Consider the following 121,896-nt stretch of genomic DNA (forward strand, 5'->3'; position numbering starts at 1 on the left):
ACAGGTTATTAAAAATTAGGGCATGGTGTCAATAAATGGGTAAGTTTAAAAAAAAATGTAAACATGGATTCAACAAAATTATGAAAATAAACTCATTTTAGATAAATATAAATAAGAAATGCAACAATATAAACTACCAAAACGGAAAGCTGTTAGAATTCTGTAATATATATATATATATATATATATATATATATATATATATATATATATATATATATATATATATATATAGGTAACATATATAAAATCCCTAACACTATGATTAAAATTTCAGAATGTCACCTCTCTCTCTCTCTGGACATGAAAAGACTAAGTTTGGTCTGCAAGCGGATGCGAGTTCAAAAATTTCATTCGGATTAGCCTCTGTAAGAATCTCATGGTGGCACTTTACTCAAATGGCCTACTTGTGTTGCTGTGTCAAATCGAATCGTCCGGGCACATATAGAAGGTATGGGACAAAAAAGAGTCGAGTTGAAATACGTGTTTAATTTTGATTAATTATTCAGTCCGTATTATTACTTTCCTTTACTATAAATATATATTTTTTGTAGATACTTGAGCCCATGCATAGTTCATAGAAACACCCTCAATGGATACTTGCAAAGAGTCTACATTTACCGTGGACTCGAATTCTTCATGTTAAAATCTTTAATCCATGGTGCTAACCGTAATGCTACATTTAATAACCTCTAGCTTGTGTATAGCTATCATGATCATTGTTCGGTAATGTGCATCTAAAAACAACAACAACAACAACAACAACAACAAAAGCCCCTCAAACTACCATTAAATGTTTGTATTAATTATTCCTGTCCTACAACAACAAGCAATCGTGAACGTAACTCCTCAGTATCCGGGCGTATTTACAGAATGATTGCGAGATATCCTGTTTATATCTTTCTAGGAAAAAGGTATGTACATATACGTAAGCTGCTTAGGCTTGGTAAATAATAAATTGACTTTCTTTCTGTTAGATTTAATTACATTTGACAATACCACGAAACATGCATACTAAAAAAATAAGAGTATTTCAAATGAAGAAACGAAAATTGCATTTCGGGAAGATTAAAGATGTGATGTTTACATTAGAGTGTGATTCAGGTATCTTTTTAATGCAAGATGCAAACTCATTCTCTGCCACTGATAAAGTATAAAATCACGTGACCCTTTCCCAGTGACAAACTGCCTCCGTGCTTTGTTGAAATTTAGTAAGACAAAGGTTTTGACATATTTAATAGTCTTCTTACACACAAAAAGAACTCACACACACACCATACATTTACTGTACAAGACTCAGCAAACAAGGTTTTCACAACCATTTTTCGCATGTACTTTAAGAACAACAGTTTTATCATAAATATATTTTTATAAACTAAACTTGGTAAAATCAAGATTATGTTTTATAACATCAAAGTATATTCCTATGTGGATAAATCAATATATGGGCAAATCCGAAATTTAGCCCAACCGGAATTTCGGATAACTCAGAATATGGGCAAGTCCGAAATTTGAATAGAACCGTGTTGGCCTATTCTGCGCGTCGGGTAATTCTGCACAACGATACGCCGTTTCTGTAAACATTGCATCACGTGGTGTTTTTGGTTGAAAATATAATTTGTATCAGGAAAGAAGGATTGTCCTTTTATTAGGACAGAATTTTTGAGTAAAAATATTAAGATTGAAATTTTCTCTAAATTGTATTAAAAGTAATTTTTCATTAACTTATATTGAAAGTAAATATTCCGCTAAAATATATTGAGATTAATTTTATCTATTTCTGTACTGCAACTGTATACAATTTTAATAAAGACTGCGCTTACGTGCAAGTGCAAAACCCACAAAATACATTTCTCTTGTATTCAAAGGTCAGCAATTTATATTTGGCGGGAACTGTTGAACAGGCGAATTCCTAAATCCTAATGGATGAGTAAGCTACATGATTCACCCGTTTCCCGTGAGAAAAGACGAGAGCCTTTATCTGATTCGAAATGTGCATTCACAAGTACCAGTATAAACTGAGAGCAAGCTTGCGCAAAATAAATTCGTTCATCGATAATCAGAAGGCTCTGTCTTTCCTTACAGGTAAGAATCATCTGTGTTCGTAAACTTCTTTAAAGTATAAAGACTTTTTAATGCTGAGATTTTTTTACGGTAAAGTTCAATCTAGACTTTATATTTTTGCAACATTTTTGTGATTTATTTATTTTTATATTATAATGTAATGTTTAACTGTTTCAAAGAATTTATATTCATTTATATTTATGGTATCTATTATTGGAAAAGACGAATTCGCTACCACCTTCATGTTTAGATTAAATTTGGAAATAAAACATTCTTTACGTAATAAAGAATAATGTTTTAGTAACCTATTACAAATTAGTATTATATTTTTAATTTTAGTAAAATACATTTTTTCAAAACGATTGTTACATTATATCGCAACTATTGAATTTTATACTCTTTGGCTATCATGAATTTAGTCGAGATCTAATTATCTGTATTATATTCTAAAAGGTAGAAATTATACAAATGTATGAAGTTGGTAAGTTCGAAGGAAAAGTGTAATCTTATATGTATTTCGTTCATTTTAAAATATAAAAGTTTTATAGAAGTATCTCTAAATATATCAGTTATTTAAATACAATTCGTTCATTGAGGATCAAAAGGCTCTGTCTTTCTTTACAATCTCTCCCGTTACCTCTCGTTCAGCCTGCCCAAAAACGTAGAATTATCTACACTGTTAGGAGTGACACTTTTTCTTAAGTTGTGATCAAAATCCTTTCATAACACATGTATTAGGGAAAAAAGTGATATTCATAGGGTGTAAAAAATATCTCACATTTCTATTATAAATGCATATGAAAATGTGATTTCTAAATATCAACATGAAGAGGAACATCCGAAATTTGGCATTCTAATAAAATAACAAATTCAGAGATGGTTTTACCGGATAACAGTTAGTCGTGGTTGATAACTTTTCAAAACGACTAAAATTTGGAATTTCCAAATTTTGAAATGAATGTCTTAAATTTTATTCCGAAAGAAGACAGACGACTCGGACGTAAATGCTGTCTGTGCTTCATCTGAAACGACTGGGCAGTATTTATACATTCTACGCCCTTGGAGAACCTCTGATGTTTACACAAACATATTCATTGGGGACAATAGTCTGGTTCCCTGCTTTTTATGCTACCTGCATTGCACTCTGCTATACGAAGTGCAACACTGGGAGCATACGAAGCAGGGACCCAGACTATGGGGACAACCAAAGTTCTCCGATTTCGGTGTTAAAAATGGGAGCACTACAGTCTCGCTGGGAACAATGGCGCCATTACAAACTTAGCGAAGCACGTTCCGAAAGGCAGTATTTCACTAAAATACACCTTAAACTATTAAGGCAGCATAATATATTGTCATATCATAATATCATATCACAACAATTACTCGAAACAAAGTGACAAGTTGTAATTATCAGTACAATGGATGAAATTAGTGTCGATCGATCTCGACGAAAGCAGTCATGTGCTTTCGAAGAGAAGGATTTTTTAACATGAATGGGTTTTACAATGGTAAGAACTACCGCTACTAATCTGATCCAAGTTTCATCTGACCCTTGGCAACCCTTTTGTATTGGTATTTGGACATGTATTTTGTGGTGTAGACTTAAATATTCAAATATCAACATCGTTTTGGCACGGGTTAGAGGAAACTCGGTTTAGTCGGCATAAGAGCTGCCAATGTCAAAATGCAGTAAAACTTTGAAGGTAAATGAAACTTGTCTCTATGTACGTTTAGTTATTATACAGAAACTAAGAGTACATTGTCACATTCCGTGGCCTTGTTCTTTGGCCTATCAACTGCTGACTCGGCAAGGTGATGGCATTCCTCAAGCCGGCGTAGTTCAGTTGGTAGGGCGTCGGACTCGTAATACAAGAGTCGCGAATTTCAGTATCTACCCAGGGCAAAATCGAAATTGCAATGTCGACTCCAGTGACTTTGAAGTTTCATCTTTAGTCCTCAAAATCAATAGGGATATGTCCCCGGTTAAGTGCGGTCTATCATTCAATTTGATGAAGATTAGATTTATGAAAAACTAAACAAAGAAACTTTCAGGTAAATTACATTTTTGTTCTCATTAACTATAATCTGGGACCATGCAGCCCTAGGGTCAATAGGTTTTGTGTCTAACCAAGATGACCAGACCGACATTACTAAACTGTAATACCCCCGACCATTAATCGGGAAGGATAATAAGTGTTCAAACAACTTACAGCTGAAGCAACTCTTCCATTTCATAAGTACTTAGAAATAAACAGAAGTGTACACGTGTATAGATTCTAACATTTTTTCATCGATCTTTGTGTCATTCTGTTGTACATCCATTACTAAAAGAGTCGATATGCACACGAAATAAAAAAGATTATCAGGTTTAAATTATTTCTTCAATCAGCAGGCGATTATAAAACTAATACCTTTTAGTACGCAATATGTACGTCTTTTTTTAGAAGTTTTTAAAAAATTTATATTTCATGCTAGAACACTTTCTGTTAAAGTGTGCCAAATTATGTTGAGTATATTTTTTTTAATAAAAGAAAGGCTTTCAAACGATTTTTGTATTCTTAGTAACTGTAGTCATATTCAAAGGCGAATCAGCATCAATTGTTTAAATTTTAAAACCTTCAGAATCAGAATATTTGTGTCAATTTTGTCCAGCTCTAATGAGCAGTCTCTGAAAAGTCGTATGATTTTTGTTTCTTGTGTTTGGTGTGGCCTATTTGACGGCGGAATAGCACGTTTTGTACTAAATTTGAAAGGTCTGTATCCCATGAAGTTTTCCGTAAAAAGCTGATAAATTCCGTTGAGTGTTGTTGTTGTTTTGTGTTTTTAATGCCATATTTCTTAGTGGAGAATACGCTGTACATGGCGCCCAGTGTAACTGGAGAAGGGAGACTCTGGAGAAAAACTCTGGTAAGAACCACAGACCCACGGGAAGCTATTGGCAAGGTTTCTCACATAACCACATTGTCCGAGCCTGAGACTAAAACCCACTCGGGAGTGAGGTGAATAGGTGAGATGGCAGTGATCTGCAAAACTGAGAGATTTAAGCGACCCGGGGCCCCATTGCGTGTTGTCTTTTATAGAAGTAAATAAAACGGTTATGATGCTGCTGCTGCTGCTGATGATGATGATGATAATGATTATTATTATTATTATTATTTGGAAATGGCGATTATCTGCACAAAATTTAAAGGCGCATATGCACGGATGCTTTCTGTTTGATATTTGATAAGTTCTAGTTGATTCGTGTTTGAAAAGAGAATGTTTAAAGATGTTTCCACCTTAGTAGGCCGAGTGGTCTAAAGCGCTATTCGTTACGGATCACTGCCATCTCACCTCTGTCTGCGGCGGTTCGAGTCTAAGATTCAGCCAATGTGGGCATGTGAGAAAGCTTGCCAGTAGCTTCTCGTGGGTCGGTGGTTCTTTCCGGGGTTTTCCGGGTTCTTCCTCCACCATTAATACTGGCCGCCATGTATAGCCTATCGTGTGCTGAAAAATGGCGTTAAACCCCACAACAACAACAACAACAACCACCTTAGTAACTGTGGCCTTATTTTATGGCTGATGGAAGTCATGGGGGGAGGGGGGAAGCCCTTAATGTCAAGCTGTTTTTTGTCGATTTTCATAAAATTTCATTCTGCTATTTTTTAGAAGTCGTCTAAAACTTGTGGTGTGTTTGGTACCAGTGTCCATACTTGATGATATTTTGACACAATTTTAAAGCAGCTGAAAGGTCTTTTTTACAGTCCATTTGGGTCAAATTCTGATGAGTAATTTGCGACAAGAAGTTGACTTTAGATTTTACTACTTTTAGGATCAGTAATCATATTTAATGACGGATTTGCATAATCTGTATAATGTGTTAGTCATCTTTGTCAGAATGCTGTCAAATGTGGCCAATGATGCTTAGAAGTGCTTTTTTTCAAGTCATTTAAAGTTTGTTTTCTACTGTATGTAACGGCGGAGCATATTTGGTGATGGAAATAAATCATTTTAATGTAATTCAAAGACTTTCATGTGAGGGTGCTTTCTGTTAAACTTAGTTACATTCTGTTGAGCGGATTTTAAAAATGAAATAATTTTCGTTCTTCTGATAGTGTTTGTAATGACAGCCATATTTGATGACGGAACGGCATCTCATGAACAAACTTGAAAGACCTCCATGATGTCGTGCTCTACGTCGAATTTGGTTGAGCGGTGTCTTAGAAATGTAAAGGTTAAGCTATCTTAGTAATGGCGGTTACCGCTCCTATGGCCTACGTAGTTAGAGCATCCACCTCGGATGCGGGAAGTCGCCGGATAGAATCCCGGCTGAGTCATAATAGAGATTTATGAAAAAGGTACTAGCAGCTACATTAAGAGGTTAGTGTTAGGTCTGGTCGGCCTGGTGTCATGATAATGCGACTGGGTTTGACACGATGTCACATGTCTGAGGCATGATGCCCCAGTGTCAAATATCACTATAAACTGCTACACTGCAGACATTGTAGCCATATGACTCAAATTGTTAAAGCTACGTGAAACCCCCATAGGTCATATCTGGTGGCAGATTAGAATCGTTCGAACAAATTTGAAAGCCCCTCAACCAAATATGCTTTCTATCAAATTTTGATTAAGTTCTGTCGAGCAGTTTTTGAGAAGTATGTTGCCATTGTTAATGAACGCAGACGACACGAGGACTAATGTCCATGCCATAAGCAGCACATTGGCCTTATAAAAATAAAAAATAAAAAAACAGAACAGACAATTGCGCAACTTCCTGAACAACAAAAAACGAACAGAATTTGACCAATAAAAAATCCCGGCAGGGATCTTTCCAAGTCTGACAAATGATGTTGATGTGCCATCAAATATGAATGAATGTATAACATGAGGCGCAAGTGGGCCAGCGATCTCTCATCGGTTAATTGGCATGTATTGGCTGCTGAATACAAATTTGGATATGTATCGAAACTGGAATGGAAAGAACAATATGGAGTACTTAGTTGCTACATTTATCTGTTAATATTCATGTTACTTATCTTCTTTCTTGGCCATATAAACACCTAAAAACATCTTGGATTATTTTGCTTCACCTTTAACAATGTTTTTAATGTGCTTGCATTTTGTGGAGGCTGAAATAAAATAGACGAAATAAAGCAAGTAATGCCGGTTTTCAGATACTGAATGGAATATGCAGTATTTCCGGACAGAAATTAGAACTTCGGAAAGTACGACATAGACCTTCTTTGCATGAAAAAGCTATCGTTTATGCAACCTTTTATAAATTCATTCATTTATGCCCCTGCTCTCTACTCCTCCCTCCCCCCACTAGTCCCTGGTTCATAAAATGGAAAATTGTCATAGCTCACTGTTAAAGTATGTATGTATGTATGTATGTACGCACGCTTTTTGTATTCAGGACAGATTCTTGGATCTCTGCTTACTCCACTGGGGTCATTACTTGAAAACCACAGAGATCCTCGCCTGCTTTTCTTTGCTGTTAATAATTAAATCTGGAGTTGTTTCAGGATTAAGGCATATTGGATCTTCTGTGCTTTTAAAGCCAAAATTAAGGCATATTGGATCCTCTGTGCTTTTAAAGCCAAAATTAAGGCATACTGGATCTTCTGTGCTTTTAAAGCCAAAATTAAGGCATATTGGATCTTCTGTGCTTTTAAAGCCAAAATTAAGGCATACTGGGTCTTCTGTGCTTTTAAAGATAAAATTAAGGCATATTGCATCTTCTGTGCTTTTAAAGCCAAAATTAAGGCATATTGCATCTTCTGTGCTTTTAAAGCCAAAATTAAGGCATACTGGATCTTCTGTGCTTTTAAAGCCAAAATTAAGGCATACTGGATCTTCTGTGCTTTTAAAGCCAAAATTAAGGCATATTGCATCTTCTGTGCTTTTAAAGCCAAAATTAAGGCATATTGGATCTTCTGTGCTTTTAAAGATAAAATTAAGGCATATTGGATCTTCTGTGCTTTTAACGCCAGAATTAAGGCATATTGGTTCATCTATGCTTTTAAAGCCAAAATTAAGGCATATTGCATCTTCTGTGCTTTTAAAGCCAAAATTAAGGCATATTGGATCTTCTGTGCTTTTAAAGCTAAAATTAAGGCATATTGGATCTTCTGTGCTTTTAAAGATAAAATTAAGGCATGTTGCTTCCACTGTGCTTTTAAAAAAAGAGCTCAAAAAAGAAAACAAGCCGCACAATAACATAATTTGTAACTAATGACATTGAATATACGAAATGCCATAAAAATAATGCCTTTTTTTCACAACATTAAAAAAAATCTTCAGGCATTTTAATATGGTAATGGTCAGTGGCTTTGGTTAGTCTTTATTCAGCAATGAGAATAAATTGGTATACTTCAGGAACTCACTCGTATTACATGGTTTGTTGGGCAGAGTCCGTTTTAAGGTTTTTGCAAGCATTATTCTTAATTGTTCTCAACAAAGACTACTTCTCTACCTTTAATAGGAAAACTGTGCTGTATATTACGTTTGGTCAAATTCTGTTCAGTGGGCTTCGAGAAAGCGTCGTTAAAATGTTTTCTCTTCTTAGTAACATGGCAATTTTTGATTTCAGATTGTGTAAAAATTAAAAGGTCTTCATGCATGGAGAAATTCCTCAAAATTTATTCAAAATATGTCAAAAGCTGAGAAGTTGTTGGTCTGTTTATGTTGAGTAAAAATGGATATATGTAATTGTGGATCAGCAACAATTGCAAAAACAAAACTCCAAACCATTGCCAGAAGGTTTTAACTTTAGCAAACTTCGTTTTTTTTTTAAATACAAGTAGTCAATATAAATTTGATGAGCATATTGAAGCAAAATGAAATTTCATTTGAGAATGTCAGCAAGAGCTTAAATTTTTTAAAATAAATTTGAAACCAATGAAATATCATTAGGCAGTTTGAATGATTTTATCAAGCAGCATAATACAGTATCTTAGTACATAAAAACTATATCATCGTAACTGGGGTATGTATGCCTTCAGGATTCGGCCAATGTGGGTATGTGAGAAAGTTGTAGTTGTTGTAGGGTTTAATGCCATTTTTCAGCACACGATAGTCTATACATGGCGGACAGTATTAATGGTGGAGGAAGAACCCGGGAAAGCCCCGGAAAGAACCACCGACCCACGAGAAGCTACTGGCAAGCTTTCTCACATACCCACATTAGCCAAATCCGAGACTCGAACCCACGCAGACAGAGGTGAGATGGCAGTGATCCGTAACGGAGAGCGCTTTAGACCACTCGGCCACTCGGGGCCCCTGGTATGTGAGAAAGCTTGCCAGTAGCTTCTCGTGGGTCGGTGGTTCTTCCCGGGTTCTTCCTCCACCATTAATACTGGCCGCCATGCATAGCCTGTCGTGTGCTGAAAAATGGCGTTAAACTCCACGACAACAACATGTTTGCCTTCTTTATAGCCTACTCTCAGAAACACTGACTGCACCTATATGTCAGTGTTGGCTTTTTGATATTGCTTGCAACTGGTTCCTTACTATTTAAATGCAAGAAATATGGAGAAAACAAAATATGTTTTAATTTTTACCTGAAGAAAGAATCAAATATCCCAGCAGATCAGTGTAAAGTTATACAGGTCATACTATCTACACCTTGGCATATCGAGCAGACATTTCTGTGCTTCAGGTCTGTGAATTTCATTGGATGCGGAGGCAAGCCACCGCATCCAATCAAAATTAAGTTGTTCAAATTTGAACACTGTTCCTACGTGATCGAGATAAGGGAGCACATAAATTGAATAGACTGAAAAATAAGCACTCTTCCAGTGCCTGTATTTGCACAAATACCTTTCACTCAAATATACCTGTAATGGTTTCCCTCTGGTACTAGTCATACTTTTGATGTTAAACTAGCAAATTATCATTTTTAGGTCAACTGCCATCACCATTTTCGGATGATATAAAATGAACCACGCTATTGGTTAGTTGGCATTAGATACTAAGGGAGGCAACACATGAAATCCAATAGATGTCGCTAGGACAAAGCACCGATATAGCTGTTCGATCTGCCAAGATTATCGGAACCTTGGCTAGCGAAGATGCAGGTCACATACAATATTTATTATTGTTCTAAGGCCTTATGAAAATGACAATCATCTCCATTATAATCACTTCACATGCATTTTTTAAGGTCACAAAACATTATTCATCTCTGTGAACATTATTTCTATTAGCAATTTTACTGTATAAATATTTTATAAGAAAAAATGTTAGTGTATATTTTACTGCCCTTTTATGTCTAGAAATAATTCAATTATTATCTCAATAAGCCAAAGTAGTATAAAGATTTTTAAAGACATGATAAATAAAAATATATTTTTTGGTAGATTACGTTTCTTGGAGAGTACTTACCCAACCAAATTAACATTAGGAAAAGTTCTGCTGCCTCTCGAATCCAATCGTTGGGACGTGTGGGCTCATTTAATAGTAATGTGATAATAGTATGGAGAAACAGTTACTAAAAACGTTGCATTCTCCTTTGAATGCATTCGCTGACAACATTAACGTTTGGAAAAAAGGTAAGGAGGCAGTGCTGAGCATCCTACCTCTATCACGGTCACCTTGTGGGAATAGGGATTTTTTCTCTGCATGAGGGTAGACCACACTGGTCAGATAAGCTGCGACGACAGGACCTGGACAAGAGAAAAGGAACCAATGATTTTTCTTACAAAGTAAAATCACCCAGTGACTCCTGTAAAAGTGTTGTTCTAAATTCATTATATGGCTGTGCTGACTTCAAACAGGTCTGGTGATTCAATTCCTATCTCTGCAAAGCAAGATCGCGCCAAAAAAGACTGAGATGGTTGACTGCATTCCACAAAACTGCACCCATTATATTTCAGATTGCCATATTCTTCTTGAATGTGCAGACTGCAGAGAGAGCACTGATTTCAGTATCTGAGATTTCCGTGAGGTGTACTGCAGCTTTCAAAATCTTGGAATATGCTGGGTGTATTACCCAGTTTAGCCACAATGCCAGGGTTTGATAGACCAGGTCCTGCATCGCTGCTTCTCAAGACTGATCAATGGAGGAGATGGGATGGATGACCAGTTTGATTTCCTGTTAGCAGCAGCCTTTTCTTTGCTATGAAGCCTGATATCATCATCTGGACCAAAGAACCATCTTAACTGAACTGGAGATAGTTTGGATCCAGTGAAAGGGTATGTAAACTGTTCAGTTTGTTGCCTAAGCTGGAGCTACCAAGAAATCTGTTTTGTACAACAGCAGCTTCGAAGAGGTGCTGGCAAAAGGCTCAGATTGATTTGAAATGAGCCATGTCAACACACAAACAAATTTAATCTGGGAAACAGGGTGAGAGACTTTGGCCTCTGAAGTCAAAATTAGGTGATATGTCCAATAATTCCTTATTCAGACATGATTTCTGAAAAAGTCTATGATCAAAGAGTGGTAGCCTTTGCTCATAGAGGGAGCTAACATTTTCTCATCAAAAAGCCATAGAAGAAATTTGGCTAACTGTGGAATTAAGGCACTCAATCAGAGATGGTGTTTGTGATGCACTAATCCTTGAAAACACCACTTCCCCATATACATGTTCATTGTGGTGGGCCTCCTAGCTCGTGTGATTCTCTCCATGACAGAAACTTAAATTCTTTTCTTTGAAAGATTCTTCTTCTCCTGAAAAGAGACCTGTGTGAACGAATAGCCTGTTCAGCATGGATGAAACACTTGTGACTGGGACTGTTTTAGATCTCGAGGGAATTTTCCTGGGAATGTTTGTCACTTGTCCCACCCGAGTGGGGCTATCAGAATCACTCTGCATTTGTGACTCCCTCAATATCTGAATTAATTTCACTGTGTATAAGGTCAGCCAGAAAACCCAAAAGTTTCTATTGAGGATGAATGGGACAGTGCAAAATTGGCAAATGGTTCTTTGGCGTATACTATGATATGCATACAGGCATGCAAATGTAAGCATCAGTTAAGTCTAAGCTGATTGCAAATTCATCTCTTTTAGCAAATAACCTAATCTTGAGGTCTCCATTTTGAACTTCAGCAAGGCTATGTACTTACTGCGCTGGCTGATATCTATGATTTGTCCAAGATTCCTGTTGGCCTAGGGTACAAGAAACAGCCTGGAGTAAAAACCCAGTGAGTTTGGTCTTTTAACTATCTCCACTTGTCAAGTAATGTGCTACAGTTGTAAAACTATTCCATACAACATTAAAGTAAAACATCCTAAGGTCAGGTACAAGTCCATGAGTTTGTTCTGGTATCCCCCAGAAAGGACACATCATAAAGATTTTAACTGGTGGTTGCATTGGCAATGGTTTGACAAGCCAGTATCAAATGCCAGTAAGTGTTGGCAGGTCGACCAGGCTACCATGTGGATGGATGGCACGGTTATTGGATGGCTCAATTATTGTCTGGCAGGATGACTTGCCTCTTGGCATGATGGTTGCTCTGGTTGTTGGTTGAATGGCAAGCTCCATAACTGCTTGGGTAGTCCATGTGGTGAAATTAATAGTTTGGCGAAATGGATCCCCACAGTTCTCTATATACCAGGCTGAGGCCAGCCAGTACAGCAAAGCTCTCTGAAGTGACAGATTCCCAGTCATTGATTATAGAAAACAGCAGGCTGGCCAGCTGGACTGGTGTTATGCAGCCTGCTCGAACGGCAAAACAGATTATCCATGCCCAAAATATACCCAAATATCAGAATCACAGGCCCTAAAGCCCAAGCTCTGCCATCTAGGGTGACTTAAGCAGACTGTGCAACCTAGGAAAGGAAGGACCATCTCCCATAAGTTCCAGGTTATTATTGGAGAAATAAAAATGATGGTGTGGGAACAAATTCACTCAAGGCCAGCAACTGTGATTGCTTCTTAGACCAGTTGCTGCATCTGCAACTCAAACAATACTTTGATGATTGTGTGGAATGCAAACTCCACAACCCCTTGTTCTTAGATCTGTAGCTGCCCCAATGCAATGGTTTCAGGAGCATTGGATGCAGCACTTTCTATGGGTGGAAGGGGGTTTACGTCAAAGTTCCTCCATAATGATGGCCAGTGATGACAACTTTGGCTGCAAACTTAGTATGTCACCTTCCATCTCAATGAACATGCTACAACTCTCTTTGATTTCAAGTCCTCATCACCAGTACGGTGGTCTATATGGTTAAGAACCATGATGTCCAATCACAATACACATAGTCTGATGAACACTTGGTACATGCAAGACAGGTCCCATGCATGTCTTTAGTTGCCTTAAATCTCTTGTATTTTATGTCCTTTGTCAACATTGTCTATGATTTTTTTGAAAAAAAAGGATGAAACAATTTCACAAAATAACAAACCAAAAGTGACCTCCTCATAAAAATTCAAGACTTGCTACTATGCTATAAACAGTGTGAGCAAAACCAAGCAGCAATGGGCACCAGAAATACTGTTTGGAGCTCAAGGTTAAAAAATAAGTAAATGACTGAGACATTCACATAAATTTCACAAAATATTAATTGCAACATGTAGTAATTACCTTAACACTCATTACTATATAAATTTTGTTAACTGATGGTCAATAATCAACTGGATTTTGTGACAGGTATGGGATATGATGTCATACTCTGCAAAAGCTAAAACTAAGTAAGCTACTGTAGCCTACCAGTGGTGGTAAGGGGAGGTAATGGCATGGGATTGGGAAGAGTTTCCTCATCTAAATGGTACATAGATGGGAAGATGAAATTTTGCATCTTCCTGCAGTTGTTATATTCTAGAGGTAGTGTAACTTATTCCTAATGATCAAGGAATGTACTGAAAAGAGAAACAACATACACAAGTTGGGGCATCAGCAGACGGAAATATGTTGATTTTACTTTTCAAGGGTGCTTATAGCTATTGCCTGTTACTCAATTCTGAGCTTAGCATCATGTGCATGGAAAGGGTGCTTATAGCTATTGCCTGTTACCCAATTTTGAGCTTAGCATCATGTGCATTGGAAAGGGTGCAACTAGCTATTGCCTGTTATCCAATTCTGAGCTTAGCATCATGTGCATGGCAAGGGTGCTTATAGCTATTGCCAATTACTTGCTCTTATATATATATATATATATATATATATATATATATATATATATATATCCTATGTAAAAGACCAATCTAAGTACTTTCATACAACACCTAAACCAATTAAGTGCTGCAGTTTTATCCCCTCATGTGACCATTTGGCAAGATCAGTGTGCTTAAGTAAATAGTGCTGCATTACAAAATTCTGTATTAGATGTGTTTTTTTAATAGAATTTTTTATGTATATAAGTATAAGAAAGTTTTTATATTGGAACTGAACAAGCCATTTGAGTGATGTCAGGTATATGAGTGACTGATGTTTGTGTCATCAAGTTACAAAGAACAATGCAATAATTTTCAGTCCTGAAGAATATAAAAATCTGTTTTATTATTAAACAATTTATACCATACATATTATCATTATTTTCCATTCACTTTCAGAAAGACTACTAAGATATCTTGAATGGTATAATATTTCTCATTAAAAAAACTAAAAGAAAAGGGTAAATTTAGTGTAATTATAGGTTACTGCATTTATATGGGAAAATCTGAACGATTTTTTCGGATGGAAAATACTGCACGACCTTGGGAGTGCTGTACATCCATCCGACAAAACGAGTTCATATTTTCCCAGACAAATGCAGTAACCTTTTCATTATATGCTCATTTTCATTATCTAACTTAAGCTTAATTATATAAACAAAAATACAAGAAACAAAGTAACTTAATGTATGCCATATTCCAAACTAAATACACATTGCAGATTCATCATTACACAACAACAACATTATTAAAGCACACATAACTCTGCTCAGATAAATTTTAATTTAGTCATGTGCAAGACATAACTTTTGAAAGAAAATGACATTTTGGCCTACTTAAAATTGAAATCTGGAGTCAAATTTGATCTGGAATGAATAGATTTTGATATTTTTGTCATTTCTATGACATTTTGTGATTATGGACTGGATTTATCTGTGCCAATTTTACACGAAGTACACTGGATTTCAGTGGTGACGGAGGAGTGTGTTGACATCTGAAAGTGTGTTTCTGTTCTGTCATTGAGTGTTTTAAATCATTATGTAGGAAAGATATGAAGTCTTTCAATTGCAATTATCAAAAAGACACTATGGAATATAATGTTCATTTCATTTTGAGTGCAGTAAGGAGGATGTAATTGCACCTGGAACATAGTTGAAATTACAGTACAATTTCGAAATGTGCAATCAAGCTTGAGAACCCATGACATGGGTCATGTAATTTGGATTTGCAGAACTAAGAAAGTACATTTTGAGGAATTCAGGATGTAAAACTAAGTATATTTTTTTGCCATTCTTATTACCAGCTAAAGGAGAGTTTATGCTTTGTCACTTGCATGTTATTTGTAAGAACCCAGCAATTTTATGAAATCTGGCATCTATTGCCCACCTAAATCAGAAACCTTAATGCGGAATGTGACAAAGCAGCTGATATGTGGCAGTCCATGAAACATCCACTTTAGTTCATTCAGAAACAAATTTAATCAACCAAAATTTAAAGCACCTACTAGGAGAGTGTACATGATTTGTTTACAAAGTAGTTATTATACAGCCATCGCTGCACATTTCTGATATCACATTCAGTCGCCTGCTTTGTTTAAAGTTTCTTTTGTTAGTCTATGAATTCATTCACACTGTCAACTTTGGCATCTCTACTTTCAAATGGCTCAAACAGTTTACTTCATCCACAGACAAGCAAAATAAATCAAAAGTGCTGGTGTCTGCATCCATTGTTATTTACAAATAGAAAGTAGTTCCTTTATTGCAATATCGTATACAGTGGAACCCCACTATAACGCGATAATTGGGGTCCACAAAATTGTATCGCGTTAATATCGGGGTTGAGTTAATGCGGGGCTTTACAGTATTTTACTTTTTTGAGAGAACAACTCATTGGCACATTTACGTGCATTCACGTTTACGATATATGATGAATAGGGTATCAACACCATTTAATATCGTGCCTTCGTGGCATTCAGTTCATCTATAATGCATGTAATTCCATTGAAAAATTGTACACATATTTGCAATATTCAATATTTTTCCCCCTGATTATTGTATCTGAATTCAATGTCTAATATATAGCATGAACAGAGTATCAACACCGTTTACTTGCTATCTGATATCGTACCATAGGGGCTTGAAATTAATCCATAAAAGAAACGTGTGAAAACTACTATACTAATCATGGCGCAAACTGCAGAGAACGATTTGCATTTATGAACTTGCTTTTCCATAACAGTAGAATATTTTTATAAAAATAGGAAATTAATAACGAGTTCATAAACAAACACCATACCCATGTAAAACCTGAGAACTAAGTGCAGTAGGCCTGCAATGGTCACGAGTCACTTTTTTAGAAAAAAATGTAAAGCTGAACGCATGTACAATTTCATACCCTTTCAATTTCCAGCTAATAAAGTGGACACTATTTACTGGTCAACTGATTGCATCTAATAACACCGCCAAGCACAGCAAACATGTTGGCGGCTTTCGTTTTTTGATGTTTATTCAATTGTGAGAATTTTTATCAACCACCGCATTGTCTGCTGCAAGTTTGTGCATGCACTTAAAGAAACACATGTTGGCTATTGTTTGAGCAATGATACACATGTTGGCTACTGTTTGAGCAACGATGGTGTACAGAATTAATTGAAGACAATCACAGAGACGACTTACTGGCTTTACTCATGGATCAGTAACACGTAACATTTCCAATAATGTTTATTTTGGCATAACACTTCAAGAACCTGGTGAAATTATTAAATTTCAGAAGCCAAGCCACGATCATATTATATTCGAATTCATACTCGAACTCTTCCCCAAAGTGATAATAAACGTTTTACACATGATTTCTCTTACTTTTAAAAAGTATTTTTCTGGGTGCGAGAAAAATACACGTACATGTATTTAAAATCTCAGGAACCCCACCACGATTGTATTATATATTGTATTATACTCTAATTCATACATGATATCTTCCCCAAAATGATAATATTTTTTTGCGCAAAGTGCAGAGAATGAATTGCGTTTGTGAACTTGCGTTACTATAGCGGTAAAATATTTGTATAACAAAATAGGAAATTAATAACGAATTAATAAGTAAACCCCATACACATGTAAAACCCGAGAACTGAGTGCAGTAGGCCTGCAATGGTTACGAGTCACTTTTATTAAAAAAAATTTAAAGCTGAACGCATGTACAATTTCATACCATTTCAATTTCCAGCTAATAAAGCGGACATTATTTACTGGTAACATGTCCGATAATGTTTATTTTGGCATAACACTTCAAGAACCTGGCGATTTTGTTAAATTTTAGAAGCTATGCCACAATCATATTATATTAAAATTCATACGCGAATTCTTCCCCAAAATGATAATAAACGTTTTACACACTATTTCTCGTACTTAAAAAAAATATTTTTTCCGGTACGAGAAATATATACATACATGTATTTAAAATTTCAGGAACCATGCCACAATCATATTAAATTCGAATTCATATGCGATCTCTTCCCTATAATGATAATAAATTTGTTATTCACTATTTCATGTACTTTGAACAAAAAATATTTTTTCATGTGCAAATGAATATACGAAATTTCGGGAGCCATGCCACGACCGCATTATATCCGAATTCACGTTACAGAGGGGCGTGTTATAGCGAAGTTGCACTGTAATAATTTTTAGCATGGCACAATTATTGATATAATATTTATGTTTTGCAACTGAAAACCTGCTTGGCTGACTTGAGCATACTGTCAATCACTAAAGATTTCCAAAGGCTGCATATACTTTGCAATGACATTATTATTTTTTCCACAGGACTGCTGTTGCCATTATTAAAAACTGTACAAGAACTTTTCTAATTCATTATTTAATAAGGGACAAAAGTTGCAATAATGCCATTTTATAGCATACACTGTGTAAAAAATGAAGTCACATTGGTGACATCATAATGTTATGATTGCCTCATTTTGGGATGTTAAGTTGGCATTGATTTTACAAAAAGTAAACACTTTTAAAGCCCCAATGCCACTGTTAAATGCATAAAGTTGTATATGCCAAATCATCTGAATAATGCTGAATCTTGAAAGACAATGGTCCTAAACATAGTTGGGTGCCTTTAAAACTAGACAATATCTACAATTAATTACATTATGAGCCATTTAATTTCTCCCTCAAACTGAGAAATATGGCCAATTAATCTGATATCAATCACTGACGTCCTTGGGTCAATCAATTTCAGCTGAAAGCTGGTACACAAAATTTGTTAATGTCACCACTGTAAACAGAAGTTGCCAACATCACAGTATTTTGGATAGGGTTAGTGATCCTTATGTGATATTATATTAGATTACTTAGTTCCAAATATAAATAAACTGTATACAAAATGAAGGATAAAAGTCAAACATATTGTGCATGATATGTGTACAAATTTATTTAATTTCAGATCTATCATTTCTAACATACTGTTCATGTGTACAAACTTGTTTAATTTCAAATTTCTCAAATTCACTTAAAACAGCAGGTCTACCTCTCTTTCTTCCCTCTCAAATCCATCGATCCATGTGTGAATGTTATTATTCTTAGATTAGTCACTAGTGGAGTTTATCGAATGCATGCCTCACTACTTCTGGAGTACTCTTGAAAAAGAACGTAATTATGAGTGACTTCGGCAACTGAATTAAGAGGTGGCACCTCTTAATACAAAACTTAATATATGAACGTTGTCTATACCTGTGATACAATGTGATTTGGATTTTTAATGTACTTTAACAACTTTTCAGTCATATTACTACAATGTCTGCAATGTGGCATTTATAGTGATGTCAAGCACTGGGGCATCATGCCACAGACATGTAGCATGATGTCCCACCCAGTCACATTATCCTGACACCAGGCCAGCCAGTCCTAACACAAACCTCATAATGCTGAACGCCAAGCGAGGCAGCTGTTAGTACCATTTTTATAAGTCTTTGGTATGACTCGGTTGGGGATCGAACCCACAACCTTTCACGTCTGATGTGGATGCTCTAACCATTAGGCCACCAGAGCGGTGTATATTCTTAAAATCTCAATTATTTCAAAAAAAAGTTGGTGTCAGTTATACATTAACAAATTATTTTCTTCCTTCCAAACATCAGTTAGATTGGAAAAATAGTGAAATTTATGAAAAACGACAGCATTAGGCCTTTAAGTTCAAGAAACACCTAAGGCTGGGTCACTCAGCCCAATTCAGTTTCCTTCGCTGTACAATGGAACACCTGGGGGAAGGAGGAAGAGAGTGAAACAAAAAACAGGTTGTTTTTATATTGAGGCACAAGATGGCATTGAGTACTGACTAAGGTAAGTGAAATTAATAATTAAAACATGCCAAATCACACCTTCAAAGTAAACAAAAGTAAATTTTATATCAGTCACAAGGTACACTGATTGATCAACTGAGTCGTTTATTGGCCTAAAATCATTTTCAACATTATGCACATGATAACATTCTAAATTTAACGATGCTACCACTTACTCGGCTTGATGTAAACAATCTGCAGGGGAGGTGTGTGCAATTTTTACTGTATTTTCCCAGACAAGGATCTGAAAGTTCTATTTGGGATGGCTGAGACAGTAACATGTATCCATTTTACTGACTCTTACATTTGTTGATACAATTATGAACATCTGTGTTTCAAGATGATAACTTTTATCCACACCTGAAAATAAAAACTTAATGCAATAACTATGTAATACTTTCATACAATATGGAATATGTAATATACAATAATTATTATGTAATACTTTCATACAATATGGAATATGTAATATACAATAATTATTATGCAATACTTTCATACAATGTGCATACAATTAGGAATCGTTATATTTTAGAATCTTAATATTTTATATAAATACATTCAATTCAACACCTTAGTTGCAGGCAATGTCTGCAATAAAATTATCTGCAATACTAAAACATAATGTATTGTCAAAACAGTATTTTAGTGCATAGCCTTTCATGTAATATTCACAAATATTTTTTGATGTACAGTGTAGTCATCCCTCATGATGGCATTCACTACAACAAACTATTTGGGTTTCCATGGAAAAGGTGTCTAATTGTAGATGTCATTATAATGGAATATTCAGCTTTTGACTCTAACAGACATTTCTGAGATAAAAATATGCATATTTCCTTTATGAATTATTTAATAATGACATTAACTTTACTTGGCAATTAACTTTTACTTGAACCATGTCAGAGGTTAGGATTTAAATATCACCAGAAAAATGAGTTTTAAATTTAGAAAAATATGAAAACTGAAAACATATTTTAAGGAATTAAGTACAGATTGGTATTTCTGAGGAATTCTTCTCATTCATACAAGGTGGATGGATACAGATCAGATGAAAATGAAATATCTGATTTTAATGCATGAACGTTTTACAGTAAAATGTCTGGAAAAAACAGGGACACTTTAATGAGTGTTGACTGTATTAATGCATGTACATGTAATGAGAAATGGTGACACCTATTTTGGATGCAAAGGTGATACTTGCACACAAATACATCTTTAATTTTATTACTACTGAACCATCAATTATAACGACTGAAATTATGGTTGTCAAAAAATCAACCATAAGTATAGAATATCTATTAAGAGCATGAACTAATCTGTCACATATTTACATTGGTATTTACAATTTTACAGATATATTTTATATGCATTATGAACACAAATTTGAAATGTCCACTATGCAGTATAAAATGAAACACATAAAATACTCTGTGTCTCTGTTCTGCAGATCTTTCACATGCCAAGACAAAAATCTTAGTTACATAAATAGCAAGGTAATACATATATCTGCGATAAGGAGGTAAAAACAAAATGCATTAAGGATGTATAGAAAATGAACCTCACCTAAGCCAAACAAAGTAATATCTGTCATACTAGAGGATTTTATATATGGTGAAACCATCCTAAAGCATTAACTATGGGGATTAAAAGTCTGGTTGTTTTAATTAGGTGGCAGTGTAAAGAGGTCTGATTACAGGGTTCTCCAGGATGCTGTTTGGAACACTTGCATTATCTCATACACAAAATGAAGGAAAATAGTATGTGTACCAAGATTTTGGGACTTCTTGCGAATTCTTCCATAAAATATAAATAATTTATTTTATTTGTTGGAGTAAGGAAACTCCCATACAAATCAACATAAAATTAGCTGTTGATGTGCAGATATATTTTTGTTTTCTAGTGATTATCAAATATTTGCTTTTCCCATTGCAAATAATTCCAGACTTTGCTGTTTTAGCTAAGGTAAAACGAGTTGCAGCTATAACATCAGTGGCATGTGAGTCAGGCTTGTCATCACAATCTCACATTAAGACAAAGGGCCTAGGATAATTACAAAGATGAAACTAACAAAATTGATGACAGCGATGGTAGAAGGCCCCAAATCTAAGGATTTATTTCCAAAACCTACAGTGGAGAAGTCTCCCTAACTTTGTTTAAATTAAAGTGAATGTATTATAATGTTGTGTTACGTAAAGATTAAACAAAATATTGGAAATGGTCATTTGTCTCTTCTTCAAGTGTCTTGGCAAATTTATTTATTTTAACTGGAATTAAGCTAATTAAATAATAGAGAAAAGAAACTTTACTTTCACCTTCATTTCTCTGTGTTGCACTCAAAGTTAAAGAATGGTAAGGCAAAACCATTCCAAATTGTGATAGCTACAACATCACAATCACATTTATCTCGATTGCCTTAGATTTTCATTCTTTTTGAATATTACTTAGTGAATGAGTATTAACAATTTTATATTGGTAAAAAAAAGAAACACATTATGCATGCGAACAAATATAATCCCTCTTTGGGACTCCTTTTCTTTAAAATGGCACTAAAACTGTTTTTAAAGACAGACTCCTGGAGTCAAATGTTCAAAATCCTATGAAGAACACCACATTAGTACAAGGAATTCTTAATTAGGACCAATTTACCATGGAAACATTATACAGAGAGATTGTTTTACACAAGTGACATCATACAGAGGTCCCGTTCATTAAAGAATATTCTTATTTGGATCAGTCTGCATAGAAAACCTTGTTACACTGCGTTCACTTATGAATGTAAACAATGAAGCTCAGCAGGACTGAAGAACTGCAACCTTGATTTTGGATTGAACAGAATCAGTTTTATCTCAGTTTACCACAGATAAAAACAAAAGTGGAGTTTTTATGTTTAGGTGCTAAATAAACATAGAGTATTTTTAGAAGATTATTGTATAAAGGACTGTACTAATACTTTAAACAGAATTAGTCTGAACTATAGATGACTAACACATCAAGATCCAATTACATCTTTAACAAGAATAAGCCCCCCCCCAAATCAATCATATTCCTTTTAAAAAGTTCTTGAATGTAGGTTTTGGACATACATGTAAAGTAAATATTGTTTATTATGTTCTTGGATATAACGTTTTCTCTGTCAGAATATTCAAGTTGAATTTCCCAAGCCAAATTCCTAATTACTAGATATTCCAAAGGTTTCATTATAATGTTCCTTTGTAACAATATTTAACTGTTTATAACACCGGATTTGTGTTTTCTGTGAGAGAAAATAGGCTCAGATAAAACATTTTTATCATCAGAGGCACCAAAGTCAAGGAAACAATGATGGTTATTTAAATAACAATGGCAGAAGGCAACATAATTATTAACCAACAGAGGTGTAACAGAAGCACCAGGTAATGAAAGTGTCTAAATCACATCACATTCATGATCAGCAATTTTGAATCATTGATTCCTATTTAATAGAAATAAAACATGACAAGAATGCTTTGTTTGTCTTCTTTTTTATCATATAATTTTGAAATATCCTTTAACTATCATTCTATACCTATGTGTTGACTAACTGGGTACAGCTTAAGTAAATCTCTCGTGTTTCAATAAGTGATCTTCACTTTGAAGTACAGACATGTGCTAATCCAAAGATACCTCACGATCCTTGACACAATTTTTAGTGTGAAAAAAATGTTTTGTCTGCAACCAATATCATTTATCATGTATGGTGTGATATTAAGACGGATTCTGTTGTAAAACGGATTTCTTAAGTTTGGGTTAAGTAAAGAAAAAGATATCATTACCAGTGATAATGATGATGATGTTCCCATTGCTTGTTGTTGTTGTAGGGTTTAATGTGATTTTTCAGCACAAGATAGGCTATACATGGTGGCAATATAAATGATAGAGGAAGAACCTGGGAAAACCCTGGAAAGAACCAACGACCAATGAGAAGATACTGAAAGCTTTCTCACATACCCACATTGGCTGAACCCGAGACTCGAATCCATGCAGACAGAGGTGAGATGGCAGTGATCTGTAATGGTGAGTGCTTTAGACCATTCAGCCACTTGGGGTCCCCTCCCATTCCTCGTGTATGATGCATTACACCCACTTGGGTCTGGTAAAAGGTATGTTGCTTTCTTGGATAATGTTAATTCCATTAGTGGTACTGTCACCTCTGCAACACCATCAATTAAAGAAAATGTCCACGAAATTAGTGATTGGCAGAAAGTGACCAATCTTCCCACTATTGGAACTGATGAGGCCAATTATGACTTAGTACCAGCCAATGTACTCAGAACCAGTGAGGTTCTAGACAGCAGACATTAGACTGTACCTACAACCTCATAGTCAGATTCTAGAAAGTGGATATTAGACTGTACCTACAGCCTCATAGTCAGGTTCTAGAAAGTAGATATTAGACTGTGCCTACAAGATCACAATAACATGTGATATTTTTTACGAGCATTTGCATGTATCTGAAAAACATATCAACAAAATCTCAGATTAATGAAAAACAGATGACTAGTAATAATTTCTTTCCAGCTGGTATATGTACATCTATGTTGACACTTTCAATGGATGGTAAAACTTGTTTACAACATATATGTACAATGTCATCATCAGCAATGACACGAGCATAAATATTTAATGTCATAAATATTTAATATCATCATCAGCAATGACAATAAAGTTTCTCGGTGATAATGTAATATGAAAATCCCAATCCCCTGTGAAATATAAAAAAATCTCTACTGTTTTTTTAAAAATACAAATATATGTTGAATTCAAAAAGACTGATACTCAACAATTTTGCATCCAATAATTTAAGTTATGAATGAGATTATTAATCATATAAAAGACCTGTTGATCAAATATTGGCAACAAACAACAACAAAAGTACTTTGGTTAACAGAATATAAACGATTAAATATTATGCTTTAGTCAACAACAATCTCACATACATACAGCTAGAACAAACCTTTACTCCATGACAAATTTGCTTTTTCAGTATTCAAACATAAAAAAGAAAGACTTTTGTAGTAATTACTTAAAATAATTGTAACAGATCAGAACTGAAAACAACATTCTTCAGCACATATCAATTTTGATAACAATTTCAAAATAATTCTAATAAATAGTGAAGTATGTTTGTATTTTCTCAAAGAAAATGATGCATTATATTCTCTCTGACGATGAGCAAGGGGAATGAAAATCCCTGCAGTAATCACTTAATGCTGTCATTTTAAACTTGTCAGTGTCTCCTTCGGTTCAGAAGAGGAGAGTCAAGTCCATGATTCTGCCTACTGTCTTCAGACTGCTGGGGTTGTTCCTGAATCTGACTTTGAAGGGCCACAGGAGTCAGCCAGTCTTTTGGCAATGCTCGCTCCAAGAACGGAATACAAGAACTAACATAGGCAAGTCTGTTTACCCAGCTGGGTAGTTCTTTCCCACATAAAATCTATAAACAAATAAATTAATATTCTCACCATGTATTGAAATAAAAAAGAGGTGATATAGAGTCTCTGAATTACCACCAAAAAAGATGTATTAAGTCATATTTGTGTGCTGATGTTAAAGAGGAAAAGATAATGCATGGTTTACATACAAATAGTTTTTTTTAATTCACTTTAATACTTTTATGTGAATTGATGTTTCAGTCAAACATCCATTTCTGTGAATTTCAAGCCATGAACAAAATAATGTTTTGACACAAGTTAAAATGCTTATGTTTTTATTAAAGTTGAAATGTTAAAAATGGCTCTGGTTGAAAAATAATATATTTATTGCAGTTTTGTGAATAGGTGAAAACAAATTGGGGCCAAAATGGAGTAAAGAAAAGAAGTGTCTTCAAACTTCTAGGACAGCAACTGGAAATTTAATTTCAATTCATGACAAAAAGACATGCTAAATTAGTCCATCAATGAATCCAGAAACTTAAGAGTAAAATAATATATCTTTTAGGAACTTGTTTCTCTAAGAATACTTAAATGATTACATTAAAGTCTGGAAATAAACTCTGTTGTTTCTCGACTCCAGCAATTCTAGAATGATAAAAAAACTTTGCCTTTCCCATCTATATAAAATACAATGGGAAGATACCCTTACCATTACCTCCCCTTACAAGATTATTACAACTAGTTATTTATCCATTTAAACAGGACTGTACATCAATGAGAATGTTTGCATTGGTAGGGAGGTGTGGGAAGGTTTAGTAGTAATGTGATTGAGTGTTCTTGGAGAAATATTATTTACAAAAAATGTTTACTTTTCTGTGCAATACATTAACATCAGGAGATGATGAAAATGCATGCTCATCCAAACTCTACCACTTCAAGGGAAGAATGGCTGAATTTCAAATAAGAAGGATGAACCTCTCTCCTAATGGTAGTACAACCAATGCTCATGTAACATGTGAACACCCAGATGTACAAAAAGCAACTTTTCCTGACCGAATCCAGTGAAGGTGCTAAACTCACAATGCTGAGATTCCTGTCCATGTAAGGATCTCTTGACAAGAATCATGTGTCAAGAAGAAGCATGTCCAAGAAGGGATGAAGAGATGAAACACCCAACATCCGCAACAGTGTTTGTTCAGCAGACTGAATTTCGCAATGATTTTCCTGAGGATACCTACTGCTAAGTCAAGCAGGACATTCATCCAGGACTTAACCCTTCTGAAAGAGCTAACCAGAACCACTTTGCATGTTTGGTTCCATCTTTTTTTTAAAACTCAAGATCAGAATAATTGATAGGATGGTGTAACCCCAAATCCCATACCAAAAGACTCTGACTGCTTGAGAATCCATGAGCCAAACCTCAGGATCCGGGACCAGTGAGAAGAATGATAACTTTCTTGTTACAAAGATATCTATCATCAGACACCCCACCCCTCTAAGTGTACAAGTCCACTGCGAGATGCACTTGTGAAGAGACTACTCAGAAAATTGTCCAGAACACTGAGTCCACCAGAAATGTGATGGAAGCAAAAACACAAAATTTCCTGAATCAGGATGCATAAATCAGGTGTTTTGGTTTGTCTCATTTGACATGGCAAATGACCAGTACAGAATTGTCAGACATTACCAGGATCAATATCCCACAATGTTAATCATTCCAACATGGAAAGGCATTTATTATAACTCCCATTTCTACAAGGTCTGTGTAAAGTACCTTCTCCACTAAACTCCACTTGCCACTTACCATGGTGAAGTGCAACAACAGTTTTGTTACTCTAGCTGAACGTTCAGGCTTCTAAGGAATTTCTGCCATAAGTCAAAACATCATGATGTAGAAACCCAGAATAGCACTGCCACTAAGACAGTAGTGCCATCTGCAGAGGGTGCATAAACAGGCTGCTTAGAAGAATCAAATCTGTTGCCAAGTTAAGCAGACTGAGGAAAATATAAAAAAAATCTTACAGAAACCCATTTTCTGTTGGAAATTGAAATTGAGAACTTGATAATATGGGTAATTGTATTTGAGGGAGATGAGCAAGATTGAGATGGGTCAGTTGTTGTGAGTTTGATGCCATTTGTTCAGCACATTAAAGGCAATATATGGAAGCCAGTATTTCTGGTGTAAGATGTACCTGGGACATGAACAAACACAGACAGAGTGTCACGGAATGGTGTAAATGTTGTTAATTAAATACATGTACTCGGGTTTCGTTTCTTTTCTCTGTACAACGATACCCGAGGGTGATTATAATATGGTCTATGTATTTCGAAATCGTGAGTACGATTCGTCCTGTGCCACACGTGCAAGGTGCCTTTGATAAAGAATAACGAAAATTCTAAAGGTATAAATATGTTACTACATGTAAAGGACCTTTACAATACTAATGGTTTTGTCAGCAAGCGGCCTGCTAAAAGGATTCGCACAACTCCAGCTGTAGGGGTAGGTAATGTTTTGGGTTTTAAGTGATAACTAGTGTATTACCATATTTGCCTTTGCATAGTTTTCTTTACATACCATAATGCGTGCATTTTTTATTCTTGTTGCGACGTAGTGCAGGATTTATATTGGTAATGTAAAGCTACATCTTTTAAAAGAATTGTTTACTATTGTCTTATCAAGCAGGGTTAGGTTTACTATTGAACCTCTGTTTTGTAATTGCCATTATAATATAATCTTTTTAACTTACCATGTATAACGTCCTTACGTTATGTCTGTATCAAGTGTAGTACACTGTATCGGGTATATTTTCAGCTGAGTGTTTTGATGGTAGTAATATCCGGGGTGTCCGGTGTTGTCAGAGGGTAGAAACGTCTGTGTGTCCGGAACGTTTAAGGTGCCGGAGCGTCTAATGTCTAGCGTCCGGAGTGTCCAGAGGGACTAAGGTGACCCAGCTGTAGAGCCGTCAAAGGACCAGGGGGTCGGGAGGGTCTAATATTCCAAGTGTCCGGAGGGTCTAATGTTTCAAGTGAGCATAGTATTCCGAGGGTCCGGAGTCTATATTGGTTGTGAAATTGATTCGGAGGAGCTGTGGAGAGGATATGGTGCACGGGTGACGGAGTGCATCTCCACACATGTATTTTTAGCTGTATGCTAATTTTGGGTTAGTAAGACCCAGTGTATTATTCAGGACTGGAAGGATAGATTGTATATCCGTTCTTGTTTAGTGACATAATTTCGCTACCTGAGCGAATACACATTTTTTACTATGTGTAAACACTTACATTGTTTACTATTTGAGTGAACTATATTCATCTTTCCATTATTGAATCATTTGGCTTACATTGTTTACTATTTGAGTGAACTATATTCATCTTTCCATTATTGAATCATTTGTGAAATCATTTATCCTGTATTTTAGGGTTACTGAACTGAATTTATTTGTATATTTTTTCCATCTCTGAAACTGTGCGTTTTTATGTTAAATAGATCCAATATTTGGATTATAAATACGCACACATCTTCATAATCCACTACTCATATAAATCGCCACATTAAATCATATATATGTGTCATCAAAACGTGTTCTGTTGTTAATCCGAAATATCCCACCCGGTTATCTTGTTGCAAATGGTGTCAGAAGTGGGATCATTTCGGATATAACAGAGCACTGAAATTGTTTTACTATATTTGTATGCTTTTTGTGTGTTTCAGATGCGTTTGACAAAGCACCAAGGTTAGGTAGATACCTAATATTACTTTATTTTTTGTATTTAATATTTTTGTTGCATTTCGTGAAAGAAAATACGGTTTGTGGTAATTACGTGGTTTGTATACAACTGCACTTTAAGGTTGGTCACCACCAAACTTTTGAAATGTCTTCTATGAAAGAACTGGTAGAACTGGGGAAACAGTTTGGTTATGAGGGGGAGTCCCTTAGAAATTTCGTTCGTGAAGAACAAGCCCGGGAGAGGGACCAAAGATTAAAGGAGAGGGAATTAGAAAGGGAAAAAATGGAAACCCAGAAGGAAATGATAGAACTAGAGAAACAGGCTGGGAGGGAATTAGAAAGGGAAAAAAGGGAAACCCAGAAGGAAATGATAGAATTAGAGAAGGGTAAGATAGAACTAGAGAAACAGGCTGAGAGGGAAAGGATAGAATGGGAAAGGGAAGCAGACAGGGAGAAGTTAGAAAGGGAAAAACAGGTAAGGTTAGAAACTTTAGAGATGGAAGATAGAAATCGGGAGAGGGAACATCTAAGAAATTCTGAGCTACTGCAAGCTAAAAAAGATGGGGAACATGATATTAAAATGAGAGGTCCAAAATTGCCCCCGTTTGAAGACAATAAAGATAATATGGATAGTTATCTAAATAGGTTCGAGAGGTATGCTACGGTACAAAAATGGAAGAAAGACGATTGGCCGCTCCATCTTAGCGCGTTATTGAAAGGTAAAGCGTTAGATGTGTATTCGCGTTTATCCACGGCCGATTCGCTCAATTACCCCGTGTTGAAAGAGGCACTTCTCAAGAAATATGAACTAACCGAGCAAGGGTTTCGCAAGAAGTTTAAGTATAGTAAACCAGATAGAGGCGAAACATTCATACAGTTCGTCAGTAGGACTTGCAATTATTTGCAGCGATGGGTGGAATGTGGTAAAGTCGTCAAGACATTTGAGGGTCTTGTCGATTTCTTGCTTCGTGACCAATTGTTAACAACTTGTGGCAAGGAGTTATATTTATTCTTCAAGGAAAGATCCTTCACAAATGTACATGAAATGGCCACACAGGCGGATTTGTTCGTCGAAGCTCGGGGAGGTTCGCAGAATGTCATCACGCGAGATGTCAAAGGTGGAAATCAGGTCAACGACAGAAAACCCAGGGAACCTGAAAAATCTGGTAGGAGTAACCAGGGGAAGCGGAGTGACATGCAATGTTTCATTTGCAAGGAAGTGGGTCATATCTCCCACTATTGTCCTAAGCGGAAGGGACCAGTCCAGAAAGTAGCGGTAGCCATTAGAGGCAGAAGATCGGTAAATGGAAAACTTAATGTTTCCCAGCAAGTTAAGCGGAAAGCGGTGCGTGAACCGGTGGTGCGTTCAGAGACCAGTCGCGATGTGATCCAATCAATCGGCATGTGTATTTTTCCAGAGGCACGGGTGCCGACCGCAAACGGCACTGTTAACGGACAAGAAGTCACCGTTCTACGAGACACGGGATGCACTACTGTAGTTGTGAAACGGAGCTTAGTCCGCGATGATCAATTGCTTGGGGTTAAATCACCTTGCATTTTGCTTGACCAGACAATCGACCACGTTCCAGTTGCAAGGATAATGATAGATACACCTTTTTTGACCGGGACTGTGGAAGCTTTATGCGTAGCCAACCCGATCTATGAACTGACGATTGGCAATGTACCGGGTTCTAGACTCCCAACCATGGCAGATTTCCGATTCCCTATCATCCAGGCAGTGCAAACTAGGGCTCAGGTAAAGGAGGAAAATAAACCTTTGCGTAAGTTAAAAGTACCGGAAGCCATTACTGATATATCCCGCGAAGAATTCCAAAATGAGCAAAAACGTGACACGTCTTTACGTGCAACCTCTGAGAAGGCATTAACGGGTACCGTGAGAAAGTGTAAGAACGGGGGTTCCTCTAAATTCCTTGTTCGAAAGGGTATTCCAGTCTGGAATGTTTGGGACATCTGGTAAGTGGACTAGGCCAGTTGCAACCTCATCCAGATAAAATAGGAGCAATCAGGGATGCCCCTAGACCAGAGACAAAAAAACAAGTAAGGTCTAATAGGGTTCTACAGGAAATTCGTCCCCAACTTTTCGGCTATTGCCAGCCCATTAACGGATTTGACTAGGAAGGGGCAACCGAATAAAGTTTCATGGGGTGTATGCCAGGAAAAAGCGTTTAACACTCTAAAACACAAACTGGTAAGTGCACCAATTTTAAAGTTGCCGGAAATAGATAAACCTTTTGTACTGAGGACTGATGCGTCCGATACGGGTCTTGGGGCTGTTTTGCTACAGGAGCAAGGGGGGATGAAATTGCCCATTGCTTATGCAAGTAGGAAATTGTTCCCTAGAGAGGAAAAGTACTCCGTGATTGAAAAGGAGTGCCTAGGTTTAGTATGGGGAATAGGAAAATTCCATACATATCTTTTTGGGAGGGAGTTTACCTTGCAAACGGACCATCAGCCGCTTTTATATTTGAATAAAGCAAAGGTCACCAATGCAAGATTGATGCGTTGGGCATTGTCTTTGCAACCATACAGTTTTCGAATCGAGGCAATTCGAGGGTCAGAAAATGTGGGAGCTGATTTTTTAAGTAGGGTGTAATTAGCAAATCATTTCGTTCGGTCTGAAAATTGGAAGTTTTAATAATGATTCATTGTTCACATTCCGTGATTGTTCTAAAAGTGATACCACTTTTTTTTAGGGGGGAGGTATTGTCACGGAATGGTGTAAATGTTGTTAATTAAATACATGTACTCAGGTTTCGTTTCTTTTCTCTGTACAACGATACCCGAGGGTGATTATAATATGGTCTATGTATTTCGAAATCGTGAGTACGATTCGTCCTGTGCCACACATGCAAGGTGCCTTTGATAAAGAATAACGAAAATTCTAAAGGTATAAATACATTACTACATGTAAAGGACCTTTACAATACTAATGGTTTTGTCAGCAAGCGGCCTGCTAAAAGGATTCGCACAACTCCAGCTGTAGGGGTAGGTAATGTTTTGGGTTTTAAGTGATAACTAGTGTATTACCATATTTGCCTTTGCATAGTTTTCTTTACATACCATAATGCGTGCATTTTTTATTCTTGTTGCGACGTAGTGCAGGATTTATATTGGTAATGTAAAGCTACATCTTTTAAAAGAATTGTTTACTATTGTCTTATCAAGCAGGGTTAGGTTTACTATTGAACCTCTGTTTTGTAATTGCCATTATAACATAATCTTTTTAACTTACCATGTATAACGTCCTTACGTTATGTCTGTATCAAGTGTAGTACACTGTATCGGGTATATTTTCAGCTGAGTGTTTTGATGGTAGGAATATCCGGGGTGTCCGGTGTTGTCAGAGGGTAGAAACGTCCGTGTGTCCGGAGCGTTTAAGGTGCCGGAGCGTCTAATGTCTAGCGTCCGGAGTGTCCAGAGGGACTAAGGTGACCCAGCTGTAGAGCCGTCAAAGGACCAGGGGGTCCGGAGGGTCTAATATTCCAAGTGTCCGGAGGGTCTAATGTTTCAAGTGAGCATAGTATTCCGAGGGTCCGGAGTCTATATTGGTTGTGAAATTGATTCGGAGGAGCTGTGGAGAGGATATGGTGCACGGGTGACGGAGTGCATCTCCACACATGTATTTTTAGCTGTATGCTAATTTTGGGTTAGTAAGACCCAGTGTATTATTCAGGACTGGAAGGATAGATTGTATATCCGTTCTTGTTTAGTGACATAATTTCGCTACCTGAGCGAATACACATTTTTTACTATGTGTAAACACTTACATTGTTTACTATTTGAGTGAACTATATTCATCTTTCCATTATTGAATCATTTGGCTTACATTGTTTACTATTTGAGTGAACTATATTCATCTTTCCATTATTGAATCATTTGTGAAATCATTTATCCTGTATTTTAGGGTTACTGAACTGAATTTATTTGTATATTTTTTCCATCTTTGAAACTGTGCGTTTTTATGTTAAATAGATCCAATATTTGGATTATAAATACGCACACATCTTCATAATCCACTACTCATATAAATTGCCACATTAAATCATATATATGTGTCGTCAAAACGTGTTCTGTTGTTAATCCGAAATATCCCACCCGGTTATCTTGTTACACAGAGGTCAGATGTCGGTGTTCTTGTTATGTATATCTATAAATTTTTTAATTTTTATTCATAGCTGTAAATTGTAGTGATTATTTTTCGTTGAAATTTCATTCTTGCAAAGGGTCTATTTATGATATTGAAGAACATATAACTGCATAGGATCTATAAATATATGCTTAAGTATGTGCTATTGGTTACTACTAATAAAATTATTAGGAAATATCGTCATGGAATTATGTATCATCTTTTGAATTTTGTAATATAATTTTTATTGGAGACTATGAAATTATATTGTAACTCCTTTAATTCAATGGTTAGTGCTATGGTAAAAGTAATGTGTACTTCACTGTAATTGTTCCATTCATGACAAGGTCGATCTAATGTGAAATCAACAACTAAGCAGGTTAAGAATGGCATGCAAGTTTGAATATGGATTGTGTAAACAAGTGCAGAATTCATAGTGCTTTTACCCCATAGAAAGCTGTCACACATGCCCTAGCTTTTGATTGGTTCAGTGTGATTTGAAGGTCAGAACAGGACTGCTTTTGTTTATGACTGATACATGTTGAAAAAATAAGATTAAATTGTCCAAGGAATTCTAGTGAATCAGACTGGTTTATTTGAAATGCAAAAGGACAATACTTAATGTCGATACACACAAAATTTTTATTCTTCCAGCTGTACACAGTGTTAGTAACAGTCAGAGAGGAATTTGTGATCTACAAGTTTTCGTATATAGCAGAGTGAATAATCTTCAATTTCAACAGCCAGTACTTTGAGGATTAAGTAATTATATTTAAGGATTATCCAACTAATTTAATTGGATTATGTGAAACTTTTCAATGCCTTCTTTGATATTCTTTGTTTACAAGATTAATTTAAAGTAATAACATTTGGATTAATAATTCTGTTGAACATAGTGTTATCATGGTAACACATAAGCACTTTAAAAGCTTTGTTTGGAATACCTTAGAACAGTTTCTGGATTAGTAAGAAATTGATAGTACATTATTAAGATTTTATACATGTATTTTTAAATCTTTCACTTTGTTTGATTTTATATTTTATTTAAATAAATTTATATTTTGGAAACTTGAATGCTTGTTGGGTTTACCTTATTCTGTTATTTATGTTTAAGCCCCTAGGCATAGCAATATGTTTACAAGTTTTGAGCTTTTTCCAATTGGATAGCTTGGTCAGGTGGTATCTTAGAAGAATTAAATTAATTACTAATGGAGACCTTGAATCAAGTGAGTTCTTTTATGATGTTGAAAATGTGTGACTTGTCATGTAAGTGGTAGTAGCAGCTTGATTTTTCAGCCTTTTAGCTTGTAGATAAATATATATAGCTGGACAATTTCGGTTATTCTTATTTATTATGTTTTTGCTGTAAGATCAGGTCAGTGGAAATAGAAAGTGCTCATTGGACTATAATATTATTTTGGAACTATCTCGAATTATTCAAAGAAACTCTGGAACATCAGTACTTTTGGTGGACCAGTATATTCATGGATTTTGAAAGTTATATGGAAGTTTTCATATTTTTGGAGTTTACAAGAACTTTTTCAAGATTGTTTTGGATTCAATTTATAATATTTTAAGTTCCTCTTACATTTTAATTTTAAAACACTGATAATTAAATTGTTTCCTTTCTATGCTATTATATTGTTTCTAATCACGCAGTTCTAGAAATGTATTGGACTGACGCAACATGGACACAAACTGTGGTAGTAGTCAATGGCAATCTCCAAAGAATCTTAGGAGAGGGCCATGCCACTAGAATAGCCCTCACTATACTCACAATAGATAATGCAGGGCTCGAAATTAGAGGTAGTCTGCTAGCTCAAGGCTAGCAGATTTCCTGTTGGACTAGTAACTTTCATAATGTTAATAGTCCGATGGGCTAGTAAGTTTCGGTTATCAATAGTCAGCATTTGTTTATGCCATTCCCTAATAAAGACTTGACTTAGCAGATGTTCTGTAGAATCAAAGCAGTGGCCATTGTAAACACAGTCATAAAATATTAGCATGAGAAGATGAAGTCAATTTCTGCCTCAGAAAGGTGCGTTTCTATAACAAGAATCCGTTTTGTGTTTTTCACTTAACAGCACAAATTATGGTCCCGTCCTTAACAAGTGAAGTTTGGTAATTGATCTTTATTAATTTGAGAACGAATTAAATGAAAAAATGACGTGGTATCACACTTTATTCACTCGACCACAGTAACAAACTACAAAGCAATATACCACACAAAAGAACACAGCAAAAACTATTCAAAGAAATTAGTTTGCACATTTTTTTGTTTAAGGTTCTTTTTTTGTTGCTCGCTACCCAAACACTCCAATAGTCACAAACAGGAAACTACATATTTTACATTTCCATCGAAACATATATAAGAATTAGATCAATTTATTACGTTTACATTATTGACACATCCTTTCCATACAACTACTTTTTCTACGATGATAAGAATAGTTTTTATATTTTTCCCTTACAAGAAGGAACAAATAATGGAATACACATGGATATATCCAAGCAGAATACCGTACATTTGTTGGGAATTAAAATCTCTGAGCATGGGCATCTAACATTTGAAAATATTCCGCCTTATTATTGATTTCAACAATACATTGAGGTTCGATTAATTAGGAACAATTACCAAACTTACAACTTATGATACCGTAATTGCAGCTGTTAAATACAATGCGCCGAGTGTCAGATGGCTTCGTTTGATGGGAACACACCTTTTCCAAGCCGAAACTAACACTATCTTCTGATGCTAATGGTTTATAACAGTGTTTACAATAGCCACTGCTTTGATTATGCAGAACATCCGCTGAAGTTAAGTCTTTGTTAGGGAGAGGCCATTTAATTGTGGGAGGGGCAAAGACACGTGTTTTGAAACATGTTTCTTGCTCTGACTTTCTTATATAAAGGACACTGTGCCATTCCTTTTCTTGCTTTAAATAATTTGCATCAGCTATACTATAACATCTCGTATTTCAAAACAAGGCACAATTCCCTCCTTATAAGACAGGCAAAATGTGACATTTGACAGAAGGTGTTCAGCCACTGAAAAAAAGCAAAAGCTGAATGAGAATGATGAGGAATAATTCTTATGATAGGGAAAAGAGTAATGGAAAATTTCATAAGAAATGGACAAAAGACAGGGAATGGCTGAATTATGACAAGGAAAGGAACGTTATGTGGTGTAAATGGTGTACGCAATTCGCAAAAACAAACACACAGAAAGCATCCAGTTTTGTTGTGGGTTGTTTGAACTTTAAATTTGAATTGGTAAACGTACATGAAAGCTGTGTGACATTGTTTTGTGAACACGTCTAGTAAAGATTTGGCAGGACTAGTAAATTTCTCAGTATACTAGTCCTTCTGGCTACAAAGAAATTTGTGTTAAATTTGAGCCCTGTAATGCTTATGGCTACTCCAGAAGTACTAGTAAGGGAGATAATGAGTAATAGTTTCTTCCCTTGGTCTATCTTTCTGGAAGGGTTGGATTTTAGGTGGATGATCTTATTTCTTAACGTTAATGTGATCAAGAAATTTTATTTGAAATTTCAATCCACTCAGTGTGAAAAACAATGAATATCTGAACAGAGAGAGTAAATTTTCTGACAGTAATTTACCTTCTGTGTTCCACACATTTCAGACTGAAATTTGGTAAATAGCCAGGCATTAACAATTACATAATCTTATGGCTAAGACCTTTATAAAATAGTTTCTTTCTCTCTAAAAATCAGTAAAACATGTGCAAGCTGTGCAAATTTCTGACTCTATGCTTATTCATTTGTCCAGATTGAGCTAAAGGGCTTTCACAAACAGAAAACTGTTGCTTCAATCTTGATTATACAACATCCAGGACATTAGACTTAAGAATGTTAAGTCCCTATTTGTGTTAAGTCCCTATTTGCACTTATGAAGTTTTGCTCTGCCAATATCTGCAATGTGACAGTAGTAAACATTTCTGAGACCCACCATTATCTGTAATGTGACAGTAGTAAAAATTTCTGAGACCCACCATTATCTGTAATGTGACAGTAGTAAAAATTTCTGAGACCCACCATTATCTGTAATGTGACAGTAGTAAAAATTTCTGAGACCCACCATTATCTGTAATGTGACAGTAGTAAAAATTTCTGAGACCCGCCATATCGGTAATGTGACAGTAGCAAATATTTCTGAGACCAGCCATTATCTGTAATGTGACAGCAGTAAACATTTCTGAGACCCGCCATTATCTGTTGTTGTTGTACGTTGTCAGGTACACAATGGTATTGGTTTTGGACAAGGTCAAGAAATTTTGTTGTTGTAGGGTTTAACGCCATTTTTCAGCACAGGATAGGCTATACATGGCGTCCAGTATTAATGGTGGAAGAAGAACCAGAGAAAACCCCGGAAAGAACCACCGACCCATAAGAAGCTACTGGCAAGCTTTCTCACATACCCACATTAGCTGAATCCAAGACTCGAACCCATGCAGACAGAGGTGAGATGGCAGTGATCCATAACGGAGGGCGCTTTAGACCACACGGCCACTCAGGGCCCCCCATTATCTGTAATGTGACAGTAGTAAACGTTTCTGAGACCCACCATTATCTGTAATATGACAACAGTAAACGTTTCTGAGACTTACCTTAATAAGAGCACTAGTGAAATGATTGCAGTTTTTGTTCAGTAGATGATACTGGTTTCCTTTGAACTCCTTGCCAAGTTCTTCAACAATCTGTTGAACTTCGTCCATTGTGAAATCTGTGGTTCCCATAACAATTGTTTCTCTATAATAAAAACATTAATTATTCAGTTCTATGTAATCAAATCTGGATGTACATTTATAAGAGTAAATTTCTAAACACATGACAAAACAGATTTAGATAATCATAGCAATTAATATGCTATGTATATCTACTAGTCACCCAAATATACATAGACTGTTTTTCAAGTCAGTACTTTAAGACCCAAGACTGAAATGCATACTTATATGCTGTGTAAATTTACACAGACTGTTTGTCAAGGGTTTGAAGTATTGGTGGGATGGCTCACAAAGAATAGAGGATATACATGGTTTGCTATGTGCCAGGGTTTGCTGAAGTGTTCCAAGAAGATCTTAACATTACAATTAACTCTGTTCTCATGTTCCCAGGAGGAAACTGCATGCAACCCAATCGTCAAATGTCATCATGAACGGGTACAAGATGCTGCATCCAAAAATATATTACTCAGTTAAGTTCACTAACAAACAAAAGAAGTTCCCATTACATGGTTTTCATACCATTCTTTTCCCAGCAATCCAGACAATATCTATTCAACACAATCAAGCAATCAAGGGTCAAAGCTGCTACCATGTTTTAAAATGGTTTTTCTTTCAAAAGATGTACAGGTACCATCATCACTGCGGATTTAGTAGTTTTTCTTTAAATTCAGTTTCAAATAAAGTCCTAACGGATCTTTTATCTATTATTACAAAAACACTATAATTAGCAAACACAAAACAGACAGTTGCATATGATTATTCAGGGGCAGTCACCCATGTAGAGTGATACCAACTTCTGGCCACTGTTCTTTGTTGATGAAAATTTACATTGTGAATGTTCTGAACTTTTGGGTGTGGAAGGATTACACACTGTATGAATACAGGGAATTAAAGAGTATAAAGTTACTGAAACCTCTGTATTAAAAGAAGCCATTTTATCCAGTCTTTATGCGGTTGGTAGGAATACATTTTTAGATTTTTCATACATAAATTTACTTTTATGCTGATGGAAAATTTTCCTAGAAATTTTGACTTTTATGAAACGATTTATATAATTAATTGTAAGTTTACAAAATTTATTGTTCAACTGAAGTAGAAAAATGCAATATTATCATTAATATATTCATCAATACCACCAGTACCAATAATTCCACCAATACCACTAATTCCACACTGAATGGATACAGAATATTTAAATAATAATGAAATGAAAGTAAGTTCATGTTGTGTGCCATCATGTCATCAGTTATAACCAGTGTGCATTTTACAAAGTCCATATAATGAGATCTGAAAATTGACCAAAAACAGTACTTTACACCTTGAATATCAATTACTTCAGCTAACCATAGTTAAACATATCCTGACAGATTGAGCCCATGACCTTTACACTGTTACACACAACAATTCAACCAGCATGCATACTTGTACCATGCTTTAGGGTCATACTGCATTCAAACAAAAAATGATTAGATCTGCCTGTGTATCACTGTCTTCAGTATATTTTCTAAGAATTTTAAATATTTCAAAAATTGTCCAAGCCCTTTAATACGGGCAAAGACAATTAAAAAAAATGATCAAAAGGCAATGCCATTTTGCTAAGAGACAATGTCTAACTTGTACTGCCATTGGTCAGCAGGGGATGATTTTGTGAATAAAAAGCAAAGATGTCAATGGTGACATTAGCTTACACAGCATCAACACCTAACTATAAATCATAACAATTAAAATGTGATTAGGTGTAATCTGTCTGAACTCCCAACTTTAAATCTGCCAAAATTATTAAAAAGATCAGTCATTCTTTATTACCAATGAACATAAGAAACACTGGACTTTTTGTAGGAAGTAAGGGAGTATACCTCTGTGTAGGAATGGGCTAGGTGACAATAAAAATATAACTGATAAGATAGGAATGACTATGAACAAGAAGGAATCATCACAGTATAACAAAAGGGGTTAATTTGGTGTTTATCTTAGTTCATAAATTTACCGAACATGAGTACCATTTGTCAATATCTGGCTTCCTACATGGAATATGAGTTGGTACAATGGCTCATATGATAAGACATTGTGGCAATCCGTATTGAGGTATGAAAATGTTGTATACATTTGGCTTGCCTCATGAGGAATGTGAGTGCAATGTAGGGTCTCCATATGTCCACTTGTTCCCAACATGTCCTCTTTTTATGGTCATTAAATCTCTGGCTGGTTTTTTCCTTCTCCAATATCAAACTATGTCAAAGATTTTGCTCTGCTCATTTGTTATAAAACAAATTTAGATAAGCTTGTGACTGAAGCTGGACTGGGGAAAAGAAAGGACATGTAGTACCCAGGTCAGTATATTATATAATATGTACTCATGTATACTGACTATTACTTGTAATATACGTTCATGGTGGCTTCATGTGATATATATATACATACATATACATATTTATATGAAACATAATTATACAAAGTGAGTTGGTATATACTAATACACGTACAACAACCCTCCTGAAGTGTCGTCTTTTTTTAAAGTTCAAATATAGTAACCATATTGCAATGGTACATATGTCAAGTCCATGCAGTGATCTGTAGAAGTGAAATGAAATGCTGTACACATCTGGCATACCTCAAGAGGAATGTGAGTGGGTGCAATGACATACCCATCAACACAATGTGGTGATCCAAATAGGCATATGGAAATGCTGTACACTTTTGGCTTACCTAAGGAGGAATGTGATGGTGTAATGACATACCTGTCAACACAATGTGGTGATCCAAATATGGGATTCCTGCACCAAAATGATTTTATTTTCCAGATTTTAAGGTGAAAATGACAATTCTGCAAATTATTTTTAAAGTCTGATACTTTGATTAAAGACAATACTGCAGTTGAAGGCATGTATGCAAAAATCTTAGTTACCAGACTGAACAATGGCTACCAATTTAATATGACAATTGTTGCGAAACATTCACTGCAAAGTTGCAGTGGAAACATAATGTATTTTCTTAAACAAAATATTTAGTTTAGCTTTTTTTAATATCATATTCCTTGACATTTTATGACAAAAAGTAATTTTTAAGGAGGTTTCCAGGGTATTTTCATTGAATTAAAATTCCAGTTGGATTACTGGAACTCCTTAAAGTTAAGAAGGGTGTGGGAATCCTGTGAAAGGTATATGGAAATGGTGTATATATTAGGCTTACCTGAAGAGAAACGTGACTGGTGTAATGACATACCTGTCAAGACAAAGTGGTGATTCAAACAGGTGTATGGAAATGTTGTACACATTTGGCTTACTTCAATAGGATTGTGCCTGGTATAAAGGCATACCTATCAAAACAATGTGGGGTCTATCTTAGTTCATTCATTTAAAGAATATGGGCAGTATATATCAACATTTGACTTCCCTTGAGAGGAATCTGAGTGCTGCAGACATATCTTAGAAGGAAGTAATGATTAGGTCAAAGTTTTCACCCCATGAAGATGGGCAGATTTTCAAGATTTCAAGCAACAGCACATATTAAGAGATGATTTGTTGTTGTTGTTCTGGGGTTTAACGCCATTTTCAGCACAAGATAGGCCATATATGGCGGCCAGTATAACTGGTGGAGGAAGAACCCTGGAAAACCCAGGAAAGAACCACCAACCCACGAGAAGCTACTGGCAGGCTCTCCCACGTACCCATGCTAGGCGAGCCTTGGACTCGAACATACGCAGACAGAGGTGAGATGGCAGTGATCCGGAACGGTGAGCGCTTTAGACCACTCGGCCACTCGGGGCCCCTTAAGAGATGATAGCTGGGCATTTATGCTAATGTCTCCATGAATGACGCAATACTCAAATACTGAGTAGAACTGCTCAACTATCATGTAAAGGAGGTTGCTGCATACTGAATTTGATTGAAATCCACTGCAGATTATGAGCTATTTCTGTGTAGAAAGAACAGTGAGTTTCAAAATCAGTCTTACTAAAATATGATGCAGAATGCAGAAACTCAAACTCACCAACATTGACAAATCAAACTTACCCCATGTGTCATCAACATAAAGTTGCCTCTGGTTGAGATCCAATATTAAGAGAGTTATTGTTTGGAAACACAAGTGGACGGGACTGATAATAAGGGGCTATAACACTACTAGAAGTGGACGGGACTGATAATAAGGGGCTATAACACTACTAGAAGTGGACGGGACTGATAATAAGGGGCTATAACACTACTAGAAGTGATTATGCAGAATGCTGCCAATCAATCTAAAACAAGACCAATATCAAGCTAAGCTTGGTTAAATGGCAGTAATAAACAAGTGAGTATCTGTGTTGGGATGAAAGTGGGATGGATGCACAAATGAACTGTAAGACTTCATTTAACATAAAGATTAAACTAAAAACTGAAAATGTTCCACTACAAACAAGGTTAATTTTTACTGGCATGAGTCTGGCCATTCATTTAAAAAAATGGAAAAAGAATCGTTGTGGGGGTGGGGTCATCCCCACCAACAGGTCTCAAGGGACAGCATACCTAATTTAGGCGTCCAGGGAGCCAAAGGCCACCGGCCAAATATGCATTGTACACACCTGCAAAATTAGTCCTGATGGACCTTATTATCATAAAATATTGCAAAGTTGTTACTTCATTAAAAGCTAAATCATTTGAAAAAACTTAACACACCTTCAACAATACCTGAAAAGTTTAACAATGTTCATTGCCACATCAACTTGTTCTCCAATAATATTAGTGCTGAAGTTATTGCACGTGCATTTCAATGTTAACACAGCAATTCAGTCACAATGATTTGACAATTTTTGCAGCAAAAATTATATTACACTTTCCTCTTTTTCTGAAAAAAATCAATAAAATAAAACACCCAAATACATCAACTACATACAAATAATCACATAAGTTCACCTCTCTCTTTCCCCACTCGACATAACCTGTTGATACCAATATGCCTGTCTTGCTCTTTTAGCAGCCTTAACAACTTTTTCTTTTGCTTTTCATTTTATCACCACTGACATTTTTGGCTTTATGTACAACATTTTCTCTTTTTTCTCAACAAATTTCTTTTCCCTTTAAAGCACCTCCTTGTATTGTCTGTAATCTGTGCTTCTGATATTCAATTTCTCTACAGCTTCTTTCAGAGGTTCTGGCTGCTACTCCAAACTCTAACAACTGTGATTAGCATTAATTTAAATCTTGCTTGCAAAGATCACAAAATGCCTGTTCTGTGTTCAGTTTTCATATGAACTGACCAACTACAGTTTCATCTGCTTTGTGCTTGAGCCATTTCCATTTACACACATTTTTCAAACCTTTATCCAAATTTTCTGTGTCCTGTTCTCCCTCAAAAACTTTAGTTACCATGTTTTGCAAGCATGCATCTTTCTTTCCATTTCATCGGTTTCTGCTAAATGAAGTTTTCAATGGATGAGTAGATATTTTTGACAAATAAGAGTACTATTTATAATTATTGTTGTTGTTGTTGTTGTTGGGTTTAATGCCATTTTTCAGCACACGATAGGCTATACATGGCGGCCAATATTATTGGTGGAGGAAAAACCCAGGAAAACCCCGGAAAGAACCACCAACTTACGAGAAGCTACTGGCAAGCTTTCTCACATACCTACAATGGCTGGATTCGAGACTCGAACCGGTGCAGACAGAGGTGAGATGGCAGTGATCCATAACGGAGAGCGCTTTAGACCACTCAGCCACTCGGAGCCCCTACAATGATTGTGTGTATAATAATATACAGAATGAATACTTTACAAGCATCATTGCCAAATGGGACCGAGCAGACAGTATTTTTTAAAACCAGATCAGAGATAGTATATTAAAAAGATGGACTACATCAAGAATCTGATTTTATTTGTCAGGAAAAAAGATGAATTCCATTTAAAATCTAGAAAAATCATGTCCAATTTTAGCGCTGCATAGGTATTCAGAAGGATTTTGTCTTACTTAAATTTAAACTGCTCTCCTAAGTCTTCAGCATCCTTTGGCATAATCTCAAATACACCTGACAGAGGAAGTGGATGTCCACCATATGCATATTCTGTAATACACAAAATAAATTATCAAAGAGATGGCATACAATAACTATGGGATAAAATATGATTCATTCCGTAAAAATGCATGAAATAACTGATATTTTACATATGAATTACATTGCTGGTGGATAGAGATCTAAGGCTGTTTAAATATTTCTTAACATTTGTAACCAAGCACCATTAATGTAGGGTACTTTCTTATCCTAAATCAGCAAATACTGACATGAATGTTCAATACTTTTTGGTGTTATTAATGAAGTAAAGGAGGTCATCTATTACATAAGCTGGAATACATGTAACAAGACTTACCTGAACCATATAGCTCCACTCCTGAGTGATAGACTCCCAAACCTATATGTGTGGTATATTCATTTATCCAATACTGCAAGCAACAAAAAAACTGTAACAGTAATCCATCTTACAGACAATAAAAAGAAAACAGTAAGTTGTAATGTACCCTATTTATAGGACAAAGGAAAAGCCTAACAGCAATGTATAAAGTATAGACTTTTTAGAATATAAAATTATCATTTTTTCCATGCAAATAATGACCGCTACTTAAAATCTATCTGACTCAATTCTGACATCAGAAGTATACTTACTAATTAAATGAGTGGTGTTTAATGGTACATCAGCACATACAAAACTATTTACTCATTTTTGGACCACGTTTCCTTTTACCATTCATCAATGAACTCTCTTCTGGTATTTAACTGTACTGATATATTTATGTATGTGGATGACACAGCTCTTCATAAGTGAAAACACTGATGAAAACTAAGTATGCTAAATTGTAACATGTCAAGCATTTTCAAATTAGTGTACCAATAATACCATGTGCATAATTATCAAAAACAAAAGAAAAAATATTTTACAAATTAGCACTATGCAAAAGAAATGGAAACTGCGGAAGGGTTTTCTGTATACTGTGACAAATTTGAGAGTGTCACCCCTGAAACACTGTTTATAAGTCACACTTGATAACACTCCATCATGAAATAAACAAACCAACACAGCAAAATTTCTATTATGTTAATTCCTTTGAAAAGAAGAATTTAACAATTTGAATGCCAAAAGGAAGTATTTATTTTACAACTGTTCATTCACTCTTATTTTGATTATCGTTCCAATATTTTGGGACCCTGTTCATTTCATCTTTTAAAACACTTCAGAATGATTACAAAAAATGTAGATAGAACTCTTCTAGCTGACAAATATTCAACACAATGAAATCTTATTTCAAAAAATGCAAATGGTTAAACATCAGTAAACTACAAGTCTTCATGTATTAAGTTCAAAATAATCTGGCATTTGAGTATCTCAATAATTTTACTCCAGTCTCCGAAGTGCATAGTCACATCACATGCTCTGCTATTTAACATCAATTACATATCCAAAAACACAAGAATGAAATATTAAACAAAAAGTTTTACAATGGTGTTTTATTATAAAATATCTTATCTAATGATCTTAAATCATGTACAACCATTCCTTTCAACCCAAAATATATTTTTATAATTTTCATAAACCTTCCATATTTTATTACATTCCATTTGTGATAATTGCTTATATATATATATATATATATATATATATATATATATATATATATATATATATATATATAGTGTGCTTAACGTTTATCCATGATTGTTGGTTGTTGTTTAAGGTAATGGCTAGTAGCAAACTAGTTTAGATAGCTAACTTTTGTCCTTGATTGTATGTTGTACTTTAGCATAATATTTGTAAACAAGTTAACATGGCCTTCTGACCTTATTAACTTCAAGAAGCAAACTTATAACCCACATCTTGTGACCCTACTGTGTCTTAGGTTTATCTATCAGGCTCTGATAAACAAAATTATTCATTTCTATTTTAATATCAGAGTGTTTGTGGAGTCACTATTTGTTGTGTTTATATATAATCTGAATGGAAATCTCTAGATCCTTCGTTGGAATTTTTAAAGTGCTTACTGACATTATGGACTAAAATATTACTTTGGGATTATTGTGAATTCATTCAAAGACATTCTGGATTATGTCACTGTGATACAGCAAGACTATTGGTATATTAGCATACACAAGATTATTGGTACATTAACACATTCAAGACTTGTAATTCATTAACACATTCATTTGGAATATTCTATACTTTCAGACTAGTGATAGAACATTTAGTATTATGTGGTATTTAATTTACAACGGAGTAAGTTCCTCTAAAATTTTCACTTTGTAACTTAGAGAATTTAATTGTTTTTTAATTTTATAAAACTCTCTGGTTTGGCTGTATCTGCTTCTCATTTTAAGACCAGAGTCATAGCATAATAATTTTCCTATGTAGTTCATGTATTTTATTGTTGTATATAATGTATATATTAATAAATCCCAACCGTGTGGCTGATTGTGATCTGGCGTGCAAATTACTGACAACAGCAGCTCCAGCATCAGAGAAGGAGCTTGTTGCTCTTGTAGTAAGTTTTACACCATTTTTCAGCACATGACACATTGTGACCAGTATAAGTGGTGGAGCAATAACCTCAGTAAACCCCAGTAAGAACCAACAACCAATGGAAAGCTTTTTGCAAACTTCCTTACAAATCCACATTGGCTGAGCCTGAGACTTGATCACATTTGGACAGGGGTAGAGGAGCTTTAAAGTCTTCCATAATGATACACAAAAATATACAAAACATAATGACGCAAATGTAAATTTTTCTAAACTTACCATGTCATAAACATTACAAAAAACTTTTTCCTGGGCCATGTTATTACTAATCTCTTCAACCAGCATTTACATCCACCTCTCTTCAGTCAGCAAGCCCTTGGATAACTGAAACCAATTAATACTTGGTCAGTAATTTCTTTATCAGAAACCAAAGTCATTGATAAATAAGAAATTTATGTTGCTTTCTTTTGACTCATACTGTAAATCTGACCAATTCTGAGTTTTTTATATAACGTTTTCAACTTAGAGCTATTGAAAATGCTCAATGTTTTATTTTTATCTTTATATTTTTTACAATGCTGGTCATAGGGCCCATAGCAATACCACATTATTTCCAAAAATTATGTCAAGGATGACGAAAAAACATTGGGTGTTAACTCTAGCTGGAACCAGATGACATGGGGAAATTTATCTACGAAAGTTGGGTACACTGTATATGGTTTGTGATTTCTTAAAGTAAAAGTTAACTCAAAAATCGGAAGGGGGGGCAGTCAATACTTATTAAATAACTCAAAGCAGCTTTAGCCACAGAAAAGAATCCATCTGCCTTACAAATATAATTTAAAATTGAAAGGCTGCTTCAGAAAATAACGACTTCTGATGTAATGTAATGTTTATTTTGCAAGAAATACTTTCAATTAGAATATGAAAACTTGCACGCAAGAATATTGTTGTCGTTTTAGGGTTTAACGCCATTTTTCAGCACAAGATAGGCTATACATAGCGTCCAGTATAACTGGTGGATGAAGAACACTGGAAAACTCTGGGAAGAACCACCGACCCACGAGAAGCTACTGGCAGGCTTTCTCAGGTACCCACGTTAGCTGATCCTGAGACTCGAAGCAATGCAGATAGAGGTTTGATGGCAGTGATCCGGAATGGTGAGCGCTTTAGACCACTTGGCCACTCTGGCCCCCCCCATGCAAGAATATACATGGCAGGATCTACTCAATTTTCTTTACTTACAATCATCTTTTCTATTTACTTTTTATTTTGAATATATATTTTACAAAAAATGAAATGACTGCAAGAAGAAATAAATAAAATATTAATATTCTGAAGAAAATGATTTAAAAGGACAAGCAAAACAATAACTCATTAAATCTATTATTATTTTAATATTAAACAATTAGTAATCTATATTCTTATAAAATATAAAAAAGCTGTTAAAAGTCACTGTAATAATATCAATTTGAAGTAATTTATTTATTTTTTACTTACCTTAGATTATACCTGATTCAGTTTTTATTTTTTTAAATATTTTGTTTATTACTATAATGATATTTAGTAGGGCATAAAGTTGGTTTGAAAACTGATTCAAACTGTCTTTCTGTTATTTGCTTTATTTTCCACATGAAATCACATTACATTATTTCAACATAATTTTAAAAACAAAATGTCCAATCATGTAAAGGATTTATAAGTTCACAATATTTAAAACAAATTCTAAAATATGATTGAAAAAGTCTACTTACAAGCTCAATTAAATCAACATACACCTCTCCCTCGATAACTCATGCACATCGGGGTCCAAAAACATAGACTGTACTATAAGCGAGGGTGCGAGTCATCAAAGGACCTCCCAAAAATCTGCTAGACAAAAAGACATCAGGAGAACCGAGGGGTGGAGGGGGGCTGTTTAATGACTGAATCCTTGTTTTATAATCTCATCGAGAATAATTGTCAATAAAGTGCTTTTTCTGATGAAGTTGTTCATTATTCTGTATAAATCACATTTATTTTCAAAATGTCCAACATCTGGAAGATTGATAACATGATTCCAACTGGTTTCAACAACCAACACTATACTAAAAAACATTCGTGTATTACGTTACATCTTTTGGTTTTTGCTGATTAGTCTGGTTCCTGGAGTGGTGTTTAATAGTTTTTGAGAAACAAGGAATCTATGAACCAGACTAACTGTTCATACACTACCAAACAAGATTCCTTTTTATTAAAAAAAAAGCAATATTTCGTAACACAATCATCTACGTCGATTCTCCATTTTTGAATTGTTCACTTAGTAAAATATTGATGCCGTGATTTCATTGCAAGTAGCACTGAAACTTCTTATCATCCTTGAGAATATCTCGACATGCAAATTCAGGAATTCTCTGAAACTTGTTTTCCCCACAATGGTCCATATCTGCGAAACAAAGCTCTTTATTTTACAAAGTACTCATTTTGCTTGGTTGTCTTGCTATCTTTAATCAGTTATTGTTGAGTATGTTAATTAAATGTTAAATGTTATTTAATTAGATTGCATACACAATAACATTTATTACAGTGTTCGATTGATCAACCGAAATGAGTTACCTGACATACGACTGGAGCCGCTGATTCTTAAGCATGTAGGAATTATATACCTTTTAACTTCTTGGTTTATTCCACCTTTTATTTGATTCAAAAGATGTAATTAACGTGATAATAGAAAAGGCGGACCGCTTTTTATTTAGTGCAACAATACAACAAATGTTCCCGCTAGTCCAGTATCAAAACACAGTCGGAACTTAATCAGGTTCTCAGAGAAACACTTGAAGACATAGCTGTTATGGTAGATTGAGACATTAAACTTTTAATTACAGGAGGACATATTGCATTTATGATGATTACACTTAAAAAGAACTAAAAGAAAGAAGCAGAACACAAATTTCTATTTATACAAAAATATTATTTAATTGGAATTTATTTATCGAAGTACTGCCTCAACTAGGAGTGACATTTTCATTGATCAAAATTTCCTTGAGTATCATTAATTATGGTGTACTAAAAATGTCATTTGGAAAGAAAATTTAAACAATTTTATGACTTCTTTTTAAGTTCATATTTCATAATGCTGATTCAAATTTTCAGGTCATATTTGCCGTTTTTGATGATAAAACGAGTAATAAATCAGTTTCCATTACTAATTTTGATCGCGATTTTCTTAAAGTTCAACAAATAGGAATAAATTCTTTTGTTATTTTCTGGTTTAAAAAATGGGATCCATGCTTGACTCTGTGTTATAAGTGGGTTTGCGAGTTATCAGGGCATAAGTTACCAAGGGAGTGGTGTATTTTGTTTGCTTTCTAAAATTTCACTAATTAATAGTAATCACTGTTAAGTGAAACTTAATACCTGCCCCCACCCAAGAAGTAGCAATAGCACAAAAATTACATGGAATATATCATATTATTAGTCCTATAATATAAGACATTGACCCTGATATTTATGTTCTATGGGTTGAGGTCTTATTGCCTAAATAATGGTGCTGTGTAATGTTTTGCAATGTTGACTAACATTGGAACACGTAGTCAAATTTTCAGGAATATCTCATACATTTGGCAATCCAAATAAACTACTTTTCTACATGTTTAAGTCAGAATTTACTTACTCTGCTGTCTGCTTTCTAACTGGTTCAAATACTCACACAAGCAAATGGATGTGTTTTTAAAATTCCATTGTTCTACATTTCATTTGGCTGGAATGCAATGGAAGCCAGGAATGCCAAAAGCAGTTAAAAGGATGGTAAGTATCTTGAATGAAAAGAAGCTATTTAAACACTTTCTTCAACATTAGTATATTTTTATTCCTTCTGTGAAAAGAAACATACTTCAACTGTTTCAATTTCAGCATTCCTAGCTTCCACTGCAATCAAGCCAAATGAAATGTAGTCTAACAGAACATGAAAATGTGTCCATTTGCTTGTGTGATAATTTGAATTTATTAGAAACAAAAAAAAACATCTGGATGAGTAAATCTAAAATATTATGACTTTAAATGCAGAAAAGCATGGATATGGGCTGCTAACTGTGCGAGATATTCCTGAAAATATTACTATTCATTCTGATGTTACATGCTACACAGCGCCGTTATTTAGATAGTTAGACCTTGACCCATAAAACATTAATATGAGAGTCAATATCTTATATTGTAGGATTAATCATGTTATATATAGTTTGACTTCTTCTCATCTGCTAAGAAACTTTTTCATAAATCTGTACATTTTTTTAATATGACATTCACAGTAAATCAGGTGGCAATCAAATGGTTGCTATTCAGATTTATAAACAAAACTGTGGAGTTGTTTTTGAAATTATGTAGATGTTCTCAAAATTTCTGCCAGTAGGTATATCAGAACGTGAATCAGTCAAGTTACTTCACCGTCACTGCTGCTGTTAAATGCACCAGAATTGTGACCACACTAATGACTTGGTTTTCATCTGTCAGGTATGATGTGTAATGTAGGGATTTGTGGCAAAATGGGAGGGCAAGGTAGGTAAGCTCTATGTGTTATACAAGCAGCAGTGATGTACATATGATGACACTGTGCCCTCCACCCTAAAAATCTGGGGGACACGCATCATTTTAAATGGGACAAAAATTCCAGTACATGCACTATTAGCATCAAACATTGTGATAATCTTATTTACTTTAAGTTTTCGAACCATAATTTTGATATCTGCACTATACTTTCATATCTTCCTTGGACACTTAAATTATTACAATGAATATTTTATCATGTGTTCAAGCTCTTATGGGATATCAAACAGCCAACTTAAGTGCACGAATAGGTATAAATTTTACATTGCAGTAGCCTGATGTACTGTTTGAAACCTCGGCCTCAAGCTTATCTACATCTGTGTGGTGCTCTGCAACATTATACATAAGTTTAAAATCGGTTAACTCTTTATATTTCAATCGTTGAGATTTAATTCTCTGGGTGTGTATTGACATGGGTTTTTATGTTTGCTCTTTTTAAAAATAAAACTTACATTTACATTGTTTATCCCTGATTTAAAATGATATGTACAAACGTTACCGTCCTGTCAGTCCATCCTGTGACTCAGTCGAAAGGTTATTGACGTTTGCCAATCCCTTTTTCAACAAAGCCCTTGCTGATGCAGGAAGTAGTTAAAACGTCTTCTTTAAGCACATCCAACGTCAATCGAAATGTCTTCGGCCTTTTCCATCACATGCCATAATTTTTTTAAAAACAAAAATCTAGTCTGGTTCTCCAGTTGGAATAATACCTATATTGCACTCTGTATAGGGGTCGCCCTACAGATATTATTAACTTTTGCGAGAGGGCTAGTGTAAAGTGAATTTTTTTTTTTTTTGGCATTTGCATTTGCAACAGCAGAGAAAATGTTGGTACACCTCTATGCTACTTTCACGTACTGTGGTTGAAGTTTCTTTGGATGGTGTAGTTGTGGAAAATGTACATGATCTAAGTACACAGCTAACCCAAATGACTGTTCCTATGTGCTCAAAAAATCAGCTTGAATTAGTCGATAGTACACTATCTTGAGCAGTTACTAAATTAGGGAAAACGAAATTTGCCAGATCAGACAATACAGTCTTGTGAAAGTGGAATGAATGAATTACAAAATATAAAAAATGCTAGTTTTTTTTTTAAAGATCCATCGGCTCTTTCTTTGTTCCTTTTCTTTTCTTTAATTTTTTTTTTTTTTTTTCTTTTACCTCCTAAGTCCGGGAAATGACCATGCGAAGCTAGCAGATTTTTTTATTTTATAGACTCACATCTGAAGTAAGGCCAAGCTGTATACTCTATAACCCACATTACACCCATTCATTATATACCAAAATAAAGGGAATTCAATTTTTTTTAAAACAATACATAAGATATTCAGATATTTTGTAAATAGCCAGTACAACCAGTGAAGAAACCACGTTATTATTTTTTTTTCTTTAAAAATATAACTATGCTAAATATAGAAGTATTTTGAGCGCCCTCGAGTTATAGGCTTGATGGAAGATAGTCTGGTTCCCTGCACCGCATACGAATTCAGGTGCACGCTACAGCCGACACCATTTTGTCATATTCTGCACCATCATTGTTTTTAAGAAGTAAAAAAAATCGCATGTTTTCCTCACTGTTTATACTAGCTATTTAAAAAGAACTGTGTATATCTTAGATATTTCTAATTAAAAAAAAGAAGTTGTAATTTAGTTTATTTGGTGTATGATTGATGGGTGTACATTTGATTATAGATTGTACAGCTTGGCCTTACTTCAAATTTGTATCTATCCAAGAAAACTACTAGCTCCGCTCGATTATTTTCACTTTTGAGCTTCAAAAATAAATGTTATGTTATGTGATGTGATATGTTTAGGATTTTTAACGTAGCTTAAACAATCTTCCAGTCATATCGCTACGATGTCTGTCGTGTGGCAGTTTATAGTGATGTCTAGCACTGGGGCATCATGCCGCAGATATGTAGCATGATGCCCCACCCAGTCACATTATCCCGACACCAGGTCGACCAGTCCTAACACTAACCTCTTAATGCTGAACGCCCAGCGAGGCAGCTGTTAGTACCATTTTTGTAAGTCTTTGGTATGACTCGGCCATGGATCGAACCCACGACCCCCGCATCCGAGGCAGACGCTCTAACCACTAGGCCACCGTCAAAAAAAAAAATTGTAAAGAAACAAGCCGACAGCATTTTTTAAATACTTTTTATATGATTTATAATTCATTCACTGCACTTTCAGAACTTGGTATTGCCTACTGCGGCAAAGTTTGTTTTCCATGTTTTAATAACTGTTAAAGATGGTGGCAGCCGTTTTTGTTTTTGCTTGTGTAGAATTTCCACAAGAACAATGTGTAAAGAAATTACAGCCACAGTCAATAAAAGTAGCATAGAGGCAGTGCCGGATTTAGGTTTAACAAGCTACAGCTTAGGACCTCAAAGTCTGAAGGGGCACTCAAATTTATTTTATACCAAATAGGGCCGCGCTATGTCTAAATTCGGCACTGCGTAGAGGTATGCCAACATACTTTAAACTGTGCATGTTGCGAATGCAAACGTATTCACCTGACACCTGTCATACTCTCAGACGTACAGAATATATGTAGAGCATCTGTAGACATGGCACTTAAGTAAAACACCGCTACCTACGAAATTATCTCTAAACCATTGTTTGCCGATAATAAGGATAGTTAGAGGTGCCTCGATTGAGATTAATGCAATCGGAACCTTATGTTTTCTTGGACATAATTTGTACGACAATCTGAACATTCCATTGATGTGGTTTAAATGATTTGCATTATAAACATAATAATATCTTTTAATTAATTGTATCAGAAATGAACCGTTTATTAAGCAAAGCCTTCAAAACCTTTCTGAAACTCCATGAACCGTGTTGCTTGTCTTCGACGCAACATTTTCTTAAACCACCTCGAGTTTTGGCGAGCAAGGTAAACAAACTGTCGGTCAGCTTACACGTTGCCGTTATTATCTTAATATCTTTTTAGTCAACTTTTGTGATTTATTGCTTTACTGCTTTTCAGGAAAATGGCTGGCGCTATTTTAGTTTCAATTGAAGCGCTTCATCATCTGCATCCCTCTTGCACTAAGCTATACACACGATCACAGAATCATATGGAGTAGATCACGGTATAGTAAAGGTCATACAGGTCGTGTAGGCGTTTACAAACGACTATTTAAGTGATGGGTATTATTATTATTTTTAGAATTTGATTACACATACCTTTAAATAGCAATTTATTTTGATTCTCATATAACTATTCCTTTGGAAGGTCATTATTTATATGCCCAAAGAAGTAAATATGGCAGAATCAGTATTATGTGGGCATCTTTGGACGAGGTCAACTAAAATGTGTGATCCACTACAAATCTGATATATTTTGTGCTGTGAGGTGACAATAAAAGCAGTATGTGTTGAAAACAAATTTGTACTACCTTGTTATTTTATATGATAGACCTGGCATACTCTTTTTATTTAACCCTGTTTAGTACCTGGCTGCCATTGTAAAAGTCCGTAGTGATCAGTAATTTTCATATGCCATTTTTTTTATGACAGTTAAAGTGCAGAGAATTCAACAGTTAAGATTGAATAGAATGGTTAAATAATTTTAATATTAAATTTTGGAACAAAAATCAATATGTAATTTAATAGGATTAAATGCACCTACATGACCTCACAGACATTATTTTAATGGGGTCTTAATGCATGCTCTTGTAAATACAAAGCAGGGTATGTTTATCGGAGGAGGAAGGATGGGGACTGGTATAGTTGAATTTAAACACCAGCTGAAAAAAATAATTAGCACCCTATTCTAATTGTTCTTTAGATCATATTTCCACAAGGAGTATGAGCAGTTCATACTTACATGCACATGACGCAATCCACCCTACATGCTTACATACATATGGTATGATCCACTCTATATATTTAAATGCATATTACACAATCCACTCTACATGATTACATGCATGTTTGACACAATCCACCATACATACTTACATATTACACAATCCACTCTTCATGCATGCATACATATGTTGGTATTGTGGGTTTAATTAAATTTTTCAGCACACAATAGGCAATACATGGCAGTCTGTATAAGTGGTGGTGGAAGAACCCAGGAAAATCATGCATGTGACACAATCTACGCTACATATTTACATGCATATGACATAATCCACTGTACATGCTTATATTCATATGACACAATTCACTCTACATATTTACATACTATATGACCAGTGCACCGAGTGGCTAAGTCTCAGGCTCGGCCAGTGTGGGTACATGAGAAAGCTTGCCAGTAGCTTCTCATGGGTAGGTGGTTCTTTCTGGGGTTTTCCTGGTTCTTCCTTCACCATTTATACTGGCCGCCATGTATCTTGTGCTGAAAAATGGCGTTAAACCTTATAACAACAACTACATATATATGACACAATACACTCTGCATGCTTACATACATTTGACACAATCCACTCTACATGCTTACATGCATATGACACAATCCACTGTACATATCTACATATCTAACACAATCCATTCTACATGCTTACATACATGTGACACAATCCACTCTATATGTTTACATACATATGACACAATCCACTCGACATACATACATTTGACACAATCCACTCTATATATTTACATGTATATAACACAACCCATTTTACATGTTTCTGTGAAAAAGATAAGTGAATGCAGTTAGAATGAGCAGTATGGCCAACGGTCTGAATGTTCTTCATGATACTTAACAAGCTTTTCACAGTATAGAGTGGAGATCCCATTTTTCTGTATCTTTGTTTAAATGTATAAAAAAAGGAAAAACATTCAACTTTTATCTGTTTTTGATCTGAGTCTGTGATGGTATACTGCAAAGTATCTGTCATTTTTACTTTATATAACCGCAATCAATAAACCAATTAGTGGCAGGTAGGTATTGTTTTAGTATTTTGTCACATATGACAGCAACCTAGCCTTACTCGAGGGAGGTAATGATGTATGAAAATTTGGGACTTCATTAATTTTAATGGTAAATTTCAGAAATTCAGTTGGAATAGATTTTAGTGTAGGAAAAATATATATGGGCAAAAGAAAAGATTGAGTTGGAACAGCTACTCATCACTGTCATTATTTTGCTCAACATCCTACACTTCACCACTATACCACTTCATTTTCATACTAAAAAGTCACAGGTACTGGATGAAAGCTTGATATTAAAATATGTTAGAATTATGAAAACATTATATTTGGAATGAAGACGATGGGTGGTTTAAACTCTTCAAATGCATGGCCCCTTAGATATATAATAAGATGCAAGGTCTATAACTGGAGAAATTACTGTTTTATCCCATCCCCTCATGTTCTTAATGGTATTTTCATTTACAGTGATGCTTTTGGGTAATGTAGATGCCTGTTTAATGTGGGGGAATTATTCTTTTCAGCAAAGTATATACATCTTTATAAATTAGATCTTTGAGAAGTTAAGAATCAGAGAAAATTTAAATTTTCAGATTTTTAGAGTCAGGTTAGACTGTCACTTTCAGCTCTCTGCTCATTTTGGAAATCATATTTGCATGATTTTGACCAACATTAGCATCAAACATATTGGGTATCTGTGTAAACAATAAAGTAGTCATCTCTTGCTACATGCTTTAGACTGATGACATAATAGGACACTATGATTTTTTTTCTCCCCAAAAATGTGCAGCTTTCATTGTGACATCACAGTGAGACATTCAGTCTGGCTTGTACTGGATCACACCTTTAGATTAAGAATGGTCAAACGTGACTATGTACTTTAACATTGACTTTGCTCTATATATTTCCCATGGTGTGTAAATAATAACCTTCCAAAAGAATATGGATATATGAGGAACTAAACAAAGTGGCTTATTGCCATTGTTGTTGTGGAGTTTAACACCATTTTTCAGCACACAATAGGCTATACATGGCAGCCAGTATTAATAGTGGAGGATGAACCCGGGAAAACCCCGGAAAAAACCACCAACCCATGACAAGCTACTGGCAAGCTTTCTCACATACCCACATTGGCTAAAAGAAATGACAGGCATTACTGAAATAGTTGGAACTTAGTGCCTACCTGGCCTGTGTGACTTATACTGTTACATTCAGTATGACGCTGGCAGTGATCATTTTGAATGCTTTGGAGAGTAGATAAAATTATGCTGTCTTTAAACAAATGTAATTTGTATGGACAAATTGCTAAGATATAACTAAACCAGTGGCTAATACCTTGGACTTTGATATTCCCTTACCAGCATCCACACAAAGTTGACACAGGAATGGGATTTGGACAGGGAATGACACATGAATCAGCATTATTTTTATTATAGGTTTTGTACATCACTAATAAGCACAATTAACTTGCTCTGGTGGCAGAAATACACATGTACATGGCATTTTAGAACAGCTTGTATGACAGGTGATACAGTTTGCTTTATTTTGGTATATAGATACCAACATAAGTCCAATGGCCATTCAGTGGTCATACTTGTGATGGAACCTGGACATCAGATATTTGAATTCAAAATTTTAATCAGTAGATTGGCTTCTAAATGATAAGATATCTATTCGACTTAACTTTTAATTACTAGATTGACTTCTAATTTAGTAAGATTTCTAATTGACATAAATTTCAATCACTTGATTGACTTCCAATTTAGTACAATTTCTAATCAATGTAAATTTATATTACTAGATTGACTTATTAATAAGTAAGATTTCTAATCGACATAAATTTCAGTTACTAGATTGACTTCTAATTTAGTAAGATTTCTAATCAACATAAATTTTGATCGCTAGATTGACTTCTAAATCAATAAGTTTTCTGATCGACATAAATTTCAATCACTAGATTGACTTCTAATTTAGTAAGATTTCTTATCGACATACATTTTGATCATAAGATTGACTTTTAAATCAATAAGTTTTCTGATCGACATAAATTTCAATCATTCGATTGACTTCTAAATTAGTAAGATTTCTTATCGACATACATTTTATGCCTTTTAGGAGGATTGAAAACAAAACATATTTTTGGCCATAAATATATATTCCATTCATATTATAAAAATACAGCAAGGTTTGAACATGAATCAGGTTCTGATGGCAATGTTAAAGTAATACCGGTAATTAATGCGAGTCAGGATATAGTCAATTAAATGAAGAAGGAAGAGTTAAGTATTTCATAGTTCATTGCAAAGATTTTAAAACAAAAATCACACAAGCATTTTTAGTTTTCTTTACAATCCTAATGCCTGAAGGACAGTAGTTTTATGGTCCAGATTTCTGCTATGAGATGGTGTCTGAATGTGCCAGGCAATATAATTTCTTCCCCCATATGCTGTGTTAAAATCCTCTTTGTATGAAACACGCAATGTACACTCCAGACTTTGACTACTCACCTGCACTGACTTCAACTCTGATTTCAAAGCATTGCTAAACTGACTAATATTTTTAAGCTTGATTTTAGCATTTTGACATGAATTTACCAAAACTAATAACTTCCCTTAAATATTCCTTTTAAGACATCTTGAAAAACACAGAATTAAACAACACAAAATATATAAATATTTACGCAAGTGTTTGTGCTGAGATAATTTTTTGGTCAATCTGTCCTTTTAAAATCACTTCTCTAGAATGAATACATATCCCACTCTTGGCCTTAAACTCTCCAACTTATAACAATATGATAATTTATTTACAGCTTTTTGTGTAAATGTCTGCAGTTGAGTAACAATTCTTAATCAGATTAGCATGCTTCATTGCACCCATCGTTGCACTGGTTGAACAGTTCCAGTGCCAAGTAGGCTGGTGCTGACTGGTTTCAGTAATGTGTGGATCAAACTGCACAGAGAAAAAAACTCTTATTGTGAACATTTAAAAAAAAAGACTTCTAATTTGCAAAAGTGGCAGATTTCACTTATAAAATAGTATTTGTGGTAGACAGCCTTTAAAACAGTATTTCTGTATTTCTGTCATGCTGCAAGTAGAATCATGTGTGAGTGGTAGAATTCAGGGCATCGTAAAGAAGAAGTTGGACATTGATACATCTAATTTTACAATAAAGTAATGATCTCATGACCATACTTGCCTTATAACAGGAGCCATGTTATAGTGAAGGGTCTTGTAACATGAGCCATGTTATAATGATGGGCCTTATAACAGGAACTGTGTTATAATGAAGGGCCTTATAACAGGAACTGTATTATAATGAATTGCCTTATAGCAGGAATGGTGTTATAATGAAGGGCCTTATGGTGGTGGAGTGCTCTGTGTGCTTAGCCCATTTTACTAACTTCACAAATACTAAGTACAACTATATTTTTCCTTTTTCCAAATGTTTTCCTTGTTTGCACATAAAAAATTAGGCATTTGATGTCACATATACTATATAACAAGTTCAGATTACATTATTATTCTTCTCTTGCTCAAAAACTCTTTTCAATGCTCATTATTTATAAACAGGATGACTTTAATTGCCCTAATACATTATATTTAACCTAATTTAATCTTATTTTTAGGCCCAGTACATTAGCGAAGATAGGCCTGAGTTTCCAGGCTCCAAATCAGAGTTTGCACACAAACTCAAATTTCTTTGGCCAGAGAAAATGGAGGGAATCCCTGTATATAGGGTGATGAACAGAAAGGGAGAAATTGTTGACCCAAGTGAGGATCCGGGGGTAAGTGCCGAATATGCAGTTCTTTGAAACTGAAATTGTATATGGGTCCTTCTGAGTTGCACTGTTCGACCATATATGTGGAAAAAGAACTTGTTATATTTACTTACTTCGCTAAGAATTGAGAAAATCATACTGTCTGCTTTAATTTTGTGGTAAGAGAGCTGCTTGACTTAATATGGTTAATTTCAGCCCTTTTTTATAGATCATGTTTGGGTTGACAGTGTGACATAGACAGAATTTTAATTGCAATGTATTTACAAAAAAATATTGATTTCATGGATTATGTTAAAGCTGTTAAAAACTAAAATAATCAATACATATAACCATTAAAAACTTCAGCCAAACTGGAATAAAAGACTTCTTATATAAGTAAATACTTTTCAAGTTAAACACAATCTTAACATTATGGAATTAGCAGTCTATCTCTTACAAAGCACATTTATAATATTATGAAACCAGTAACAAGTCAGGAATCCTCCAAAATAAAAAAAACAAAATGATGTGGATGTTACATATGAATTATTGACATGAATGTATTATGTAGACATTGTACTTAACATGTTCGACACATTTTAATCGTAAAATGAAAAGCAAACATGGTATCATACGATGACTTTGAAAGTGTTATCCACTGAATTTGACTCAAATTGCAATTAAAATGGGAAGAATAGTTAAATATATTTGTGAAATTTCAGCACCAATTGAATATAACTGTTGTACCTGTAACAATCAGGCTTTTTCAAATTTGCTCTTGATGCATTTATTTTTGTGAATTTTGAGATTTGTATCCAAAGAAAACATTGAATTAACTAAAGAAAATCTTGTTTGTATGTAGCAACCCTAGTCATTTTTCTGATATTGAAATAGCTGCAAACACTTGATTTTTTATTTAGATCTATTGAACAGCATTCCAAAAGTTTATTTTTTTAAAATATCTATTAGAAAAAAAAGTTATGCAACTTTTTAGTTCCAAAATTTTTACAAATTTCTAGAATTTATGTCTTATATAAATGTATTCAGATTATGTGGCAGTCACGGAACCGAAGTAAACTGTTATTTCCTATAAAATGTTATAACTTTGTTATTTGTTGAGATATTATTATGAAATTTGATATTCTGATTGCATTTTTCCTGCTGAATTCATTGCTGTCATTAAATCGTTTGTCTGACTTCAATATTTTCATTTATAAATGAAAATCATATAAACATTTTACAACTTTTATGACAGTTAACTTAATACAAATATGTCACATTGGCAATAGTTCATATGTATGTAAAACAAATTCGAAACCAACAGAAATGCAATGTTTGTTCATAATTGTCATTGAAACAATGTTGCAAGACCTAATTTAAAACATACTGTGATGTTAAACAATGTCACTAATTTCTTTTATAGAAGAAAAAATAACAAGTGAAGAATTGACAATAAAATGTACCGTAAACATATAAAACCAGCATCTGTGCACAACCACACCTTTTATATTCCAGCCCAAGTCATGCTTTTATTAAAAGTATGCACATTTAAAGTTTTCATACTGCTTTCCAATTTCAGAAAACTGATGAACCATTGTCAACCTGAATTTAGGCAATCGGGAATAAACTTGTTTGTCAGAATAAACTGCTTGTCAACAGTTTGTTTGTCTACCCTACAAGGCCATTGAAAGTACCCATTCTTTCTGCATGGTGACATGAACTTAACACTTGCTGTTTGACCATCCTTTACTATTTGAACAATATCAGGATACCAGGGTCCTGATATGCAATTGCCACATACTCATTTTCTCTGAACATGTGGTTTAATCCTTTAAACATTATGTCATGAGAATCGTCTGAAACTTTGCGCTGATTATTTTTTCTCCTTTCAAGAGCAGATCCTTTCCTTTTTCTGCCTTTCTTTGTGACCATTTCTTTGTGAATTTCAGACACAACATTTTTTTCATTTGATATGTGGTCTTGTTGCATTTCCCAACCACCTTTTCTTGCCGAAAGCATAATGTTATGACGATTATCAGGCTTCATTTCACTTAGCCACTTCATCATGGGAATTCTGTTCCATTTCAACAACTGTACAGATGTATGGTGGTGCATTGATGCACTAGGTCGCCTCCTCTGACTGCTGTCCAGATGACCAAAGTGATGCTCACATCCAAGATTACTAAGATGCGCAAAATTTGTTCTCTGTTCTTCCGTTTCACTGATTGTTTCAGCATTGACATGGAACTTTCCACCATCAAGAAAGTCTGTCAGCTGTTTGTCAATTACTGCAACCATAGCTGAGGCAACGGTTATGATGTCTTCAACAACAGACCTCTGGTCTGATTGAAAACAGACAGTCAGTTAACCTTTGATGATGATTGACCTTTCCAATATCTAAGGGGTCGTTTGGTGACCAATGTTCATTTTGTTTCCATACACTGTTCTAAGAACTGTTTCATTTCCAGAATATGTTGGGAAAGGTCTAGATTTATTACTTTGCCTGTGGTGATGAGATTCCAGTATGGCCCTGTCAGCTTCATGAAGAATATACCAAAGCACTGTAAAAATGTACAGACTATGTCAGACTTTAAATCCATTAATACAGATTTTAGCTTCAGATTGGGATTGTCCAATGTCTCAGTAACTTTTATAAAGTCCTGTCTATGGATAAATACTTCGGCTGAAGTTTCAAATACTGCATTAAACCTGTTGTCTCTGTAATTTTCTGTTACTGACTTAATTAATGTATGGTTGTCAACAAAGAATATGTAAATGCGGTTAGTATATAAAACTCATTGATATAGTTACTTGGACATTGCTATTTGACAGATTTCTGTTTATGCATATAACTGTATATTCTTTCAATGAAGGGAATATTCTCATCAACTGCTTGTGTACTTGCACAAAAAGTTTCTTTTAAGAAAAAGATGAAAATGTGAAGAAAAAGTGAATCAAATACAGCCACAATTTCAGTATACCAATTGGATGTTATGGCATAAGATCAACAAAAACATCCCTCATTTCAAGTCAGTTTTCTTCCCAATACATTTATTTTGTATATTTAAACAATCACATGGAGTTAAATGTAATTTTGGTCATATTTAGTGGATTAAATTTTTTTTACACAGACTGATTTTATTCGATGTTATTGTATCATGTCATTTCACTTGCCCCACTTATCTTGACCCCTATTAGTTGATAATCTTATTACGTCAGGCGTAAGTTTCGGTACAAAGTAACATACTGGATCTGCTTACTTCAACGAAGTGCAACTTTTATTGTCCATTACAGAGAATTTTTTTTAAAAAATGATCAGCAAAAGCAATCAGTTGTCACGCACAATTTTGGTCAGTTACATTTTGCTGCTAGTCACAAGTCAACACTAACAAAAGAAAATACTTTTAAAAAAGTACAGTCCTAATTTTGTGAAATTGAAACTCTTAAAAGGTAGGTATAGACAATACAGCAGAATGATGCGCATTGACTTTATATTGAGCTGAGATCGAAACTCAAGTGTCATCCTGCTGAAGGTGACATACCTAGTAACCAATGATTATTAATTTACAAATAGCAAATGATAAGAATGGGAATGCTTATATGAAAGGAATGTGGGATCATACTAATCTCAATATATTTTTCAAGGCACAAAATTAAAAAAAAATCAATCATTTTTATGTTAATACAAATACATGTATTGAGTATAATAATTTTCCCAAGTCAGAAAACAAAGAATACCCCCTCCAAAGAAAAAACAATCATTTCTTTTAGCCATTACAATGTCTTAGGTGAAGTTGAGTGTTTATTTAACTATAGCAACACATGACGGTGTATTATATCAATTTCCATTGAAAATTTTCATGGCAGCAGTGTGTAGGTATTTGTATATCATTTTTTTTTCTGTCTGCAGAGACACAGGCATATCCATTTTGCTTACATTGGGGTTGTCAGGTTTAGTTAAGTTTGTATTTTTTATTATTATTTCCTCGGCGGTAAGGTTATTTTATCTACTGAGGAATATTACAACTGATATGTTCAGTGCAAAATATACATTGACCTTGGGATTCAAAGAGAAAATAGAGTACATATTGTACCTTTATTTCAGACAGTGCAACTACATGTACTCACTCATGAGTAATGTATTAACAACACTGTTATTTTTGTATTGTCTGCTATATAGTTATAGTCTGAATGTTATACAACCACAACTCATGTTACTAAAGTAAAATTTTATACAGATAAAGAAATAATTAATCTTAAAACTATGATCTGTTTGTCAGCAAAGTTTCAGTAAACATAATAGTAAGAGACCGTAATAAAGGTCAAGAACATCCTTAAAATTATGTTACTGATTCTTATGGACCCTGATATATCAGGATCTGGTTATGTTGCCAATTTTTTTATATCCACAACGTAATAGAGATAAAATGGCTAGACTGTACATTGAACATAACCGAATATAGAGTGGTCAAGCCTAATACATTGAATATAACCTATATATAGAGTGGTCAAGCTTAATACATTGAACATGACCCAAATTTAGAGGGGACAAGCCTAATAAATTGAACATGACCCAAATACAGAGTGGTCAAGCCTAATACATTGAACATAACCCATATAGAGTGGTCAAGCCTAATACATTGAATATAACCTATATATAGAGTGGTCAAGCTTAATACATTGAACATGACCCAAATTTAGAGGGGACAAGCCTAATAAATTGAACATGACCCAAATACAGAGTGGTCAAGCCTAATACATTGAACATAACTTATAAATACAGGGTTCCCACGCTATCGGGGAAAAAGTCATGAGAAATTATACTTTTTTTCCCGACCGTGAAAAGTCCATGAATTTTGCAAATGTTGTTAAAAGTCAGGAAAAACCAAGGAATTTTAAAATCATTATGTCTTTAATCTGCTGAACCACAAGATAAAACTATGTCGTTGATGAAATATGACCCGGTACTCACAACTTGCATTGCTAGTCGTATGAGTACACAAACCAAACAACACACATTTTCAGATATTGTACAGAAAGAAATTTTTTTTTAAAATGAAAGTCATATACTGGTTGTAATAAAATGCGAAAAATGAAACTACGCAAAATTCTTCATATTTATATATTCCGAGAACAACTTTTGGAGTTTTGTTGTATCACGTGACTACCACATTGACGTGATCTCTGCTTGATAAATCAGACTGGCCAGATTGCTGGTTTTACAGAAAGTATCTGACTTTCATTTAATATAATTGAATTTCTGTACAACAACATTATGAAGGAGTTTGTTGTTGATATCATGTGACTATTGGACTTCCGATGTCGTTATTTGAGATTTGTGAAAGTCACGTGACAAGTAATGAGTACTGGGTCAGGTTTCATCTATGACATAGTTTTGTCTTGTCTGTCAGCAGATTAAAGACATAACAATTATAATACATGTACTTGCCATTTCTGAGAAAATAAATCATTTTCCTATTGATTTCGTGCAGGTATGAGTCGATATAGCATAAGTTTAAATTTTCTTGGTCCGCTGGTAAGCGACTACCATATGTCGCTACCGCACAGTGGCAGCAAATTCCAAATTTTCGATACGCAGTTGCAGTGACCCCACACACAAACCTAATTGTCCAAATATGGAAAATGGAATGGGAATATTCAGAGGATTAGAAAATGGACTGCTGTTCATTTAAAGCCAAATTTGTAGTCCAAATTGTTGAATCTCAGAGTTGAAATGAGAAATTGTTGTCCCTTGTATTATATATTAAAAAACGACATGAGCCCCTGTATCAATACAGGGTTGGGGACTGGTTTAATGAATTACAAAAAGACAGGTTGATTGTACAGAAAATTCATTCCTTGTTTATACAACAGTATATAATTTTGAAGGTCTTTTGTCAGAATTTAAATCGACCATTTTGAAAATGTTTTTAAATGATGGATTTTTAATCAGATTGTCTTAAGGAGATTAGGTTGTTTGAAAAATCTTGTTTGGGATTTTATTGGCTCAGATAAATTCAGGGTTAAACTCTTTTTGTTACAAGATAAGATTTCTAATTATTCGCATTTATTGTATTTTTATACTGTAATAGGAAATTTTACTTTCTATAAGATGCATATGCATGTATATATATATATATATATATATATATATATATATATATATATATATGTTGCTATATAATTCTTTAGAATTAAAGTTTTGAAAGGAAACAAAACAATTTATGTTCATTATGTTGTTCCCACTTAGCAACATAATGCAGCAAAAATAAAGTTAGAATTTTTATTCTGTACATTGAAATGACTTTACATGCTAATTTATATCAATATAATCAAACTTGTTTCGTGTGATTCATTTTGTGGTTTCGTACATGATCATCGTTTCTGACTTCGATGTTTTTGGAGAGCCTTGAAAGAGAAACATTTTTAGATTTAGAAAATGCATGTTTTATAATCTAAAATGTTCATTTATTCCATTCAGTAATGGTCATATGTGAACCTTGAAAAAAGTAATTTCGTCCTGGAAATTTATCTTTAGAAAAGCGTGGGGACCATGTATATAGAGTCATAAAGCCTAATAAATGGAACATAACCCAAATATAGAGTGCTAAAGCCTAATAAATGAAACATAACCCAAATATAGAGTTGTCAAGCCTAATACATTGAACATAACCCAAATATAGAGTGCTAAAGCCTAATAAATGGAACATAACCCAAATATAGAGTTGTCAAGCCTAATACATTGAACATAACCCAAATATAGAGTGGTAAAGCCTAATAAATGGAACATAACCCAAATATAGAGTGGTAAAGCCTAATACATTGAACATAACCCAAATATAGAGTGGTAAAGCCTAATAAATGGAACATAACCCAAATATAGAGTTGTCAAGCCAAATACATTGAACATAACCCAAATATAGAGTGGTAAAGCCTAATAAATGGAACATAACCCAAATATAGAGTGGTAAAGCCTAATAAATGGAACATAACCCAAATATAGAGTGGTAAAGCCTAATACATTGAACATAACCCAAATATAGAGTGGTAAAGCCTAATAAATGGAACATAACCCAAATATAGAGTTGTCAAGCCTAATACATTGAACATAACCCAAATATAGAGTGCTAAAGCCTAATAAATGGAACATAACCCAAATATAGAGTTGTCAAGCCTAATACATTGAACATAACCCAAATATAGAGTGGTAAAGCCAAATAAATTGAACATAACCCAGATATAGAGTTGTCAAGCCTAATACATTGAACATAACCCAAATATAGAGTGGTAAAGCCTAATAAATGGAACATAACCCAAATATAGAGTTGTCAAGCCTAATACATTGAACATAACCCAAATATAGAGTGGTAAAGCCTAATAAATGGAACATAACCCAAATATAGAGTGGTAAAGCCTAATACATTGAACGTAACCCAAATATAGAGTGGTAAAGCCTAATACATTGAACATAACCCAAATATAGAGTAGTCAAGCCAAATAAATTGAACATAACCCAGATATAGAGTGGTCAAGCCTAATAAATTGAACATAACCCAAATATAGAGTTGTCAAGCCTAATACATTGAACATAACCCAAATATAGAGTGGTAAAGCCTAATACATTGAACATAACCCAATATATAGAGTGTAAAGCCTAATACATTGAACATAACCCAATATATAGAGTGGTAAAGCTTAATACATTGAACATAACCCAAATATAGATTGGTCAAGCCTAATGCATTGAACATAACCCAAATATAGAGTGGTCAAACCTAATAAATTGAACATAACCCAATATATAGAGTGGTCAATGAAGAATCTGGCAGAAAATTATCAGTTGATGAAGTCACCATTTTTTCCCAACATGATAATGTTCAGATGTCTTATTTTGAAATTTAGAAAGAACAACACCTATATGTATTTTGATTTCTCACCTTTTTGACATTTATTTTGTGAATCATCACATTTCAAATAAAAATGGAAGAAGAAAGCAATCATACTCTGATTTTCTCAGTTTGGACATTATGCATAAGTATGGTTCTTTTAATCCTGAAAGATGGTATGAAAAACTACGAGATGCTGTTGACAAAACCTAATAATTGAACAACATGACACTCTTTCCACTTAATATTGCATTTCCTACATGTTTTGAGTATAATCTTTCTACATGGACAAAAAGTAACTGAGCAATATTTAGTATTATATTATCAAACATCCTCAAATCAGGTAAGGGCACAAATTACCCTGTAGCTCAGAAGAACCCATATTTGAACTTTCTGAATAATGAGTGACTATTTTGTGCTGCTAAGTTTGAAATATTACTTGCATCAAGTTATAAATATGACACACTTAACCATTATATTCATACATGTATACATATAAGTTTCATTTTTCTGACCATAAACATGTGACCTATGTCATGACTCATATGTAAATCACATACAGATTTCTAAAGAACACTTAGCATTCATTTTTCCTATAATCATTTGCTAAATATATGTCAGTGTTACAGATTACAAGATCAGCATCAGAATTTGAAATAAAGAAAGACTTTGTATGTCAGCATAAATACAGTATATATATATATATATATATATATATATATATATATACACACAAAGAAAGATTCACATAGGAAAAAAAAGCAGTTTATTTTATCATCTAAAACTGTTGAAATGTAGCACTTTTTATAATCGAGAAAATAGAAATTTAAAATCATAAGCAATAAGAATTGACAACAGCTGTGTTACAGTTAAAAATTTCTTCATGGCATAGACTATATTCTGGGGAGAATATTCAGTGAATTCGCCATCACTTTTCAAATTAGTAAAAGGATTAAAGCGAGTTAATTATTTTGAAAAGAGAAAGACAAGTCACTTTAATCTCTTCGACACTCAGTGGGAGTATTTCCAATGAAAATGTAAAATTCATGGTAAATCTAAAAAATATTAAACCTAAAAGTATGTACACTTAAGTTATAATCATGCACTCATTTCTTCTTCACAGGTTTAACCCAGTCATAATACCTTTAGAGTAAAATCACTGTGTTGCAAATACAGCCCTCCGAAGCTAACATATTAGCTATGAAAGCAAAATGTTGCCTGTCCACAGAGGTGGCAGTCTGACGTAGTGATCTCCCCATATATATATGGGATTAGCACTAATTATCTTCTGTAACCCATTAACTACTTCCACTCATGGGTAGTACACTATCTTTAGAGACCATGAAAAACAAATGTCATGCTCATTTCTATACAAGATTAATTTTTTTTTATAGTGATTATAAAATTATAATGTCATAAATTACACATGTTATTTGTCCTTTGTAGTTACTTGCATGTGTCACTAATAACCAGTATGTAAAAATTTGAGTTAATAGGTCCTTGTGATCTTCCCGGTAAACCTTTGAGGATGAAAACTTGAAATATAACTCTTCTTTTTTTAACTTGTCATACTTCTTCAAAACTCAAAAAAGTTATTGTATGATTCTAGAGTAATTATCAAATTTAAACTTGCTTTGTGTTGTGTATGTCCAGCTAATGAGTTGTGTCACATTTGCATGTACAATTCTAAACTACTTTTAGCCGTGTTACAAGGAATATATTTAAACCCATACACATAACCATGTGTGCATGCTTAACTGTACTAGTTTGTGTTTAAGATATGTGTGACAAAATAGTATATATTATTTAATTGATGACTATTCTAGAATCACACAAAAACTTGTTTCAAGTAGGAGTCATGCCTTCTTAATCGGGGAGAACTTTTGATGGGAGAAGGACTTCGGAATACTCATAAATAAATCTTACACATGCATTAATTCAGTAGGAATTTATGATTATAAGAAGGAAGTAGAGGTTATGATAGTAAAATATGAGCATTTCAACCAGTAGGGTTATCAATTTATTTGTCATACTTATCCTGCAACTGATTATCACTTGATGCACAAATCTTTTTGCAAGCGTGATTGCAACTCATTACCGACTGGTGCACAACTTTTATTGCAGGCCTATCAATGCAACAACTGCTGCATAACTTTTATTGCAGGCCTATAAATAACTCATTACTGACTGGTGCACAACTTTTATTGCAGGCCTATCAACGTAACTCATACTGACTGGTGCACAACTTTTATTGCAGTTGCCATTCTTAAGTGCAGCACTTTAGTTAATAAACCAAAAAGCTTATGTTTTTGGCTTATGTTCCCTTCTGATGTTTACTTGTAATTATGAGGTAAAACTAGCACTGAAATATTTAAGAATCTTTTGCAGTTGAGTAAGGAGACAGTGATAAAAATGTACAAGGATATGACCATGCTAAACACAATGGATCGGATTCTGTATGAATCTCAGAGACAGGGCAGAATCTCATTCTACATGACAAACTTTGGTGAGGAGGGAACACACATTGGGACTGCTGCAGCCCTGAATCCAAAGGATCTTGTCTTTGGACAATACAGAGAGGCAGGTAGGAAATGAGTGAACATGATTCAGGGATATCTGTAACATTTCAGAACTGGGGATGAAATACAGTTGGTTTTCAGAACCTGAAGTTGAAATCTGAAAATCAGAGTGAACTTTCATTTCATTAAAGTGAAAACAACATGTTATCATGATAAAACAACATTGCCACCATAAAGAAGTATACATTTAATATCCTAACATACTTGATCCTGTTACCAAAAATTACCCAGCATTCCCATAATTGTCTTTTTCAACAACAACCTTTCTCAACTTGCCTACTGCATTTTTAAAAATTGCATTGTGAATCTCAGATATAGTAAACTAACAAAATGATTATTAAGTTATTATTTGCTTTTCATAGCAAAATTCAGTTAAAGAGCAAAAGTCACAAGTCCCCTTTAATTTGCCACCATAATGGCTATGGAGGGTACATATTGCACTGCCCTTGTCTATCCATCATCTTATGTCCATCAAAAATTTAGTTTCTACCAAGTAACTTTTGTAGAATTAATGGCTTAAAACCAAGCATGAGGCTTTACTTTAAGGAGACCTAGCTCAAGTTAAGTTGTTAATGTCTATTTTTTGTTGAAAATTTGATGAAGTTAAGACCCTTTGCAGTATCCATCTGCCACCTGGCAATCCATTGGAATAAGTTTGTTATTTCTCACAAAAACTTCAGTGAGAAAAATCATGAATTTTGGTTCACAGTTTTATCCTGAGGTCTAGTGGTCCCTAAATAAAAATGATGTCTCGACTGGGCATCAGTGGATTTTATTCTTGCAGATCTTGTTATTACTCCTGAATGGATGGTAATATCATCATGAGATTTTTCACAGAATCATTTTGTGTGCTTTCCAGTTGATCCCAAATGGCAGTGCTGGTAGTCTGACCTACAATATGGTTGCCATTTTTAAAATTATTGCAAATTGCTCTAAACCGTTGATAGTGTAAATATGGGTTTTCACTAAAAGACTTATGGTGATACCTAGTTGGTCCTAAAAGAAAATTGTTGTATCCACATGTTTTTTTTTTCTTCATCAAAATAGTTTTTACTAATTGTAATTGGGTCTTCTTTTTTTTTAAAAACTGTTGCCAGTTTCACCTTACAAAATGGCTGTGATAGCCTATCTTGAAAATGTTGTTGTTGCTAATTCTCCTCCACAGATTATTGTATTAGCACTGGATTTCCACTGAAACATTCTTCATGTAGTTTCACCAAAAAATGAAAATGGTGTTGATATAATCTTACCAGATGGCATGTATGAATGTATGTTAGGATTTTATTTTGTGGTACATCAGCACAATCCTGGCTATATAGTGCAGAGTAAAGGTTAAGTTCCAGAAAAGTAAAGGTAATATAGATGTAAAGCTAGAGTCCTACAAGGTAAGGATTAAAGGTAAAGATTTACAGGTAAGTGTGGAGCCTTTGTCAAACATATTGAACAGGTACATTTTGGATAAGAATGAAGCAGCAGGGAGGGCGAACCCACCTTTTGTAGGAACGTCCAAATGTCGAAAATAAGCCTTCGTACAAATGATCGAAAAAAAGAAAAGTGTCGACAAAATTTAAAAAAGGCGTCGACACTTTACTGAGAAAATCTCTCCGGAATTTTTCTAATTAATATAACTTTATTGTCGTTGGTGATTTTTTCTAGTTTATTATGTACGTTGTTTATGCGATTAACGTCAATGCGAGGTCGCACCCTCCCTGCTGCTATTAATTTATCCAAATATTTTATTGAGACCCACATGATATCTTGTTCTAGGGTCATGTAAATGTATCATTATAAATCCATGCGGAGTAGCTTGTGCTCGTGAAAAGAAATTTCGAAATTTATATCCGTATCTCCGCTACACCAAGTTTGATGAATATTGCGCAACGTATATGTATCGACTCCATTAAACACAACTAAAACATTACAGTTATCCCTGATTACTTTTGGTATTTGTGTATACCGTTGTGTTACATATATCGCATCAGTGCTTTTATGTCTTCCTTGAGAAAATATTCTAGCTGGATTTGATTGTTTGTCCAGCATCACATCATCGTATACAACTAAATTATTAATAAATCCATCTAGATCATCTACAGATGGTGCTTCATCAATGTCGGTTATAAATTTAATGACATCGTCATCCAGTAATCGCGCGTTTTCATTAAAACCTTTAAGCACATCATAACATCGTTGATCATCAACTGATTGATTTGTCAATCAATCTCAAATAATACTCTATTTCTGATGGTGGTTTTTCCATTATAGGATCTTTAGTCTTTCTTCGATTGTAATATGCCATCAGACTTCTGTATTGATCTCCGTGACAGTTTTTGCAAATCTGATATAATCCTCTAACATCATTGTTGCATCCAACACAATGTCATGATCGAGCATGAGGATTTTTTGATAAAATATAATTGTGTTTCCTGCAATATTTTCCTCGGCATCTTTTGTTACATTGATCAGTTGTTCCTTGAATCAGCCACGTGCATATATCAAAATGATATCTATTAAATTAAGTTTATACAATAATGAGCTCACCTGCATGGGATGGATCTGAAATCTGGTATGAATCTGAACCATGGGACGACAAATCTGAATTTTGGGATGAATCTGGTGATATAAATTTTGAACGATATTTACCACAACAACATGATTGTGTGCATCAACGATCAGAAAAAAACGATGATCTTCAGGGGTTATTTTGACCTGGATTTGTCAATTGAAAAAATCCTAGAGAGGTATTTTGATGGTTGGAAGATCATTGAAATACCTGATAATTTGTTAATCTGATGTTATAAACTCCTGTGCGGTTGATGAAATATTTTTTTTACCAATCTGAGTTGGGGAAAGTGTAGGTAAAATTATATTTTATAGACTTACCTACACTTTCCCCATCATCTGTCGATGAAATATTTTCCCATCATCTATCGATGGAACATTTATTTTGTTAATCTGGCATTGGGGAAACTGTCACATAAAATATTATTTATAGGAAAATTTATTTTATGTGACACTTTCCCCATCACTGATGCCTCTGTTTTTATGCATCTCGAGAAATTTTTCCGCAGTTGGTGCTTTTTCTTTCGATGTGAAATGTTTTGGTTTTCTTTTTCTGTAATATGCCAGCAGTGCTCGATATGAGTTTCTGCCGCAGTTGTTACGTATCTCAGAATTGCCTCGCAAACCTCTCTTGCAACTCAAGCACAGTTTAGGACCAGTTGATCCTCGTTTGACGCTCTGGTTATGATATCCGCAGTATTCACCGCGACATGTTTTATTACATCTTTCAGATGATCCTTCAGGAAGCCATCTGCAGTTGTTCTGACCAAGTTGAAATGGCATTTTTATATAATTTAGACATAATCAATTTTTTATTTAAATAAATATTTTAACTGTATAATAATATATGATATACAAAATCAACCCACCACCACATATTTGCGATGTTATGTGTGGCCTCGTTACAGATTTTTGTCCAGAAAGAAGATCGAGCAGCGTCGAAATAGTGCAACAAACTATTCCGGTCCAGCAAAATATCAAAAACAGTTATGTGTGCGTTGAAAACAATCCGGCTTTTATCTACGAAGATTTATTCAGTTATAATACTCAAGAAGAACTAAGTCTCTAGCAGGATCTAATTATCATATTCTGCGTGAATATTATTCAGTATTTGACGTTGATACATTAAAAGACTCTGTTGTTGTATCAACTAAAAAAGATGCGTTATGAACATTATGAAGTTCTTCCGATAATTACTATCTTCGTGGAATAATAATCCAGCATTTTGATAAATTCTACGTTTTTCTTCCAGTGATGATTTTGAACAAGTTGCTGATAAATTCAACAACGAATTGTCTGTGACAGAAATTATACCGAAATTCAGATTGCGTTATCCGGTCTTCGATATTGACTCATACTACAAGTGCGAAATAATCCACGAAAACTACATGGATAAACAAGGAACGTTCATGATAATGGACAAAAAAATAATCGTTAATGATATATTGATTATTTCACACAATTATGCAATTGTGAACGTGATAAAGTTTTTTTATTCGAAATAAATTCAGGATATCATATCCATGTTAAATCCACACCAATATCGTTACAACAACAGCGTGAATTAACAACTCGAGCTAAACAAGATCATCCTGAATGGGTTGTTGATGCTCAGGCTGGTCTTCATAGTATAAAATTAACTAACAGGCGATTATACAAGCCAGGAAAAGTAACACGCTGTAAAACATTAATATCACACAGTGGCATTTCTGCGTCTGAATTACTTGTTTGTCCAACGTCGATTCAACCTATCGAGATTGAACACGTCGAAGAGGAATCAACAAATATCATCGATGACAATCTCACCGAAGATGAACTAGCTGAAATATCAATCGCGTTAACGCGTCACTGGGATCAACTAATAAGTATCAAAGAGGTTCATGACGATATAATCACGATGTCGAGGAAACCTGGTCATTATTGTAATATCTGTCAACACCGTCATGGATATAACAAGATTCATGGTTATATCGAATCAAAATGTATCGATTGTTTCGTTGTTGCTCATTCAGATGTGTTCATGATTGGTTGTTTCAGATCACATGGAAGAAAGATAACGATACCACGCAGGAACATACACGATCAAATTACCGATTATTTATCTGGTACTTCAACGAATGTCACGATAGCTACTGTCATTGATAAATTACCACAGCAACAACGAAACATCGATTATATAAAATATTTGATGGCGTCGAAATACTGTCGTAGCAATTATCCTGGTCATTTTATTAGCAGAAATCCTGATCATGTTTATACAGAACCTCCAGCACATAAATCAGGATCGGGTTGTAAAATCATCGATGGAGACTATATCGATGGTTCTCCTTGTGGAGCTGGTAAATCCGAAGCAGTGTTAAAATCTATCAAAGTAGAACAATCTGCATTATATGTATCCTTCAGAAAAACCCTCACTGAGAAGATTAAATCCGATCATGGATTAATGTCATACAAGGACATCGTTGGTGATATTATATTCGATGATAACAAAAAAGTAATTGTGCAAGTTGAATCGTTGAATCGCTACGACGAGTATGGTGCATTCCTGACGTAATCATCATTGACGAGTGGCACGGAATCTGACGTCAGATCTTCTCGTCGAGCCATAATCATGCAAGATGGAACAAGTTTTCATCGCTCATCAAATCATCCAGTCGTGTAATTGTTCTAGATGCTGATGCTGACGATGATGATTTAACGCTATTCAGGGATATCCTTAAACGATCCAACATGAAGATCATCATGAACAATTATCGAATCGATGCTGATAAAAAATTTAATCTAACACTGGAACATGAAATGTTCTATCAAGAACATTTTTCTGTCCCAATTATAATATATTTAAACAAAAAAAGTATCAATAGTATATGACTTCAATGAAGAGGCAAATGATAGATGTACCCAATGATAGATTTGTAAAAAACAAACCTGTTGCTGGATCTAAAGTAACATACAAAAAACTATTCAGTGATGTTAACGCGATATGTATTAACGATCAATGTCGTGTTGGATTTTCAGATAAATGTTCAGTCAGACCTTTAACACGCGATGAACTGGAATGAAGACATCTCAGTGATAAATATTCAGAGTATCGATTAATGAGATATCTTGTTATTGGTGAATGATTCAGTTTGTACGTGCAATGATGATGAATGAGGTCTCATAAATAATATTTTATATAGGAATATGAAACTTCATTCATCAGCTACAGAACAATTATTTTGTTAATCTGACATTTTCAACAATCATCAATAGAACACTTATTTTGTCACTCTGACATTTTCAACAATCAGTGATAGAACTCTTATTTTGTCACTCTGATACTTGCTTGAAAGAGTGGGACAACTTACATATTTCTTATATAATATTGATTTATGTAAGTTGTCCCACTTATTAAGACAAATATCATTGATGTGTTTATTTTGTTAATTGGGCCCCACCAGCGAAACATTTATTTTGTCAGAAATAATCTGAAATCAGAAATAATCTGAAATCAGAACTATTTTTTTTTTCTGAAGTATTGGAAAAATTACATGATTTTGTTGATTTTAACTACCAACTAACCCGTCAGTGTAACAAAATTACATGATTTTGTCGATCTTGACTACCAACTAACCCATCTGTGTGATAAAATTATCTGATTTTGTCGATTTTAACTACCAACTAACCCATCTGCGTAACAAAATTACATGATTTTGTTAATTTTGACTACCAACTAACCCATCTGTGTAACGATATTGTCAATTTTTTCAGAATAAAATAAAAAAATATCAGATTATTTGAGATTATTTCTGATTATTCCAGATTATCTGATACAACACTCAGTTTGTCAAACTGTGTTATATTTTATTATTATTATTATTATTATTTTGTCCTTTTCTTGAGTAATTTTTCAGCTGATAGTTCACCTAGATCAATACCGAGCTCTTTTTCCATCCTCGCAAACTCCTTCATATCTTTTCTGTACTTTTTATGATCATCTCGATAAACAGCATTATCGTATTCATCAACGAGTCTGTTGTACTTCATACAAGCTTGTTCGATCTTATTAATTTTTTTATTTATCTCCTCATCTTGACGATCCAACAGCGTCATGATACCATCATGTGCGTTATTCTCATATTGCTGAATAATTGATTTCAGTCTCATTATTTCGTTATCTTGATGTCATGTATTAATTATATGTTGCTGTTGTTTTCTGATCGTATCTTTCAAGTTATCATTTTCTAACTTTAGATCCTTTATTAGTAATTCCTGTTCGACTCACTTCTGATCAACGGCATATAGATTCTTCTTGTAGGATTTTAGTTGGGATTTTAATTTTATACTGTCATCGGAATCGTTAATTGATCTTGGTAAGTTAATTGATCTAGATCCATAGTTGATCGGTATTGATCCATTGATTGATCTTGATCTACTGATTGGTGCTGGTTCATCGTTAATTGATCTTGATCTACTGATTGGTGCTGGTTCATTAATTGGTGCTGGTTCATTGTCAAGTTCATCAACACCAAAGTTGATTTTGATACCATCATTGTTAGGTGGTTTGTTGATTGTTGTCTCAAAATCTTTATCAGGTACATTATCTCGCCATTTATTGTATATCCATGTATAACCGATTTTATATTCCGCAGCAATATCTGCAGCTGATTTTTTGTGTTGTAGTGATTTAATCCTATTAATTTGATCTTTTGTTAATGTAACTGTTTTTGGCATTTGAATATAACAAATCAAGCGAAAAAATATTAAGTTTTGACAAAAATATTTTATATGTTAGATTAATATATCAATGCTTTTTTATTTTTATTACTATTTTGCGTGTTTGTATGAAATAATCTGGAATTTTTGAAATAATCTGAAATATTTTTATTTTTTTCTGAAAAAATCAACAATTTTGTTACACTGACGGGTTAGTTGGTAGTCAAAATCATGCAAATTAACTAATTTTGTTGCACAGATGGGTTAGTTGATAGTCAAAATCGTGCAAATTAACTAATTTTGTCACTGATGGGTTAGTTGGTAGTCAAAATCGTGCAAATTAACTAATTTTGTCACACTGACAGGTTAGTTGGTAGTCAAAATCATGCAAATTAACTAATTTGTCAAAATATTTCAGATTATTTCAGAAAAAAATAAAAATATTTCAGATTATTTCAGAAAAAAATAAAAATATTTCAGATTATTTCAGATTTCAGATTATTTCTGATTTTTCTGAAGATATTTATCCTGAAGACGTTTTCATGCAATCTCATCACGACATGGATATCTCATTGTTTGCTTCTGAGAGAAGCCAGGATAACAGACATCATTGACATGTACGAGTGTTAAATCACCATATACCTTTTTACCATAAAATTTACATCCTGCAACGGGATGTTCTCATATGATATATTCAGCCATTATACGATGATTTTTGTTTTAATTGTTATATACAAGTGTTATTGATTGACAAAATAAACACATCAATGATATTTGTCTGACAATGTTGTGGAAACTTACATATATATATATATGTTTTTGTAAGTTTCCACTAACATTTTCAAGAGGTCAGATCAACAAAACAAATGTTCTATAGTCGATGGCGAAACCCTACATTTCTTATATATATATATATATAATATTTATGTAGAGTTTCGCCAGTCATCATTCACCAATAACAAGATAACGCAACTGTCAATACTCTGAATATTTATCGCTTAGACGTTTTCGTGCTAGTTCGTTGCGTATTAAAGGTCTAACTGAGCATTTATCTGAAAACCCAACACGACATTGATCAGTAATACATATCGCGTTAACATCACCAAATAATTTTTTGTATGTTACTTTAGATCCAGCGACGGGTTCGTTTTTTACAAATCTGTCATCGGATATGTCTATGATTCTCTTTTTTGTTGAGGTCATATATGATACTTTATTATTTAAATATATTACAATTAAGACAGAAAAATGTTTTTGATGTCAGATTGACGAAATAACTATTGTATCATAAAATGAGAAAAATGTCAGATCGGTAAAATAACTGTTACATCAGTAATCTTCCATTGACAGATAATGGGGAAAGTGTAGGTAAGTCTATAATAAATAATTTTACCTACACTTTCCCTAGCTCAGATCGGTAAAATAATTGTTACATCAGCAATAGGAGCGGTAGAAGTTCCATTGATAAATTGATGATGGGGAAAGTGTCACATAAAATATTCTTCTTTATAAAATATAATTTATGTGACACTTTCCCCAGCTCAGATTGGTAAAATAACTGTTCCATTGACAAATTGTAGATAAATTTTTAATGTTATATTTTCGTATCTTGCGAACCACCCGTTAATGTTCCGTACGTGGAATTTCAACATCATTGTATGCGCATCTGTTGCATCGATATCATGACCGCTGTTACATCCTTGATAGTCTTTTTTTTTTTCTCCGTGTATCGTTGTTGATAAAATCTGATTCTGGCCATTGTGGATAATACGACGTAATGTATAATGATCACGGTCAGTATGTTTTTTATCGTTTGATTTTAATTCCGCACCGAATCCCTGGTATATCGATTTTATTCTTTCGATGATATTTTTAATGGTCAGTGTTTGTTTTGAGTGACGTCGTGATTCGGGAAGTATACTGGACCAGTGTTTTATCAACATGATATATTTGGCCAGTTGTTATCGATGATTTATCGTTTCATCTATTTTGTTGATCAGATTATTTCTATCAACGATTTTACTCGTCACACTTAGATCGTCCGGAACAATATCTGGCAAATCCAACATCACAATGATGTCACAGATTATTTTTAATTGTTCCGTGGGTGATATTTTATCCGATCGAAAACTTATCATTGTTGTTGCATGGCCGTTATTGAATTTATCAACGATGACGCTTTCTGCTCGTTTCATCGAGGATGATTTCTTGTGTAACGTTTCAATTTCTTCTGGAGATAATTTTCCAATGTTACATTGAAACTGATTGTTAAGGTATTTTAATTTCATCTCATTCAGGGGTAATTTTTCCTCACAATTGTAGCTGTAATATACTGTTTGTCGTCATTGCACGTATTTTTTATTCGCATACCTATGCTGGTTTTTAGAAATTCGTCAACGTTAGGATCGTTATTTATTCTCTCGGATTTCGAATAAATGACGAAATCTATCATCGATGATACTGACGCCAGCTTCCAGTGTGTGGTTGGTAATAACAACATCAATATTGTTGTATGCGATGCTGGTGTTAGCGAAGTCAATCTTGTTTTGTGTCGGATCAGTGTCCGCGTGATAATACCATACACAATATCGTTGATGCTGTAATTGTTTAGCGAGACTCTCAACTAAGTAGTTTTTGTTTGATTTGTTATGAGTAAAAATTGCAACGCGATTTCCCCGCTGGAGGATCTTTACAAGATCAGCATAATTGTCCTTGTGCGAGTTTGACACAATAAATTTTTTATCAGCATTGATCCGATAATCGTTCATGATGAACTTCATGTTGGATTGTTTAAGGATATCCCTGAATAGCGTTAAATCGTCATCGTCGGCATCAGCATCTAGAACAATTATACAGCCGGATGATTTGATAAGCGATGAAAACTTGTTCCATCTTGCATGATTATAGCTCAACGAGGAGATCTGATGTCGGATTCCGTGCCACTCGTCAGCGATGATTACGTCAGGAACACCCCATACTCGTCGTAGCAATTCAACTTGCACAATTACTTTTTTGTTATCATCAAATATAATATCACCAACGATGTCATTGTATGACATTAATCCGTGATCGGATTTAATCTTCTCAGTGAGGGTTTTTCTAAGGATACATATAACGCAGATTGTTCTACTTTGATAGATTTTAACGCTGCTTCAGATTTACCAGCTCCACATGGAGAACCATCGATATAGTTTCCATCAATGATTTTACAACCCGATCCTGATTTATGTGCTGGAGGTTCCATATAAACATAATCAGGATTTCTGCTAATAAAATGACCAAGATAATCGCTACGACGGTATTTTGACGCCATCAAATATTTTATATAATCGATGTTTCGTTGTTGCTATGGTAATTTATCAACGACAGTAGCTATCGCGACGTTCATTGAAGTACCAGATAAATAATCGGTAATTTGATCGTGTATGTTCCTGCATGGTATCGTTATCTTTTTTCCGTGTGATCTGAAACAACCAATCACGAACACATCTGAATGAGCAACAACGAAACAATCAATACATTTTGATTCAGTATAACCATGAATCTCATTATATCCATGACGGTGTTGACAGATATTACAATAATGACCAGGTTTCCTCAATATCGTGATTATATCGCCACGAACCTCTTTGATACTTATTAGTTGATCCTGTTGATGCGTTAACGCGATTGATATTTCAGCTAGTTCATCTTCGGTGAGATTGTCATCGATGATATTTGTTGATTCCTCTTCGACGTGTTCAATCTCGATAGGTTGAATCGATGTTGGACAAACAAGTAATTCAGACGCAGAAATGCCACTGTGTGATATTAATGTTTTACAGTGCGTTACTTTTCCTGGCTTGTATGATCGCGTTTTAGTTAATTTTATACTATGAAGACCAGCCTGAGCATCAACAACCCATTCAGGATGATCTTGTTTAGCTCGAGTTGTTAATTCACGCTGTTGTTGTAACAATATTGGTGCGGATTTAACATGGATATGATATCCTGAATTTGTTTCGAATAAGAAAACTTTATCACGTTCACAGTTGCATAATTGTGCGAAATAATCAATAATATCATTAACGATTATTTTTTCGTCCGTTATCGTGAACATTCCTTGTTTATCCATGTAGTTTTCATAGATTATTTCACACTTGTAGTATGAGTCAATATCGAAGACCAGATAACGCAATCTGAATTTCAGTATAATTTCTGTCACAGACAGTTCGTTGTTGAATTTATCAGCGACTCGTTCAAAATCATCATCAGAAGAAAAAACGTAGAATTTATCAAAATGCTGGATTATTATTCCACGAAGATAGTAATTATCGGAAGAACTTCATAATGCTCATAACGCATCTTTTTTAGTTGATACAACAACAGAGTCTTTTAATGTATCAACGTCAAATACTGAATAATATTCACGCAGAATACGATAATTAGATCCTGCTAGAGACTGTAGTTCTTCTTGAGTATTATAACTGAATAAATCTTCGTAGATAAAAGCCGGATTGTTTTCGACGCACACATAATTGTTTTTTTATATTTTGCTGGACCAGAATAGTTTGTTGCACTATTTCAACGCTGCTTGATCTTCTTTCTGGACAAAAATCTGTAACGAGGCCACACATAACATCACAAATATGTGGTGGTGGGTTGATTTTGTATATCATATATTATTATACAGTTAAAATATTTATTTAATTAAAAAATTGATTATGTCTAAATTATATAATAATGCCATTTCAACTTGGTCAGAACAACTGCAGATGGCTTCCCGAAGGATCATCTGAAAGATGTAATAAAACATGTCACGGTGAATACTGCGGATATCATAACCAGAGCGTCAAACGAGGATCAACTGGTCCTAAACCGTGCTTGAGTTGCAAGAGAGGTTTGCGAGGCAATTCTGAGATATGTAACAACTGCGGCGGAAACTCATATCGAGCACTGCTGGCATATTACAGAAAAAGAAAACCAAAACATTTCACATTGAAAGAAAAACCACCAACTGCAGAAGAATTTCTCAAGATGCATAAAAACAGAGGCATCAATGATGGGGAAAGTGTCACATAAAATAAATTTTCCTATAAATAATATTTTATGTGACAGTTTCCCCAATGCCTGATTAACAAAATAAATGTTCCATCGATAGATGATGGGAAAATATTTCATCGACAGATGATAGGGAAAGTATTGGTAAGTCTATAAAATATAATTTTACCTACACTTTCCCCAACTCAGATTGGTAAAATAAATATTTCATCAACCGCACAGGAGTTTATAACGTCAGATTAACAAATTATCGGGTATTTCAATGATCTTCCAACCATCAAAATACCTCTCTAGGATTTTTTTGATTGACAAATCCAGGTCAAAATAACCCCTGAAGATCGTTTTTTTCTGATCGTTGATGCACACAATCATGTTGTTGTGGTAAATATCGTTCAAAATTTATATCACCAGATTCATCCCAAAATTCAGATTCGTCGTCCCATGGTTGAGATTCATACCAGATTTCAGATCCATCCCATGCAGGTGAGCTCATTATTGTATAAACTTAATTTAATAGATATCATTTTGATATATGCACGTGGTTGATTCAAGGAACAACTGATCAATGTAACAAAAGATGCCGAGGAAAATATTGCAGGAAACACAATTATATTTTATCAAAAAAATCCTCATGCTGGATCACGACATTGTGTTGGATGCAACAATGGTGTTAGAGGATTATATCAGATTTGCAAAAACTGTCACGGAGATTGATACAGAAGTCTGATGGCATATTACAATCGAAGAAAGACTAAAGATCCTATAATGGAAAAACCACCATCAGAAATAGAGTATTATTTGAGATCGATTGACAAATCAATCAGTTGATGATCAACGATGTTATGATGTGCTTAAAGGTTTTAATGAAAACGCGCAATTACTGGACGAAGATAACAATGTTATCGAGTTCATAACCGATATTGATGAAGCACCATCTGTAGATGATCTAGATGGATTTATTAATAATTTAGTTGTATACGATGATGTGATGCTGGACAAACAATCAAATCCAACTAGAATATTTTTTCGAGGAAGACATAAAAACACTGATGCGATATATGTAACACAACAGTTTACACAAATACCAAAAGTGATCAGGGATAAGTTTAATGTTTTAGTTGTGTTTAATGGAGTCGATACATATACGTTGCGCAATATTCATCAAACTTGGTGTAGCAGAGATATGGATATAATTAAATTTAGAAATTTCTTTTCACGAGCGCATGCTACTCCGCATGGATTTATATCGATACATTTACATGACCCTAGAACAAGATATCGTGTGGGTCTCAATAAAATATTTGGATAAATTAATAGCAGCAGGGAGGGCGCAACCTCGCGTTGACGTTAATCACGTAAACAACGTGCATAATAAACTAGAAAAAATCACCAACGACAATAAAGTAATATTAATTAAAAAAATTCCGGAGAGATTTTCTCAGTAAAGTGTCGACGCCTTTTTTAAATTTTGTCGACACTTTTCTTTTTTTCGATCATTTGTACGAAGGCTTATTTTCGACATTTGGACATTCCTACAAAAGGTGGGTTCGCCCTCCCTGCTGCTAATGAGGATTCTAGACTTGATTTGAATTAGGTTCTTATACTATGCACGGCTTGAGAATTTATTGTAACATTCAGTTTATATATCTCTGTTGTCCCCAGGTGTTTTGATGTGGAGAGGCTTCACACTTGATCAGTTCATGGATCAGTGTTATGGCAATTCTGAGGACATGGGAAAGGGGAGACAAATGCCAGTGCACTATGGCTCAAAAGACTTAAATTTTGTTACCATCTCATCCCCACTGGCAACTCAGATGCCACAAGGTAAATAATATGAGTATTCTTATTGGACCTGACTTGTGTTATATTAGACATAAGTTGTGACTACATTTATGATGTTTATTTTTTTGTGTGCATGTTCAGTCATGAGAAATGTAACAACATTTTGCTCCATCAACAAAATTAATAAAACACATTGTGCAATAACTTAAGTTGGTTCAAATGGAAAATGTAATAGAATATCCCATTATCAAGCAACATTTCAATGTAACAATGTTAACAGTGTTCATTTGTATGTCTAAATCATCCAATGACAGTATTTGTAGTTAAGCTTGAAGTATGAATAGAGGACCAGTTTACAGCGGGTTTAATGATGGCAATAATATGGACATACTTTCTTATACCCTTCAGTTATTGACAAACATTATTTTAATTTGAATTTTAACTGCTTTGAACATGACCTTACATAGGCGAATAATTAAAAGCAGTTATTAAAATGGAAAAACAGATTTTGATTGACTAGACAGTACCTGCTTTTGAAAGTGCAGTGAGTGAATTACCAGATGTATAAATGTAAAGAAAAAGTTTTTGGCTCTTTTTTTCTTACAGTTTACCTCTGAAAATGACCAAGCAGTTTTTTGATAGGTGAACATCTGATGGTCAAGCTCTATACTCTATAGCCCATACTACACCAATCAAATATACACAACTAAAAGAAGGTCTTTTAACAATACCTGAGATATACAAGGTTCTTTTTTTTTAAATAGCCTGTAAAACCAGTAAGGAAAACTGGGGAAATTCTGTTTCTTTAAAGTTCTAACCCTATGCAAAATAAAGCTGTAGAGTACCACCTTAAAATAGTCAAAATCAAGCATGAATTTATGACTAATATGCCATAAAATTGTCTAAATCAAGCATGACTAAGATGTTGCTTTGACATAAATATTGGTCACTACACAATCAGATAGAGACCATTTCTACATGTATTTACTACATCTATTTACTTAGCTGGTTCATTTTCAAATTAGATGACAGATGAGATATGTACCATGCCAAATTAAAATCAAATATTGAGACTTACATTTTGGTGCCTAACTTATTTTCAGTATCCTTTTATTCATATTATACACTGAAAAGTTTCTGTATGTTGATTCCATACATGGTTACTTATAGGGCTGTTTGTAAATGACTTTGTTCTTGTTTTTCATGTTAATGTGTGTTGTTAATATTCCATTTAAATGAATGGACCATCTGACATGTGATGTCCAATAAGTTTGAAATGCTGGCAAAATAAAAATGGCTCACAAAAACATGATCAGAATTTTGCAAATATTTCTGAGAGATCAAAAGTAGTGGCAGAAAAAATAGGTGGAGCAGAACCTGTATGCAGCAGAGTTAGCTAACTCGACAGTAGTACCAACACAATGCTGAATCATTTAAACACAAAAATAAATCTCTTAACTGAAAATGGTTGATTGTTTTTGCAGCTGCACAATGTTTGATAGCAACCTAGATTCTACTTTCCATTTTCATTCAGTTACTATAAAGATAATCATAAGGCAGCAGCGGTCTGGAGATGTAATTACCATTGTTTGATGTTTTCAATTTTTAGCTTTAGCAAAACTGCTTTTTAGAGAAAAATGTAAAACAAGTTTGAATGGATCGACTTTACAGGTATCATGTAGACATGTTAATTTAAACATAAGAAAAGAGTTTTATTACCAAATTTTATACATTGGAGTTTCTCCAGAATATCAGAGATGATTTCAGTACTCAGCAGCAAAAGAATGGGGCCAATCTTGTTTTTCTTTTTGCAATTGCTGATTGAAGGTCACATAAACATAAATGTCTGCTGGATGTTATGTCCAGTATTTTAAATTTGCATTCTTCCTTGCAGAAACTTGATAAAACTGGCCTGACTTGAACCATATATTGTGTTCTTGGTCCAAGAAACTTGATGAAGCTGACCATGAATTGGACCATAGATTGTATTTCTCAGAAGAAGAAAAAAAAAACTTGATAAAACAACTGGCCATGACCTTGACCACAGATTGTCGCAAACATTATAATTTGCCTTTTATTTAAAAACCAATTAAGAGTGATAAATTGACTCAGTAAAATGTATTGTATAAGCATATTACTGGTTTTGTAAGGGCTTGACATTTGTCTTTCTTGCAAAGCATAGGCAAGATTCAGTGGTAGTAGCAGTAGTGTTTTTCAGCATCTTGGCACCGCAGTGGCTAACTAATGGTAACGTTGAAACATTATTTGCTTTGATGTCTAATTTATCTTGTTCAGAATAGGTCACAATAGCTTACTTCAACACTCCATGGATTATACTCAGTTTTTGGTTTTAATTTAGTTTCACAGATGCTATTGTATATACATTCATGAAACTGGATAGTTTATTAATCTTGCAGAAAACTATTTGTCACATGCAAAAGTAGGTCACAGTGATGTACCATTTTAGGTCTAGCAACTTTTGCAGAGTTGTTGGATTATGTGATGGCAAAATATGCGAGACTCTGCATTCAGCATAATTCCTGTTTAATATTTCTTAACTTCAAACAATCTGTTTCACTTAGCATCAGGAGCTGCCTATGGTTTCAAGCGGGCCCAGAATGGTCTGTGTGTGATCTGTTACTTTGGAGAAGGGGCTGCATCAGAAGGAGATGCACATGCTGCACTTAACTTCGCTGCCACCTTGGAATGCCCTGTCATTTTCTTCTGGTATGTTTACCCACAGTGACATATAGAATCGTTACAAAGTGGTTAATTTACAGCATTGTAGGTTTTTGGAATTTGAATTTTAAAAAAATTTCCCCTGTCTGAAAAAATGTGTCTTTGATAGGAAAAGTAATTGTAGTAAACAGTAAATATTTCATAAATTTGATGACATGTTAAAGTGCAGTCATGATATTATATAGCTTTCTGATACAGGCAAACTGCACTACTTAGACTTAGGACTTAGATAGTAAGAAATTAAATCTATTTCAATGACCCCTCTTTTTTTTAATTATCTGGCACACTTATTTGGGGTCAGCGTTTCAATCATTTCAAATGGATTTTATGTTATCATGAAGCTCATAGAGATTCAATTACACATGTGAGTAAAAGACGCAAATTCATGTTAAATGCAAAAACAATTTAAACACACAATTGTATCAACACTTGCAAGGCATTGTTCTAAGTACAGAGTACTGTGCTTTTCATCCCCCCTCCAATCCATATTAATCCATATTAAATGGTTAAATGTAAGGCATTTTACTGTAAATAATATACCAGAGCCATATTAAATAAAGTAAGTCTCTCTCTCTCTCTCTATATATATATATAATGATACCTTTTTCTTTGTAATTTTTGAGACACTATCTGGTTTTAAAACCCTAAACATCAAGCAGATAAAGTCTGATAGTCAGGTTTTTCTCATTTCATATAGGCGAGTTATGGCTGCAGAGTAACTTTAAAGCTTGACCATGCCTGAGAAATTTAGTTTCTGCATGATAACGTTTTCAAGAATACATTAAATACAGTTAAATTTTATCTGGTCATTAATATCAAAAAGTTCTAAATAAAAGTGTGATTTTAATAACAGTAATACATCACAGCTAGTATTCCATTGCTTTCCTTTTCTGGGATGCTAAGTCCCCAATCCATGTTAATTATTCCCTCCTAGGAGTCGAAAAGAACATGATGAAGTCTGTAACTGAAAAGGCTGCTTCTTTGCTCTGGATAATTCATCATTATTAGCAATTTCCCATATTCAGAGCATAAATATCTTAAGAATTCAAAACTTTCATTAATATCACACTGTCTTCATCAACAACTGATGTTGATCTCATGACTTATAATGGTCATGTGATATGAGGAGACTGGTGTAGATGTATAGAAATTGAGTGGAATAGGAAGTTAAAGGTGTCAGTCAGAATATGAAAGCAGAGGCCAACACTAGACAGGGACGAGGGGCTTGAATTGCCATCCATCTACATCAGTCTCATATCATATGGCCATTATAAGTCATGTGATCAATATTAGTTGCTGGTGGAGGCAGCGTGATATTGCCAAAATTATTGAATTCTTAAGATATTTATGATCTAACTATGGAAAATTATTAATTATCATAATTCTGTCTGATTTATTAGCCATCACCAACATATAGAATATCTTCCTCTTTTTCCTATGACTCTTATGCGAGTACATAGATCAGGAAGCTCAGTGAATTTTGCCTTTGTTGCTGACATTAACTCTTATTTTTGTTCAAATGTTTCTGTTGTTTGAGTATATTTCTTTTCAGTCCATGTATTGTTTATTTTTTTGTTCCTTTAGCTGAAATTGAATGGTTTTTACATCTTGCTTATTGAAGTTGTACTTCTGCTTATTGTTCCCCCACTTCAGTACCAGTGTCAGGGTAAACAACATCACCTACCGTTGTTTGGTCCCTGGTTATTTTGTATTTGTCAAATTTTCAGTTTCATTTTATTAATATAATACAAGGTATTGGTAACTGTGGGAACAATAAGGCCCTTTGAGATGCTCACTCCACCTATCATGTGCTAAATGTATATGCACAGAAACATGCCCTGTTCATTACCTGTGGACAGATGCAGTGCAGGACTTTGCAGAAAGTCACCACATTTACTGCAGGAAGAAGAATGATTTCTTTTCTCCTCTTATCTCTGGATTCTGGTCTTTAGGAAGTCCACACCCCCAATATGACAGGAACCAGGAGCGATTTCCATGGTTAAAACATTTCCAAAAGACCTTGCATCCTTGATGCTTACTCCAATGTCATCAGTGTTTGTTAGGGATAGGTCCTTAGCCCCTCTGAAGGGAGAAAAAATGCCAGTGCCTGAGAGTGAGTTGCACTTTCCTGGAATGGATGAGCAGTGCTTGGTGAAGGGAGGTAAAATGCTGGTGACCAATAAGAGCAAGTTGCATCTTCATGGATATGGAGATGAGCAGCACTCTCACACATATAGATCTAATGCAGACTGGTATTTGTCCCATCACAGGAGATGGATGGGCCACTCCTCACCAAAAGCATTGACAAGGGATCATTGAACCCATTCACCCAAGAGGAAAAATGGTAACATTGTTACTTTTGTCCTGCATCAGTATTTATGGGAGGACCAAAAACCATTTCATTGTCATGTCCTCCAGAAATGGAGACCAGGAAGGACATTCCTGTCTTGGTTTGGGAGCGAGTTCATGATGACGATTCCTTTTCCATTCTAGTGGACTCAAATGAGCTCCCAGAAGAACTAGTTTTGTCATTTGGGTCCCTTGTTCCTTCTAACCTCTAGGGTCTGGTAATAGAGCAGGAAGTATGGAATTTTGATAAGGTGGTAACCTACGTTCTGTACACCTGTGCCACAAGCCCCTGTCTGGGGAGGCTTTCTGATTGATTACTGTGGCTCCCATATTCAGCAATGGTATAGCTAGCAGAGAAGTTTTCTTGGGGAGAAGATGCAACCATTCAACAGAAGCAATGGTCTGTTTTCTATATGGCATGGCTGCTGTTTTCTACCTCTAGTTAATGCTTAGTGTTTTAAGCACCCTTCTTGGATGTGGGTGCTTCCCATATGGGGATAATGACTGGGACCTTGGGGTTCATCACCCATTGAAATCCTTGGAAACCTTTGAATTGAAGGCTCAAAGCCTGATGACAATAGCCTCTCACGCTGATATCTTTTTAGCTGCCTCCTTCAGTCTTTTAAAGTAGGAACCATGGTCTCCAGCAGCTCTTTGGTGCTTCCTGAAGGCTGTGGCTAAAACAAAGTCATACCAAAGACTTGTAACAATGGTACTAACAGCTGCCTTGTTAGGTGATCATTATTAAGGGGTTAGTGTTAGGACTGGTTGGCCTGGTGTTAGAATAATGTTCCTGTGTGAGACATCATGCTGCATATCTGTGGCATGATGCCCCAGTGCTAGACACCACTCTAAACTGCCAAATTGCAGATATCAAAGCGATATGACTAAAAAAATCCAAATCACACACTCTGGTCTCTGTTGTACTTGTGCTGGGAATGATTGAGTTAGGCTTCTTTGCCAAGGTGGGGTATTAAGGTTGTAAATTGCTTCCTCGAAAAGGAAAAGGAATGGGCGGGGTTGTGCCTTTCTCCCTCTTGTGGGTTCCTCTTATATTTTGGCAGCCACAATTTACTGGTGGATTGTCCTCATTATCAAAACAGTTTATCAGTCTCTCACTGAGAGGAATCTTTCTTTCATGAGAATTAAAGCCTTTTATGTTAGGGCACTTCTGTATCATGGGAGGAGGATGCAAGCCGCTTTCTGGTGATTTCATTCTTCATTTTACCTCCAATATTTGGCACATCAGAGTGAAGGCATTTTCTTGTAGATTCCAACTTGTGATTGCACAAAATATGGCCATTCTGTCTACCAGCCTACAGCAGGAAACACCCCAACAGTAAGAATGTTATTGATGAGCACTTTGTATTTCCACCCAAATGAAAAACTGAACACAACAATAAGATGGATTCTACTTCAAGATCTTAGGGCAAAAATGAGTAATATTTTGATAAACAAGATTATATAGCCCTCTTCTTGACCTAGGTCGCAATTACCATTTTCTGAAAATACTACGTTACAATGGTATTTTACATTCTAGAAGATTCAGGTAAACATGTTTACATTAATATATATGCATTTATGTTTACAAAATAAATGTCCCTGGTAATGTACACAATGGTATTGGTTTTGGACAAGGTTAAGAAATTTTGTTGTTGTAGGGTTGGTTTAATGCCATTTTTCAGCACAAGATAGGCTATACATGGGGGCCGGTATAAATGGTGGAGGAAGAACCGGGAAACCCCGGAAAGAACCACCGACCCACGAGAAGCTACCGGCAAGTTTTCTCACATACTCACATTGGATGAGCCCAAGACTTGAACCCACACAGACAGAGGTGAGATGGCAGTGATCCGCAAGGGTAAGTGCTTTAGACCACTCAGCCACTCAGGGCACCCAGGTCAAGAAATAAATGCAAATATATATAACATAATCAATAAGAAAAGACAACAAATAATACAAATTAAATATGCATAATATATATTACTGCATGAAACTTTATATGTGCATACATCCTGACAAATACTATACCACCTACTAAACGTAGGTCACTGTGGTCTATTTTTCAAACTTAATTGATCAAATACATTTTACAGTTGGGTAGTTTCTGAGATACCATTGTGTGTACAGACATGAAGTTCTATATGTGCATACATCCTGAGGAGTACTAGATCACTGTAACACATAGGCTGTGATCTACTTCTCGTGCTTGAGCAATCATATATTCATTTTTCTGTTTAGTTCAGTTTCTGGGACACTTTTCCTTGTACAGTCATATAAATAGTTACCTGCATGCATTCTGTGGAGAACTAGTTCACTTTTATTTTGGGTCAGTTTCTAAGACAAAGGTACATGTACAGTCATAAAAATAAATGTACTTTCATCTTGAAGAGTATTTACCACCACACCATTCCAAAAGTGGGTCACTGATCAATTTTTAGAATCTAATCATGTCTTCTTTTCATTGTGTTTTAGTTTTTAAGATACTGTTGCTTGCAGACTCGTGATGTGTGATATGTGTATGAAACCTGAGGAGTATGATATGAAATAGAAAAATGTAGATCACCGTGACATACTTTTTGCACTTCAGCAATCAGGTATACTTCTTACATTTCAGTGACTTTTTTAATCTTGGTGCCTGTATAGTCATTAAACAGGATATGAATACACATTCTAAAAAGGTACACTGTATAAAAAAGTAACAGTAACCTCATGAACCACTTGTTTTGTCTCATTCTTCACTTAATACTGATCATCTTGAGCATTTTTGACATGCTTTTACTTAATATATGTTTGCTGTCTTCAGAAAACTTTATTACATTCCAGTCGAAACAACGGCTATGCTATTTCAACACCATCAAGAGATCAATACAGAGGAGATGGAATTGGTAAGAATATACTGGAACTCTTAAACTCTATTTTTCACTGAGATGTCTTGACCTTCACTTAGTGTGACAGAACTGTGAGTTATTTATGTTGGACAATAACTTGGAATAACTCTTTTGGGATTAATTTTGCTTAGCAACATGGAATGCCAAATTGTTACAATCTTTATTTTAAAAAATTGCATGTTGAGGTTTTCAACATGTTTTGAACTCAAACTGGATTAGAAAACATCTTCACAGATTTTCATCAGTGTACAAGAATAGAGTATGCCTCACACAATATAAATTTATAACATTGGATGCAATAAAATTTATATTGATTCCTATATTTGGGGGCGAGTCTAAAGCAATCATTTGTCCTTTTTGAAGGCAAAATTTGGCCTGTTACACAATGTCAACATCATCAGCATCTTTTAAATTGTTGCATGGTGTCTGCTTGAAAATGAAATATTGATTAAAATCAATTTTAAATGCAAATATGCATACTGAGAAATAGAGGGCATACTTCAAGTAAGAGAATGAAAACACACATATAGCAAGATACGCAAGATCATTTTCTTATGTTTTGGGAAAGGACCTAGCAGAGTTAGATATCTCATGTCCAGTCCCATATTGTTGAACAAAACAACAGTAAGATATGTTTAAAATAATTAGCATTATTTTATATATATAATTATTATTTATATAGCTTTGCTTCCACTTCTCCCAGCTCTGTCCAAAAGGTCACTTCTCTAAAATTCACGCCTCTCTTGACCCCTGGACAAGTAGTATATCATTTTTTGTGTGAAAATGATTTGATTTAAAAATGTCAATCTGGATGTCTTCCAGGACATTCACCAACTCAGCTAATTGAACTTAATCCTAAAATATGTCCTTCTCTTGATTCAAATGAAACAGATATGCCCATTGTTTCAAAATAGGCATCAATGTCTGGAATTGCTGAGTCTGTTCACGAATTATGCCACCATAGAAAAAAATCATAATTTTTCCTAAAAGGTAAGCAAGCAAAAATTTGACAGAAGTTGAAGTCAGTTGAGAGTATATTTGGTCTTTTCTTGTCTTTTATGATAATTTGTAAATATTATAAGTTTCAGTCATGTAACTTGATAATGTTTTCAGTCCATTCCAGTCTTTTCTGGTAATGTTTTATGTAAGGTCAGTTTCTAGCACATAACATGCTATTATTTAGAACAGTTTGTTTTGGTCCTTCCAACCTTTTCTGGTAATTTGTGCTGTATGCTCAGTTTTGCACCATCACCCAGACCAGAACACTTCATTCACTTGTGTTTTCTTCATGATGTACTGTGGGTTTTTTGGGGGGTGGGGGGGGAGTAATTTGATTTCTCCATTTGTGTTTTTTGTGAACTATAATCAGCAGTGTTTCTATAAACCTTTTGTGTGTCTGTCTTGACTTTAAAATGTCGGACAGTGATTGTAAACCCATCCAAGCAAGGAAATATGCATAACACAACTTAATAAAGACTATTCTAAAGCCTGATTTTCCATCAAATCTTCTCGACTCATTGACAGTCTTGTTTATTGTATCATTTGCAGTGTGTATTTCTTTATATGGCATAGTGGACTGATGACATTCGGAAACATGTTTTGAATGATTTTATCATTCTTCTGGCATCCATGTGGAATTATTCTTTGCTGTAATAAGTGTCCCTAATTTTTCAATAGAATAATTTTTACCCTCATGGCCATAATTTCCTTGATGTTTTGCATTTTTAATAGATTTTGTATTAAATGCATTGGTTACTTTATGAATTTAAAAAATATGGAATTGCTAGTAAACTTGTATCATCACTCGAAAGCTACCTATCAGACAGCTGCCAGAGAGTTTTCTATCGAACTTAATTATGATCAAAGTGTCCTGTAAGTTCTGGGGATCCCCTTGCTTCTTTGCTAGGGTCTTAGCTATTACTTTTATGTCAGTGATATAGCAGACAACTTTACTCACTTGCATTGCTGTTAACTGATGATACTTCTAAAGTAGGACAAATTATTAGTCAAAGTCCTGTTTGAAGTTCTCCGTTAAAAATTTGTATTTCCTTACTTTTAAAAGTCACAGACTGTTTGGGCTAACGTTATCCTCACATGCTAAATGGACTGTTCATACTAGTTTGATAATTCAGAACTTGTGTAATATTTGTGTTGTGTGCAACTAAAAACTCGGTTTTGAGTAAACAAAATTTACTTACTGTTTATATATCCAATTTTACAATATATAAAAAATTAAGTTGGAAGCTGTACCCATTTATTGCTCGAGTGTCTTTTTATGCAGAAACTGTTTGGTAAACTCTTGCACAATGAAGGAAGAAGAGATTATCTATATTATATTTGATTATAAATACCCATGTACCTAACTAAAGCAACCTTCTTCTACAAAGGAAATTTGAGGCATCTCATTATCATCAAAGTAACTCCCAAAGCATGGCACCCATCTCTACCATACTTCTTTTTTTTTTGATGTCCTTTCTCCCATGCATGTCTTGTTGTGGGGTTGTCTCCCTTAAAGCTCCTAATCTTTATATCATTGAAAAACATTTAATAAATTCTGTCGTACTGATAAATGTTTAGAAATATATGCGGGAATCTGATGTTTTTCTTAATTACAGTTATATTCTAAGTAACAAATTTGTAAATAAAAGGACAAAAGTGACTGTAACCAGTGCCGTGTCTTTTCTCTCACTAATTGCTTATTTAATTAATTATATATATATATATATATATATATATATATATATATATATATATATATATATATATATATTTGTGTGTGTGTTTAATATCTTTTCCTTTAAACTGTTTTGTGTTCTTTAACATATGAAATTTTTACCTTGTATTTTGGATGTACTTTAATTTTTGAAAAATGAAGTCATCTTTGGATCATTTTCTTATGTTTTTGGGAAAGGACCTAGCAGAGTTAGATATCTCATGTCCAGTCCCATATTGTTGAACAAAACATCAGTAAGATATGTTTAAAACAATTTGCAATATTTTTCTGCACAATATAATGCATTACTGATCTTGAAAATTGACTTAAAAATGGAAAGGACAGATTTTGACAGTGAATGATTTGAAATAAAGGATCAAAGGTAGAAGAAACTGGGACAGTTATGTATACATGAATGCAGTACATATTAACACTAAACAAAGATGCTAATATATGTACTGTGGCGAGATCACAGAATATAAAACTTGAAGAAATTAAAAAGCTAAGACTTTTTATCGACCTCTTTCTTTCTTGCTCAGTCTGCCTCTCTCTTTCATTTTTAACTTACCCACAGCAGTGTACTTTGCAAAATCAAGAATTTGCCAAAGCCAAATTTTTGCTTCTCCCAGGCATCAGGCAGGTGGATTTGTAAAGCCCTGGACAGTGTTACTTTTTTAAAATTAAACTAAGACTGTTTGTGGATGTCATATTGGTTCAGTTAATATGTGGTCAGGTGATGGGTTTGGAAAAAAGATTTGGTAATAACTTGGAGTGTATAATTGTTATTAATTAGCTGTTTCATCTTGGCAGGGAGGTGGGTATTGGTTTGCGAAAAATTAAATGAATCTGTTTCTTGGTATGTCCTAGAGGCTCAGCAAATACAGATCATATACTTCTTATGGTTTTGTTGTGACATGTTAGATAATACACAAGTGTGTGAGTGAGCATTACCTAACCATACTTTCCATGCTCTGTTTGGTTTGTTGAGGGTAATGTTACATAGTGGAGGTAGACATGCATGGTCAATAAGTGATACTCTTGATGACTATACATCCCACATTACCCTACAACCCCCACATCTGTTTGTAGCTTTGTAGGTGTTGGTTTTTATGAGTTAGGACAAGTCATGGTCAGTCAGGATAGGTGTTGACTCATTGAGTTCCACTATGTTAATTCCAAATAAGGTCAATAAGGTCATGTCATTTATTTACCTAGATGCACTTTTAATGTTACATCTTCAATAGAACACATAGGACTTAGAGTCTTATTTAATGTTAAATTCCCAATGATTTCCACAGGGCCATACTTAACATTAAATTCCCATGAATCCCGATAGGGTCATGCCTAATGTTAAATTCCCAAAAATTCCCATTGGGTCATATTTAATGCTAATTCCATTAAATCATTATAGTGCTCACAATCCCATATCATCCCCCATAACTACTTACATGTTTCTAAGAGTAATCCAAATGATATACAAAACATATGTAGTGTTTATTTGTCTAAATCAAAATGAATTTGGAATAAATTAATTTAAAATGTGACTAATAGAAAGTTTCAAAAGTTTTGATCATTATTCTCTTATTTAACTTGTTATTGATAGGGTTTTGAGATGCAAATATTAGCATTCAAGTCAGGTTCACATCAGATAGGAATATTGTTGTTGTTGTAGGGTTTAATGCCATTATACACAGTAGGCTATACATGGTGGCCAGTATTAATGGTGGAGGAGGAACCTGGGAAAACCCCAGAAAGAACCACCAAGCTACGAGAAGCTACTGACAAGCTTTCTCACATACCCACATTAGCCGAACCCGAGACTCGAACCCACGCAGACAGGTGAGATGGCAGTGATCCATAACGGAAAGCGCTTTAGACCACTCAGCCACTCTGGGGCCCCTCGGATAGGAATAGAAAACATCTTCATAATTCACCTTTCCAGTTTATTGTTGCTATTTTTCATTCATTGATCGTTTAATATATTACATATGCTTTTAGTAATAATTATATCAATTTCATTACAGTTGTATTGTATAAAAATATAATATCTACGTCTTACAAATAACTTTTCAAGATTCAGTTTCACAATCTATTTTTTTTTAATTTTCATAATAATGAAAAGAGGAAAAAAATATTATGATGTGTTTTAATTTCTGCAGCTTCTACCACAAATTGGCACATAAAATTCAAACTTGTATGTTTTCTAGATTAAAATACACTGTTCATATAATATTTCCGAGGAACAGATTTAATTGTCATTTGATCATCAATGTATTTGTCATTGCAAAATGTGTATAAAAAATTCTCCTTCTTGATTTTCTCCATTGTCGATTTACTCACAAACTAACCAAGTGGATCATATTTATATTGTTGTGCATAGTTTTGCAATTTCCTGAGAAAGAGCACAACATTTTGGCATTCTAAGACATGGCCTATTCCAAGTTGTTGTCAAATGTAGAATCAAAATTTTAAATGGTCACAGTTGGTAGGGTTGTTATTCCACATGCATTTACAACTTTTCAGACATAGTTGTTACAACTTTATTGTCTTAAACTAAGTAACAGAAAAGAGCAAAATCCAACAAGTTTTGTCAAATTCAACAAATAATTTAGCAGCAAAGTCACACACTGCTACGAGACAAAAAGGGCAATAACTCTAAAGTAAAATTAACAGGAGCAAAGTGATTTGCTGATATGGACATCTGCTCATGTTCATAATATTTACCAAGTTTCATGACAACCCATTGAAAACTGTGGAACTAGTCAATATGAGGATTACTATATACCATCGAAGCAGGGTGTACAAACATTTCTAAGAAGGAGCTCATGCAGTTTTTATACATGTTTACCAGACATTGAAGTCTTTCAGGTTAAAATAAATACCTATATTTTTAAAAAAAATAGTTTATCCACTAATGAATATTATTGCTTATACAAGATTTTCCAAAAGGTTGTGAACCATTTTAAAACAAATTTAGTTTAAATTTTCACAAGATTTATCCTGAGTATCCGTGCTCCAAGAACTTGTATATTTACAATATCTCTAATAAATATGACTGTTAGATCAAAAGAGGAAGTTTTTTGGTGACTTGTTTCAAAATTCTCAGCTAATTTCAATCAGATTTGACAGCATTAAGATGGCTTGTGTGAAAGATTTATATACAGTATGAACAGTCAGCAGCCTTTGATATTCAAATAACATTTGTTGGGCAGGGCTAATAATATTGGGGCAGTGGGCTCCAGGAAATGAGAGGAAGCATTAGTTGGGCAGGGCTAATAATATTGGGGCAGTGGGCTCCAGGAAATGAGAGGAAGCATTAGGGCTCAGGAGATGGGAAGGAGCAGTGAGATCCAAGAGATGAGAGGGTTCATTGGGGTCCAGGGTATGAGAGGAGACAGTATGGTCCAGGAAATGGGAGGGAGCAGTGGGATCCTTGAGATATGAGGGGCAGTTGGGTCTAGAAGATTAGAGGGAGCATTTAAGGTTCAGAAATGGGAGATGACAGTTGGATCCAGGAGATGGGAGGGAGTTGTTGCATCTAAGGTATTAGAGAGAGCAAGGTGTCCAGGAGATGGGAGGGAGCAGGGTTTTACAGGAGGTGACAGGGAACTTTTGGGTCCAGGAGGTGGGATGAGGCATTGGGGTCCAGAATATTATAGGGAGCCTAGAGATGGCAGGGGGCAGTGGGGTCCAGAAAATGAGAAGTTGCAGGGGGATCCAGGAGATGGGAGGGGTCATTGGGGTCCAGAAGATGAAAGGGAGCCATGGGGTTCAGGAGATGAGAGGGAGCATTTGGGTCCAGGAGACAAGAGCAGATAACTGCAGCAAGTACAGATCTCTCTGTTTTATAATGTTCATGGATTCCATAAAATTGACTGGATTGTAAGTGAGAAGCCTTTTAATTTTATAGGCTGTGTCATAATAATGGATTAAAATACAAAAAGAGTGTGTTATGATGTGAAATCACATTAGAGCTGGTATTCATGAGCTAAGAACTAAAATAAAGTGAATAAATTTAGTGGCAGTTGTAAACAAAATTTGAACAATTTAATGGGATCCATGGACTATACCATTATTAGAAGGTGGGGATAGGGTTACTATGAGGGGCTTAATAATGAGGAACCACTGTATTGAGATATGCTGCTTTGTTGCAGAATACTAGTACATTGCATCTCCTCATGTACATGTGCTGTATGTAGTGTTGAGGTTTTGTGTGTTTTGGCACAGCAATACAAGTAGGTTATGTGTGTTATGGCACAGCAATACAAGTAGGTTATTTAGAGATGAGGCAGTTGAAGTAACATGCTGTACATAGAGAATAATGGTTGATGATATACTCTGCTTTCTTTAAAGCATCACGAGGCTTTGGTTATGGCATGGTTACAGCAAGAGTGGATGGCAACGATGTATTTGCAGTATATAAGGTCACAAAGACAGCCAGAGAAATTTGTATACAGGAAAACAGACCAGTACTTATTGAGGCTATGACATACAGGTGGGTCATAAACAAAACAAATTCCAAACTTTTTTAACCAGTAATGAAATTTTTAAATACAGTCAAACCTTGCTACAAAGAATTCCTTGATATCATCAGCACCCATGATGGATCCCAGAGAGCACTAGTACATAAAGAGATTACTGTGGTTTCACTAATTTATGTGGGATAACAGTTTTCATGGATTTTGTTGTGGCCCCAGACCACAGATTTAAAAACAATTTCTTTTGTAGCCAAATGTGATAGAAACCACACACACACACATATCATTTTCTTTTTCTGTTTTATTGCTAGAGATCAACTTAGCTGTTTGATAAATGAACATCATTATTGAATATGTCACAACTTAATGTTTGGGACTTGGATATTTTGGTGAACAAACTTTTTTAATACTAATTTTGTGTTTCATTGTGGGCAGGATATTTGTGTTTTAGAAATACAAATTCACTGTAAGATATGCTGCGTTACAGGATTGGTCATCACAGCACATCGGATGACAGCTCAGCTTATCGGTCTGTAGATGAGGTCAGTCACTGGAACAAGGAGGACACACCTATTGCCCGTCTCAGATCGTACATGATTAACAAAGGTTGGTGGAATGATGATGCAGAAAAGGAATGGAAGAAAGATTCCAAGAAAAAAGCAAGTATTTTAAAAATTTGAAAAATGTTGCTTAATTTCAGTTTACATTCCTGTTTTATTTCAGCAGCTATAGTAACCAAGAATTTTTACCTCATCTTTTTTATTATTAGTCTTAAGTCCTCCTGCTTGGCATATAAGATCTCCAGCATGTACATTTTACCAAATACAGGACAATATATCAAATACTTCATTATAATTTGTTAACAGTTTTGTTTATGAGTGGATTGGCTTACAATCAGAAACATTCCCGTTCATGATTTCTTTTAATTTTATGGTGAACTTTTATGATAATATGTACAGAATTTACATTATTTTTTGTCTGCTAAAGAAGACCAATGTTAGTCGATAGTGTTTTTGTTTTTGAATTCTCCACCATTTTAATTCAACTGAAGCATTATCAAAATGATCTCAGGCATCTTCTGAGGTTCCAGCCAAGACTGTTTGCATTATCTAGTTCAAATTGTTTGAATTATGAACAGTGCTGTGCAAGATATGGATCATACTTAGCTCACAGTCTCAGGTTGATTGTAAATAGTTATTACCTGCAACATGAGTCATCACAGAGGCAAATATGAAAACTTTGAAATCAGAATATTTTATGAATTGTGAGGCCTTCTTTCAGATTCACTGTTGAAGAAGAAAATGTCTTGCTGGAACTCTTATCGTAATTGTGCTCAATATCGGCACACACATCTCTCTCACATGTACATAATCACACTCATGGTGTAAAAATCTCTAGTCTCTTAGATCAGAAAAAGCCTAGGATACTATGGAACTTGAGTACAAATTCAAACTTATCATATTCTTATGTGATAAGTAACTCATTTATTGTCCTTCGACTCTGGCCAGTCTTTTTAGATTTCGACAGATTTTAGATTTCAACAGATTTTTCATTGTGGAGTTCACACAGATTGACTGATAAACAAGCAGTATTAGCACTAGTAAACCATTTAGTTTACTGACTGTAAACATTTCCAAACTCCTTAAATGTGTAAACAAACTTGTATTGGACTTCCAGTGATGTGGGAATTAACTGTTCCAATTAGATTAAATATTTCCACAATACTGCTTTAGGTGACTGTTTAGTAGGATTTTTCTGTTAAAATTCTTTTAAAGCATATATAATTTTCACATCAAATGTAACTACAGAGAGATGGTAGAAGTTGATGAGAATTGGTTGTAACACACATTACATAACATTACATATCCATTTGATTTACTGGTAATACTGAAAAAAATGTCTTTCAATTACATTATTTACCTTGAAACTTGTGCTTCTTAACAGAACCTTTCATTAGCAACATTTTATTTTTAAAAAATGCCTCAAGTTTGTAAGTCACTACATAGTTTCTCCTTTGAATACATTTCCCAATCACCTTATGTTAGGAATATTATCCTGCTGCCTCGCGAATCCAGCCCTTCTAAAAGATGAAAATCATCACATTGTCTATTTTTAGATAGACAAAGGGCAGTAACTCTTGCCATTACCTCCCCTTGATACCGCCAGGTGTCACCAGTTTTTAGCTTCACTATGTTCTGAGAAACACGTAGTGCAATAGCCTCCAACAATCCAGCCTGTTTTTTGTGTTCCTATGGACCCATCCAACATTAATTTTGCATTTATTATGCAGATTTATCAATCTACTGCAGGCATGGTTCCCATGCTTTTCTAAATATAAATTTCCAGGTTTTTTCCCAGGATGAAATTAATTTTTTCAAGGTTAAAACATATGACCATTACTGAATGGAATTAAAGAACATTTTGGATTATAAAACATGTATTTTCCAAATCTGAAGATGTTTCTCTTTCAAGACTCTCCAAAATATATATGTCAGAAAAGATGATCATGTACAAAACCAAAAAATGAGTCACATGAACCAGATCTGACTATATTCCAATAAATTGGCATTTAAAGCCATTTCAATGTACAGAATACAAATTCTAACTTTACTTTGCTGACCTGCATTATGTTGCTATGTGGAAATAAAATAGCATAAATTATTTTGTTCCTTTCAAACCTTTAATTCTAAAGAATTCTAGAGCAATATATGTGCACATTATACAAAGTAAACATTTCCTATCACAGTATGAAAAAACAACAATAAACACAAAGTGTTAGAATCTTATCCTGTAGCGAAAAAGTTTAACCCTGAATTTATGTATGCCAATAAAATCTCAAGCAAGATTTTTTAACCAACCTGAACTTATTAAGATGATTTGGTTAAAAATTCCATCATTTAAAGACATTTACAAAAGGGTTGATTTAAATTTTGAAAAAACACCTTCAAAATTATATATTATTGTATAGACAATGACTGAATTTTCTGTAAAGTCAACTTGTCATCTTGTAGTTCAATAAACCAGTCCCAAAACCTGTACTGATACATGGGCTCTTATCATTTCTTAATATATATTAAAAGGGACAACAATTTTCCATTTCTCCAGCATTCTATTTAAGATCTGAAACCAGTGCTTCAAGCTATATGTCACTGTGTAATAGCTTTGTACCAGAGTTCAGCTCAGAGATTCGAAATTTTTCAAATCCGGGTTTCCTCTGAATATTCCAACCCCATTTTTCACATTTGGACATTTAGGATGGACTTTGGGTACAGAGCAATTATGCATAAAAAATTTGGAATCTGCAGCCACCGTAAGATAGCTAACCAGCGGGCCTAGCAGAATTAAACTATGTTATATCGGCTTGTACCTGCATGAAATTGATAGGAAAATTATTTATTTTCTCGAAAATGGCAAGTATTATAATCGTTATGTCTTTAATCCACTGACAGACCAGACAAAACTTGGCATATATGAAACCTGACCTGGTACTCACCATTTGCATTAATAGTCACATGACTTGACAACTCTCACACAACATAGCAGTCCATTAGTCATGTGATATCAACAACAAACTCCTTTTTAATGTCGTTGTACAAAATTTCAATTATGTTAAATGAAAGTCTGATAACTTTTGTAAAAACCAGAAAGAACATACAATTCTCATCAACCACTCTATTGGCCTAGTGGTTAGAGCTTCCGCCTCGGATGCGGGAGGTTGTGGGTTCGATCCCAGGCCGAGTTATACCAAAGACTTACACAAATGGTACTAACAGCTGCCTCACTTGGCGCTCAGCATTAAGAGGTTAGTGTTTGGACTGGTCGGCCCGGTGTCAGGATAATGTGACTGGGTGGGACATCATGCAACATGTCTACGGTATGATGCCCCAGTGCTAGACATCACTATAAACTGCCACACTCAGACATTGTGGCGATATGACTGAAAAATTGTTAAAAGCTACTTTAAAAATCCAAATCACACTCACACATAATTCTCATCATGTTGACTGCAAGAACAAAACTTAAAGACCTAATAATGTTTCCTACCTTAAATATTTTCAGCATGTTTTTATGTTTTCTAATTTCAGGGTGTTTGTTTTCTGTAATAATATAATTATATATGTTTTTTTATGTTAAAGGTGTTGTCTAATGTTGTAAAGCATTTAGAGCTTCTAAAGATTAGGCACTATACAAAGTCCTCATTATTATTACTATTATGTTTCGAGAACAACTACTAGAAACTTGGCCAGTCTGCTTCATCAAGCACAGTAGTCTGGTTCCCTGCTCTGTATGCTCCCTGCGTGAGAGAGCACATGTCATTGTGGTAGTCATGAGATACAACAAAACTCTGGAAGGTGGTCTTGGAATAAATACAGAGAATTTTGTGCTCTTTCATTTCTGTATTTTTATTACAACCAGTATACAGCATTCATTTAATATTTTCTGCAATATTTGAAAATGACAGTTGTGAGATTATGTGTGCTTGTACGACTAGCAATCAAAATCGCTAGTACCATCTTAAATTTCATCCACGCATTAGTTTTATCATCTTTCAGCAGATTAAAGACATAACAATTTTAATACTCGCAATTTCTGAGAAAATAAATAATTTTCATATTGATTTCATGCAGCTATAACTCGATTTAACAGTTTAGTTTGCTATCCCATCTACTGAATGGATGTGCTTTAACGCCATCATGTTGGCCTCTTGTGATGCTAGACTGGTTTTCATACCTTTCATATAATAATAAAAATATGGATATTGAAGTGTTTGTGAAACAAAAAGTCTCCTAGATGAATTTAATCCACTGAGCATTTGGATTGTCTGAACAAATATATTTATTGCAAGTACCCAAATGATCCATACTGCAACCTTCTAATATTCTAGTTAGAACTCGATAAATTTAAATCACGATCAGTTCAGTTATGACTTTGTTATGTAATTGTTTAGGGCATCAAGTTGTGGAGGAAAATTCCCGGGTTTTCCTGACTTTTCTCAATATTCATGATTTCCCATTAGTGTGGGAACCCTATGCCGGTTTTAAATTTTATTTTACAATTTCTGCCAATATTTTGAGAGATTTTGTCACTTATCAGGACTTTGTCTTGTAGGACCACCATCCCACCCATGCTATCACTGATCTTACACAAGGTCATTTCGGGTTAGCACACAATTGACTTTATTCGCTTACTCCATCCATATGGAGTTCTTAATAGAGAATCCTGAAGTGCTGCTTGATAATTATGCTCAATTTTTTCGTATCTCATGCTTTTTTGATAGAAGTATTATTAACCAAGCATGCAACATAAGTTTTAAACAAGGCCAAAGGTTTCTGATATGACACTTCACCATTCTGTTAGTTCCCACAGTATTTTTAGCGACCTAGTAATTTCACACATTACTAGTTTCTGCTTTAGTTTATGTGCATTATGTCGTTTTAGCATATATCAATTAGACATTCTACAGGCCACTTCAGAGCATGGAGTTTACCATGACTACTGTTTTGTTATATATACATGGTTTCTGTTACACAGCGTCTATAACATGTGGTTATGAAAGTGTTTTGCTTCAGCATTCTAGTAATTTCAAGATATTACTAGTTTCTACTTAGGTGTTTCTTGTATCAGAGCATGGTAATCTACCATGACTGGTTCGGTTTATAGTTTGTACACATTATTTCTTCTCTATTAAGTATGCATTGTGCTAAAGCTTAATATAGGACATGCATTTATGATATGACACATTTATGGATCTGTTCATTATGGCAGCATTTTAGCAACCTAGTAATATCAACCCTTTACTAGATTGTGCTTTAGCTTGTGTCTATTGTGTCATTTCCACAGAATATTTATTTAATCTATGTGCAATTTCAAAGCAAGGAAGCCCGCTATGACTCCTGCTTTGTTATGTTATTTATACCATGTTTTTAATATACAGCATCTATAATATGTAGTATGGGTTGCTGCATTAGATGATTTATACTATTAGCTAGTTAGTCACCTATTAATTTGCTAATCTATACTTTGTTTTTCTCTCATCTGGTGTCGTTTTAGGAGGAATGTTTACTACACACATCCACGTGCACAAAGATCGCTTTGTTCGGCATTGAAGGGAAGGAGCTTGATATGCAGTGTTTGGATGGAAAACACTTACTCTGATGTACTTCAGAAAGCAGCAAAGGGGAAAGAGAGATGTTCGAGGTCACGACAGGATACCTCTGACATCCTTAGTCTCCACCCCATATCAGCCTCAGTAGCAAGCCTTATGGGGGGGGGGTCGATGGAATTCCTCCCCCCCCCAACTAAAGTTTGTCACAAGGGACCATCCATCTCTGGATAAGATGCGTTAATTGGTACAGCAGTCAAAAATGCACTTTCCGAGGAAAACATTAGGTGAATATTCTCCATTTTTAGGCAACCCAGATGGGTTAAGCCTCCACAAATGTCAGCTTGGCCTCTGGGCTGGTAAGTTGGGGGTGTATGGGATTTACAATTGATCAGCTTGACCCAAATAATAATAATAATAATACTGCCACACCAACACCAGCCATCCAGCTGAAATCAGCAGTCACCCAGACATTACCAGCAGTCCAGCCATCTTAGCATGGAGACCTCTTGGTCGGAATGGGCCAACTACACAAAGTTTACCAGTATCTTAGTGATAGATCCGTCTGTCTAGCCGTGCAGTCAGCAACATATCATTTTTTCACTTGTGATTTTGATGAGAAATCTGCCCGTTTTGCCACGGCTTTGAAGCAGCTGGCACAGGTGCATGCCGGACCAACATATATTCAGCGACGGTGCTGGAAAGGCCAGTAGTGCGGTGATGCTGGCAGTGCTGTCTTTACCGGGATGTTAGAGTACTCATAAATTATCTCAAGGGAGAGATCATGTCGTGCAGAGATACAACTGAGCAGAGTCGTCAAGGCCACCTGCTTGACTTACGCTGAGCTTGACGCCAAGCCAGATGATAACCCTGTGCTCAGTAAGGGTGATGAGTCATTGATAGTCACATGTGCACCCACATCGATCCTTATCATGCAATAGTACAGCGGCTGTATAAAACCATTTTGAGCTCACTGGACCTCCTTCTTCCCTCAGAGGTGGGGGGGCTGATTCAGGTCAGTCAGAGGGACTTCAGTTCTCGTTCATCAACAACCCCCTTGCCCGTCCACACGATACATGGTCAGATCAGGCAATGGATGGATGCCTTTTGATAACAGAAGATACAGTCACTCATATAAGACTCAGGAGCTTGTGCTAAGGACACATTCTCCAATGCATCACTTAAGACTTGCTTTGGCATGCAAACAGTAGGTGAAGGTCCATCATTGACGGGAGTCTCCTCACTATTCACGACGGGGAAAGCAAAGTAATTCTGCCTCCCCGTCAGACAGGGTGAGTATGCTGTTAGTCTTAATCTGACTGATGTATACTTCCATGCCCCTATCCACCCTGTCATTTGCTAGTTTCCACGTTTACCGCCACACCGTTATCAACTCACTGTTCTTCCCTTCGGCCCTCATCAACCCTTGGGCTTTCACTCACACTTGGAACTCTGCCATCTCCCCATTCTGGGCATCATCATTTACGTCAACAGCAGCGTACCTGGGCAGCATCTTAAAGAAACACATAGCAAGTTCTATTGTACTTCATGGTGGAATGATCTCATTTCTCGGATCATCCAGGCCTTTTCACGAACTGGGAAGTTCAGACCTCCGTACATTTCAGAATTTTGTCCAGTTGGGCATGGACTTCTTAACCAACTGGAATCTGGCACATCCCCTTGTGTTTGCACTTCCAGAATTGTGGACCTCGTCTAGTTCATTTCCATCAAGACTTGCATTTCATCGGGAGAGTCCTTGCAGATCCTCAGCTATTATACAGCAGCAGACTTGACGGCCCCACTTGGCCATCTTGTTATGCAGGCCTTGCCATCACATTGTGCCCCGTTTTACATCCTCTTAATCAAGCAGTCATGATCACACCTGCAATTTGATAATTCCTATGTCAATGGGGCAGTCCAGATTGGCTGACCATTGGAATCCCTCTGAAGAACCCCATGGGGGAATAATGTAAAGTACCACTGCCTGTGCACATGGTAGGAGTACCAGCCTGTTGCTTACTTTCACTACTGTTAGCGACACCTGGGAAATGGCTTCTGTGCATCAATATCCCAGAAAGGACGGCCATCATCAATATCTTTCATTTCTGTAAAGATTGATCCTAGGTCAAAACGTTCCTCTTTTGATCTGACAACACTGTGGTGGTGACTTATATCCTCAAACAGGGAGGTACCAGATCACTTGTCCAGTGTTCTGATTGAGCATTTTTCTTTGTGGTGCCAACTGTACCCATATCAACATACAATTCAGATCCCTTCTGGCTGCATCAGTGGTTTCACCGAGAATCAGTCCAGAAGGGGTCATGTTCTTCAGATGGAATGTCCCCTCCATCAGTTGGTCGTCACTCTGATTCACACACTTCAAAGGCATCTGATGATCGACTGTTTGGCGACCAGATGGAATCAGCAGCTACCCACCTTTGTCCCCCCAGTTCAAGACACAGCAGCTTGAGCCATGAGATATGGTGTGAGCCATCTGGGAGAGGTCATGGGCTGTGCCACCCCTCCTAAGGTGCTACAATTATGGGGTCAGAATGGCAAGATGACTCTGATCGACCCTCTTTGAGGGCACAAACCCTGTATCAATTTTCCCAATGATAATACACCCAGGAACTATATGCTTAGCCTTTACCAGTACAGCCTTGTGAGTCAGATAATTCAAACCATTATTTGTGCTGAGAATCTCAAGAGTAACCATCTATATCGCCCATCTGCGTGCCTCTATCCCTCGACTGGCTGACTTTCTCTGGCTCTGTTCTTGGAGGAGAAACAGTTGTACACCAATCGTTACCAAAGGCTACCACCCTATGATATTGGACAGATTCTGCCATCATGGCAACATGTTTGTGTTGGGATAGAGACCTGATGGATCTTTTAGACAATGTTGGTCTCCCTGACTAATATCCTTTATTTGTCTCCAAACAAAGGGATCCAATCTTTAACATGGCTAGATTCGAACCCCTTTGAACTTCTAGCCTTCACATCGCTAGAGTCATTATCATACAGACCATGTTTACTGATAGCTTTAGCTTCAGCATGCAGGTTAAGAGGGCTTCATCCCCCTTTATGTTCACTGGAATTAACTTCAGTTCAGATCGGATTGATTCTCAAGATACCATCTGGATTTATAGCTCAGAACAGATTACCATCTGTTGGTAGTCAACCAGTGTCCCTGCTAAGCCTCTTCTTTAGCCAGGTCAAAAACAGCAGCCATGCAACATTCTGTTTGTGCCCTGGGATCAATGATCTCAGACACATTCCAACATCATGGCAGATCAGTGTCATTAATGTGTTAATAATCTAAACTAGCCATGGTTTATTAGTTGTGGATTTTTTTCATCTTTTCTTCTTTTAATCTTTTAAACAAAGAACTGGTCGAATAGCTGCAAGAAAATAATTCCCTTCATCTATGCCACATGGTAATGCTGACAAGATTACTAATTTGTTTTGTTGTTTCAGTTCAGAATTGGAAATGTGCAACAAAACAAGTACCGTATTTACCGCATATGTTGGGACACGATAAAATAATTATTTTTTTTTTCCTGTCCCAGAACTTATGGTGAAACATTTTTTTCACTTTGGTCATATGTCCCAAGACTTAAGAACGAAATAAATTGGTATTGCATTTGTGCTCTCCCCCCCCCCCCAACTGCATGTCGCAATAAAATAGATAAATGCTTAATTGACAGTAAAAAGAAAGAAACTAACCTTGTGTTGTTATCATTTATTCCTTTTTTTCAACATGAGCATTGTAGAATAAAACATTTCCACAAAATCCGTATAAGTAGCGTAGGCTTCCATACTCTAGCATGTATCAATTATGTCTGATACCAGACACCATGTTGTTCATTGACATGAACACTGAGAAACAATTGTGTGTGGTTGTGCTCAAAGGTTTGAACATGTTATCCGACTGAAAACTGGAGCAAAACAAAATCGCATACAAGAGGGGAATAGTCAACTGATATCTTGAATAAGCTATTCACACATGACACGGTGTTGGGTGCAAAATAATCAAGATTGAATTATATCCAGGTCTACTGTATGACAGTATCTCGCAAAAAAAAAATTCATCATTTGAAAACACATTCACTTGAGTACAGGTGACAGTCTTTTCACCAGCTAGGGTTACATAATTATCCTTACTATAACAAGCACACATAAGCCCTGGTGGTGAATAAACACGACTGGCAGCAAGCAGTTAACTCCTTCTTTGAACCTACTGACAGGACATCAAAGACAAAAGGTTATTTTTATTACAAAGCAGGCGATCTCAGAAGCCGACCCCGGTTACTTTTTTTTGTAAAGGATATCAATACAAAGGTTATTTTATTGCAAAGCAAGCCGACATGGGATGTTGACTATGAATTCTGTGAAGAGAGCCGATTTTTTTTTTTTGAATATACAAAGACGGCTGAGATATGGAAGCATACTTTGGGTTCCTTTTCAATGTATTCACGGGAATTTTGAAAATAAAATCATCAGGCCAGAAAAGAACTATACTGTATGCCAGTATCTCGTAAATAAAAATCATTATTTTAAAACACATTCACTTGAGTGCAAATGACAATCTTTTCGCCAGCGTGGGTTACATAAGTATCATTAATATTTACCCGCAGACATCAGTACACCTTTGTATTAATTATTACTAAAGATGCCAAGCACATATAAGCCCTGGTGGTAAATAAACACAACTGGCAGCCAGCAGTAAACTTCTTTGAACTTGCCGACAGGACATCAAAGACAAAGGTTATTTTTATTACAAAGCAAGCAGACGTTGGAAGCCGACTTTGGACTCGGAAGCTGATTTTTTTTTAAAGGATATCAATACAAAGGTTATTTTATTGCAAAGCAAGCTGACCTCAGATGCCGACTACTGGATTCTTTTAAGTGTGCCGATTTATTTTTTTAGCTTTGAATATACAAAGACGGCCGAGATATGGAAGCTAACTTTGGTTCCTTTTCAACAGTATTCACAAAACGTTTGACAATAAAGTAAAACAATGGAACAGTTTTTAAAGTTGCACAATATAGTGCTTCGTGCGCGAACATCAATGGCCCAGCATCATCCAGAAGATTTGGAGAAAATAAAATCACGTGATGAATTCGTGATGGCCAGAAGAGAAACAGATCATTTTGCCGACAATATGATCATTAACATGGATGAAACTCTGGTGTACTTTGATCACATTCTTGGATGGACTGACGATAAGATGGGCATCAAAAGTGTGAGAATTAGCAAGACTAGTGCAGATTTGACAAAAATGTGCTTTTTGTTCTTGCAGTTTCCACTTCAGGTGGTGTGTTGCCTCCAACAATTTTGAACGGAATGAGAAAGTTAAAAAAATATTCATGTACCAAAATAATAGACCACATGTGTGCAGGAGAAGGGTTGTGTTGATGAGATGCTGCTGCATTGGATTAAAGAGTTTTATCTAAAGTACAGTTTTATATTTAAAAAATAAAATTTCAGTTGGATTGCAATTTCCGACATGTAATTTTCGAATGATTTAAAAGATGTCCCACAACTTACGACTCGAAAAAAATGATGTGTCCCAGAAAATAAAGTGCACAAAAAAATTACTTTTAAAATTAATTTATGGTGTCCCAACAAATACGGTTTCCCAACATATGCGGTAAGTACGGTAATCTTGTCAGTGCTTACTCCTTGATGTAATGTTTAATGATAAAATATGAGGTCATGGTTGCCAAATGCAATCGTAATAAACCAAAAAAAATCCACTTGTCTATGACAGCAGTTTAAATCCATTCATATTTCACATCCATTTAAAAATTCAAAGCTATAGAAGAAATAACAGTATATACCTAAGCCTAGCATCGGTTACATAGATGGGGATTTTTCAAAGGGTTGTACAATATCTTTCATAGAACGCAAAATACCTAATTCATTTTTCTAAAAGAATGCATTCAGAAATTGAAAAGAACGTATGAATAAAAAGGGAATATATAATACAAAACCACATATTATTAAAAGATTTATTCTGAATCAGGAGAAAGAACTCATATGGTATAGGAACATACATCTTGGCCTGGTGGTCTTGACATTCCTATGCCATATCAGATTCACTATAGATATATAGATATATCATTTGTTATTGAGAAATTGTTGGCTTCATGGGATATAGATGACTTAGTCTTCTTGTTTCACTTACAATTGCACTTTATATATAACTATGATGAAGTTAAACAGAAATGACAGAGGTTGTTAAGGTTATCAACAAGTTTTATTTAATCGTTTGCCATCAGTCAACCATGGATAGTTTAAGCATTGCCAGTAAACAAGCTATTATAGCAGGATTGAAATAACATTATATTTTTATCACCCAGGTATAGTTGAGTTTAGGTACTATTATGGTCATCTGTCTGTCCATAATCATTTTAGTTTCTGGAGCACATCTCAAACAGCTCATGGCCTTTCAACCAAACTTGGTTTACATATACACAGATGTGCCATTTTATGCTGCATTTAATAATCTAAATGTTACCATTGGAAACAAAGTGTAGCATAATGTAAGACCATAGGATAGTTTTAGAAGTATTTACATAAGCAAGGGACTGGAGAGATATATGATCTCTACATGACACTTGTTTTAATACTTGAGGTTGTCTTTATGTACCACAGATAAATATATATTTTTTTCCAAACTATAATAATTTCCTAGGAGTACTACCAAAGGTTTTGTGATTCTATGTAATGGTTTAAACAGAAAAAATGTATGATATTACATAATGATAGAGGGACCCCGAGTGGTCTAAAGTGCTCACAGTTACGGATCATTGCCATCTCACCTCTGTCTGTTTGGGTTCAGGTCTCAGGTTCAGCCAATGTGGGTATGTGAGAAAGCTTGCCAGTAGCTTCTCATGGGTCAGTGATCCTTTCCGGGGTTTTCCCAGGTTCTTCTTCCACCATTTATAATGGCCATTATTTATAGCCTATCTTGTGCTGAAAAATGGCGTTAAACCCTACAACAACATAATAAAAGAAAAGAATCATATTTACATGTATATAATGTGCAAAAATACATGAATTTCTGCAAGATTGAGATGCTAGAGAAGTAAGAGTAAATCTCTTTGAAGTTGTTGTAATTAGTTTAACACCATTTTTCCATCACATGATAGGCTATGCAGGTGGCCAATACATCTGGTATGGAAGAAGGTGGGAAAAGCCCAGGAAAAACCACCAACTCATGAGAGGTTACTGGCAAGGTTTCAGTCATATCCACCTTGGCCAAGCTCGAGACTCAAACCCACAAGGACAAAGGTGAGATGTCAGTGAATTGTAAAGGTTAGCGCCTTAGATCACTCAGCCACCTGGGGCTCCTCTGTCAAGTCATGGATACTGCAGATGCAGCCAGCCATCTTGAGGTTGCACTTTTAGGAAGAAAAAAAGAAAAGAAAAGAAGCCACAAAGCTTTTTGTCAATGGGAATAATGCATTGAAACTAAGTTAGACCTTGCTGTAATGGTTTAATAGGGTATTGCCATATTTTAACACATAATATTTTGCTTTTATCAGGGTTCCCACAATACCAGGAAATGAGGAAAAAGTCGGAAGAAATGATCATTTTTTTCCCGACCATGAAAAGTCCTGGAATTTGGCATATATTGAGGAAAGTCGGGAAAAAACGGGGAATTTTCCCCCACCATTGATGCTCGAAGCAGTCACATAATTAAGTCGTAACTAAACTGATTGTGAGTTAAATTTATAGAGTTCTAATCAGAATATTCGGAGGGTGCAGTATGTATTATTTGGTTGCTTGCAATAAACATATATGCTGAGTCAATCCGAACCCCCAGTGGATTAGATTCATCTAGTACATCTTTATTTTCAAAGTTAGCTCAATATCCATATCTTTCCTTACACGGAAGCTATGAAAACCACTCTAGCATCACAAGAGGCCAACATGGTGGTGGCAAAGCATAGCCACTTACCAGATGGCCTAGCAAACTTAAAATGTTGCTAAATCGAATGAGACATGCATGAAATCGATACAAAAATTACTTATTTTCTCAGAAATTGTGAGTAGTAAAATCGTTATGTCTTTAATCTGCTGAAAGACAAGATAAAACTACTTCGTTGATGAAATGTGACATGGTGCTCGCGATTTGCATCGCTAGTCACATGAGTACTATACACATATCTAACAACCCACCTTTTCAAATGTTGTAGAGAAGAAAAAAAATTTCATTATATTAAATGAAAGTTGTATATTGGTTGTAACAAAAATACAAAAATGAAAGAACACAAAATTCTCCATATTTATATATTTCAAGAGCAACTTTTGGAGTATTGTTGTATCACATGACCACCACGTTGACATGTGATCTCTGCTTGATAAATCAGACTGGCCAGATTGCTGTTTTTTTCAAAAAGTATCTGACTTTCATTTAATATAATTGAATTTCTGTACAACAGTATTATAAAGGAATTTGTTGTTGATATCACGTGAATATCGGACTTCCGATGTCCTCGTTTAAGATTTGTGAAGTTATGTGACTAGTAATGCAGATGGCGAGTGCTGGGTCAGGTTTCATCTGTGCCATAGTTTTGTCTTGTTTGACTGCAGTTTGACAACGTAACAATTATAATACTTGCCATTTCTGAGAAAATAATGGTGAAAATAAAGGTTAATTCACCAGATTGGATTTATGCCATGGTCATCCGAGAGTTATGTTTTGGTACGTCACTGTCTTTTGAATGTATATGTGTAGTTTTTCAGTCTTCTTGCGATTCTGAAGCGAAAAAAGGCGCGTGAGAAAAGCCTAATCGAGCGGAGGGTTGTGGTCATGCTTGTACTCCTTGTGTTCATTTATATTACCGATAAGGTAATTTCATGTTGTCAGAGATTTCGCCATATTTTATTTATTGATAAAACGTCAGACTCCTGTGCTTGAACCTGTAACCCAGAAAATCCTATTTAGAATCATACAACTAACTAAATTTTATAAAAGGTGGAAATGTATACCTTAAAAAAAATTATGCATCTTAATCAAAGTTTCCAATTTTGCAAGAAGCTGTCCCCCACATACAAAATCGTCTGCTGTCCAACATGTGAGCTTGCCACTAGAACGGGATTCTCACAAAATTTTCCAGCGTATAGTCTGTTTCTAAATTCTTTAGTATTTTTTCCCCATAAACAAGACGTTGTAAACACATTACACCCTATTCATTGTTGTTTCTCTTCCACATAATAGCTCATTTTTTTAATATAAAATATTGAATTTTACTATAATAAATTTTACAAGATCGGTTTAGTTGGCTTAATATCACTTGCCATTTATTGGCATTGTTGCGTTAAATTTTGTAAAAGTAGCTTTAAACCTGATCAAATTACTCAACTGCTGACAGAAACAGTCCAAAGTAATGTATTGCCTGATGGATAAACATTACATCTTTTCAAAGCTGTGCGCAGAATTGGCTGACATATTGCGAGTCATGAAAACATGTTGGTGATATTCTGTGTGTCCAAAATTAATCTTATTTTGAACAGAATATTGTGATAACAATTGCCTCTTTTAAAATGGTAAGCATTACAGTATTTTCGTTAGTCGGTCGAATTTGGCATGCGTTTTACTTCATTAGGTATGCAGAAATGCCAGACAGCCTTGTATATATTAAAAAACGATACGAGCTCCTGTATCAGTACATGTTTGGGGACTGGTTTAGCAAATTACAAGAAGAGAAGTTGATTTTACAGAAAATTCAGTCCTTGTTTATACAACAGTATATAATTTTGAAGGTCTTTTGTCAAAATTTAAATCAACCCTTTCGAAAATGTTTTTCAAAGGATGGATTTTTAACCAGATCGTCTTAAGGAGATTTGGTTGTTTGAAAAATCGTTTTTTTTGATTTTGTTGGCACAGATAAATTCAGGGTTGAACTCTTTTTGTTACAAGGCAATTTTTTGCATTATTCTTTTTTCGTACTGTAATAGGAAATGTTACTTTCTATGAAATCCATATATATATTGCTGTAGAATTCTTTAGAATTAAATGTTTGAAAGGAAACAAAACATAATTTATGTTCATTATGTCGTTCTCACTTAGCAACATAATGCTGCAAAATAAAATTAGAATTTTTATTCTGTACGGAGAAATGACTACATGCTAATTTATAGGAATATAATCAAACTTGTTTCATGTGATACATTTTGTAGTTTTGTTGTTGTTGTTGTTGTAGTGTTTAACGCCATTTTTCAGTACAAGATAGGCTATACATGGTGGCCAGTAAAACTGGTGGAGGAAGAACCCTGGAAAACCTCAAGAAGAACCACCGACCCACGAGGTTTTCCAGGGTTCTTCCTCCACTAATTATACTAGCCGCCATGTACATGATCATCTTTTCTGACTTAGATGTTTTTGGAGAGTCTTGAAAGAGAAACATCTTTAGATTTAGAAAATGCATGTTCTTTAGTTCCATTCAGTAATGATCAAATGTGAACCTTGAAAAAAGTAATTTCAACCTGGAAATGACCTGGAAATTTATCTTTAGAAAAGTGTGGGAACCCTGTTTTATGGTATTAATATTGCCTAGTGCTTTGTGTTGTAGAAACTGTATTTATGCACATGAAGAGTAAATGTAATTTGTTGGTATTTAAATTAACAGTGAATCATGACAAAAAAATACATTTGGTGAGTTAGGTACCTGTAAGTTTCATTGTTGTTATCATTTAGGTCTTTACCTGTTTGACATGATCTGAGTAGTTCATTTTTTTATCCCAAGGAAGTTATTCATGGGACAATATTTCTTTATATTGGAGTTTTTTATTTTGAATTATTTAATAAATTTAATTAATTTATTTACAAAAGAAATGCTTATTTTAGATTATTCCTTATCCATCATGCAAGATAGAATGGTCAGTTTTTACATAAATATCATATGAAATATTATGTAGGTACATAAACAAATACGGATAAATACACAAATGAATTAAATAAAAAATGAATCAAATGCATTGATTAATTTATTAATTAATCTATCAGTAAATAAGATTCTGTCAATACGCTGACGATTGGCATTAAATAATTGGAAGATTTTGATGATATTTAATTTACCTGTCAAAATTCTTTGTTTATTTACAATATTTTATGATAATGCAAGAAATATTTTCATGCAGAAAGAAATTTGTAACCAAAAAAGTCAAATTTTCACTTTCCGTATTTCAGTTGATTTTAACATTTTAAATATAATCAATAGCAGTTACTATACATGAAAAGAAGAGTGTTTATTACAGTGAAATTAAAAACTAGAATAACTGCAGATAATAAAAACACTTTTGACCCCTAAATCTGTATGATTCTTTCTTAGTTTTTAAAACTAAATTCAATATTTTGAATTAGATAACCATAAAGATCATGATTTACTTACGATAAATACCATGAAATAAGAAATAAAGTTTTACCCAGAAATTACTTGTATGACAATATCACAAAACAAACAATATTTTTAAAATAATTTTTTGAAAATATTACTTTGTAGTAAATGGACTTTGATGTGATGACATCATCACCAGTGGCTGTATTGGTGCAGTGAATGAAATGAAATAAGAAATAAAATTTGCTGACAAATATTCTACAATATTCTTATACTTATTTTAGCTGCAGTTTTATTCTTATTTATTATTCAATGCTGCCTTTACAATTTTATGCATTTTGCTATTTTATTAAAGCACATTTGATAGTATGAAAGCTATAGTTCACTTCATTTCACTCTTCGAAAATGGAAAACAAGAATTCAGTTAATGCGTTTCCATTTTTATTCCAGTGCATTTCCATTTTCATCCAAATGCATTTCCATTTCATCCAAAATTATGACAATTGAAGGATACAATGGATGAAAGCAAAAAATTTAAAATCAGTGCATTTCTAAGGCCATAAGTGTAAAACAACAAGATGATGGATGAAATGCATATGCAAATGGAATGCAGATCTAACAGTTGAAATGCATGTGCAAATGGAATTCAGATCTAACACAGTTGAAATGCATATGCAAATGGAATGCAGATCTAACAGTTGAAATGCATGTGCAAATGGAATTCAGATCTAACACAGTTGAAATGCATATGCAAATGGAATGCAGATCTAACACAGTTGAAATGCATATGCAAATGGAATGCAGATCTAACACAGTTGAAATGCATATGCAAATGGAATTCAGATCTAACACAGTTGAAATACATATGCAAATGGAATGCAGATCTAACACAGTTGAAATGCATATGCAAATGGAATGCAGATCTAACACAATTGAAATGCGTATGCAAATGGAATGCAGATCTAACACAGTTGAAATGCATATGCAAATGGAATGCAGATCTAACACAATTGAAATGCATATGCAAATGGAATGCAGATCTAACACAGTTGAAATGCATATGCAAATGGAATGCAGATCTAACACAATTGAAATGCATATGCAAATGGAATGCAGGTCGAACACAAATGAAATGCATATATGAATGGGATACAGGCCTAACAAAAATGAAATGCAGATTTTGGTAAAATTACCCATTTCAGGGTTTGTACCTTGAAGTGGTTAGTAGCTGTAATTAGAAGTTTTATACTGTATTTATTCCAGTACTGTTCACATTTGCATTGATGCATAGATAATAAAATTCTGTATGTTATTGATACTTGCAGGTCATGGAAGCCTTTGCAAAAGCTGAAGGCAGAAAGAAACCCAATCCAGAAATGATGTTCACTGATGTTTATAAGGAGATGCCCAAACACATTCAGAAACAGATGGATCAAATGAAACAACATGTCCAGGCCTACAAAGACCACTACCCTCTTGACAGTTATGAGAAGATGGGATAGATGCTTTTATATCTAAGAAAAAGAAAGCTTGAAATGACAAAAGGGCCATAAATGATGAATTTGGTTTACTGAACACATGCTTGTATGTATGATCATGCAGTGTTTGCAGTTCAAGCAGATGATCCAAAATTCGTTATTCTCAATTAAGCATTTGGTTTTGCTTCAACATAAGATGTGACATAGACTGCACTCTTTGTGATTGTTCATTGTGAGAAAAATTCACCAAACAAGAAACCTAACAAAACCAAGCAAGTTATTGAATGGTTGCTAATAGTTAGAATCTGTTTTAGCTTCTGTGATAAAATAGATTATTTGTTGAAATGATGTGTCTTTGTTTTTAGTTGTAGGTCTCCAGACGTGGGAGTAATATCTTTTTTGAAGTGGAACTTGCTTTAATACTGAAATATTTTTTTTTTGTTTCAGTGACATTTTTCTTACAGGCAATTACATACTGTATAGGGAGAACACAGGAGTTTTAAGCAGACTAATTTGTTGCTTCTTCTGAGGACTATAAGTGATGCTAAGTTTCAAAACATGCAAGATTTTTAATTACAAACAGAGAAGAAACTTCAGGTTTATAGCTGTCCCTGGGAAACACTTAAAAGATTTATTTCTCTCAAGTTAGTTTTATCTAAGTGACACAACTGCAGTTAACTTCAATGATTTGTCTTAACATCTGTATCTTGTCCAGTTCAATTTAATTAAGAAATTCGATCTTTTCTTAAATATTCTTCCACCTTACTATACAATTTGTCTCTCATATGAGAAAAAGTTGGTTCTTGAATCAAAACTTTTGATTTTTAAATAGAAAGTAATTTCTAAGTTAAGTGTGGGTGAATATTACTTAGCTTGATTTAAGTATGGTTGATTATTACTTGTTTTGCGAGTGGCTGATTCTTAGCTTGCTTTGTGAGTGGCTGATTCTTAGCTTGCTTTGAGAGTGGCTGAATATTACTTAGCTTGCTTTATAGTCCATTTATGTTTTGTTTCCATTCACTGCACTCTTAGATCTTTAACACCCATCAGGCCCAGGCATTAAGAATAGGACTTATGCACCTTTCTTAGTGTTCCACACTTTTTGTATTTACCTATTTAAGTTATATTTTTTTTAAATAAAAGAATTATGATTTCACTGATATCAACCCCACCCCAAAATATTTTTTCCAGACAGTTATTTTCTTCAATACTGACTGTTTACATGATTATTGCTTTCTGTAACTGGGGGATTGGAACAGCTCTATTATAAACACAGAACAGATACAAGGTTCTGTCAACATATCAAACAATGTTCATGTTTCGTGTTTATTGTATCATTTCTTTACCTGCATATCCTAATTAAATATGTTTTTAATGGCAGTGAACAAAATAAGTAAAATATGTAAATTATTAATTATGAAAAATAACTAACTCATTTATACTTATTTTTATGGATTATTTGTTTTTAACCCAATTTTTTCCCCAATTCTAATGTTTGGAAAATAAACACTGAAAAAATCCCCCATTTTTGGACAAACAAAAACTGAAAATGTGGAACACTAACTCTCCTGGATGTCATAAGAGATGACTGATGAAGGTAACCTGTTTGCTGTGAGATGAATCCTGTGTCATTGCTCCAAACAAGGCCTTCAACTTTTTAAATGAGTGCAATTTATATAGAGAAAGATTTTACTTGTAATTTGGGATTTTACTCATTTTGCCTTCATCTTGCATTTGTTTGCATTTTTTCGATTTTATTTTGCAGCAGCTTTACATTATGTCTTGTGCCTCATGGTATGTGTTTGCTTTAGGTTGGAAGGAATTGTATTTCTTGGGATATTATTAAGTGTTTTGCCTTTACAAGTTTTGTTACCTAGTATTTTTGTTTAGCATTACATGGTCTATATTCTGCTTATGTGCAGCTATTTGCTTTGCATACACAAACTGCACCATGTTTTGTTCTAAGTCAGCAGAAAGAACAAGTATCATTTGGTATAGGGATATGTTGAGGTCATATGAAATGTGTTCTTTCCCCCCTACTCAGTATAAACCATGAAGGTGGTTCTGTATTTATTACATACCACTGCCCTGTTTTTTATTACTATTTAGCTTTACTGTATGAATGAAATTCCAAACAAACTGGGAATTATAAAAGTAAAAATATCTGTGTGTATATCAAAGAAGGCTCATGAGTAGTTGGAATCTGGGTGTAACACGGAAAAATGTATTGAATGCCAGTTCAAGCATGCAAGTTTAAATGGGTATGTGATAAATACATAATGCATATTCCTTCATATAATTATGGAATAAATACACACATAGCACAATCATTAGCATGTGACAATCAGTAATATCTTTACTAAAAAGATCAAAACAGGTTGCAGATTTCTTTGTTACTGAAAACATATTGCTTTCAGGGAATAATGATTTTGTACAAAACAGACATTTTCCTTTATATCTTATGTATGTCAGACAGGTAAACCCTGATGTTGAGCTTTTCCTCTAATGGTTTAATTTGCATGCTTTTTACCAATTTTATCAAGGGGAGTATATGGTGTTACCCATGGGCCATGTTTGTCGATCAGTAATCTTTCCAATTCAGAAGATCTGAAGGAAGGGCTAAATCACTTGGTGTGTGGATTAATGTTAAGAAAAGAGTCCAAGTCATGTTTGATATTCACAAAGTGAAGTAAAGAACTAGATTTATATTCTCATTTTTTCCATCAAAATTTAATTTGAATTTGGCCCATTTGACCTAACTTTACTTAGTTTGAGTAAGTTAATACCTGTTTTAACTTTTAAGTTTGTGGAACTTAGGATTTGTTAATGTTACATTATCGGTGGAGCATCATTTCTGGTTCCAAGAGGGTTAGAATTCAAAAGATGGTAACAAATTGTGACAAGTATCATTAGATAGATGATTTGGTTGTGGCAAAAACTAAATGGTACAAGTAAAAAATAAAAAAATCGGTGGCAGATTTGTTCTCACTCCCAGGCCCAGTCCTTGTATTCAGTTGAAATCAATGAAACTTTCTCCCCCTTCCATCTTTTTTAAAGGCCTTGTAAAACTCTTGCCATCACATTATGCAAGCACTGTAGCTCAGATTATTAATATGTAAAATTATGTGGTGTTTACCCTATCTTTTGGTACGGGTTTTTAAGAACTATACATGCTGGGATTTGTGCAGCAGTAGAAACCTTTTATTGTAAGAAATTTCTCAAGTATGGACATCGAAATGTTTCATTGTAAAAAATTAGACTAAAATATTCAAGATCTAGTTATTTCATTGATATATTTATGAATCAATTTTTAGTTACACTTGTTAATCTTGCAGATATTTTAGATGATATTCTCCACTTAGAAGCATATATCTGGCAGCTATGCCATTTTGGATTTTTTGTATAACCTTGTTAATGGATCATTGATATTGTAAATACTCTTAGATATCATCTAAAAATGGAGAATAAAAGTTTTGATTTACAAAATGACATTTGTTTTCATATTTCACAAAATAAAGCAGAACCATTTCAGTAATTTGTGGGAAGCATTAAACACAGATAAGTCTGGTTTTCTTTACAGTCTTAAAAATTAATGTAGTGATTCGCTGAGTAAATAGATATGATGTTACACATGCAGTCTGCACAAATATAAATATTTTTGTCAACAAAACAAAGACTGGCCCATGAAAAAAGGTACTCAGCTGTATATACACTATGCAGATAAAAAAAAGGTACTCAGCTGGATATACACTATGCAGATAAAAAAAAGGTACTCAACTGGATATACACTATGCAGATAAAAAAGGTACTCAACTGGATATACACTATGCAGATAAAAAAGGTACTCAACTGGATATACACTATGCAGATAAAAAAAGGTACTCAACTGGATATACACTATGCAGATAAAAAAAGGTACTCAACTGGATATACACTATGCAGATAAAAAAAGGTACTCAACTGGATATACACTATGCAGATAAAAAAAGGTACTCGGCTGTATATACACTATGCAGATAAAAAAAGGTACTCAGCTGTAT

General features: G+C 34.7%; 2 protein-coding genes across 4 annotated transcripts; one reads left to right on the plus strand and one right to left on the minus strand.

Moving 5' to 3' along the window:
- Positions 1-14,454: 14,454 nt before the first annotated feature.
- On the minus strand, positions 14,455-51,214 carry LOC149804400 (deubiquitinase DESI2-like). 3 transcript variants are annotated; one of them, XM_089939751.1, is made up of 6 exons: positions 51,052-51,214; positions 46,260-46,364; positions 43,845-43,917; positions 43,447-43,540; positions 37,385-37,526; positions 14,455-24,944 (listed from the first exon to the last, which is right to left on the minus strand). In XM_089939751.1, the coding sequence occupies exons 2-6, from the start codon at positions 46,323-46,325 to the stop codon at positions 24,738-24,740; spliced, it is 582 nt and encodes a 193-aa protein (XP_089795877.1). In that variant the 5' UTR covers positions 46,326-46,364; positions 51,052-51,214; the 3' UTR covers positions 14,455-24,737. The 3 variants fall into 3 exon arrangements, with proteins under 3 accessions (XP_089795877.1, XP_089795869.1, XP_089795862.1); XM_089939743.1 differs by having other exon boundaries at positions 51,061-51,213; XM_089939736.1 differs by having other exon boundaries at positions 51,014-51,213.
- A 2,014-nt stretch (positions 51,215-53,228) lies between these two features.
- LOC149804401 (2-oxoisovalerate dehydrogenase subunit alpha, mitochondrial-like) lies at positions 53,229-121,342 on the plus strand. The gene is made up of 9 exons (XM_089939790.1): positions 53,229-53,463; positions 59,078-59,236; positions 69,484-69,679; positions 83,634-83,795; positions 86,336-86,480; positions 91,668-91,729; positions 98,799-98,940; positions 99,411-99,582; positions 117,704-121,342. Exons 1-9 carry the CDS (start codon positions 53,353-53,355, stop codon positions 117,878-117,880), a joined length of 1,326 nt encoding a protein of 441 aa, XP_089795916.1. The 5' UTR covers positions 53,229-53,352; the 3' UTR covers positions 117,881-121,342.
- The last annotated feature ends 554 nt before the right edge of the window (positions 121,343-121,896 follow it).

The sequence above is a fragment of the Sinohyriopsis cumingii genome, chromosome 2 (assembly GCF_028554795.1).
Source record: "Sinohyriopsis cumingii isolate HCF-2022 chromosome 2, ASM2855479v2, whole genome shotgun sequence".
NCBI classification, from domain to species: Eukaryota; Metazoa; Mollusca; class Bivalvia; order Unionida; family Unionidae; genus Sinohyriopsis; species Sinohyriopsis cumingii.

What these genes read in the sequence shown, in the direction of transcription:
- LOC149804400 (XM_089939751.1), bottom strand. Translation starts at nt 46,325, where the DNA reads ATGCTGGTTGAAGAGATTAGTAATAACATGGCCCAGGAAAAAGTTTTT. An exon ending in AGTGGAGCTATATGGTTCAG is followed by an intron (nt 43,541 to 43,844) that starts GTAAGTCTTGTT and finishes TGTGTATTACAG; the next exon opens with AATATGCATATGGTGGACAT. An exon ending in TCACTAGTGCTCTTATTAAG is followed by an intron (nt 24,945 to 37,384) that starts GTAAGTCTCAGA and finishes ATTTGTTTATAG; the next exon opens with ATTTTATGTGGGAAAGAACT.
- LOC149804401 (XM_089939790.1), top strand. Translation starts at nt 53,353, where the DNA reads ATGAACCGTTTATTAAGCAAAGCCTTCAAAACCTTTCTGAAACTCCAT. An exon ending in TGCCCTGTCATTTTCTTCTG is followed by an intron (nt 86,481 to 91,667) that starts GTATGTTTACCC and finishes ATTACATTCCAG; the next exon opens with TCGAAACAACGGCTATGCTA. An exon ending in ATTGAGGCTATGACATACAG is followed by an intron (nt 98,941 to 99,410) that starts GTGGGTCATAAA and finishes GCTGCGTTACAG; the next exon opens with GATTGGTCATCACAGCACAT.